This window comes from Nerophis lumbriciformis, linkage group LG19 (genome assembly GCF_033978685.3).
Source record: "Nerophis lumbriciformis linkage group LG19, RoL_Nlum_v2.1, whole genome shotgun sequence".
In the NCBI taxonomy this organism is placed as follows: Eukaryota; Metazoa; Chordata; class Actinopteri; order Syngnathiformes; family Syngnathidae; genus Nerophis; species Nerophis lumbriciformis.
The window spans coordinates 1,358,978-1,503,156 of NC_084566.2; the positions used below are offsets into that span (position 1 = coordinate 1,358,978).

The 144,179-nt window shown below is 40.2% G+C and overlaps 2 protein-coding genes across 3 annotated transcripts in view; one reads left to right on the top strand and one right to left on the bottom strand.

Annotated features, from left to right (window-relative positions):
* The first annotated feature begins 4,278 nt into the window (after positions 1-4,278).
* On the top strand, positions 4,279-119,934 carry LOC133618926 (neurocan core protein-like). 2 transcript variants are annotated; one of them, XM_061979768.2, is made up of 23 exons: positions 4,279-4,442; positions 17,712-17,782; positions 25,289-25,547; positions 55,643-55,727; positions 59,696-59,775; positions 74,077-74,280; positions 77,624-77,806; positions 78,238-78,412; positions 79,902-80,029; positions 80,327-80,611; positions 87,632-87,769; positions 87,853-87,936; positions 88,009-88,157; positions 88,881-89,040; positions 94,963-95,994; positions 107,746-107,856; positions 108,430-108,543; positions 108,814-108,865; positions 113,690-113,796; positions 113,968-114,050; positions 114,186-114,330; positions 116,828-117,010; positions 118,989-119,934. In XM_061979768.2, exons 5-23 carry the CDS (start codon positions 59,703-59,705, stop codon positions 119,102-119,104), a joined length of 3,522 nt encoding a protein of 1,173 aa, XP_061835752.1. In that variant the 5' UTR covers positions 4,279-4,442; positions 17,712-17,782; positions 25,289-25,547; positions 55,643-55,727; positions 59,696-59,702; the 3' UTR covers positions 119,105-119,934. The 2 variants fall into 2 exon arrangements, with proteins under 2 accessions (XP_061835752.1, XP_061835754.1); XM_061979770.2 differs by lacking the exon at positions 25,289-25,547.
* A 16,884-nt stretch (positions 119,935-136,818) lies between these two features.
* The window catches only part of LOC133619057 (transmembrane 6 superfamily member 2-like), a 10,527-nt gene continuing 3,166 nt past the window's right edge, over positions 136,819-144,179 (bottom strand). Inside the window, exons 6-10 of the mRNA XM_061979922.1 lie at positions 140,652-140,776; positions 140,008-140,109; positions 139,708-139,800; positions 137,341-137,460; positions 136,819-137,275 (exon numbers count right to left, since the gene is read on the bottom strand). Of these exons, the coding sequence (XP_061835906.1) occupies positions 137,066-137,275; positions 137,341-137,460; positions 139,708-139,800; positions 140,008-140,109; positions 140,652-140,776 (650 nt within the window). The 3' untranslated portion in view covers positions 136,819-137,065. The remainder of the gene's footprint in view (positions 137,276-137,340; positions 137,461-139,707; positions 139,801-140,007; positions 140,110-140,651; positions 140,777-144,179) is intronic.

Genomic DNA, 144,179 nt, shown 5'->3' on the forward strand with positions numbered 1-144,179 from the left:
ATAGCAACCAATCAGGCGACTTTTCTCTGACATGAAAGTGCATATAGCTCTTCTCAACGAGCAGCAGGTGCTGCTGTACACCCTCCCCCATCTACAAGCACTCCATCTTGTTTGTAACATTAGAAAATGACAAAAAGAAGTGACCAAAGAAAGTTAATTTGTTTTTGTAAACAGATTAGTTTTTCGTTTCATGATTTTCCTCCAGTTTTGTCTCTCCTACAACATTATTCTTCTCTCCTACAGTGTTCATTACAATAACATGCACACACAGTACAGGCCCAAAGTTTGGACACACCGTCTTATTCAAGGTGTTTTCTATATTTTCACTGAAGGCATCAAAACTATGACTGAACACATGTGGAGTTATGCACTTAACACAAAAAGGTGAAAACTGAAAACTTAGACGTATACTTAGACAAACTTTAATGATCCACAAGGGACGTCACGGGTAATACGGGACAGTTGGCAACACTATATATGTATATATATATATATATATATATATATATTAAACAAAAAAATAAAAAATTAAAAAAATAAAATTATATATATATATATATATATATATATATATATATATATATATATAATATATTATATTTTTATATAATATATACTATATATAACAAATCCCAATTACCATGTACAATACTACAGTATATGTAACAGCTGCAGCAAAAACACAAAAACAAAAAAAACAAAAAGCAGCATTAAATAGAGAGTAGATCCAGCAGAAAATATACATTATAAACAAAGAGAAGTAGCTAACATAGAAGCGGTCAGGTAATAGACAGATATCATCTATTGCTGGATGGAGTGTGGAATGAAGGAGTTCTTGAATCGAATTCTTGAATTGAATGAAGGCGTTCTTGAAAACATGTTTTATATTGTAGTTTCTTCAAAATAGCCACCCTTTGCTCTGATTACTGCTTTGCACACTCTTGGCATTCTCTCCATGAGCTTCAAGAAGTAGTCACCTGAAATGGTTTTCACTTCACAGGTGTCCCTTATCAGGGTTGATTAGTGGAATCTCTTGCTTTATCAGTGGGGTTGAGACCATCAGTTGTTTTGTGAATGAGAAGGTGTGTCCAAACTTTTAGCCTATACTGCACACCAAAAGCAAATTAAGCAAATTAGACGACGAGACACCTTCCACCACCACAAATTGACTGCTGTATGCAAGGAAACACTGTTAAACATTAATAACGTAAATGAACACAACATTCGTGCACTCTGTGTTACTTATTTTGGAGCTTTATTAGAGTTTGCAGAAAATATATGTACCATTATCTGTATGTAAGATAATTTAGTCCACTGTCATACTTGATCTCTCTTCTATTTAAAGCAATAGTGCTACAGCATGTGTGGGCAGGAGTACATAGTAGGAGATAGTAAACCATCTGACATTTTAGCGACAATAAAACAGCAAATTTGAGGGCAGCCTGCACTGATTGTTCTCCATTGGATTCTGTGGTGATGCTAATGTGCATAATAAATCTGCCTGTGTGTTAGTGTTCTGGACATGCTTGCAAAGAAAGGCTAATAGACACAGGAGCTTCCTGTTTTCAATTCACTTTGTTTTGTGTGTGTTTGTTTAGCTTAGCATACACACATACTGCATCAAGGAATGACCAAGGAGGCAGAGTTGGACACAGAGCACAGATGCTGCACATGAGCTCATTAGACACACACACGCACGCACGCACACGCACACTGGCTCATCCACACATGACCTGAATGTTAACTGCCAAGGTAAATCAGTATGTAATTGAGCATATAAAATAGTGCGTGTGTAGGTGGCGTTAGCTGTTTTTAAAATGACTCTGACTCGCGGGGCCCCTACTTGACCCATTTTCACCAGGGTGCAATTTTTAGTCGTGGCAGATCTTTGAAAAGTGACAAACCCTCAACAATAAAACATTGCAAAGAGTATTTTCTGGGCACAAATCATAGACAATATATCCTAAAGGAAGTTACAAAAGTTGAGCTAAGGAAAATAAGAACAAAATATATTACATACCCAATTCTTCTCAAAATTAAAGAAATACAATTTAAAAGTACTAATGGAAAATACCCTTCAAAGGATTATTTTTAAATGTAAATGTAACATGGAGGTTGACGGCTGTTATATCTGTGGAGCTGTAGAGGATGTCAGTCATCTGTTTGTGAAATGTGAGAGTGTACATGTGTTTTGGGAGGAGATCAGAGATTGGCTGAGAGACAAGGGTGTGGAGATGTCCCCATTCTCTGTAGAAGAGATCACATTTGGCATATTTATAAATGATTGTAACATGGAAATGTTCGTCAACATTATTATGCTCCAAGCAAAAATGTTTCTACATACATGTCGTTTTATTAAAGTAAAACCTACATTTTGTAATTGGCTTAATAATTTAAAATGATCAATTAAATCTTGTAAAATGATTAAAAATACGAAAGCCCTTAAATTGATTTAGTTATTGCAGAAATTTAAATAGATTTAGATGAGCCTTTTTTTGTCTGTTTGAATTTTGAATCTTATCCTATTTTTGTATTATTATTTATTATTATTATTTTATAGAGATGTCCGATAATATCGGCCTGCCGATATTATCGGACGATAAATGCGTTAAAATGTAATATCGGAAATTATCGGTATCAGTTTTTTTATTATCGGTATTGGTTTTTTTTGTGGTTTTTTTTTACTAAATCAACATAAAAAACACAAGATACACTTACAATTAGTGCACCAACCCAAAAAACCTTCCTCCCCCATTTACACTCATTCACACAAAAGGGTTGTGTCTTCCTGTTACTAATATTCTGGTTCCTACATTATATGTATATATATAACCCAGAGGATGCCTTCACTCACTTGACCATCCCACAAAGTCGCATAGGTGTCTCAAAAATGCATTAGGGGATTGTAACGTCCTACACAACAGATCTGTCAATATATATCAATACAGTCTGCAAGGGCTGGAATCCGTAAGCACACGTGATTGTGTGTGCTGCTGGTCCACTAATAGTACTAACCTATAACAGTTAATTTTACTAATTTTCATTAATTACTAGTTTCAATGTAACTGTTTTTATATTGTTTTACTTTATTTTTTATTCAAGAAAATGTTTTTAATTTATTTATCTTATTTTATTTTATTAAATTTTTTAAAAGTACCTTATCTTCACCATACCTGGTTGTCCAAATTAGGCATAACAATGTGTTAATTCCACGACTGTATATATCGGTTGATATCAGTATCGGTAATTAAAGAGTTGGACAATATCGGAATATCGGCAAAAAGCCATTATCGGACATCCCTATTATTTTATATTCTATTTGTATTTGCTTTAGTTTGCTTTTCTTTACATGTTTTGCGAAAGACAGTTTTGCTCAACCTGATGGATGATTGAAATGGTTGAGATTTGTTGAAAGTGCCTTGGTTTTTAATGTACATTGAGAATATATGTTTGTATGTACATTGTTCATGTACATAGTGTATACCCCCATTTTTGGTATATATTGCTTTTCAAATCACCTGACATGTATACTGTTTTTTACGTAATTTTTTATATACATATATACATATATTTTATTATTGAATGTATCAAATGTGATGAATATTTAATGGACCACGATCGAAACAAGCCTTTTGGCTTTCTGTGCCATCCATTTACTTTTTTAAAGCATTGCATGGATTAAATTCTTTAAGATGTCTATAAACTTCTCAATCAATCAATCAACCAATGTTCAATAAAAGAAAAAGAAAAAATACATAGTGTTTTAGCGACCTGACGTAGTACCCAAACTGATCTGCGGGAGGCAGTAAAGTGCCCACACTGACAGATAATACACAGAATAAGAAGCTAAATCTAGGTGATAGCTTACCTGCTAACTATTTTTCTTGCCAACTCCTCTTCTTTTTTGTTTTTTCTTGAAATTAATTTAATGGTTATTTTCTTATTCTTATACTTCGTTTTTGCATGTTAGCTGTTGGGTTGCCAACCAACCGTCCCTTGAAAAACGGAATCGTCCCGTATTTAGAAATAAAAGTACGTGTTCCGTACTGAGCTGTCAAGGGACTCACTTTGTGTCGTATTTTTATTACCGTGAAAATGAAAAATAGTTAGTAAAATATCAATAGATTATTTCAAACAACAATAGCCTCACAAGCCTTCTACAGGGTACGCCAATGGATGCAAGCGTCACTGATCGCTTACCGATCAAACTCATTGCCGCTCGACTTTTCTGGCATTTGTTAGTTTTGCCTTGGCTGCTGTCACTCCCTTAGCGTGGCGGCAACCTGCTAGCTAGCTTAAATGAGCCGCCTATTCTGGTAATCAGACTTCAAATGTGACTTTTACCACAGTGATAGTTTTTCTCTAAAAAAGATACGATTGGGGAAGTTTGGAGATCGTTTTTTTCCAACGGGGAAGCTACATGTGTCTATCACGTCAATGAGGTACATGCTAACCCAAGTGTCACTCTACAATTCTGCTCTCTAGTTGCTGAACATAAACATATAATGTGTCCAGCTTCATGATAGTGACACTACAATACAGTAAATCATCAAAGTTGCTTTTTAGAGGTGTTCAAGTCTGACATTATGCTTCTGTTTAATGACAAATTAACACAATATAGCATGAAGACAATAACCACACTGTTTGAGTGGAGATCTTATTCATAATTGAAGCACAAATGAAATGTTACTTTTCATATTAGTAAAACGTAAACATCTCACCCTTCTTTTTGTCAAAATAGCTCTCATAGTAAAATTTGGAGACCTGCTCTATCATACAGCTGAACACTGAAAATATGTGGATACCTTCCTGTTTCCTCTGCATTATGTGTATGTCAGGTACCTTAAAAGGTGAGTCATTTACTTTATTTTACCGTATTTTTGGACTATAAGGCGCACTTAAAATCCTTTCATTTTCTCAAAACTCAACAGTGCGCCTTATAGTGCGCCTAATGTACAGAATAATTCTGGTTGTGCTTACTAACCTCGAAGCTATTTTATTTGGTACATGGAGAAATTATAAGTGTGACCAGTAGATGGCAGTCACACATAAGAGATACATGTAGACTGCAATATGACTCAAGTAAACAACACCAACATTGTATATGTTCTATATGTTACATTCCATATAGAACATTACACACAAAGCTCAAAAATCTATCAAAATGTTTAAGTACGACTTTGGTAAGCTATGAAGCTGCACCACTTGATGGATTGTACTGCGCTTCAACATACAAGTATTATTATGGTGTGTGTTTAAGGTAAGACATATTATCTGGTATTTTGTTTTGTAATATTATGCAAAAGCAACTTTTCTTACCTTCTGGTACCTGCTGATCTGTATTTGGGATCTGCATAAGTCCTAAAAATGTGCGCGCGTCTGCCTTTGTAGTCCGTGGCGACTGCGTAGTCGATAAGCTTCTTCTTTTTCTCTATCTTTTTGTTGATGGGACATTCATCCTCCCCTGTTGCCATTTCGAAAATAAGGTAGTGTAAACTTCTTTCTTGTATCTGTCAGTAAACTCGCCATGAAAGCGCTAAAACATGCCGGTGTAGTGAGTTTACATTATTCACCCAAGGAACTTTAGTTATTAGAGAGTTCCGGTCGGACGTTTTTTCACAGGATACATTCCCGTCGTTGGTATTGCACTAGTGAGCCACGGATGAGGAGATGCTGCTCTGTTATTGATTTAAGTAAAGTCTGAATGTCATTAAAACAGTTAGCTCCATCTTTTGACACTTCTTCCAGTCCCGTCCTTGCATGCTACACCGCTACAACAAAGATGACGGGGAGAAGACGCTGTCGAAGGTGAGTCACGTAAATAAGACTGCCCACAAAACAGCGCATCCTGAAGCGACTGTCAGAAAGTTACTTGAAGATGATCTGTAAAACATAATGTATGCAACATTTTGACCAAAGAACCACCATTACATGTTATGTAGACCACAAGGAAGTGTCTCCATTTTGAAAAAAAAAATAATAATATGACCCCTTTAATGCGCTTTATAATCCGGTGCGCCTTTTGTATGAAAATAGACCTGACTAGACACAGTCATCGGCAGTGCGCCTTATAATCCGGTGCGCCCTATGGTGAGGAAAATATGGTACTTGTGGTTCCAATAAGCTCCTACACTGTCTCTTCCACTTCCTCCATTACCGGCCTGCTGTCTCCCAGACGAAAGACATTTGAATGTGGTTTGCTTACCAGCCTGTTTGATCTCATCACATTAACAACATTACCAGTAAAAACGAACTGCGCTGAAGGAGACTTTTTTTTCGGCCAATAACGAGCGAGCGCAGACGCCTGAGAGCTCAAAGATGGAGAATTTATTATGCTACTAAAACATCATTATGCTCTTTGTTCCCCGCTGTGGGCACTGTGTCTCTTTCCTAACACTGCTGTTAGGATGACAGAACAGGTTTTTGTGTCATCATGCTTATCATGCTCCTCTTAAGTCTTCTTAAGCGCTTCACCTCCCGCACCAGCTCAGGCTCCTTCCCCACCAGCGTAGAGACGTTAAACGTCCCAAAAGTCAGCCTCTGCTGCCCCGAATTGGTCCGTCTGGAGCTTCCACTTTCACTGCCATCCACTTGGCAGCGCACCCGACCCCACTGGTTCCGACCGCGGGTGGTGCGGGCTGTGCCTGGCCGGGCGAGGATTAGTGATTTACTGTTAATATCTGCTTATTTTCCGTTTCAACATGTTTTATCTACACTTCTGTTAAAATGGAATAAACACATATTCTTCTGTTGTTTGGATACTTTACATTAGTTTTGGATGATACCACAAATGTAGGTATCGATCCGATACCAAGTCTTTACAGCGTCATACATTGGTCATAATTTAAGTTCTCGTGTGTCCAGGGACGTATTTCCTGAGTTTATGAATATAATATGAATTAAAAAAAGAAAAAAACGATAAAAAATATTGATGTAATCATAGTAGTATCAACTAGATACGCTATAGTACTTGGTATCATTACAGTGGATGTCAGGTGTAAATCCACTCATGGCATTTTTTTTACATTGTGACGCCGATGAGCTATTGTATCCTCCTACGGTGTGTAGTGAAGCATATTTAGCTATTCCTCATCCTGCAGGGATGATACTTGTAAAAACTCATTTTATTTGTTGCCATGGAGGCGAGGATTAGTGATTTAGAAGTAGCTAAAACACTGCCGATTGCGGATGGACATTAGCCGCTAACCAGCCATGTTTTAAAGCACCTCTTCCTGACGGCGTTTCAGTGTTGTACCTTTATCTTTAGTTTTTAAGCCAAAATGCATCCATTCTCCATTTTCTGTCTACACACTGTGTCTGCTTGTAAGTACTCCGTGATTGTGCGCTGCCGAACATGCTCCTCTGGTTGTAAAACCACAATGTCACTACGTGATGACGATGCGCCGTGCCAATATGTGATGTAAAAAAATGTATTCTTCCAAGTTTAAGCCTAAACAGCATCAGATGTTTGTTTATGTTTCCAGCAGGGGTGCCCAAACATTTTGCTTCGAAGTACCAAAGTGAAAATGTGCCCGTGGACCATGGGCTAAACTCAGCGATTTCAGTAGTTTAATCCCACCATTATTTAAGGTAGTGGAAATCATCAGGTTCGATAGATGGCAACTTGTAAGCCTCGCGGACATGCCATCAATGATTGTGGGATCTTAAAAGAGTATAAATATGTATAACATTTTGAGAAGCCACCCTTTGTTGTTTCGTTTGGCCCATGGGCCTCAATTTGGGCACCCCTGGTTTACAGCATTCATTATTGATGCAGTGTTCTTATCAATTAGGGTTGTACGGTTTACTGGTACTAATAAAGTACCGTGGTAATAAAGAATGAAAAACGGTAATTTCCTGCCCCTGAAAAATACCGGTTCCCTTTTTTTTTTTTTTTTTTACGGGCATGACAGCGCGACATTGCTGGTTTTACGAGCAGAGGAGCATGTTCGACAACGCACACACACAGAGTACTTACAAGCAGACATGTTGTGTAGACATAAAAAGGGAGAATGTACACAATTTGGCTTAAAATTAATGATAAAGGTGAAGATATAACACTGAAAGCAAGAGGTGCTTTAAAACATGGCTAGCTAGCGGCTAACGTCCATCCACACTCGGCAGTGTTTTATCTACTTCTAAATTACTAATCCTCGCCTCCATGGCGACAAATAAAGTACGTTTCTTACAAGTATCATCCCTGCAGGACGAGGAATAGCTAAACATGCTTCACTACACACCGTAAGAGGATACAATAGCTCACCGCTGACAACGAGCTGGCGCTCCTCAATGTAAACAAATGCCACCATCCACTGTAATGATACCAAATACAAGAGCGTATCTAGTGGATACTACAATGATTACATCAATATTTTTTTATCATCACAAAATCTTTTTTCCTTTTTTTTATTATGTTGATAAACTCAGGAAATATGTCCCTAGACACATGAGGACTTTAAATATGACCAATGTATGATCCTGTAACTACTTGGTATTGGATCGCCACCCACATTTTTGGTATCATCCAAAACTAATACAAAGCAACCAAACAACAGAAGAATAAGTGTTTATTACATTTGAACAGAAATGTGGACACAACATGTTAAAACAGAAAATAAGTAGATATTAACAGTAAATAAACAAGTAGATTAAAAATCCATTTTCTACCGCTTGTCCCTCATAATTTAAAAAAATAATAAAATGACAAATGACACAATATGTTACTGCATATTTCAGCAACCAAATTAGGAGCCTTTGTTTTGCTTACTTAATACTAAAAGACAAGTTGTCTAGTATGTTCACTATTTTATTTAAGGACAAAATTGTTGTTCGATTGCAATAAGAAACTTATTTTTTGTGGTCCCCTTTATTTAGAAAAGTATCTAAATACATTTTGGTACTGATACCGGTGCCAAAATATTGGTATTGGGACAACCCTACCATCAATTTATTATCAGCTCAGTTGCTGCTGTGCTATCAAAAAAAAAGCCTAATGCAGCTTTTTTATTCGGTTAGAATTTTAAATAGGGTGTTTCAAAAGAGCTAGAATAAAAATTCTTACATGGAACCTCAAAATGTTGTACATCTCAAATCTTCTGTGCAAATGGGCCTCAAAAGTCTGACACAACTTGGATTTCAAAGCATTATTCCGTGTGATGTCACGGAAGCAAATCTCCTTGAGACTTCAGGGACAAACTTCGCAAGTGGGTTTTTTTATTTGGCTTTTTTGTAATGTCACCACAGAAGGGTACTAGTAATGGCAGAGAAGGAACATGTCATGATAATCATACAACTACTGCAACCTAAGCAGTACTATTCATTTCATATAAATGTAATATACTAATAAAGGTTGTCAAAATTAACACATTAACTCATGCAATTAATCACAAAACATTATCACATTAGTCATGTATAATTCATTTTGAGCGCACATGTTCTTTTACCTTTATTGCAGACGGTTACTGGAAAGGCAGAGCAGGTCCATGCATATAAAAAAATCAATGATGTGCATTCAAGAAATGCACTGTAAAAGTGTTTGTGTATGACATTGTGACAATAAAATGGCATTTGTGTCAAACTATTGAGATCTTTTTTAAATCTAATTCAAATTACTCACGCAGGTAATTTACTGCGATCAGTCGTGATTGATCAAAATGCAAAAGTGTAATTAATCTAGTTTAAAAATTAATCATTTGACAACACAAATAGTAATACATTTTAGCAAGAAGATGGTACCGGTAATTGTAACAGTCAGTGTTGACGATCAATTTCTAAAATTATAGTACTATCAGTACCACAGCCTGACGTAGAACTGTTAATTAACTCCAGTAATACCTATAAAATGCCACTAGATGGCAATATCACACTCTAAAAACCAGAGTCGTGTATAAAAAGACTATGGCCAACTAAACAACAGGCGCCATTTTGCTACCAGGGACATGTGCGGCCGTGCCCCAACTCATGCGATTGCAGTTGTTTTGACGTTAAACCACAATAATACGTCTATATATAGGTCTAAACATACCCCATCTCATGAACTTACAATAAAACATGCTTTTATTTTGTCAAAGTATAATTTTGCAGCTGTATTTGTCGCACTCTGCTGCTACATTCCTGCAGTGTTAGCAAGCATATAACACGCTCCCGAAGGCGCAATAAACGTAAACAAAATACATAGAATGACCAAAATAAATAACTTATTACCCCTCATTTTGCTTTGTACATAATTTTAACTGTTTGGAAATGCACTGGATCATTGAATTTCAATAATTTTGATTCAGTAACTAAAGGGTTTGAATGTTCTAAATCAGTGGTTCTTAACCTGGGTTCGAATTAACCTTAGGGGTTCGGTGAGTCAGCCTCAGGGGTTCGGCGTTGCCTCCGCCGCGGAGGTCAAGACACACCCGACTCATCGTGTAAATAAAAACTTCTCCCTATCGGCGTGTTATGGATACGGCAACAGCACTGATTTGCAGATGTGTAATTTGTTGTGAGTTCATGCACTGTGTTGGTTTTGTTCTTTGAACAAGGTGATGTTCATGCACGGTTCATTTTGTGCACCAGTAAAAAACATGTAACTTTGTCTTGAATTTGAAAAAAATAAAACATTTTATTTTTCACTAAGGAAGGGTTCGGTGAATGCGCATATGAAACCGGTGGGGTTCGATACCTCCAACAAGGTTAAGAACCACTGTTCTAGATAGCCAACATGATGTATTATTAGTGAGTCGTAGAGAATATGGAGTGATTTTTGGTGGAGAACATATTTTGCTTTATTCAGTATTGACATATTTCTTGCCATATATACAGGTAAAAGCCAGTAAATTAGAATATTTTGAAAAACTTGATTTATTTCAGTAATTGCATTCAAAAGGTGTAACTTGTACATTATATTTATTCATTGCACACAGACTGATGCATTCAAATGTTTATTTCATTTAATTTTGATGATTTGAAGTGGCAAAGACATGCACCTGGGGATAAGTTGATTGGCAACACTAAATTGGCCTTAGTGTGTGGATGAGAGTGTGAATGTTGTCTGTCTATCTGTGTTGGCCCTGCGATGAGGTGGCAACTTGTCCAGGGTGTACCCCGCCTTCCGCCCGATTGTAGCTGAGATAGGCTCCAGCGCCCCCCGCGACCCCAAAGGGAATAAGCGGTAGAAAATGGATGGGATGGATGGATTTGAAGTGGCAACAAATGAAAATCCAAAATTCCGTGTGTCACAAAATTAGAATATTACTTAAGGCTAATACAAAAAAGGGATTTTTAGAAATGTTGGCCAACTGAAAAGTATGAAAATGAAAAATATGAGCATGTACAATACTCAATACTTGGTTGGAGCTCCTTTTGCCTCAATTACTGCGTTAATGCGGCGTGGCATGGAGTCGATGAGTTTCTGGCACTGCTCAGGTGTTATGAGAGCCCAGGTTGCTCTGATAGTGGCCTTCAACTCTTCTGCGTTTTTGGGTCTGGCATTCTCCTTTTCACAATACCCCACAGATTTTCTATGGGGCTAAGGTCAGGGGAGTTGGCGGGCCAATTTAGAACAGAAATACCATGGTCCGTAAACCAGGCACGGGTAGATTTTGCGCTGTGTGCAGGCGTCAAGTCCTGTTGGAACTTGAAATCTCCATCTCCATAGAGCAGGTCAGCAGCAGGAAGCATGAAGTGCTCTAAAACTTGCTGGTAGACGGCTGCGTTGACCCTGGATCTCAGGAAACAGAGTGGACCGACACCAGCAGATGACATGGCACCCCAAACCATCACCCAACCATGCAAATTTTGCATTTCCTTTGGAAATCGAGGTCCCAGAGTCTGGAGGAAGACAGGAGAGGCACAGGATCCACGTTGCCTGAAGTCTAGTGTAAAGTTTCCACCATCAGTGATGGTTTGGGGTGCCATGTCATCTGCTGGTGTCGGTCCACTCTGTTTCCTGAGATCCAGGGTCAACACAGCCGTCTACCAGCAAGTTTTAGAGCACTTCATGCTTCCTGCTGCTGACCTGCTCTATGGAGATGGAGATTTCAAGTTCCAACAGGACTTGGCGCCTGCACACAGCGCAAAATCTACCCGTGCCTGGTTTACGGACCATGGTATTTCTGTTCTAAATTGGCCCGCCAACTCCCCTGACCTTAGCCCCATAGAAAATCTGTGGGGTATTGTGAAAAGGAAGATGCAGAATGCCAGACCCAAAAACGCAGAAGAGTTGAAGGCCACTATCAGAGCAACCTGGGCTCTCATAACACCTGAGCAGTGCCAGAAACTCATCGACTCCATGCCACGCCGCATTAACGCAGTAATTGAGGCAAAAGGAGCTCCAACCAAGTATTGAGTATTGTACATGCTCATATTTTTCATTTTCATACTTTTCAGTTGGCCAACATTTCTAAAAATCCCTTTTTTGTATTAGCCTTAAGTAATATTCTAATTTTGTGACACACGGAATTTTGGATTTTCATTTGTTGCCACTTCAAATCATCAAAATTAAATGAAATAAACATTTGAATGCATCAGTCTGTGTGCAATGAATAAATATAATGTACAAGTTACACATTTTGAATGCAATTACTGAAATAAATCAAGTTTTTCAAAATATTCTAATTTACTGGCTTTTACCTGTATATGTTGTTGTTTTTAGGAGATTTCCAGTTAATTCTATCATCGATTATTACACCCAAAATTTGGTTTCTTCTACTTTTTTAATGTCCCTCTATTTGTCTTCGTGTTTGACGTTCTCTTCTGCTGTGACCAAATTGAATTATTTTACTTTTAATGAGATTCAAAGATTGTTTATTTTTGTCAAATCATCTCTTTATTTGTTTATTTCTTCTGTTATTATTTGTATAAGCTTTTGTGTGTTTTCTCGTGAGCTAAATGCAAAAGACCTTGTAGTTGGTGGCTCTCCAACCTTCACTTCCCATCCTTCTTTCCGGATTGTGGGGAAAGCGATGTAACAGCTTCCCACAATTCTTGTGGGTAGCGCAGCCCCATGCTGCATAACAAGGCATTTTTACAAGTCGAAAAACTAACGAGGAGGTGCCGCAAACACACGCCATCCGCTTAAAGTTGGTAGCAAACATGGCGACCTGTTGTCATTTGAGAGTCTTTTGACCAATCATTGAGGAGCTCGCCATACTCTCTCTATACACGACTCTGCCAAAAACCTTCCTGTTCTCACTCCATTATTACATCTTAAAATTGTGAGTAATTTGACTTTATTTGGGTTTTATTTAGCCTTATTATTTGGATAAGGTCCAGGAGAAGTGACATCGCCAACTAGTGGTCTGGAATGCATATTACAGATTTTTTCAAACAACCTTTTTTCTCTTTCCACATGATTCCTTATACAGTACGTCTGTGTAATGCAGTGAGAAGAATGTTACTGTTTTTCTCTGGTTACTTCAAAAAGCCTGTTAAAAAAAACTCAAAAAATGTCACCTTAACCCAGAACTGGGCAATTATTTTGACTCGGGGGCCACATTAAGATAAAAAAATGTGTCTGATGGGCCAATGTGTATGTGTGTATAAATGATATATACACATTCATCTGTAAAAATCTGCTGTACAGTATGTGTGTTGGGGTACCTTTTTTCAGGAAAACTAATACAAAAAGTCACAATGTCCGATAGAGTTCTAAAAACATTATGACAGACCATCTCAAAAAAACGGAATGGAATTTTACAGTTTTTTACTGAAGGGGACACCCAAAATGTACATGAAAAGAAAGAAAGTGGGATTTACAATATTAACTATGAACAATAAAACACTGAATATTAACAACATATGAACGTCACTCCTCTTTTACTTCTCAGACCAGCTCCTCCATGGACACATTTTACAATCAAGCAAAACACAACAAAAATGTAAAAAAAACAGCAAAATATGAAAGCAAATTGTAATAAACACCTACAGTATGATATATTATCACTTTTATGCAGAAATTTGTTGTAAAAAATCTGCTTCCACATTTGTTTCTGACACATGCGTTTTTGGCTGGCTGCTCTGAAAACAAACCCTGCCCACTCTGCTTGTTCCTTGTCTGTGCTGCTGTGACGTAGATTACCGTAATAACTCCTATAACACCCAAAAGCGCAGATTTCAACCATGTAAATACTTTCTACAGTTCAAGACTGACTGTCATTTGAAAACAGCACTGCACATCATAATAGCGGCTACAGTTTTGATGTTAAAGGTCTAAAAAAATTCTGTAAAACGTCCGACGGGCCGGATTGAAAATCTGAATGGGCCGCATGTGGCCCTCGGGACGTATTTTGCCCAGGTCTGCCTTAACCACTTTGAAATTGTTGCAAATGATAGTGTTTTTGCTTAAACAAATAACATTTTCAAGGCAATTTATTAATGTTTTCTCAGCCATTGTTGAATATTTTTTGTAGTATTCCTGTAGCATAACAGCTAATTTAAATGATTTTGTACAATTTCCAAATAAATGAAAGCAATAGCGTGTTGTTTTAAGAGCCTCGGAAGACATTTGCAGTAGTGGTTAGAGCTTCAGCGTGTCTTCCCGCACCTCCTGTAGTGTTCAGAGGGAATCGGCGATGCAATAAGACGGGGATGACCCCCTGCTGTTATGTTTGACTGTTTTTCCCGTCAACTCTCACTGCGCTGATTAGGTTTTTTCCGTCAGGAAATTTAACCGAAAATATGTTTGCTTGTAAAATTAACACACGCGTGCATGCAGGGCTGGTTGGTTCTAATTGCTACATGTCTTTTTTTTAATTCAATGTGCAAGTGTGAAATAGCATCTTGTAATTTGCATACATTTGCTCCTTTTAGCCCATAAGGCATGACACTGAACACTTTATGTGAACGGCAGGGCCTTCGCAGTGGGATGTAAACACAACTTTATTTATGGGACGGCGTGGCGAAGTTGGTAGAGTGGCCGTGCCGGCAATCGGAGTGTTGCTGGTTACTGGGGTTCAATCCCCACCTTCTACCATCCTAGTCACGTCCGTTGTGTTCTTGGGCAAGACACTTCACCCCTTGCTCCTGATGTCTGCTTGTTAGCCCCTTGCATGGCAGCTCCCGCCATCAGTGTGTGAATGTGTGTGTGAATGGGTGAATGTGGTAATACTGTCAAAGCGCTTTGAGTACCTTGAAGGTAGAAAAGCCCTATACAAGTATAACCCATTTATTTATTTATGTTTGTACTAAATGGGATAAAGTAGTTGATGCACGTTTACAAGCATTTGGAAACGTCTCTTAAGGAGAAAATTACAGTGAAACTTCAAAGGTCATAGTGTTTTTGCTGGTCAACTGCCTCAATTCTCCTCCAAAATTATAGGAATAATATTTTCCAGAATAGGAAACTCATTAACTATATTGTCCGTTTTAGCACAAAGTAGTATAAAGTGTGAAGTTACCAAATGTCGATAGTAAGACAAGAATGTCCTAATTTCTCATGACAGGTTGGACTTGTGTGTGTTGTTTTCCTGTGTTTTGCTGTTTATTTCCCGTCCAGTGCTCTTATTTTTCATTCCACTTCCTTTCTGCCTTTGTTCTCAACCATTTTATCTCTGGCTTGAGCTCTGATCTGCACATCCGCCCCCTGTTAAGCACCAAGAGACTCACCTGCCGGTAATTGCCAGCGTTGCCTCACAGACGTTTTGTTCATTGTTTATTACTCTGAGTGTTTTGTATTGTCTCGTACTCATTGCTTGTGTTGGGCACTATTTGCTATATTGCTTTGTCTTGTTTCATCCATAGTCTCCTCTTTTGACCACACTGTTGTAACTTGATTTTGGCGTTCTTAATAAAAGGACCTTCTTCCCTGCACTTCATCTATCTGTCTCTGCATCTTGCGGACACGGCATCAGCCAAAATGCAAGCATTTTACACAAAATCAATTTAAAAAACAAAAAAACATTTTATTGATAGTCTTAAATTTAAGTTTACTACACATGCACATCTGAAATCATCTTTTATTTTTATATGTGTCAAAAGAGGTTTACCACTGTCAATGTAAAACGTCAACAAAACATTGTAGCTTAATTTAAAAAAATCTTACTGCTTTCTACCCTTAGCACTCCTTGGCTGCTCCTTTTGGAAGAAGCCACAAAAATCCAAAGAAAAATCACACTGTTTAGAGAATCAATCCTTGGCTACATGTTTACACTGCTGGGTGTGATGCGCAATTCCGATTATGTTTGTCAAATCCGATCTTTTCACACTAAGGCCTTGAACTTATGTGGTGACGTTTCATAGGATGTCAGCATAATGAGAGCTTAAACCTCAACTTTTTTTAGCTTATTTTCTTTGCTTTTATATGTACCGTATTTTCCGGACCATAGGACGCACCGGATTATAAGTCACACTGCCGATGAATGGTTTATTTTCGATCTTTTTTCATATATAAGGCGCACCGGATTATAGGGCGCATTAAAGGAGTCATATTATTATAATTTTTTCTAAATGTAAAACACGTCCTTGTGGTCTACATAACATGTAATGGTGGTTCTTTGGTCAAAATATTGCAAAGATTGTTTTACAGATCATCTTCAAGCCGCTTTCTGAAAGTCGCTTCAGAATGCACCGTTTTGTGGGCGGTCTTATTTATGTGGCTCACCTTCGACAGCGTCTTCTCCCCGTCATCTTTGTTGTAGCGGTGTAGCGTGCAAGGACGGGTGTGGAAGAAGTGTCAAAAGATGGAGCTAACTGTTTTAATGACATTTAGACTTTAATTCAATCAATAACGGAGCAGGATCTCCTCATCCGTGGCTCACTAGTGCAACAACAACAATGCCGGAAATGTGTCCTGTGAAAAACCGGCCGACCAGAACTCTCTAATAACTATAGTTCCGTGGGTGAATAATGCAAACTCACTACAACGGTATGGTTTAGCGCTTTCATGGCGAGTTTACTGACAGATATAAGTAAGAACTTTACAAATGGCAACAGCGGAGGATGAATGTCCCATAACAAGAAGATAGAGAAAAAGAAGAAGCTTATCGACTACGGCGTCACACAAACTACAAATACGCACACATTTTCAGGACTTATGCAGATCCCCAATACAGATCAGCATATACCAGAAGGTAAGAAAAGTTGCTTTTGCATAATATTGCGAAACAAAACTCCAGATAATGTCTTAACTTATACACACCATAATAATACTCGTATGTTGAAGCACAGTACAATCCATCAAGCGGTGCGGCTTCATAGCTCACCAAAGTCGTACTAAAACATTGTGATAGATTTTTGAGCGCTATGTGTAATGTTCTATATTTTCAATGGAACATATAACATATTGGTGTTGTTTACTTGAGTCATATTGCAGTCTACAGGTATATCTTGTGTGTGACTGCCATCAAATTGCAGTCTACATGTATTTCTTATGTGTGACTGCCATCTACTGGTCACACTTATCATTTCACCATGTACCAAATAAAATAGCTTCGAGGTCGGTAAGCAAAACCAGAATTATTTTGTACGTTAGCCGCACCGGATTATAAGGCGCACTGTCGAGTTTTGAGGGAAAAAAATTGATTTTAAGTGCGCCTTATAGTCCGGAAAATACAGTATATATTTTTTTTGGGGGGGGGGGGATACCGACAGTTTTTTGTGTTTAGACCCTTGCTTTTACAATCCAGAAAAGTGACACGAAAACATTTGAGTTCAAACAGCTGTCATTCAAGATATCACTACAAGAACCATCACATGATTAACTTGTGCATTTTTTGCTTTTTATTTAGCTTTTTTTTCCAAGACAAAGAAAGGCTCGTGAGGAGAGAAAAAGGAACATTTACACAGAAAGTAACATGAGGTAAGCCTTAAGTTAAGATTTTGTACTTTTTGCTGTGGTTAATGTCTTTTTACACTATGCATGACGTGCAGTGGGTGTCACATCTTAAGTTTTGGTGCTTATTTTTACATTTGTATGACAATTAGCATGCTAATGTATGGTAAGGTGGTAGTGTGACCCTGGAACTGATTACTTCTTTTTCATAATTTCCTATGGGAACAATTGTTTCAAAATCCCAACAACCTGAACCAACTGAAACGAATTGTGTTGGACAGAAAGTGTGTCCAAAGTGAAGCCCGTGAGCCACTTTGAACCTAAAACTTGTTGTCACTGGGCTTCGTCATTGTTAAGGTTTGGTGAGCGTTGCTTGCAGCGTGACCCCAAGGATGCAGAGATAGCAGGCGGAATGTAAGTTAAACTAATTTATTGGCAACAGAAAGCCGACTAACAATTAGAATGATGCAGCGCGGGAGGAGGACCCCAGGTGGAACTAAATAGAAGTAATTAATGACAATCAGGTGTTCTGGCAGGACATGGAACAGAAAGTAAAAGGTGCTTCAAAACTGGGAAATACTGACAAAGCAAGAGCACCAGGACAGGAAGTAGAAACTAGAAATAAGAGTGCTGGACAGGAATAAAAACACAGGAAAACACAAACATGATCAAATTGTCAGTGGCAAGCCTGACAGTAGCCTCCCTTCCTATAACGGATACCAGACGTTTTAAGTTAAACAGAAAGTCTAAAAACCAAGGGAGGTTGGAGGGATGAATGGCGGAGGGTCGCCAAACTCCGTCCCCACCTCAAAGGGCCGGCCAATAGTCCAGGCCATATGTCCCCACAGCCAGCGGGAAAAGAACCAGATGTCAGCGGCAGGTGGAACATCGCCACAGCTGGCAAAGGGAAAAAGAGAAGCCCTCAATGAACGCCCCAGCAGCAACAGCCGTTGACGCCCAGGTCCCAGGCGCTGTTGCTGTCGGTGCAGAGGATGTCCATGGACTGGCCACCGTTTCGGCCGACATGGAGGAGGAAGATAAACGCCAGGCGGGCACTTCTGCAGCATGCGAGGACGGGCGAGCGCCAGATGGGCGCTTCTGCAGCAGGCGAGGACGGCGAGCGCCAGACGGGCGCTTCTGCTGCAGGCGAGGACGGCGAGCACCACATGGGCGCTTCTGCTGCAAACGAGGACGGCGAGCACCACATGGGCGCTTCTGCTGCAGGCGAGGACGGCGAGCGCCAGACGTGAGAGAGACAGGCAACAACCCCTCCGGGAGAGAGACAGGCGGCATCGCCAGGACAGAACGGAACGGTGTCGGCTTCGTGGACGACTTCACCCATACTTGCCAACCTTGAGACCTCCAATTTCGGGAGGTGGGGGGTGGGGGGTGGGTGCGGGGGGCGTGGTTGGGGGCGTGGTTAAGAGGGGAGGAGTATATTTACAGCTAGAATTCACCAAGTCAAGTATTTCATATATATATATATATATATATATATATATATATATATATATATATATATATATATATATATATATATATATATATATATCCCCGCGACCCCGAAGGGAATAAGTGGTAGAAAATGGATGGATGGATAGCTATATATATATATATATATATATATATATATATATATATATATATATATATATATATATATATATATGTATATATATGTATATATATATATATATATATATATATGTATATATATGTGTATATATATATATATATATGTATATATATATATATATATATGTATATATATATATGTGTGTATATATATATATATATATATATATATATATATATACATATATATATATATGTATGTGTGGGAAAAAATCACAAGACTATTTCATCTCTACAGGCCTGTTTCATGAGGGGGGTACCCTCAATCGTCAGGAGATTGAGGGTACCCCCCTCATGAAACAGGCCTGTAGAGATGAAATAGTCTTGTGATTTTTTCCCACACATACATATATTGCGCTCTACTACGGTATCGAGCACTATTTTTTGGATAACCTTATTAAGACATATATATATATATATATATATATATATATATATATATATATATATATATATATATATATATATATATATATATATATATATATAAAAATAAAAGAAATACTTGAATTTCAGTGTTCATTTATTTACACATATACACACACATAACACTCATCTACTCATTGTTGAATTAAGGGTTGAATTGTCCATCCTTGTTCTATTCTCTGTCACTATCTTTCTAATTTAACTCATCCATTCTTTCATTCTTTCACTCACAAAATAATCTTACTTATCTCAACATATGAAATGTAACTTACTTCACCAATTATTATTTATTTACTTATTTTTATTGTGATTACTTATGGAGTATATTGTGAATAAATTGAGAACAGGAAGTGAACAAAAGTTTTAGCAACTGTTATGTAAAATAAAAGGGGTAGGATTAAATAAGCTCTGCTTCTTCCTACTGCTTTTCGAACATGTTGAAAAGAGAAACTGGAGATTGTGATGTATCATGTTGTATGATTGCATGTTCGAAATAAACTCAAACTCAACTCAACTCAACTCAACCCTCTCTGATTATGCATTGCTGTGTGGCACGCACAAAAGTGCCTTCATCAAATGCACTAGATGGCAGTATTGTCCTGTTTAAGAGTGTCACAACATTGCTGTTTATGGCAGACGGACTGCTTTACTGTAGACGTTCTTTATATTGTGGGAAAGCGGACATGGAGCTGTAGGGGGCGTGGCCTCCAGCTCCGCCTGAATTTCGGGAGATTTTCGGGAGAAAATTTGTCCCGGGAGGTTTTCGGGAGAGGCACTAAATTTCGGGAGTCTCCCGGAAAATCCGGGAGGGTTGGCAAGTATGACTTCACCGCAGCAGGAAAGCTTCCTGGAAATGACATCGCTGATGAGGTCATCCAAGCAGGGAGGCATAGTAGGGATGTCGTGGAAGACCTCACTGGAGCAAGAAGTAGCTGTGCCTCCCCAGCTGCACAGCTACTTATAGGGACGGATCCCAGACGTCCCCAGAGAGATCAACAGACGACAGGGATGGGTGGGAGGGAGCCTGATGAGAGGCTGAAGAACGCTTCAATGTGGCCATCGGTGCCAAAATCTTGTCAAGCCGCTGGGCCATAGAAATCTTTGCAGGGTCACTTACTGGCTGCATCATTTCTGTCAAGGTTTGGTGAGCGTTGCTTCAAAACACAGAGACCAAACAGGAAATACTGACAAAGGACAGGAAGTGATTCAAAAACACAGGAAGTAGAAACTAGAAATAAGAGCACTAGACAGGAATTAAAACGCCAAACACAGGAAAACACAAACATGACCAAAGTGTCAATAGCAAGCCTGACAGTCATATTCTAAAAATAACTAAAGGGACTAGGAGTGTAACGGTTGATTGATATATCGATAGATGGATTTATACTCCTAAATTTCAAGTGTATCGATCTGTGCTCGGCAAAATGGCCTTCCCTAAGATAGGTATCAATCCAACATCGATTTAAAAAGCTATACATCTATTGTTGAGACTAAAAAATAAAAATACATTGGATTTAAGAATGACAATGGCGGATACCTACAGTGGTTGAAAAAGGTAATACCTAGTGTAAACACCACAAGATGATAATATAAATTACAACACTGAACTTTCAGCGAAAGCATGATTGTAAAAGCCACAACAACAAAAAAAAACGTCAAAACACAATGGTATAAAGCCGCAACTTAACTTTAAACCACACAGAACGCCACGGACAAAACGTAAGTGACAGTGGAGAAATTTTGCCGACAGACCAGTTTAAGACAGAAGGTTAAAAACAGTGTAATAAATATAGTATATTATTATAATTGAAAAACTGCCGTTGAGCGGGACTATTCAGGTCTATGTTCATACAAAAAGCGCGCTGGATTATAAGGCGCACTAAAGTTCAAAGTTAAATTAAATGGGTTGTACTTGTATAGCGCTTTTCTACCTTCAAGGTACTCAAAGCGCTTTGACACTACTTCCACATTTACCCATTCACACACACATTCACACACTGATGGAGGGAGCTGCCATGCAAGGCGCTAACCAGCACCCATCAGGAGCAAGGGTGAAGTGTCTTGCTCAGGACACAACGGACATGACGAGGTTGGTACTAGGTGGGGATTGAACCAGGGACCCTCGGGTCGCGCACGGCCATTCTTCCACTGCGTCACGCCGTCCCTTTTTAAATTAAAGTACCAATGATTGTCACACACACACTAGGTGTGGTGAAATTTGTCCTCTGCATTTGACCCATCCTCTTGTTCACCCCCTGGGAGGTGAGGGGAGCAGTGGGCAGCAGCCGCGCCCGGGAATCATTTTTTGGTGATTTAACCCCCAATTCCAACCCTTGATGCTGAGTGCCAAGCAGGGAGGTAATGGGTCCCATTTTTATAGTCTTTGGTATGACCTACCGATCTCAGGGCGTACACTCTAACCACAAGGCCACTGGGTCATATTATGATTTCTATCTAAATTTAAAACACTATCTTGTAGTCTAAATAACATGTAATGGTGGTTCATTGGCTGCGATGAGGTGGCCACTTGTCCAGGGTTTACCCCGCCTTCCGCCCGAATGCAGCTGAGATAGGCTCCAGCGACCACCGCGACACCCAATGGGACAAGTGGTAGAAAATGGATGGATGGATGGATAGATGGATGGATGGATGGTGGTTCATTGGTGAAAATGTTGCATAGATTATAGGGGTGTAACGGTACACAAAAATTTTGGTTCGGTACGTACCTCGGTTTAGTGGTCACGGTTCGGTTCATTTTTGGTACAGTAAGAAAACAACAAAATATAAATTTTTTGGTTATTTATTTACCAAATTTGTAAACAATGGCATAACATACATATACAGTACACACAGGGTCCATTGCCAGGGTTAATGTGGTCAACATATATAAAATAAAAACTAAATCAGATAAGGCTCAGAATGGTTAACAAAACCTTTCTACATATAAAGTGCTTTTTTTGATTGATTGATTGAGACTTTTAGTAGTAGATTGCACAGTACAGTACATATTCCGTACAATTGACCACTAAATGGTAACACCCACCATAGAAGTGGGTCAAAATCTAGTTTTTAATGCAATATGGACTTATATCTGCTGCTATAAAAACATTTGTTATTGCTTTAGCCCTGCCTGACTCGCCGAGGAGAGGCTGCTTGAATGCGGTGGTGATGCTTGAAATGGTTTAGCATGTGTTATGAGAGTAGCGTATGTGTGTGTGTGTGTGGCCCTTTAATATGTGACAGCATGTGAGGTGAGTGTGTGGGTGAGCGAGGTGAGGGAGCGGTAGCGTGAGTGCGGGGAGTGTCTAGTGTTTTGTTGGATTGGCTGTGTGCAAGACCTCAATAAAGCCACGATTTGCAACTAATCGCCGGACTCGCCATTTACCCTGGAGTCCGGAGCTGTGGAGACCCACTGCCGGGTAGAGTGAAGGGTGTTGCCCCCGAGAATACATCGGCCCTGGAGGAGTGTCTCCCCTGCGCCCCTCGACTACAGTCTGGGAGCCGGAAGCAGGAAAGGTGCAACACATGTTTGACGTGTTGTCAGAAGCAGCTGCTGAACAATGTCGGCAAACCTCCGTCCTCCATTGTTGTATCGCGCAGCCAAAGTGTTCCCAAACGGGAAATCTTAACGAGGCAGGAGGGTCTTCCAGCTCTGGCTTTTACATGTTGTCCTAGCCTGGTCGCTGCTAGCATGTGTACTCGTTCAGTACACCTCCGAACTGAACCAAAACCCCCGTACCGAAACGGTTCAATACAAATACACGTACCGTTACACCCCTAATAGATTATGTTTTACGGATATGAGCATCTCTTCAGGATGCGCAGTTTTGTGGGCGGTCTTATTTACGTTGCTCATCTTCGGCAGCGTCTTCTCCCCGTCATCTTTGATGTAGCGTTGTAGCGTGCAAGGACGAGAGTGGAAGAAGTGTCAAAAGATGGAGCTAACTGTTTTAATGACATTCAGACTTTACTTCAATCAATAACGGAGCAGCAGCTCCTCATTCGTGGCTCAATAATGCAACAACAACGCCGGAAATGTGTCCCGTGAAAAACCGTCCAACTTGACCCCTCTGATAACTGAAGTTCTGTGGGTGAATTATGTAAACCCACTACAGTTTTTAGCGCTTTGATAGCTAGTCTACTGACAGATATAAGTAACCACTTTACGCTACTTTATATTAGAAATGGCAACAGCGGAGGATGAATGCCACATAACAAGAAGGTAGAGAAAAAGAAGAAGCTTATCAACTACGGTGTCAGCACTGACTACAATGGCAGAAGGGCGGACATTTTCAGTACTTATGCAGATCCCAAATACAGATCAGCAGGTACCAGAATGTAAGAAAAGTTAATATGTCTGCTAATAGGTGCCATTTTGCAGTCCTTATAAACACACCATAATAATGCTTGTATGTTTAATGCGCCAACAATCCATCAAGTGGTGCGGCTTCATAGTTTACCAAAGTCATACCCTAAAACAATTTGACAGATTTTTGAGCGCCGTGTGTAATGTTCTTTATTTTCAATGGAACATTTAAAGTTTTGGTGTCGTTTACTGGCGTATCTCTTATGTGTCACAACCAGAATTACGCCGTACATTAGGCGCACCGGGTTATAAGGCGCACTGTCGATTTTTGAGAAAATGAAAGGATTTTAAGTGCGCCTTATAGTCTGAAAAATACGCCCCTCTAATTTGCTTTGTCACCTATGACACACAGCAAAGATGCAGACGTTTTGTTCAGGTGTCTTACCATAGTTTGACCTAAACTGGATTGTTTTTAGTATCTTTAATGTACAAAATGTATACTTCAAAAAGTTTGGCCACCTCTGAGAGGATCTGTGACAGCATGTGAGTTCATATCAGAAAAAATTGGTGTGCACTGCATGCGTTTAAATTAGGTTGTACCTATTAGAGCCTCCAAATTAACTTGAAGTGGGGCAATTACCTGCAGCCCTTTTGTCGGAACACACAAAAACCGTGCCTCCAGGACAGTCGTGCAGATGCATTATTCAAAAGCATGCATGTAGAGCGCCTAGCAACAACACTATGACAGATAATCTGCTCACGCTATAGTGCACACTTCTTCCACGTACCGTGTCAGGCATGAACACACTTTTTTACTCAAAGATTTTTACTTGGCACGCTGACATGTTTTCTATACTTAAGCAGAGTCATCTTGTTTTAGGTGTGGAAACTTGTGTGACATGAGAGAACATCAGTTGTGGATGAGATTAAGCTGCTGGTCAGACTGACATTCTAATTTGATTCCCAGACATTGGATGAACCTTTAAAGGTTTATGTGGGATTATGGTCATATAAAGACCCCCCTCCCTCCCCTCCTGTTTTTTTTTTAACCATCCACCCTCCCCCTCCCACCTACACCGCCACCCTCTCTTTGAATGGGGGCGCTTGAGCAGTCTGCCTGCCTGTCAACCGTCTTTGTTCAAACTGATCTGGCTTCTCTCCCTCAGAGCTTGTGGAGCACCTTAAGGTGGCCGGCGCGCACCCATCACGCACGGAGCTGAAGGATGAAGCGCCTGTCGGCCGCTAACTAAAGTCGGGCTGCAGTAAAGAGCGATAAAAAGGGGTGGAGGGGGAGGTCCTACTCCTGCAAAGTGCTGTTTCACGGCCGCTCTACCGTGCTTGTGCCGCACCTGCACTCCGGTGCTAAAGCTTTTTTTCCCCTCCGTGCACATTCCAGTGGATTGCATCTGTGCTTTGTCGCTTGAGGTGAGTGGGAAAGAAGCTGTGTGTGTGTGTGTGTGTGTGTGTGTGTGTGTGTGTGTGTGTGTGTGTGGTGCAGCCCCCGGTCATTGGGAAGCATTGGGACAAGTGTCATTTGCATGGTGGAAAGGTTAAAATGGGCTGGATTGTACAAATATGCATGCATGCATGTTAGAATACAAAGTGCTGGCTACGCTATGGACCAATCAGTGCTCCTGTTCGTTTTGAATTATTTACAGCTCCAAGCGTTTTATTACTGACTCATATTTACTACTAATGGAGGGACATGCATAAAACATCCAGTCAAGTAAGCGTGTGTGTGAGTCAGATGTCTTCATTTTGAATAACTTTGCATTTTTAGAGCCGAACAGGTGTTGGTGAAATCCATGGTGTTGTGGAGTCACCTGGACATGACATGTAATGATGTGCCTTTAAAACTACTAAATTAACTGTAAATGTGGCATAACAATTCTACATTCAAAGGATTGCATAGTGAGAGCAGTTTGGGTCACCTTGACAAATCAGCAGCATTATGCCACAATATAAGAGCCCCTCTAACCTGGCTTTATTCATCCCTCCTCGCTGGAGGAGTCTTTATTTTCCTTTCTTTCTCAGCCTTGTTAGAGCACACACCACCAGCTAGGTGTCAGTGCCGTGAAGCAGGACGAGGTTAACAAGACGACCAGCATGTACTGGAGCAGCAGCAGGAGGAGAATAGGGAAGACTGGTGCTAAAAGCTGCAAGTTTACAGCATGCATTTTTCATCCTGTGTGTGTGTGTGTGTGTGTGTGTGTGTGTGTGTGTGTGTGTGTGTGTGTGTGTGTGTGTGTGTGTGTGTGTGTGTGTGTGTGTGTGTGTGTGTGTGTGTGTGTGTGTGTGTGTGTGTGCGTGCAGAGTGCACTCACTACAGGGCAGAGTGGTCATAGAGAAGGTAGAAAAGGCTTCTGAAATTGTTTCTTGACTGATGGATGCAAAGCTTTGAGGGAGACATACCACAGCAGTTGGGAGGTTATTAATAGTAGGCAAGTTAACTAGTTTTCAAAGACTTTTCTGTTGTCTTTCATAGTGTTTAAATACAGGAAGGCAGTAGCTTACATGTTCTTATAATCAAGTGCATTTCACGGCGCTTCACTCTTGTTATGTGAAAGCATTATTCCAAAAACGGAATATATAAAATTTTCATTTAAACCTGTACACACAGCACCCCATAATGCAGGCCTGGGCAATTTCTTTTTTATTCGGGGGGCCAAATTTAGAGAAAATAATGGATCTGGGGGCCGGTATATCTATTTTTAGGAACACTAATACAAATCCTCACAATAATGTCTGAATGCTAATCCTTAAAAAAAATGTTTACTGAATGAGACACTCAGAATGTACATGAAAATAAAGAATGTGGGGTTTATAATATTAACAATGAACGATAAAACACTGAATATTGACAGCAAATTAACGTCACACCCCCTCTCGATCGACATATTTTACAATCAAGCTAAACGCAACAAAAATGCAACAAACAGCGAAATATGAACGTGAAGGGTAAAAAACCCCCACCTAAGATCTGATACATCTGATATATCACTAAGCTTTAGAACTATGCTGTAAAAATCTCCTTCCGCGTCTGTCCCTGACACCCGCATTTCAGGCTCGCCGCTCTGGAAACACTCTGTGGAAACCCTCCCCACCCACACTGCTTGGTGCCTCTTCTGAGCTACCATAGAAACAAAGTAGTATATAATGCAAATGTGCAGATTCCAACTATTGAAATACTTTGTATAGTTCAAGACTTACGGTCATTTGAAAACATCACTGCACATCATAATGGCAGTTACAGTTTCCATCTTAAAGATCTAAAAAAATATTTGGGAATGTCCAGCGGGCCAGATTGAAAAGCTTAACGGGCCACTTGCGGCCCCCGGGCCTTAATTTGCCCAGGTCTGCCATCATAAAAACACGTTTTTGTGCACACTCACAGCCTTTGCTCAATACTTTGTTGGTGCACTTTTGGCAGCATGACGACCGTCTCAAGTCTTTTTGAATAGGCTGCGTCTTGGCACAGCTGCAATACAGGCCCATTTTAATGCCACCATCATTACTTTGCAGCCATTAGAATATGATTTAGAGGAGTCAGTGATGACACTGCACACGCTTTGTTGATTTGCATCAGAAGTTAATGCTCTCAGAAGACTGTTTTTGACAGTCTTTAAAACATGTCCGTGTAGTTGGCAGAGAACTGCAAAGGGAAGATGAGTAAGGTCACACCGGGCAGTGCTGTTCTTGCAGTACTGCAGTAGTAGTTGTAGTCTGATGACCAGGGAAGGAAATTTCCTGCATTCAAGCATTGACTGATTGAATGATGCCGAGATGAATGCAAAGCAGCAACTACAGTATATGAAAGTGTATACTGTAGGCAGATACAGTGTAGCAGAATATCTGTGTTAATGTGGAGAGCTCAAGAAACATAGTCCCGTATTTTTCGGACTATTAGGCGCACTTAAAATCCTTTAATTTTCTCAAAACTCTGCAGTGCGCCTTATAACACAGTGCGCCTAATGTACGTAATAATTTTGGTTGTGCTTTCCGACCTTGAAGCCATTTTATTTGGTACATGGTGAAATGATAAGTGTGACCAGTAGATGGCAGTCATACATAAGACATTTTATTTGGTACATGGTGAAATGATAAAGTGTGACCAGTAGATGGCAGTCATAAATAAGACATACGTGTAGACTGCAATATGATGGCAGTCAAAGATAAGAGATACATGTGGACTGCAATATGACTGAAGTAAACAATACCAACATTTTATATTTTCCATTGAAAATATAGAACATTACACACGGCGCTCAAAAATCTATCAAAATGTTTTAGTACGACTTTGGTTAACTATGAAGCCGCACCGCTTGATGGATTGTACTGTGCTTCAACATAGGAGTATTATTATGGTGTGTGTATAAGGTAAGACATATTATCTGGCGTTTTGTTTCGCAATATTATGCAAAAGCAACTTTTCTTACTTTCTGGTACCTGCTGATCTGTATTTGGGATCTGCATAAGTCCTAAAACTTTGCACACGTCCGCCTTTGTAGTCCGTGCCAACCCCGTAGTCGATAAGCTTCTTCTTTGTCTCTCTTCTTATTATGGGACATTCATCCTCCGCTGTTGCCATTTATACTATAAAGTAGTGTAAAGTTCTTACTTATATCTGTCAGTAAACTTGCCATGAAAGCACTAAAACATACCGGTGTAGTGAATTTACATTATTCACCCAAGGAACTTTAGTTATTAGAGAGTTCCAGTCGGACGGTTTTTCATGGGTGAATGAGGAAATGCTGCTCCGTTATTGAGTATCCTTAAAACAGTTAGCTCTATCTTTTGAAGCTTCTTCCAGTCCCGTCCTTGTACGCTACACCGCTACAACAAAGATGACGGGGAGAAGACGCTGTCGAAAGTGAGCCACGTAAATAAGACCGCCCACAAAACGGCGCATCCTGAAGCGACTGTCAGAAAGTGACTTGAAGATGATCTGTAAAACATAATCTATGCAACATTTTGACCAAAGAACCACCATTACATGTTATGTAAACCACAAGGAAGTGTTTTCAATTTAGAAAAAATAAAAATAAAATGACACCTTTAATGCGCCCTATAATCCGGTGCGCCTTTTGTATGAAAAAAAACCTGAATAGACCCACTCATCGGCAGTGCGCCTTATAATCCGGTGCGCCAAATGGTCCGGAAAACACCGTATTACAATGGCAATGTTCTTTCAGCAACAGTGTGAGGCATAATTGAAAGAAAAATAGTTCAGTTCCAAGAAAAAAAGCAGAAAAGGAAAAAGTTGTAAAGGTATGAGAATTAACTGTATGTTTTGGGGGGAGGGGGGGAAGGACTCTCAGTGATACAAAATGTCCTGGTTTTATTACGAGAATACAGTCATAATATTAGGGAAATACATTTTTTTAAAGGGAATAATCAGGAAAAAGTTAGTTATGAGAAGCTTACATTTTTTGGGGGGGGGATTTTAGAAATTTAGACAATAAAAACAAAATTAAGTCATGGGGCTGGATATTTCTGTGTAACAGAGGAGTAGGCTGACTGATGATTGTGTGACATTAATCACTGTTCTTATTCTTTTACTTCTGATTTTTAACATGGCACTGTGAGTTTGTCTGTCTAATGTTTTTGACACAATATTTTAGCTGTAAAAAGTGTCATACATTCTGCTGTATGTGTGTAGCTTGTTCAGCATTAGTGAAAGAAATTCCTAAAATGCCATAGAAAAGGGTAAAAGCTAAGCACACAACACAAACACAATATGACAGACAGAATGCTAAAAATATAAACAGACCACCTCAAAAACTGAATGGAATTTTACAGCCTTTTTGCTGAATCAAAGAATGCACATTAAAATAAATAATGTGGGATTTGTAATATTAACTATGAACGATAAAACACAGAATTTTAAGAACATATGAACGGTAGAGTGGCCGTGCCAGCAATCGGAGGGTTGCTGGTTACTGGGGTTCAATCCCCACCTTCTACCATCCTAGTCACGTCCGTTGTGTCCTTGGGCAAGACACTTCACCCCTTGCTCCTGATGGCTGCTGGTTAGCGCCTTGCATGACAGCTCCCGCCATCAGTGTGTGAATGTGTGTGTGAATGGGTGAATGTGGTAATACTGTCAAAGCGCTTTGAGTACCTTGAAGGTAGAAAAGCGCTATACAAGTATAACCCATTTATCATTTATTTATTTATTTACTTCCCAGACAATCGTCTCAAGATCGATCCTTAACAATAAAGCAAAATACAAAAAATATGTAACAAACACGGCGAAATTTGAACGCAAAGGACAACAAACACCCACAGAGCTATATAATAATAATCTATATAATTTTTCTGCAGCACAGAACTTTGTTGTAGAACACTGTAACTGTAAACAAACTCCGCTCATTCTGCTTCTTGCCTGGTCTGCTTGAAGCTGCTGTGACTTAGCTTACCGTAATAACCCGTATCTCACTTAAAAGCGCATTCTCCAACCATTGGAATAATCTCTATAGTTCAAGACTTACGGTAATATGAAAAACGCACTGCACATCATATGGGTGGCTCCAGTTTTGATGGTAAAGGTTTGAAAAAATAATTTGGAGACGTCCGGTCGGCCGGGTTGAAAAGCTTTACGGCTCCCGGACTAATTTGCCCATGCCTGCTCTAGCAGCTATAAAACGATAAAATGAATAGACGATATGTTTAATATTTTTTATTTCTGACTGTTCAAAATGTTGATACACACGTATGATGGAGGATTCTCATCTGTCCATCGTCTGTCTGCGCAGCGCGAGCACTGATCCTGCAGCCAGTCAGTTTGCACATCTTTCTGACACGTGCTGAAAACACGCTAAATAGTGCTCGCTCGGGTTGTCCCGATACCAATATTTTGGTACTGGTACCAAAATGTATTTAGATACTTTTTGATACTTTTCAATACTTTTCTAATAAAGGGGACCACAAAAAATGGCATTACTGTCTTTATTTTAACAAAAAAATCTTACGGTACATTAAACATATGTTTCTTATTGCAATTTTGTCCTTACATAAAATAGTGAACATACTAGACAACTTGTCTTTTAGTAGTAAGTAAGCAAACAAAGGCTCCTAATTAGTCTGCTGACGAATGCAATAACATATTGTGTAATTTTCCATTCTATTATTTTGTCAACATTATGAGGGACAAGTGGTAGAAAATGAATTATTAATCTACTTGTTCATTTACTGTTAATATCTGCTTACTTTCTCTTTTAACATGTTCTATCAACACTTCTGTTAAAATGTAATAATCACTTATTCTCCACTGTTTGGATGCTTTTACTTTTGGATGCGGTACTTTTTAGAGGCGGTATAGTACCGAATATGATTAATTAGTATCGCAGTACTATACTAGTACCGGTATACCGTACAACCCTAGTGCTCGCAAAACGGTGATGAGTCTTGATAAATCACATTACTGTGCTAAATAAATATTTGTATCTTCTCCTTCCAGTATTGTCGGCATTTTGACGATCAGCATATATTTTGCATATTAATGAAGACAGGGACACCTTATTCTGCTCACTTGACAAATGCAATCCACTTTGCACATGTGTAGTAGATCAGCTTTGTGTTCAATGGAAAAGTTGTAAGAATACATTTTATTTTTGACAAAAGGGTATTTCTAAAAACAAAAGTCAATGTTACTAAAATACATTTGTACTGTTTCAAAATGTTACATGATGGCGTTAAAATTACATTGCAATATTTTTTAGTTAAGGTTTTTTTTTCTTTGTGTATCAATAGTATACTAATATAACCTTTTTACTTTGTGGTCAGTCTTAGGTGAATTTTGTCCCAGTATTTCAGTACTGGACAGCTCCAATCCCTTAGAGCCACTGACTAAAAGGGATGGCAATTTAGCCACAATATCAAGCTCTTTCTTATATACTAGTTGTAGTCGCCCCCCATGTGAGCAAGCGTCAAGCCGCAAAGGGACCCAAAAGGGGATTGGACCAGCCCTGCCATCAATCACCATTACTGTGTAGCCAGGGAGGGCCTCAAGCTGTTGGCCAGGCCAATGGTAACATGGGTGAAAGCACAAGCTGAGCAGCTCGTCCACACAAAGAGAACCATTCCTCTCTTTGTCTTTGCCCCGAGGCTTGCCTTCAAGGTGACAAAACAGTGAAAGAAACCGATTTTGGTTTTTTTTCTTATAAAACGTAACCTTTTTTTAAACTGCAAAGTTGTATCCGCACTTTGCAAAGAGACCTTTTGTGTTCGCGCGGCATAACACTGTATGAAACATCTCCCCTCAGCACTTTGTGTTCTTGTCAGTGCTGAACGTTAGAATGCGAAAACGCACCTGAAGGACGCCGCTTTGTTTACCCGCGCTGTCAATATTCCACCAACACAGCACATCATTAATACCAAAGAGGAGACATCAGCATGTTGCCGTCTTTTTCGCTCTCTGTGCTTCCCTGAGGATGGAAACACAACAAAAATGTGTTCTGTTTGCATTCCATCTAGAATATGTGTGCAACCACACGTTTAACAAACCTGATTCACACACCTCATCTATTAATTGGCTTTGTCACCAAGAGCTATCTAACCTTTGAACTTTCACCTTTTGATCTTTGGGTCCAGCTGGTGCAATGGCCACTTGGACGACATCCTAATATCTCAATTGAGATGGATTCGGCCTTTGACCCTGTCACTCCAAAATATTGCGCTTGCCATAGAATAAACCTGAAACACACGTCTTTGTTATAGCAAAGTGTTGTTTTTTCAACAAAAAGCACATATCTCCAATTATTGTGAGTTTTGGATTTTGAGAACGAAAAACAAAACAAAATTAGGGCTTTTAAACAATATATTTTTTTAAACTCCGATTCATCACACTTAGGGTTGTACGGTATACCGGTACTAGTATAGTATCGCGGTACTAATGAATCAAAAACGGGATTATACTCTGTTTGAAAAGTACCGGTTCTGTCTATCTGTGTTGACCCTGCGATGAGTTGGCGACTTGTCCAGGGTGTACCCCGCATACCGCCCGAACGCAGCTGAGATAGGCTCCAACACCCCCCGCGACCCAGAAAGGGACAAGCAGTAGAAAATGGATGGGTTCCCAATTTTTTTTTTTTTTTTTTTTTTTTTTTTTTTTTTTTAACAAGCATGACGGCGCGTCGTCACATCATGACATTGCTGGGTTTACAAGCAGAGGAGCATGTTCGGCAGCGCACAGTCACTGAGTACTTACAAGCAGACAGTGTGTAGACAGAAAAGGGATAATGGACGCATTTTGGCTAAAAAACTGATTATAAAGGCGAAGCTATAACACTGAAACGCCCTCAGGAAGAGGTGCTTTAAGACATGGCTAGCGAGCTAGCAGTGGACATTCATCCACATTCGGCTGTGTTTTAGCTACTTCTAAATCACTAATCCTCGCCTCCATGGTGACAAATAAAGTACGTTTCTTACAAGTATCATCCCTGCAGGACAAGGAATAGCTAAACATGCTTCACTACACACCGTAGGAGGATACAATAGCTCACCGGCACCACAATGTAAACAAACACCATGAGTGGATCTAAACTGGACATCCACTGTAATGATACCAAGTACAATAGCGTATCTAGTCGATACTACTATGATTACATCAATATTTTTTATCGTCACAAAATCTTTTTTCTTTTTTTAAATATCATATTATGTTTATAAACTCAGGAAATGCGTTCCTGGACACATGAGGACTTTGAATATGACTAATGTGTGATCATGTGACGACTTGGTATCTGATCGAAACCCAAATATGTGGTATCATCCAAAACTAATGTAAAGTATCAAACAACAGAAGAATAAGTGATTATTACATTTTAACAGAAGTGTAGATTAGGGATGTCCCGATCCAGGTTTTTGCACTTCCGATCCGATACCGATATTGTTTTTGCACTTCCGATCCGATACCGATACTGACCGATACCGATACTGGCCTATCCGAGCATGTATTAAAGTTAAAAGTTATTTAGCCTACTTAGTTGTCAGAATCATGTTGAAATGGGTTTTAGTACTCTTGATAACAACTAGCCAGCTAAATTAGGGGAGTTTGAATAATACACAATGGTTGGTAACAAGAAACTGACCTGTTTATTCAAGGATAAACACAAAATAGACAAAATTATACATGACAAACAGAAATGGCATCATTGAACTAGGGCTGGGCGATATGGCCTTTTTTTAATATTGCGATATTTTAAGGCCATATTGCGATACACGATATATATCTCAATATTTTGCCTTAGCCTTGAATGAACACTTGATGCATATAATCACAGCAGTATGATGATTCTATGTGTCTACATTAAAACATTCTTCTTCATACTGCATTAATTATCACTACATATTCTCTACTGCTCGCTAGTGTTACCATATCTGAGTTATTGTGCAGAAATATGGGGAAATAACTACAAATGTGCGCTACATTCGCTAACCGTGTTACAAAAAAGATCAGTTAGAATAATACATAATGTTGGATATAGAGAACACACAAACCCTTTATTTATTAAGTCAGAAATATTAAAGTTTGGTGATTTGGTAAAATTGCAAACAGCTAAAATGATGTACAAAGCAAACTATAACCTGCTACCAAAGAATGTACAACAATTCTTCTCAACTAAAGAGGAGAAATATAACCTTAGAGGAAAAAATAATTTAAAACATTTATATGCACGTACAACACTTAGAACTTTTAGCATATCAGTATGTGGAATTAAATTATGGAATGGATTAAGTAAAGAAGTAAAAAATTGTACTGATATGATCCAGTTTAAGAGGTTGTTCAAAATAATAGTGCTTACAGAGTACAAAAAAGAAGAATTATGAGAAATACTTTCAACCTTATTGAAAATAAGATATTCTTCATCTCAGTATGTTAATAATGACTGAATTAATTAATTAATTACATATTACAAAACTGTTGTATACTAATTCATAGATGTTATTTTATTATATAAAAAGGTCAGTAAATGATTCTATATATTTGTAAACGCTTGAAGTGGGAAAGGGGTAGGATTAAATAAGCTTTGCTTCTTCCTACTCCTTTTCGGGCATGATGTAAAATGAAATGATATGAAATTGTGTGATGTATTATGATGTAAGTGTGTTCATGTTCGAAATAAACTAAAGAAAGAAAGAAAGAATATATGCTACTTTTAAACTTTCATGCAGAGAGGGAAATCACAACAAAAAAAAATCACTATTTTTTTCATACGGTGTTGATGTGGAAATGTTTGCCTCGGCATTTTGATGGTGTGGGCGTGTGGCACCGAATGGAGATAAGCGTCTCGACAGACGTTATAATATTTGAACAATGATGACGAAAACTGTTTTCTCTGTCGTGTCCGTGTGTCGAAAATTGTTATGCGCTTATTTTTTTATTTGATTTTGTGCGTGGTAGTGATGGGTTGATGAGGCGTCATGAAGCGTTTCGACACATTGCAAAACTGTATTGATACTGTGTCACTAAATATTGACATCTGCTGGACATTAAAAATCCCTACAGGCAACCTATGGACTGACTCAACTGACACTGATTTTATGCCCTAGTACAGGGGTCACCAACCTTTTTGAAACCAAAAACTACTTCTTGGGTACTGATTAATGCGAAGGGCTACCAGTTTGATACACACTTAAATAAATAAATATATTGTCATTTGTAAGTTACACATAAGTGTGATTTAAACAAGAATAGCTAAATAAATACATTTATATATATAAAAAAATGGGTATTTCTGTCTGTCATTCCGTCGTACATTTCTTTTTCCTTTTACGGAAGGTTTTTTGTAGAGAATAAATGATGAAAAAAACACTTAATTGAACGGTTTAAAAGAGGAGAAAACACGAAAAAAATAAAAATAAAATTTTTAAACATAGTTTATCTTCAATTTCGACTCTTTAAAATTCAAAATTCAACCGACAAAAAGAAGAGAAAAACTAGCTAATTTGAATCTTTTTGAAAAAATAAAAAAAAGAATTTATGGAACATCATTAGTAATTTTTCCTGATTAAGATAAATTTTAGAATTTTGATGACATGTTTTAAATTGGTTAAAATCCAATCTGCACTTTGTTAGAATATTTATCAAATTGGACCAAGCTATATTTCTAACAAAGACAAATCAGTATTTCTTCTAGATTTTCCAGAACAAAAATTTTAAAAGAAATTCAAAATACTTTGAAATAAGATTTAAATTTGATTCTACAGATTTTCTAGATTTGCCAGAATAATTTTTTTGAATTTTAATCATAATAAGTTTCACAAATATTCTTCGTCGAAAAAACAGAAGCTAAAATATTTATTATTCTTTACAATAAAAAAATAAAAACATTTACTTGAACATTGATTTAAATTGTCAGGAAAGAAGAGGAATATATTTAAAAGGTAAAAAGGTATATTTGTTTAAAAATCCTAAAATCATTTTTAAGGTTGTATTTTTTCTCTAAAATTGTATTTCTAAAAGTAATAAGAAGCAAAGTAAAAAAATAAATGAATTTATTTAAACAAGTGAAGACCCATCCATCCATTTTCTACCGCTTATGCTTTGAGTACCTTGAAGGTAGAAAAGCGCTATACAAGTACAACACATTTATCATTTATTCCAAGTGAAGACCAAGTCTTTAAAATATTTTCTTGGATTTTCAAATTCTATTTGAGTTTTGTCTTTTTTAGAATTAAAAATGTCGAGCAAAGCGAGACCAGCTTGCTAGTAAATAAATACAATTTAAAAAATAGAGGCAGCTCACTGGTAAGTGCTGCTCTTTGAGCTATTTTTAGAACAGGCCAGCGGGCGACTGATCTGGTCCTTATGGGCTACCTGGTGACTGCGGGCACCGCGTTGGTGACCCCTGCCCTAGTATATACAATAATATAAACCAAGTCATTGTATTTCATTTAGGATTATTTCATATCTTCATTTAAATAAAAATATATTTTTATCTTTTTTAGATACAGTCAATAAATAATGTGAACATGTATCATAACATGGAAATCTAAGAGAACGTGTTGTGGATGATTGTGGACTGGGAATTTTTTTAATTAAATTTTTTTACACATTTTTATAAAAAAAAAAAAAAAAAAAGTTTTTCCGACGTATTAATTTTAGACGATTTCTCTTCTTAGTTATTATTTAGTTATTATTTCTCCGGCTGTAGAAAAGACCCGCTCACAGGGCACAGAGGAGGCGTCAGTGCGACACAGTTCGCGTATCGGTCACGTGACCAAAACAGCTCATGATCGGTCACGTGACTTTCTAAACGCGGTACGCGCACCGACATAGGGTTTTGCTGTATGAGCTCAACGCATGCGCTGATGCATCGGTGTTGCCGGACCTATCACTAGTGCGTGGCATAGATTTGCCGTGCGCAGAGGACGCTTGAGCAGGCGCGCACCTTAGCGGCTGCGCTAGCATCACAGCTAACGTTAGCCATGCTGCTACCTCGCTCTCTGCTGGGAGAGGGCGTATACGTATGTGACGTATGACGTGACAGTGTGTGACGTGTGTAAGAAGGTGCGCTCGCTGTCTGTAAGAGGGAGACACAGGAAAGAGTGAGAAGAGCCTGTCATGTAATGCCAGCAGCTAAAAGCAACTGCGTGAGAATTGTGGATGTGTTGAAGGTGTGCTGGAAAATGCGGAACGGAAATTAGGGAGCAGCAGAAAAGTGGAATGTATTATTTAAATCGGTGCGTTGGAAAACACGGACCGGAGGTTTTTTTAAACTGGATCTGGATCGGCATTTTCCCATGCCTTGCCGATACGCATTTTTTTGCAAATATTGGCGGCCGATCCGATCTAAATATCGGATCGGGACATCCCTAGTGTAGATAGAACATGTTAAAACAGAAAATAAGCAGATATTAACAGAAAATGAACAAGTGGATTAGTAATACATTTTTACAGCTTGTCCCTCATAATGTTGACAAAATAATAGAATGATCAATGACACAATATGTTACTGCATATGTCAGCAGACTAATTAGGAGCCTTTGTTTGTTTACTTACTACTAAAAGACAAGTTGTCTAGTATGTTCACTATTTTATTTAAGGACAAAATTGTTCTTCGATTGCAATAATAAACGTATGTTTAATGTACCCTAATATTATTTGTTAAAATAAAGCAATTTTTTTGTGGTCCCCTTTATTTAGAAAAGTATCGAAATACATTACGGTACCAAAATATTGGTATCGGGACAACCCTAATCACACTTTTGAATTTCAATAATCATGATTAATCACAGGTTATTACGCACTGCCATAATTTACTTTTAATCAGCTTAAAACATAACAGTATTTAAACACTAATGCAATTTCATTGTGAGAATGTCCACAGGAACATTTTTAAATGTTTTATTTGAATGTACGTAATTTTGTGAAATTAGAGTGACATTTTCCATAGCATACCCCAGTCGGAGTCTCCTCACTCAACTTTGCACAGACATATGCATTGATCTGATTACTGACTATACAACACGCTTTCAGCTAAAAGAGCATGTGCGCTCAAAGTACATGATTAATGTGATAATTGTTTTGTGATTAATCACATTAGTTAATTTGCTTTTTTTGACAGCACTAAACAAAATGTTTAAAAGATTGTAAAAGAAAATTGGGGAAGGATTGCTGATGAAAATTCTTAATTTTCGCTTACTTTGCAGAATTTTTTTTTAATATGCAAATGTTGACAGGTACAGCGTATGGTGAATGTCAAGTCTCTCATTGACGCTCTTTTGTCGCTCAAAAATCCGAAGAAAAAGCAAACTGTACAAGTTGATCCTACTGATGTTTACTGAACTGAGGTTATGTAATTTAGAGGATTGTTCCATTTGAGAGGCATTCTGTATTTCCCATAGAATTTAGTTTTGAGTTGTACGGTATTATATTGATTTGGTGGTTTTACTGTGTCCTTGCTAGCTTCCTAGGTTAGGCAGCTTACCATTTTTGCTGGATGGAGCTATAACTTTTATTTTTATTTTACTGGCGTGTAAAAAAAAGTTTTACAAAGTGCTTCAAGGCAGAACATAACAAATCAATTGCTGTGATTCCATAAAACAAGGTTCAATGATCTTATGTGCTGTGCTATGAGGTGTACATCTGCTGCACTGCCCTTTTCTTTCACGTATTGTGTATGTGCTTATGCAAAACAAATACATTCAAAGTGGTTATTCTCCCACCAGGATGACTAACTTATCTTGCATTCTGTTGAACAGAGAATTTTTTAGTAAAGTGACATGTGTTGGACCTCATTGTCATTGCATAACACAAAGATTAGGATTAGGATCATCTGGATTTTCTTCACATAGCCAAATCTTAGCATGGCCTCTCTCAAGTGACTTATAATGCCTATCCCTTTGCCCACAGTGTGACATATACTGTAGCTGCAGTGTTGGGGACCGCAGCCTTTCCAGAAGCTTCTCTGTGTCCGAGGACCAGAGCAGAACAAAGTACAACATGAGTCATTAGTTGTTTAGCAGCATGATCATTAGTCACCATTGCAGGCACAATAAACACCGTACGTGTATTTGTTATCATGCGTACACTGGGCAAATAATACAAAACTTTTCTCCCTTTTCCTTTTAAGATGAATAATACTGTTCCGAGGGCCAAAAAGTAGCAAGGCAGACTTGCAGTTTTTCGATGCTTGGCTTGTTTATCGCCAAAGCATGCTTTCAACACGTTGCAAACAGAGCAAACTCAAAGTAACAAATTTAAACTAACAAAATATACAAATCAAAGAATTTACTCACATAAAGGGGGTATATTATGATTTTGTTTTCTACGTTTAAAGCACTTCCTTGTGATCTAAATAACATGTAATGGTGGTTCTTTGGTCAAACTCTTGCATAGATTATGTTTTAGAGACCATCTTCAAGCCGCTTTCTTGCTGTCCCTCCAGGATGCGCCGTTTTTGTGGGTGGTCTTATTTACGTGCCTCCACTTCGATTGCATTTTTTCCAAGCCCACTTTTTATGTAGTTTTTAGCGCTTCCATATGGTGTCTACCATACATTTGAAATATACGTTACTTTGTGTTAGAAAGAGCAACAGCAGAAGAAGCATGTACCCTATTTTTCGGACTATATGGCGCACTCAAAATCCTTTAATTTTCTCAAAAATCAACAGCGCGCCTTATAACCCGGTGCGTCGAATGTACCGAATAATTCTGGTTTTGCTTACCGACCTCGAAGCAATTTTATTTGGTACATGGTGTAATGATAAGTGTGACCTGGTAGATGGCAGTCACACATAATAGATACGTGTAGACTGCAATATGATGCCAGTAAACAACACCACAACTTTATATGTTCCATTGAGAATATAGAACATTACACACAGTGCTCAAAAATCTGTCAAAATGATTTATTACAACTTTGGTAAGCTTTGAAGTCTCACGGCTGGATGGATTGTTGGCGCATTACGGCTACTGTAGTCAGACGTACTGTAATTATAAAGGCGTGTGTATAAGGACCGCAAAAAGGCACCTATTAGCTGACATATAATCTTGTTTTGCAATATTATGCAAAACCAACAGTTTTTACCTTCTGGTACCTGCTGACGTGTATTTGGGATCTGCATAAGTCCTTAAAATTTGTGCGCATCCGCCATTGTAGTCCGTGCCGACACCGTAGTCGATAAGCTTCTTCTTTTTCTCTATCTTCTTGTTATGGGACTTTCATTTCTGCTGTTGCCAATTCTAATATAAAATAGTGTAAAGTTCTTACTTATTTGTCAGTATACTCACTATGGAAGTGCTAAAAACTAACTTATATCTCGCTATGGAAGCGCTAAAAACTACCGGTGTAGTGGGTTTACATAATTCATCCAAGGAACTTCAGTTATTAGAGAGTCGGACGGTTTTTCACGGGATACATTTCCGGCGTTGTTGTTGCACCAGTGAGCCACGGATGAGAAGATGCTGTGCCGTTATTGATTGAAGTAAAGTTAGCTCCATCTTTTGACACTTCTTCCACTCCCGTCCTTGCACGCTACACCGCTACAACAAAGATGACAGGGAGAAGACGCTGTCGAAGATGAGCCACGTAAATAAGACCGCCCACTAAACGGTCTTGACCGTCAGAAAGCGACTTGAAGATGGTTTGTAAAACATAATTTTTGCAACATTTTCATCATAATATGAACCCTTTAATGTGCCTTTTGTATGAAAATAGACTTGTATAGACTCGCTCATCGGCAGTGCGCCTTATAACCCGGTTTGGCCTATGGTCTGGAAAATACGGTATATGTACAACCCAATGTGCCCCACAACAAGAGGATAGCTTATTGACTAAAGAGCATACTACAATGGCAGACGCGTGCAAGGCACTCTGGGTACATTTATTCCCTATATAAATAATCCGCGGATGTCACACATGGCAATAACGTAACAAAAGAAACAAATTCTCGTTTAGCAGAAGTAAAGGAGAAAAGGCAAAATTATTTTGTAAATATCGCCTCAGTTTGTTTTGAAATTTTCAGGATTTATGCATATTCCAAATACACAACAGCAGGTACCAATTGGTAAGAAAAAATGGTTTTAGGCTGAAGCACTTTTTTGGCAACACATCTTCAAGATTCAAGATTCAAGATGCTTTATTGTTGTCCATTCTTTAACATGTACAAGACACATAAGAACTGAAATTTCATTTTCGGCACAGTCCCACTAAGAGCAGACATACGTTACAAGGGGACAAGACGGGACCACCAACGGATCAACCACTTACGGCGCTCCTTAAAAAAGGTGGGAAAAAGGTGACATTGGGAAAGGGGGAAGAGTAAAAAAAATATCAGTCTAAGGCTGGACCCTCAGGAGGGTCCTCAACAAATTGGCCCCCACATCAAAACCCCTTTGCTCTTTTATAGGGCTTCCAGTACAACCCGGAAGGCTCCGCAGTCACACGTAGGTTGGCTTACAAACCAAACCTAACATTTTTAAACCTCAAAACAGTTGGCCCGTAATAGTGTGTCTTTATAGTGTTCAAAAAAAGGATCCCAGATATATCGAAGCTATCGGTACACATATTTTGCCTACCTAATATAAGATTAACTAAGTAGGAAACAAACTAAACCCCGGTTAGTTGGTATGGTCTGAAGTTGTCAGTGATGACCAGTGTTGGGTTAGTTACTGAAAAGCAGTAACTAGTTACAGTTACTAGTTACTTCATTTCAAAAGTAACTCAGTTACTAACTCAGTTACTTACACCAAAAAGTAATGCGTTACTGTGAAAAGTAACTATTTAGTTACTTCTTTTTTCTTTCTTTTTTAAAGCTCCAATTAATGCCCTTTTAGCCTTCATTTCAGTACTGTTATTGCACTGGAGAATAATACAATCTGTTGATCAACTTGACATACATTTGCATCACTCAACTCTGCTAAGCCATGTGGTCGACATACAACACACAAAGACAAAGATATGTTACAAAGGCCAATTTGTTTCTGGCCAGAACAAATTGACAAAACTATTTTAAATAGCTGCAACATAACATACATAAGTAACAAACAGCATAATAACAGCATAGATGTAAACCAAGAAAGGCACACACTACATACACAAAGTCTAACCAGGCATTTTCTTCCTCAAGTAATTCTTATACAAAATCATGTCTGAAACCCAGAACACTACACATTTCCCCAGTTTTAGTTTAGAGATAAGGAAAGATTGGCCTGGCCCACTAGGATCCCTCTTTATGTTTGTGAACTTTATAGTCTATACATTTAGAGTGATGTGATAATCAAACACTCTAGAAGTCTAGAATGAAAGAGTATATAAGAGAATTGACAGCAACGTTCCCTCTCAGGAGCGCGCATGTGCAATTGCGCACTGCTCAAGCGTCCTCTGCGCACGGCAAATCTATGCCATGCACAAAATCAAATAAAAAAATAAGCGCATAACAATTTTCGACACGACACGGACACGACAGAGAAAACCGTTTTCGTCATCATTGTTCAAATATTGTAGCGTCTGTCGAGATGCTTTGAGGACATGAATTCCATCCATCACTTTACTGAGCAAAACTCTTTACTGTCGGCCATAAACACATCACCAAAACATTAGTAAAAAAAAATGATATCTAGCAAAACTGGTCATTTTCTGCAGTACAAACCAGACCAAAAGCAACTTTGTTATATCAACAGCAGCCGCTCGCTCTCTCACGTGCGCCAACACTTGCACATATGGCACTTAGCCAGTGATGCGTTTACAGCCACACAAAAAGTCGGACAACTCCAACACCACACATAAAGTGTCATTCCAGGTCGTTACACTATGATTTACCAATCAAATGTGTGCTTATTCTAGTGTGATTTATTAGGAATCTTAATTTATAAATATTAATCATTAAATGCTGTTAGTATATTAAATAAATACTAATAAAAATATATTTTTTACAAACAGGAAGTTGCAGGAATGTACACATGATCCCCCGCTTACATCTCATTGTGCAACATGTGAATGTTTTAATGGGAACTAAATGCAATGTCTGAAAGGGGTACAAATTATTTCCAAAGCAGGACCTCCACCCAGACAAACAATACAAGTACACAGTTCATGAAAAACAATATTTTTTGTTATTGTCATTATAAGTGGGCCTAAACACTTATATTAGAAATGGAAATGACTGCTGTCATTTGATTCTAATAATAAGAGAATGTTGTCTGTCTATCTGTGTTGGCCCTGTGATGAGGTGGGGACTTGTCCAGGGTGTACTCTGCCTTCCGCCCGAATGCAGCTGAGATAGGCTCCAGCGACCCCGAAAGGGACAAGCGGTAGAAAATGGATGGATGGATGGAGATGTAAGTTGTTATTTAGTGAGGTTTGGGACAGGTGTGCTGCTGGTGTAGCCACAGTGTGCACGTCTAAAGTTGCTCACATGGACTCCACTCAATGCTCAGGGACTTTTTGCATTTGCTCACACATGAACAATTAGAGGGAACATTGATTGACAGAGTGTGTACCTTCAGCGGTGAATGGTGGTGGTGGTGGAGGTGAAGTGGCATCAGAGTCTCTGTCTCTCTTTACTAGCTTCGTCGAAGCATGTTGCTATGTAGCTTGTTTCAGCAGATTTGAATTGCTGTTTTGGGCAGTAGATGGCATCTTTGATCCAAAGCACAATTTACATTTAACTAAAATGTTATTTTCTTTGTGCTCGACAAAAGAAAAGTAGTGAAAATATCTCCATGTTAGCAAACTCGACTTCTGGCTTCGCCATGATCAGACACGCCCCCCCCCCCCCCCCCCCCCCCCCTCGCTCCTCACACTCAGACACACCCACACAAAGCACATGTCTCTCTCTCTTCTCCGGCTTGTGACACAAGAAGAATCAGAACGACACAGCAGCCCTCCGATAAAACACACTTTATACTACATAAAAAGTAACGTAAAATAACGCAGTAATGCATCATGTAGTAACGGTAACGGAGTTACTGAATATAAAAAAATAACGCGTTAGATTACTAGTTACCGCCGAAACTAACGGCGTTACAGTAACGCGTTACTTTGTAACGCGTTAGTCCCAACACTGGTGATGACATTGTCAACCTCACAAAGCCAGGAAAGACCTGGCGCCTCTGCCCCAAACATTTCTGAAGATGTGAAAAAAATGTTAGTCTCTTACAACAGATAACTAAATAACTCCAACTGTAATCAAACTACTGTTGTGTCTTACTTGAAATGAAACCTATAACATCCATCCATCCATCCATTTTCTACCACTTATTCCCTTTTGGGGTCGCGGGGGGCGCTGGAGCCTATCTCAGCTACAATCGGGCGGAAGGCGGAGTACACCCTGGACAAGTCGCCACCTCATCGCAGGGCCAACACAGATAGACAGACAACATTCACACTCACATCCACACATTAGGGCCAATTTAGTGTTGCCAATCAACCTATCCCCAGGTGCATGTCTTTGGAGGTGGGAGGAAGCCGGAGTACCCGGAGGGAACCCACGCAGTCACGGGGAGAACATGCAAACTCCACACAGAAAGATCCCGAGCCCGGGATTGAACCCAAGACTACTCAGGACCTTCGTATTGTGAGGCAGATGCACTAACCCCTCTGCCACCGTGAAGCCCAACCTATAACATAATTATGTGAATTACCGTATTTTACGGACCATAGGGCGCACCGGATTATAAGGCGCAATGCCGATGAGCGGGTCTAGTCGGTCTATTTTCATACAAAAGGCGAATTATAGGGCGCATTAAAAGGGTCATATTATGATTTTTTTTTTCTAAATGTAAAACACTTCCTTGTGGTCTACATAACATGTAATGGTGGTTCTTTGGTCAAAATGTTGCATTAGATTATGTTTTACAGATCATCTTCAGTCGCTTAAGGATGTGCCGTTTTGTGGGCGGTCTTATTTACGTGGCTCACCTTCGACAGCGCCTTCTCCCCGTCATCTTTGTTGTAGCGGTGTAGCGTGCAAGGACGGGAGTGGAAGAAGTGTCAAAAGATGGAGCTAGCTGTTTTAATTACATTCAGACTTTACTTCAATCAATAACGGAGCAGCTTCTCCTCATCCGTGGCTCACTAGTGCAACAACAACGCCGGAAATGCGTCTCGTGAAAAACCGTCCGACCGAAGTTCTTTGAGTGAATTACGTAAACTCACTACACTGGTAGTTTTTACCGTTTCCATAGCGAGATATAAGTTAGAAAATTAGCACTACTTTATGTTATAAATGGCCACAGCAGAGGGTGAATGTCCCATAACAAGAAGATAGTGAAAAAGAAGAAGCTTATCGACTACGGTATCGGCACGGACTACAGTGACGGATGTGCGCAAATTTTCAGGATTTATGCAGATCTCAAATACACATCGGCAGGTACCAGAAGGTAAGAAAAGTTGGTTTTGTATAATATTGCGAAACAAAATGCCAGATAATGTCTGCTAATGGGTGCCATTTTGCGGTCCTTATACACATACCATAGTAATACTTGTATCTCTGACTACGGTAGCTGTAATGGGCCGACAATCCATCAAGCGGTGCGGCTTCAAAGTCATACTAAAACATTTTGACAGATTTTTGAGTGCCATGTGTAGTGTTCTTTATTTTCAATGGAACATTTAAAGTTTTGGTGTTGTTTACTGCCGTCATATTGCAGTCTACACGTATCCCTTATGTGTGACTACCAACTACTGGCCACACTTATCATTACACCATGTACCAAATAAAATTGCTTCGAGGTCGGTAAGCATAACCAGAATTATTCCGTACATTAGGCGCACCGGGTTATAAGGCACACTGTCGATTTTTGAGAAAATTAAAGGATTTTAAGTGCGCCTTATAGTCCGGAAAATACGGTATATATTATCTATTTTGGATATGTCGATGCTTTTCACTTCATAGGAACAGTTTGCAGAAGGTCATTTCTGTTCACCAGTGCATAAAGCAACGTCCATAAAAGCATGTTTGATGTGGAAGAACTTGACCTCAACCTTATCAAACACCCCTGGGATGAACTTAGTGACTTCTAACCTCTTTCTTCTCAATAAATGGCCGCTCTATTAGCCAGGTGTCCCAACACTTTCGTTATGTCGTATATTTTCAAATAAAGTTTGCAGATGTACTTCTGATGCTGTCCTTGGCTGCTGCACACATATATATATATATATATATATATATATATATATATATATATATATATATATACACACACATATACTGTAAGAGCTTTCCAGTCCTGCTTTAAGGAATATTGCCGTGATGTGACAAGGGCAATAAAATAATCTTCCTTTCATTCGTCTTTCCTTCATCTCCCTTTCGCTCTTATCCTGCTCGCCACTTTGTCTGTCACTCATTGGGAGCGGTCGGCCTTGGTGAAGAGTTTGGCGAAACATCATTAGAGGAAAAAGGGGGAAGTGAACATGTCAAGTGGCTGACAGTTGGACTCTTTTCTCTCTTAAGAAGGAAATACATTAAAATGTGCAAATAATATATTCCTAAGAATATGTGCACACTTTTATTTCTTTTGATGGTCATTAGGTGAGCACGGCATGGAGTACTTTGCAATGTTGAAATTATTTCTGGGTTGATGGAGTGAAATTTAACAGAGACACCAGCTGCCAAAGTGTGTGTTTGCGTGTGTGGCCATGTGCACACAAATACAGAATTCAATGACCTATCATCCGTGTTATGTACAGTCTGATGTGATGCTTTATGCAGTGTTAGCAGCAAAATACAAAGCTGCGTCTAAACCTCTGACTAAAAAAAAACAAAAAACACTGAAACGCTGCTTGAAGTCCCTACATGTAAACTATCTTGCCCATCAATATATGAAACGTCATTTTAACACAATATAAAGCATATACCAGTTGTACGCACTATCGCCATTCATGTATCTTCTCAAGGGACAATGCTATTTATAGAAATGAAACTAGAACGCCTTATTTGAAAATATGTTGTGAGTGACATGACAATACTGTAGTTATCACAGCTAGGCAATAACTATGCTATTAATACACATTTTTCAAAAAACATGACACTAATATGTTGATGATGAAGCAACTGACTTCATAAATCTGACACTAATATGAAATTGAACATTTATTCGAACGCGGAAGACACTTCTTGTTGGTTGGGAGATTTACTGTTGGATGGAAAGACTGATTGTCATTTACTAAGTGTTGAACTTCCCTAACCTGACAAGCTCTTGTAAAATGTTGAGGTGCAAAATAAATCTGATTGATAAAATGTCCTCTGTGATTGTGACGACCGGGGCGCATGGTGATGCGGGGTTCGTTCTCTCAGGAATGCAGACGGGCGTCAGACACAGCGTGCAGGTAAGAAAGTATTTATTTAATAAATAAATTATACTGGAACAAAGAAAAGGGTGCTCATAGCACATAAGGTAAAAACTAAGTAAGACTAGCGTGGAAGCTAACAGGTACAGAGCAAGAACCAAAAGTCGTCTACTGTTGCAAAAAGCAAACTATGAAGCAAGAACGAATGACAGGGAGGGCAGGCTTAAATAATAATGTCAGTGATGACAAACGCGGCAGGTGAAAATAATAAGCAGCCATGGCAACAAACTCAGGTGTACAAAACAGGCACTCAAGGAGTCCAAAACTAACCAAAAACACAAGTATCTTGAAAACGTAAACAAAAAAATATGATCCGGGCAGCGGATCATAACAGTGATCGCCTTCTCAATTTCAGGCAGGCTAAAATTAGACTTAGACTTATACTTAGACAAACTTTATTGATCCACAAGGGAAATTGTTCCACACAGTAGCTCAGTTACAAAGGATGGGAAGTATAATGCAGGTATAAAGTAGACAAAACATGTACCATAGTAGCAATATAAAATATAACATGCAAAACCCAAAACCAGTGAAGTTGGCACGCTGTGCAAATCGCAAACAAAAACAGAATACAATGATTTGCAAATCCTTTTCAACCTATATTCAATTGAACAGACTCCAAAGTCAAGATACTCAACGCTCGAACTGGAAAACCTTGTTATTATTGCAAATATTAGCTCATTTTGAATTTGATGCCCGCAACATGTTTCTAAAAAGCTGGGACAGGTGGCAAAAAAGACTGAGAAAGTTGAGGAATGCTCATCAAACGCTTTTTGGAACATCCCACAGGTGAACAGGCTAATTGGGAACAGGTGGGTGCCATGATTGGGTATAAAAGCAGCTTCCATGAAATGCTCAGTCATTCACAAACAAGGATGGGGCGAGGGTCACCACTGTGTGAACAAATGCGTGAGCAAATTGCCCAACAGTTTAAGAACAACATTTCTCAGAGAGCTATTGCAAAGAATTTAGGGATTTCTCCAGCTACGGTCTGTAATATCATCAAAAGATTCAGAGAATCCGGAGATATCATTGCACGTAAGCGATGATATTACGGACCTTCGATTCCTCAGACGGTACTGCATCAAAAAGCAACATCAGAGTGTAAAGGATATCACCAAATGGGCTCAGGAACACTCAGAAAACCACTGTCAGTAACTACAGTTTGTCACTACATCTGTAAGTGCAAGTTAAAACTCTACTATGCAAAATGAAAGACATTTATCAAGAATCCAATCTAATCCAATCCCCTTTATTTGTATAGCACAGGGGTCACCAACCTTTTTGAAACCAAGAGCTACTTCTTGGGTACTGATTAATGCGAAGGGCTACCAGTTTGATACACACTTAAATAAATTGCCAGAAATAGCCAATTTGCTCAATTTACCTTTAACTGTATGTTATTATTAATAATTAATGATATTTATCTTTGTGGAAACACTGATCATCTTAATGATTTCTCACAATAAATATATATAGAAACAGATAAATATTAATATGCAACACTTTATTTTTATATTTTCTCTAAGTGCACATTTTTCAAATGGAACATTTTCAAATGATCACTTCTAAGACAGTCTTGTGAAATCACAATATCCCATTTTAACTAGCTAGCCACTAACATTTTTTTAACAAATCATGAATTACTTTGCACCGTGTTTGTACAAATAATAACTCATGTAAAATACAAAAGTCAACTCTCAAATTTTTAAATAAATCATGTCACACTTTGAACTGGATACCAAATCTGTTATCTGTTTCTTTGTCAGTTAGTGAAGACCAAGTCTTTAAAATACTTTCTTGGGTTTTCAAATTCTATTTGAGTTTTGTCTCTCTTAGAATTAAAAATGTCGAGTAAAGTGAGACCAGCTTGCTAGTAAATAAATACAATTTTAAAAATAGAGGCAGCTCACTGGTAAGTGCTGCTATTTAAGCTATTTTTAGAACAGGCCAGCGGGCTACTCATCTGGTCCTTACGGGCTACCTGGTGCCCGCGGGCACCGCGTTGGTGACCCCTGGTATAGCACATTTAAACAACAGAAATGTGTCCAAAGTGCTGCACAACAATATTAAAACCAATATTCAAATATTATCCTTAGCTCCACCAATGACTGTATAAAAACAAAAAATAAATAAATATAAAACCAATATAAAAATAAATATGATTCAAAACAATTTTAAAGGGTAAAACCAATTAAAACAATAAATAGAAATCAAAATTTAAAAAACACAGAGGACCACACAACAGTGTTAAAAGCCATAGAGTAAAAGTGGGTGATGATGAGACTTAAAACACTGCACTGTTGGAGCAGTTCGAACATGGAGGGGCAGAGCGTTCCAGAGCTTAGGGCCGACCACAGAGAAGGCCCTGTCTCCCCTGGTTTTAAGTCTCGTCTTGGGCACCACGAGCTGGAGCTGGCTCTCGGACATCAGAGCGCGCGCAGGAGTGTAATTTGGATGAGGTCAGAGATATAATGAGTTGCCAGTCCATGCAAAGCTTTAAAAGCAAACAGCAAGGTTTTAAAATCAATCCTAAAATGAACAGGGAGCCAGTGCAAAGTCTCAAGAATTGTGGTTATATGCTCGCGTTTCCTGGCCCCTGTTAAAAGTCGTGCTGCCGCGTTCTGGACTAAGTGCAACCGGGAGAGAGCTTTTTGGCTAACGCCAGCATAAAGTGCATTGCAGTAGTCCAGGCGACTTGAAATAAAAGCATGCACGACTTGTTCAAAAAGGTTAAAAGATAAAAACGGTTTTACCTTTGCTAAAAGACGAAGATGATAAAAACACGATTTTAAAACGCCATTGACTTGTTTGTCAAGTTTAAAATGGCTGTCTATAGTGACGCCAAGGCTGGTGACTTTGGGACGCACATAATTTTGCAATGGTCCCAAGTCAGTGAGGGCTGGACCAAAAACAAAAATTTCAGTTTTTCCCTCATTCAACACCCAGAAACGCCGCCGGCTTCGCTTGGCTCGAGCTCATCTAAGATGGACTGATGCACAACATACACATTAACTTGACCGTATACTGCTTGTATAGCATTATAGATGAATTACTTATTGTCTAAATATCTGAAATCCATGAGCGATGCAATAATATTGTTATGTTATGGCAGGCCTGGCCAACCCGCGACTCGCGAGCCTCATGCAGCTCTTTGGCTGGTTTCATGCGGCTCTTAACTCTATTACTGTCCACAAGATGTAGACGCGACAAACTCTTTGATGTTGGAGGCCCACTTTGCCTGTACTGTACTGTAGTATAACTACTGTGCCTGGCGTTCGCTGGGACAAAAAACACTACATTTCCCAAAATGCAGCGCAACCGAGACACACGGCCGCTTCATTGACTCCCGCTCAGCACAAAGAGGGCGTTTTCTCAAAATCTAGCTTGTAAAACACCGTTGCGTTCAACACGCGACATCTTTTATCGGCCGTGACACTAACGATGCAGCGCAGAATTGTTAAAAAGCCGTCCTGAGTGAAAGAAAAGATCATCACGAGAAAAAAAAGGAAATACTTGGATTACAATACTCGGATTACTTTTTTCGCCTGGCTTAAGCCGGTTTGAGTTGCACATAAGAAGAAGAAGCCGAAGCCGGTTTGAGTGACGTCAAACGTGCATGTGCGTGAGATCACAGTAGTAAACAATTTGTGACAAGTTCACTCTCAAAATGGCAGGGGAAAAAAGCACAGCAAAATGAAAATATGAAGAAGAACACAGGACATTACTAACAGAGTGGGAGAGTTTATATCTTTTTGTTGAACGTAATGGCAAGCCATTCTGCCTTATATGTCAGTCGTCATTAGCGCATTTCAAAGCTTCAAATCTTCAGCGTCACTTCAGCTCACTCCATGCTAACATCGACCAGGAAATTCCAAACGGGACAGAACTCCGCAAGCACAAGTTGGTCACTTTGAAAAGTCAGGCAGAAAAGCAGAAACTGTTTTTCCCCATACAGAAACTAACTGCAATAGCCACGGATGGAGCACCAGCCATGATCGGATCTGCGAATGGGCTTGTGGGGCTGTGCAAAAGCTGACGAAACATTTCCCGAGTTTTGGAATTTTCACTGCATTATCCACAGGAAGCAACTCGGGTCTAAATCATTGAATTTAGACAAAATCATGAAGCCTGTGATGGAAATCGTCAACTACATCCGCACACATGCACTTAACCACAGGCAATTCAGGAATCTTATTGCTGAGCTGGACCAAGGGCTTCCAGGTGACCTGCCGCCGCACTGCACTGAGGTGGCTGTCAAAAGGCAAGGTACTCTCTCGCTTTTTTGAGCTTTTGGATGCTGTGGAACTGTTCATGGAAGAGAAGGACAAGGACTATCCCGAGCTCTCGGACCTCGAGTGGATTATGGATCTGGCCTTTTTGGTCGACATGCTGTGTCACTTGGACAGACTGAACCTGACCCTGCAGGGTAAGTTAAGAATGCTGCCTGACCTGGTGCAAAGTGTGTTTGCGTTCGTCAACAAACTGAAGCTGTTCAAGGCTCATATTCAAAAGGGAGATTTAACGCATTTTCCCACTCTGCTAAAAGCCAGCGGGCAAGTCGCCAGCGCCAGAGACAGATATGCGACACTAGTTGAAAACCTGCACAAAAGCTTTGTGACCCGGTTCCGTGATCTACATCTGAAAAGTCCACAGATTACATTCCTCGTCGACCCATTTAATGCGGATACGAATTGTTTGAAAGCCCCGCTCGTCACAGATGAGGCCGCGGCTGAGTTGGAGATGATCGATCTTTGTGAGGAGGACCAACTGAAAGCTGCTTGAAGGGAAGGGACCATTGAGTTCTGGAAAAGTGTGCCAATGGAAAAATACCCCAATGTCAAACGCTTAAGATACTGTCAATGTTTGGGTCAACATACGTCTGCGAGTCTGTGTTTTCTACCCTGAAACATGTGAAATCAAAGCATCGATCTGTTCTGACTGACACCCATGTGAAAGAATTGCTTCGAGTGGCAACAACAGAATACAAGCCAGATTTGATGAGGATTGTCCACGACAAGGAATGCCAGAAGTCCCACTAAGCAACATGCAGAGGTGTGTGTGTGTGTGTGTGTGTGTGTGTGTGTGTGTGTGTGTGTGTGTGTGTGTGTGTGTGTGTGTGTGTGTGTGTGTGTGTGTGTGTGTGTGTGTGTGTGTGTGTGTGTGTGTGTGAGGAAGGGATGGGGTGATGCTCATGTGTGCCCACGTGTAGGATGTGGCTCTTTCCAGTAACACAGTAAAAAAAAAGTGTCTCTTAGTCTCTGACTGGTTGGCCACCCCTGTGTTATGGTGTCAGTGTATTTTGAAAATGCATGCGGTTACAGTATGGTACATCACACTTTTACAGTTTCAAATTTCAACATGTTCGAAAAGGAGAGGGAAGAAGCAGAGCTTGCTCAATCCTACCCACTTTCCATTTCTTAGCCATTGCTAGCACATTTATTCACTTCATGTACTCAATCTGTTTGACAAACAAAAAAGTAGCAGATAAATAATCAATAAAGTTTACATGAATAAACAGCTTTTAATAAATTGTGATTCATGTAATTTGCTAAATATGTGATGTATGTTAGATTATGACAAATGTTTCAATAAGGTCCAAAAGGGAATAAGCGATAGAAAATGGATGGATGGATGGATCTTTATCAGGGTTCTTCTTCCTTGTACTTAATAAACACTTGGAAAAGTTTTTAAGTGTTGTACATGCATACAAATGTTTAAAGTTGAAATTTTCTCCAAGGTAATATTTCTCCTCTTTTGATGAGAATAATTGTTTTACATTCTTGGGGAGCAGGTTGTAGTTTGCTTTGTGCATAAATCAATATTTTAATGTTTTATCCTAGCTGACTTCTTTTTTAACACAGTTAGTGAATTGAGCATTAATTTGTAGTTATTTCTCCATATTTCTACACAATAACTAAAACATGGTAACACTAGCAAGCAGTAGAGAATATGGAGTGATTTCTAGTCCAGAGCATGTTTTACTTGGTTTATTATTGAAATATTTCCTGCTATTTTATGTTATATATTGTTTATAGGCATTTTCCAGGTTATTTTATCGTCTATTATTACACCCAGAAATGTGATTTATCTTACTCTTTCAATGTCTACTCTGTTTATTTGTATTTGTATTTGACTTTCTCTCCTGCTGTTACTGACTAGCCTTATTTAAATGTTACCGAGAACAGATGAAATTAACAAGTTAAAAAGATGGTTTGACAAAAACAGACTATCTTTTTAACTTGTTAATTTCATCTGTTCTCATTTTTATTAGCTTCTGTGCTTCTACGCCGGAAATTATTTTAAAAGATTCTGACGTGTGAATGCCCAGCTTCACATATTGCTTCCTGTTGGTTAAGTAACTTGTAACTCAGTTCATGCCCAAACCCTCTGATGCCAAAGCGTTGTATTTGTTAATCAAGATATTATGGTTAATTTTGTCAAATATTTTGGTAGTACCGTAAACACTGCGGCTGCACACTGTTTACCAGTCATGACCCGGTGTGGACCACTCCTCTCTGACATGTTTGAAGACCTCCTACGACCCTCTGCTTGCCCCCAATTGACTGGACTCTCACATTATCATGAATAATGCAATAACTGTACCCACTTGACATCCATTGCAGCCGTTCACCCAAGAGGGGGGTCCCCACATCTGCTGTACCTTTCCAAGGTTTCGGAATTTTCCTATTTTGGGTTTAGAGTTTTTCTTTGCCCGGATATGGGTTTCAGATCAGAGGATGTCACTGTAGTTTGTGCAGCCTTTTCAAAGTTTTTGAAAACTTCCGACGCACTTGTGATTAAGGTTTATATAAGTAAACTTTGATTGATTGATTGATTGATTGATTGATTGATTGATTGATTGATTGATTAATTGATTGACCATCAATTGCATTACTAATTTCCTTCATTATTTTGATTAGAGACATCGATGTTGAAATGTATCCGTTTGCCCGCAAGCATCCCACTCATGAATTTGTCCAATCTGTTGAATAATTTTTTTTAATTATTTTTGAAAATTCTGGATTTAAGGAAAGGTCTATAGTTTCTAAATTGGTGTTAGGTTTTATATATTGGTACAACTTTTTATATATTTTTAATCTTGTTCGGGAATTAGTTGCTGACGTTCTTTTGTCATGATCCGTTACCCGGATCATGTTTGGTTTAGTTAAAGACTCCCTCAGTTCTGTTTCAGCACCCCTGGGTTTCTGTTTTCTTTGATGCCATGAGTGCTGATTATTTTCACCTGCCTCTGATTAGTTTCCGGGATGTTCACCTGCTCCCGGGCACTGATCAAAGAGCTATTTATTCCTGCTTTTCGCCACACTCGGTCTGGCTGTCTTGTTTGCTTCACACAACAGTTACGTTGAATACCTTTTTGATTCCTGAGCGAAGCTTCGCCATTTGTTTGTCTGTTTCTATGCTAAGCTTTCGCGCCAGCTTTTTCCTTAGCTTTCTGTGCTATCAGCACGCTTTCCTGTACTTTTGTATTTTGAACGATTTATGGAGAATAAATCATTATCCTACCTGTTCGCTGCCTCCGGAGTTCCGTCTGCATCCTGGGAAAACGATTCGTGCATTAACATGCGACCTCGCCGTAACATCTTACATTTTTATTTTCAATAACTTTTTTAATCCTTTTCTTATTAATTCCGTTACAATCAATTAAGGTCTTGAGTTTGCATTTATTTACAATTTTATTTTTTTCCTCTGTGATGTCAGTGAAGAACATCGAGCTGGGATTTCTGTCTGGTATAAGTCAAGTCCTCAGTTGACAAAGGATCTGGGCTCTTTTCTTCCAGACTTGGTAAGTTATTGAAGCTTTCAAGTACTTTGTTCATATCATCCTTTTTTATGTCTTTTCTGACTTCACAGCAGTCTGGAAAAGCACAAATTAAAGGAGATTTGGGTCATCTCGTCTCCTTCAGCGGACATTTGACTGCTAATCCGTGAACTCTATGAGGATCTCTGTCACTGTGCTCACTGGCTTCTTAAAGTAGAGTACCATCTATTCAGACAACGTGGTCGACAGAATGTGTCGGATGGACGTTTGCATTGAAGTCCACTGAAGCATTTTAGAGACTTCTGGCTCGTTTCGCCTGAAGACACAATGCGTATGAAAGTAAAGAGGCGTGACTTTGAAAGGGGCGTTCACAACATCTCATGTCTTGTCCACAACAAAAAGGTAGTGCTAGTTAGTATGCAGCCGGTGTTATTGGGTGGTAACTGCACCGTATGTTGTAAATCCCCACTGGTAAACTTCTGAATGGCTGCTGTCTTTGGGCACAGAATGTTGGGTATTGTGTTGCGTCCATTCACATGTCCACGGGCTAAACTGTGAATTCAGTTGGTGTGGATCGGGGTTGCTGGGACCCTGCCAGGGCGAGCCTCTGTGATACAACACTTTTCATGCTTCCCGATGCTGCATGGGGCAAATGGAGTTCTGTGACCCTGTCTAAAGCTTCACAAAGCACCACCCGGGGTCGCCAACATGCAGAGTCCAGAAGCCCGACCCCAATCTGTCAGAGCCCATCACAAGGTCCAAACCCTCCGTTCAGACTCAGGACATTTGAAGTGTGTTCCTCAGTGGGGTGCCACTCGCACCAGAACCCCCAATTTTCCATCCAACTTGGTTTCTATCAAAAACCACTCAGTGACTTGTTTTGTGACATATGATCTCAGTGGAATGTGTGTTTTTTATTTCACCTCATACACTTTTACTTAACCTTTAACAAGCCAGAAAGAAAGACTATTCTGTTTAGACACAAAACTGTTGCGTAACCGTCATTCAGAGCGTCAGGGCTGCTGTTGGACCGAGTTGCAGTTACCTTGGTGAAAATTAAGTGGCCGGATTTTGCTTTATGTATCGTATTTTCCGGACTATAAGGCACACTTAAAATTATTTTTTTTCCTCAAAACTCGACAGTGCGCCTTATAACCCGTTGCGCCTAATGTACAGAATAATTCTGTTTTTTCTTACCGACCTCAAAGCTATTTTATTTGGTACATGGTGAAATTATAAGTGTGACCAGTAGATGGCAGTCAAACATAAGAGATACATGTAGACTGCAATATGATGGCAGTCACACATAAGAGATGTGTTTTAGACTGCAATATAACTCAAGTAAACAACACCAACATTTTATAAGTTCTGTTGAAAATATAGAACATTACACACAGCGCTCAAAAATCTATCAAAATATTTTAGTACGACTTTGGTAAGCTATGAAGCCGCACTGCTTGATGGATTGTACTGTGCTTCAACATACGAGTATTATTATGGTGTGTGTATAAGATTAGACATATTATCTGGCGTTTTGTTTCGCAACATTATGCAAAAGCAACTTTTCTTACCTTCTGGTACCTGCTGATCTGTATTTGGGATCTGCTTAAGTCATGAAAATTTGCACGCGCCCGCTTTTGTAGTCTGTGCCGACACCGTAGTCGATAAGCTTCTTCTTTTTCTCTATCTTCTTGTTATGGACCATTCATCCTCCGCCGTTGCCATTTATACTATAAAGTAGTGTAAAGTTCTTACTTATATCTGTCAGTAAACTCACCATGAAAGCGCTAAAACATACCGGTGTAGTGAGTTTACATTATTCACCCAAGGAACCTTAGTTATTAGAGAGTTCCAGCCGGACGTTTTTTTACGGGACACATTTCCGGCGTTTTTGTTGCACTAGTGAGCCACGGAGGAGAAGATGCTGCTCCGTTATTGATTTAAGTAAAGTCTGAATGTCATTAAAACAGTTAGCTCCATATTTTGACACTTCTTCCACTCCCGTCCTTGCATGCTACACCGCTACAACAAAGATGACAGAGAGTCACCTAAATAAGACCGCCCACAAAACGGCGCATCCTGAAGTGACTGTCAGAAAGCGACTTGAAGATGATCTGTAAAACATAATCTATGCAACATTTTGACCAAAGAACCACCATTACATGTTATGTAGACCACAAAGAAGTGTTTTCCATTTAGAAAAAAAAAAAGACCCCTTTAATGCGCCCTATAATCCAATGCGCCTTATATATGAAAAAGATCGAAAATAAACTATTCATCGGCAGTGCGCCTTATAATCCAGTGCGCCCTATGGTCCGGAAAATACGGTAACTAAAATGGACGCACCAAACGTGTCCAGCTCATTTGTGCTTAATCCAATCTTCCAGTAAACTGCTGTTGGGAAAACAATGCTGATTTTTAAGCGTGGTCGTGTTTTCTTTCAACAAACTCCTCGTCATCTCCATCTCATAGCAGCGCGGGACAATCTGCCTCCCCATAGAGCTTCGGAGCTCCGGGCCGTCATCCAAATCCTGCGGCAAAGTCACTGGCTTAGTGAGAATGTGAGATTGGATTTCCAGTATAAGTGCACTCAAATCATTTCATAGTTGAGGAAGGCCCCTGGGATAAAGTCAGATGGCCTTGTTCCTCCTTGGTAAAAGAATGACCTAAATCACAGGTGTCAAACTCAAGGCCCGGGGGCCAGATGTGGCCTGCAACTTCATTTTATTTGGCCCTCGAAAGCCTGGAAATAATATGTATCAATAAAGTACTGTAACTTTTCTTACTAAATTTATTATTTCTTTCTATTTTGGGAGACAAAAAATATATGTACTCCATGTAATCGCAAATTATGTTAACTTAAATATTGTCTAATTATGCAAAAATACACGATCAAACATTCAAACCATTTTTTAAATAGAAATACATACTAATAATAATGATTTCAAAGAAAGTTATCCATAAAATTGTGCAATGTAAAAGATTCCTTGGTAAAATTGTAAAATTTACTGTGGGTTTTACAGCATTTTTCTCTAAATGAAAAAAAAACAGTATTTTTTTACTGTAATAAACGGTGGTGCCGTTTTGGCAATACACTGAAAATATTACAGTTGTTGATTTCCAGTAAAAAAAACAACCAAAAAAAACCTGTCAGCTCAGGTGCCAAGATTTTCTTGTAAAATTGCAGTTTTGTTTTTTCACAGTAAAAAAACTAATGTAAATTTTACAGTAAAATTCTGGCAACTGAGCTGCCTTTTTTTTTTTTACCATAAAAACAGCAGTACTGTTTTTACATTTACAGTAATATACACTACATTTTGAGGTGAAATTATTGCAACTTACCATATTTTTTTACATTTCAGTTTTTATCAAATCTACTAATAAAATGCTTTAAAATATTGTGTAATAATACTGTTACACTGTTAGAAGCGGCCCTCTGGGGCCAAACTTAACTGCGATATGGTCCTCAGTGAAAACGACTTTGACAACTGTGACCTAAATGAATGTCGATGAACAAGTCGGCCATTATTCATTAGGTTGAGGTCTCATGTACTTTAAATGTTCCTAAGGGAAATTCAATGGGCAAAATAATCTACTGATTGAATCCAACATCTTCACCGGTGTGTTCCCTCATCTCTGGGTTCAAAGGTCACACTGTCTCCAAATTAAACTACTCCCATGCACACACAAGTCAAACACTGGTAATTGCTCAGGAAGTGAACTGTGGCTGCTTCAAAGGGTGTAATTTATTTTCTTTTTTTGTTCTTATGACATTATCACACATTATCCCTCTGATTAGACAAACATCGTAGTGAACTGTCTCCAGGAACATTATGAGTAAAGTAGTATATTAGTAATCATAATGGGTCCCGTTAACATTCAAACTGAATGGAATTTATTTTGTATATGCTCGTGATGTATCGTCATTAACAATCATTAACATTATTGGTAATTAAGAACACAATAACTCATTCTTGTCTCTTCCGTTGCAGGTCCAAGATGGTGCGTCCTCTGTGTCTGGCCGGGCGACACATCTTCTTGACTCTCGTGTTGCTGCACTGTTTTGGCTTAGGTGAGTTTTCCTTTCCTTTTTTTGTGTGTCCGGACACAAATTCTGATCTCTTGCCAACCACCAATAAGTGGAATTTTTCAGTAATTGTGGTTATAGTGCACAGTGACTGTATATAACAGACAGTATGTAAGTACAGCACGCCAGTGGTGTGCTGTCAGGGCCAGCAAGACCTTCTCTGCTGGCCTAACATACCTAGAAATCATGATCATAATTAAAGATAAAAGTAATTTTTAATCTACTTTCCCTAAATATCTAAAAGTATTCATATTATCTTCATGTAATGTTATGCTATTTCCAGTGCAGTTGTTTTTAGGTTAGAGTTTTTATCCAATCAGAATTCAGCTAACTTATGTGGTCATGCTGTACGAAATGTGCCCGGGGCCTTCAGAATCAACAATGCATGCGTCTGTGCACTGTAAGTGAACGGGCACATACAGTTGATAGATAATTGCCATAGCCAATCAGATCACAAGTTGTTGTCAGTAAGGCCTTCTCGCCAAGTAAGTATCCAATCACAAGTTGTGAAAACAGGAAGTGGCACCGGAGCCATACGAGCCATAGAAAGCCACAGAAAACTCACCAGTACTCACAAAGAAGGAGAGCAACATGTTGATTAGGTGGCAGATATATATTTGCAAGGCCATTTTCAAGAAGGATACTGAAGCCTTAAAGGGGCCAAGCACAACTCCTGAAAAACAACCCCACACCATAATTCCTCCTCCACCAAATGTCACACACGGCACAATGCACTCCGAAATGTACCGTTCTCCTGGCAACCTCCAAACCCAGACTGGTCCATCAGATTGCCAGATGGAAAAGCGTGATTCATCACTCCAGAGAAGGCGTCTCCACTGCTCTAGAGTGCAGTGGCGACGTGCTTTACACCACTGCATCCGACGCTTTGCATTGGACTTGGTGATGTATGCCATTGAAACCCATTCCATGAAGCTCTCTAATTGGAAGGTCACATGAAGTTTGGAGCTCTGTAGCAACTGACTGTACAGAAAGTCTTTGCACTATGCGCTTCAGCATCCGCTGACCCCTCTCTGTCCATTTACGTGGCCTACCACTTGGTGGCTGAGTTGCTGTTGTTCCCAAACTCTTCCATTTTCTTATAATAAAGCCTACAGTTGACTTTGGAATATTAAGGAGCGAGGAAATTTCACAACTGGATTTGTTGCACAGGTGGCATCCTATGACAGTTCCACGCTGGAAATCACTGAGCTCCTGAGAGCGGCCCATTCTTTCACAAATGTTTGTAGAAACAGTCTCCATGCCTAAGTGCTTGATTTTATACACCTGTGGCCGGACTAAGTGATTAGGACACCTGATTCTGATCATTTGGATGGGTGGCCAAATACTTGTGGCAATATAGTGCATGTTTCAATTGCTGATGCGGGTTTATTGATTTTTAAATGCGCCAGAAAATAACCCGTTTTGTACAATGTTGAGGTGTAAATGTGTTTCTGTATAATATTTCTTCAGCGTAGTCATGTGGTGACATAAATGATGTTATTTTGAGAGGTAATCATTGAAGTCGGACATCACTGAAGACCTAGGTGGGAAACGCACTGCCCGCCACTGCAGCACACACTTTTATAGGTGACTTTTAACTAAATGCTGTGTTGACGCAAATATAAGACAGCCCTCTTTTTCAAGACCGGATTTTCAGCATCATAACTCCAGCTTTTTTTGCTAACTTGTTAACAACCTTTAAGACATCTTTTTTTTTTTTTTAGATCTGACTCACTTGGGGAGAAATTGTTGTCCACATGCTGGTTTGCATGTACAGTGGAACCTTGATCTATGAACTAATTGGTTCTAAACAGGGTTTGTAAATAGAAAACTTTGTATATTAAAAGCAATTTTCTCCGTAAGAAACAATGCTAACATAAATAATGGGTTCCAGCCTTGCCAAAGTCCATATTTTAGTAAATGTTTGTATACTTTAAAGCAGGCGAGCTACTTTTCAATTGACCAAGTCGAAGGGATCTACCTCATTCAGATATATAATTTATATTTATTTATTTATGAAAGAGTGATTTTTGTTAACAAGTTAAAGGTGTTCGATGATAATACAAGCATGTTTAGGAAATATAAATTCCTTTCTTTCATGAAGACAAGAATATAAGTTGGTGTATTACCTGATTCTGATGACTTGCATTGATTGGAATCAGACAGTAATGATGATAACGTCCACATTTTCAAATAGAGGAGAAAATAAGTCCTCCTTAGGTTACATACAGACAAGTTTTGTACAACAAAGCATATTTTTATTTGGCCTCTGGTTCGTAAACGAAATGTTCTTGTAGGTGAGGGTTTTGTAAATTGACATCCTTAGACGACTAATATGAGATAACCATTCATTTTCCAGAGGAAAAAAAATATTGTGTTTGAGGAGTAGTGTATGATTATACAGTACAGGCCAAAAGTTTGGACACACCTTCTCATTCAATGCGTTTTCTTTATTTTCATGACTATTTACATTGTAGATTGTCACTGAAGGCATCAAACCTATGAACTATCAAGCACATCTGTGAAGTGAAAACCATTTTAGGTGACTACCTCTTGCAACTCATCGAGAGAATACCAAGAGTGTGCAAAGCAGTAATCAGAGCAAAGAGTGGCTATTTTGAAGAAACTCGAATATAAAATAAGTGTTCAGTTATTTCACCTTTTTTTGTTAAGTACATAACTCCACATGTGTTCATTCATAGTTTTGATGCCTTCAGTGACAATCTACAGTGTAAATAGTCATGAAAATGGTGTGTCAAAACTTTTGGCCTGTACTGTATATACTGTAGAGTAGAACGTCGAAAGTGAAAAGCATCGGCAGTTATGACCCACAACTTTGAAAAAATATGCCTCACAAGTCACACCAAATTTCTATTATTTTTAATTGCAAATGTTGACAGGATGGGGAATCGATACACACTTCCTCGCTGCTAACTGCAATTTTAGAATGCATCGCCAACACTAATGAAAATTCTCGTTCAGTTATGTGAGACTCTCCTCCCGAGCAAATGCCCAATTCTGCCACTTGTCTGGCTCTTGCCTTCAAAGTTAAAAGCATGTTTTTAAACTTGAATGTAAAACGAATGCAACCCAAAACATTTTGAACAGATGGACTCCAGAACAAATTACCGTATTTTTCGGACTGTAAAGGGGCACTTAAAATAATTTCATTTTCTCAAAAATCGACAGTGCACCTTATAACTCGGTACGCCTAATGTACAACATTATTCTGGTTGTGCTTACTGACCTCAAAGCAAATTTATTGGGTACATGGTGTAATGATAAGTGTGACCAGTAGATGGCAGTCATACATAACAGATACGTGTAGACTGCAATATGATGGCAGTAAACAACACCACAACTTTAAATGTTCCATTGAGAATATAGAACATTTCACACGGCGCTCAAAAATCTGTCAAAATGTTTTTAGTACGACTTCGGTAAGCTATAAAGCCGCACCGCTTGATGGATTGTCGGCGCATTAAACATACGAGTATTATTATGGTGTGTGTATAAGGATCGCAAAATGGCACCTACTAGCAGACATATTACCTGGTGTTTTGTTTTGCAATATTATGCAAAACCAACTTTTCTTACCTTCTGGTACCTGCTGATCTGTATTTGGGATCTGCTTAAGTCCTGAAAATGTGCGCGCATCCGCCTTTGTAGTCCGGACCGACCCCGTAGTCATAAGCTTCTTCTTTTTCTCTACCTTCTTATGTGGCATTCATCTTCCACTGTTGCCATTTCTAATATAAAGTAGCATAAAGTTCTTACTTATATCTGTCAGTAGACTCGCTATGGAAGCGCTAAAAACTGTAGTGGGTTTACATAATTCACCCATGAAACTTTAGTTATTAAAGCGTTCCGGTCCGACGGTTTTTCATGGGACACGTTTCCGGTGTTGATGTAGCACTAGTGAGCCACGGATGAGAAGATGCTGCTCCGTTATTGATTGAAGTAAAGTCTGAATGTCATTAGAACAGTTAGCTCCATCTTTTGACACTTCTTCCACTCCCGTCCTTGCACGCTACACCGCTACAACAAAGATGACGGGGAGAAGACGCTGTGGAAGGTGAGCCACGTAAATAAGACCGCCCACAAAACGGCGCATCCTGAAGAGACGCTCAGAAAGCTACTTGAAGATGATCTGTAAAACATAATCTATGCAACATTTCGACTAAAGAACCACCATCACATGTTATGTAGACCACAAGGAAGTGTTATACATTTAGAAAAAAATCATAATATGACCCCTTTAATGCGCCTTATAATCGCGCGCCTTTTGTATGAAAATAGACCTGCTCATCGGCCGTGCGCCTTTTAATCCGGTGCGCCCTATGGTCTGGAAAATACGGTATTCACATTTCTGTTATTTCCTATTGGACAAATTGAACAAAGGATTTGGTTTGTCCGGAGAGTCTCCACTGTACTTGAAAATTACCCCATCTTTGTTCTTCGCAGTGAGCGAGAAAGCTATCCAACAGATGATTGGTTGAAGGTTATATTGAGGACACAGTGATGTGAGCTATAAACCCAACCGTTATGAAGGCGATGTGAAGCCATCTAAGTCGACAGGAAATGGGATTTCCATCCATTGCAATCTTTCTCTCTCTCCACTGAAATAGAACTTTAATGGGAGCCACCTTCATGGGAAAATTAACAACTTAATGGGACATTAATGGAATGAGGCCATTGTTTTTTGTCTCTTTCTTACCTACAACTATGGTGATGGACATTTCCATCTCGTATGATGGATAACGCATTCCAGGGAACAAGGAAAGAGGAGAGAGGAAGTGTATCTAGATTAGGATGCGCACAAAGCTGACATTCCGTCAAAACACATCTGTTCCTTCATTATTTTTTATCTCCCATGCAGGCAGACAGGTGTGCGCTAATTTCAGTGTTGTAAGTGAGCACTGACACACGGGGAATATTTGCAGACATACTCAGCGGGATTGAGCTGGAACATTTCCAGAGCCATTTATGCAATTTAACTCCACCATCTGTTCCATTTACAACTGTGCATAACATTCACAATTATTGAACAACAAAAAACAGTCTCTAGTGAATTAGTATGACAAGTTTGATATGGAGAAAGTTTGAAGTCAACTCTGGGAAATGTAAGCATTTGTTGGAACTAAAAAAACAGTTAAAATAATCTGTTCTCAAGACTGAATTAGAGTTTGCACAGCTCCATCAAGACTCAGTGTAAGTTTTACCGTAAATGCTCCAATGAAAGTCTCCCTTCAACTATCCACCGTGTCTCCTATAGCCGCAGACACAGTTTGTGGGCAACCTTCTGATATAGTTTTTTTTAAGCTACATTTAAAGTATTAGTGGTCAGAGTCCAACAGCTTGATCTACTTCTGCTAGCGCTTGAAAAAAATAAACATATGTGTATATATGTATGTGTATATATATATATATATATATATATATATATATATATATATATATATATATATATATATATATATATATATATATACATACATACATATATATATATGTTTGTATGTGTATGTATATATGTGTATGTACTAAGGGTGTAACGGTACGTTCCTCGGTTTAGAGGTCACGGTTCGGTTCATTTTCGGTTTTCGGTACAGTAAGAAAACAACAAAATATACATTTTCTGGTTATTTATTTACCAAAATGTGTCTGGCAAGGCACACCTGTGAAGTGAAAACCATTTCAGGTGACTACCTCTTGAAGCTCATGGAGAGAATGCCAAGAGTGTGCAAAGCAGTAATCAGAGTAAAGGGTGGCTATTTTGAAGAAACTAGAATATAAAACATGTTTTCAGTTATTTCACCTTCTTTTGTTAAGTACATAACTCCACATGTGTTCATTCATAGTTTTGATGCCTTCAGTGACAATCTACAATGTAAATAGTCATGAAAATAAAGAAAACGCATTGAATGAGAAGGTGTGTCCAAACTTTTGGCCTGTACTGTATGTATATATATATATATATATATATATATATATATATATATATATATATATATATATATATATATATATATATATATGTATGTATGTATATATATATATATATATATATATATATATATATATATATATATATATATATATATATATATATACATATATATATATATATATATATATATATATACATATATATATACATACAGTACAGGCCAAAAGTTTGGACACACCTTCTCATTCAATGCGTTTTGTTTATTTATATATATATATATATATATATATATATATATATATATATATATATATATATATATATATATATATATATATATATATACATATATATATACATACAGTACAGGCCAAAAGTTTGGACACACCTTCTCATTCAATGCGTTTTCTTTATTTATATATATATATATATATATATATATATATATATATATATATATATGGCAGCACGGTGGAAGTGTTAGGATTTGATCACGGTGATCCCAGGATGCAGAGACGAGAGGCAATGTTGAATAATAAAAGGGGAATATTTAATAAGTCCAACAATTACAACAAAAGGCGATGGGGCAAAAAAGCACACCATGAATAATCAACAAAAACAGGTTCCACAGTGGTCGGCAGGGAGGTAGGCCAGGGCGCACTGAACACAGCAATAAGTCCAACACAAAAATCCTCTTTACCTCAGGGGTGGCTAGGAAGCAAGCACAAAGAGGTGAGGGATTACAGGAATAAGGAGTGGCAACATACCGGGACTGATGAAACGAAGCAGGCACATGCACGTGGGAGGTGCAGGAGACAATAACCGGCGAGGCCAAGCTGACTGTGACGTGCCTATATACCGGAGTGCTAATTGTGAGCAGGTGTGCATCAAGGTCCGCCACTCGCCGAGGACAAATCACTAGAAGCACAGGTGTAGACAAGAGGAGAAAGCAGGAAAAACACTAAAAACACAACAGTACCCCCCCCTTAATGGACGCCACCTGGCGGCTTACCTGGTTTCTCCGGAAAGTGATCATAAAAGGTAGTTAACAGTGAGGGGTCTAGAATAAGTGAACGTGGGACCCATGAGCGGTCCTCGGGGCCGTAGCCCTCCCAGTCGACCAGATACTGGAAACCCCTGCCCCTTCTCCTCACATCGAGAATAGCCTTGACTGAGAACGCGGGATGGCCATCAATAAGTCTGGGAGGTGGAGGAGGCACCTCTGGAGGACTCAAGGGACTGGTGGAAACGGGCTTGATTAGAGAGACATGGAATGAGGGATGTATCCTCAAGGATTCGGGAAGGCGTAGATGCACGGCGGAGGGATTAATGATTCGCTCAATGGGATAGGGTCCAATAAATCGTGGCTGGAGTTTCTTGGAGTCCACTTGGAGAGGTAGATCACGGGATGACAACCACACCATCTGACCGGGCCTGTAGTCTGGTGCTGTGCTGCGGTGGCGGTTAGCGAGGCGCTGGTTGCGTTCTGAGGTGCGTAGTAGTGCAGACCGGGTATTGCGCCAGGCTTGATGTGCACGGTGCAGGTGGGCAGCCACAGAAGGGACAGTGACCTCGGATTCCAGAGAAGGGAAAATGGGAGGTTGGTAACCGTAGGCAGAGTGAAAGGGTGACATGCCTGTAGCAGAGCTGATGAGTGTATTATGGGCATACTCGATCCACGGTAGATTGAACGCCCAGGAGGCTGGTTGCTTGTGACAGACGCAGCGGATGGCGGCCTCCAGATCTTGATTGGTGCGCTCAGTCTGACCGTTTGTCTGCGGGTGGTATCCTGAAGAGAGGCTTGGCGATGCTCCTAATGATTTGCAGAATGCCCTCCAAACTGCAGACGAGAATTGTGGCCCTCTATCCGACACCACATCCACCGGGATACCATGCAGCCGGAAAACATGGTGTACGATCAGTTCTGCCGTTTCAAGTGCAGAGGGCAATTTGGCAAGGGCTACAAAATGGGCCATCTTGGAGAAGCGGTCCACCAAAGTCAATATCACAGTGTTGCCCTTGGATGGTGGAAGTCCTGTGATGAAGTCCAACGCCACATGTGACCACGGGCGGGAGGGGATGGGGAGTGGGCGCAGAAGACCAGCTGGTGCCCGGTGTGAGGCCTTATTACGGGCACAAGTGGCACAGGCGGATACGAATTCCCTGGTGTCGGCCCTGAAGGTTGGCCACCAAAAGCGCTGGGACAGGAGGAAAATGGTACGGGTAATGCCTGGGTGGCAGGCGACCTTGGAACTGTGGGACCAGTTCAGCACTTCTGGACGGAGCTCTGGGATCACAAACAAAAGTCCCTGAGGGCAGTTCTTAGGAGAGGGGACGTTCTTGAGTCCCTCCTTAACACGGCCTTCAATGTCCCACTGCAACGCTCCCAGCACTTGTGATGGCGGAATGATCATCTCGGTCTTGACCTCTTCCTCGGGGCAGGAGTGCATCCTCGACAGGGCGTCTGGCTTACCATTCTGGGAGCCGGGGCGGAAGGTCATGGTAAAATTGAATCTGGCTAGGAATAATGCCCACCTTGCTTGTCTGGGATTGAGCCGTCGAGCAGTTCGAATGTAGGCCAGATTCTTATGGTCTGTGAATACCACAAAAGGGGTCTCCGAGCCCTCCAGCCAGTGCCTCCATTCTTGCAGCGCCAACACCACGGCAAGTAGCTCTCTATTGCCGATATCATAATTGCGTTCTGCTGGTGTCAGGCGGCGTGAGAAGAAGGCACAGGGGTGCAGCCTCTGGTCGGAGGTGGAGCGCTGGGAGAGAACAGCCCCCACGCCGGAGTCAGATGCGTCAACCTCGACAAAAAATTGAGAGGAAATGTTAGGGTGGACAAGAACCGGTGCAGAGGTGAACGAAGACTTGAGTTTATCAAAAGCAGACTGAGTCTCTGAGGTCCATAAAAAGGGGAGCTTAGTGGAAGTCAGTCTCGTTAATGGTTCAGCTACTCTACTAAAATTACGGATAAAACGACGATAAAAATTTGAGAAACCTAAAAACCTTTGGAGGTGCTTTCTAGACGTGGGTGTGGGCCAATCAACCACCGCCTGGATCTTCGCTGGATCTGCTCGGAGTTGACCCCTCTCAACAATAAAACCCAAAAAAGGAACAGACTTGGAATGAAAAACACATTTCTCAGCCTTGACATACAGACGATTCTCGAGAAGGCGTTGGAGAACTAAGCGGACGTGCTGAATGTGAAGTTCAGGGGTCGGCGAGAAAACGAGGATATCATCCAAGTAAACTACCACGAAGCGGTCGAGCATGTCACGCAGGACATCATTGATGAGGGCCTGAAAAACGGCAGGAGCATTGGTGAGGCCGAAAGGCATGACCAGGTATTCAAAGTGTCCTAGTGGTGTGTTAAATGCAGTTTTCCATTCATCCCCTTGCTTAATTCTGACTAAGTGGTAAGCATTGCGGAGGTCCAACTTGGTGAAATGTCTAGCAGCGTGTAGTGGGTTGAAAGCTGAGTCGAGAAGCGGAAGAGGATACTTATTTTTAACAGTAATATTATTTAGGGCTCGGTAATCGATGCAGGGACGGAGTGTCTTATCTTTCTTTTCCACAAAGAAAAAACCGGCGGCTAGAGGAGAGTTGGAGGGACGGATGAGACCAGAAGCGAGCGAAGTGGTGATATATTCCTCTAGTGCATCTCTTTCATGTTTTGAAATGTTATAAAGACGGGATGAAGGGAGTGTGGCACCAGGGAGGAGATTAATGCAACAATCATAGGGACGGTGTGGAGGTAGCGACAACGCGCGGTCCTTGCTAAAGACTTCTTTAAGGTTGTGGTAAGCAGTTGGCACAACCGATAAATCAATGACCTCCTGGGTTACGACACGTGTGGGAACAGTGCGAGGGCATGCGGACCGCAGACAGTGCGTATGACAAAAAAGACCCCAGTTAATGATAGTGGTCTTGACCCAGTCAATATGGGGATTATGTTTTGCTAGCCAGGTAAGCCCGAGCACAACAGGAGCCGAACGAGAGGGAATGATAAGAAAATTGATTGACTCAAAATGGTTACCAGATAATTTGAGAAATAACGGCTGAGTTTGATGGGTGACGCTCGCCAGGTGGCCTCCGTCGAGGGATCGGACCACTCTAGGTCTGGGTAATTTAGCAACGGGTATAGAAAAATGTTTAACAACAGACTCATCAATAAAATTGTCATCAGAACCTGAGTCAATGAGCGCCCTAATGTCCAATCTCTGGTCCTTATCCCAGGTAAGTATGCCCGTGAGTTGAAGCCTAGATAATGTCTGACCTGTAGATGGCAGTAGAGGAGCAGGGTCGGTCGCTGGAGGAGGTGACGCTTGGATGCGGCGAGGAGGTGACGCTTGGATGCGGCGAGGAGGTGACGCTTGGATGCGGCGAGGAGGTGACGCTTGGATGCGGCGAGGAGGTGACGCTTGGATGCGGCGAGGAGGTGGCGCTTGGAGACGGTGAGGAGGTGACGCTTGGATGCAGCGAGGAGGTGACGCTTGGATGCAGCGAGGAGGTGACGCTTGGATGCGGCGGCGGGCAGGACGAAGAGGACAGTGGGTGATGCGATGCTCAGCCTTGCCGCAATATAAACACAGCTGGAGACGAAGGCGACGATCTCTCTCAGCTGGAGCAAGACGATTTCCTCCGAGCTGCATTGTCTTCTCTTTGTATGATATCGGCGGGGTATCGACACTGGGTATCGGCGCGAATGCAGTTTGACGCGCTCCATGGCCACTCCCATTATATGTTGAAGTGCGGAGTCTCTCCTTTTCCCAGTCAACAAGGCGATTTTCAATCTCCACCGCCAGAGCGACGAGCTCATCAAGGTTGTCGGGAGTTTTAAGCGGGATCATCTGCTTCCGGACTTAGTCAGCCAGACCGAGGGAAAAGACGTCCACCAATGCGGAAGTGGGCCATCCACTATCAGCCGCAAGCCTTCGGAATTCGATGGCGAAGTCCGTGACGCTCCGCTGTCCTTGCTGCAGACGAAGTAATGACCGAGCTGCCTCACGTCCTGGCCTTTCGCGCTGGAAAATGTTCTTCATGGTTTTGGCGAACGCGGCGTATGAAGCACACACGGGAGATTGACGCCCCCATTCCGCGGTGGCCCAGGAGGAAGCCCTGCCACTCATATGGGACATGACAAAAGCCACACGAGCTCTTTCGGAGTAAAAAGATGTTGGTAGCAGTTAAAAAAAAATCTCACACTGGGTGAGGAAGGATCGCACGTCACCTGATTCGCCGGAGAATCGCTCGGGCTTGGAGAGTGGAGGACAAGCAGCAGGAGGGATGTCGTTAGGCAGCGGATTATCTGCGGGACGAAGATGGCGCAGTTGGACTGCTGGGTCGGCCGAGGGAGAAGTCATTGCCTGCAGCGCGGTGAGTACATTTCCCAGTTGTGTCTCCAGGGCATTTAGGCGAGAGTCTTGGCGTTCCCCAAGCAGGCTAAACTGTTCTTCCTGTTGGCGTAGAGTTCTTCTGACCGGTTCGGTCTCTGCGGGATTCATGATGTGGCCGGTTATTATGTTAGGATTTGATCACGGTTATCCCAGGATGCAGAGACGAGAGGCAATGTTGAATAATAAAAGGGGAATATTTAATAAGTCCAACAATTACAACAAAAGGCGATGGGGCAAAAAAGCACACCATGAATAATCAACAAAAACAGGTTCCACAGTGGTCGGCAGGGAGGTAGGCCAGGGCGCACTGAACACAGCAATAAGTCCAACACAAAAATCATCTTTACCTCAGGGGTGGCTAGGAAGCAAGCACAAAGAGGTGAGGGATTACAGGAATAAGGAGTGGCAACATACCGGGACTGATGAAACGAAGCAGGCACATGCACGTGGGAGGTGCAGGAGACAATAACCGGCGAGGCCAAGCTGACTGTGACGTGCCTATATACCGGAGTGCTAATTGTGAGCAGGTGTGCATCAAGGTCCGCCACTCGCCGAGGACAAATCACTAGAAGCACAGGTGTAGACAAGAGGAGAAAGCAGGAAAAACACTAAAAACACAACAGGAAGAGGGGTTAGTGCATCTGCTTCACAATACGAAGGTCCTGAGTAGTCTTGGGTTCAATCCTGGGCTCGGGATCTTTCTGTGTGGAGTTTGCATGTTCTCCCCGTGACTGCGTGGGTTCCCTCCGGGTACTCCGGCTTCCTCCCACCTCCGAAGACATGCACCTGGGGATAGGTTGATTGGCAACACTAAATGGTCCCTAGTGTGTGAATGTGAGTGTGAATGTTGTCTGTCTATCTGTGTTGGCCCTGCGATGAGGTGGCGACTTGTCCAGGGTGTACACCGCCTTCCGCCTGATTGTAGCTGAGATAGGCTCCAGCGCCGCCTGCGACCCCAAAGGGAATAAGCGGTAGAAGATGGATGGATATATATATATATATATATATATATATATATATATATATATATATATATATATATATATATATATATATATATACACACATATATATATATATATATATATATATATACACATATACATATATATGTATATATATACATACATACATATATATATGTATATATATATATACTATATACACACATATATGTATGTATGTTTGTATATATATATATACATACATACATACATACATATATTTACACACATATGTATATGTGTATGTATTTGTGTGCGTATATATATATATATACACACACACACATATATATATATTACCGGTATATATATTCACACATATATACATATTTATACATGTATACACATATATGTGTGTATGTATGTGTATGTACTGTATGTGTGTATATTTGTATATATTTTATTTTATAAACAAATATATACATTTTATTTATTTATTTTTTAATGTGTGTTACACTTGCCAAACTGTTGTTTACATAGAACTCATCAGTGGTAATAATGCTGACTGTGCAGTTTCTTTCTTACCGATATTACAACATTGGTTCTGTTGCTGCTGTGTTGTTCAAATATTGTTATGTTTTGACTCCGAATCATTGTTTAGGTTAAGACATCAATTTATTATCAGTTGTTACTATAAATGCCTGCTAATCAAACGACTGACTATAATTGCAGCGTTTACGGCTTTTAAAGGACTAATAAAAATCATTATCTCTTGTGATTGAAGATCCAGGGCGTGTGTTGATTTTGGTGAGACTGGCTTAGGGCCAATCTCCCAACAAATCACAGAAGCGGCTACATTACTGCCGTCCACTATAGCAGCTTGGCTAAAATTCGTCCTCTCACAAACTTTTCAGTAGCTGTCAAGAAGGAGAGATGTCTGCTAATGACAGCAAGTGCCCTCAAAAGTCACTTCCAGTGCTCTTAGCCTTATTTTAACAATCCCATCTGCCAGTTCCATGCCTGTGAGTACACTTGTCATCCAAAGACACTCCCCCCCCACCATGACCACCCCCATTTCTATCATTCAATTTACACCGACTCTTTGTCTGGCTTTCCAGCCCCAGCTTTGTCCGCCAGGCTCCTGATCTCATTTCAGCTCACGCTCACGGGTTCTGCCTAGTTTTTGTGTGATTACATCTGATTTGAGGGGGCATACTTCGGGGGTGGGGGGCTCTCTCCTGAGCTCACACAGATAATCTCACGGGGGCTCAGTGTGTGAAAGATGTCCAATCTAAATGCAGATGGAAATATCCTCCAGGTATCCAATCCCACTATTTGTATTGTTCTAAAAAATACCCTTTGTTTATTTGTGTATTTATTTTCAGATTTTTTTGCATACTCAAATGTTTGTTCCTTTTTTTTGCTGTTATCTTTCAGCATATACATGTTCCTGATATATGACACAAACAAATGTTCCAGCCTTCTGCACAGACATTGTTTAGTCAGAGCGTTACAGGTGATCCTGTTGTCATGGTGACATGTGCAATGACTATGCTTGGTGCCATACAGTGATCTTTAGAAAGGATCCTAATTTGGTGTGAACTTTATTCTCATTAATCATTTTGACATTTATGGGAATATAATGTAGAAAAGAGATACATAAAAAGAGGATGGTAACTTCTCTTGTGTAGAATCATTCCTTTGCTGGAATTAAAGCAGAACATGAGTGGAGGCTGCTAATGAATCCCTGATGTCAAATTTGCAGACAAATTGGTGTGAAGCTGGAGCTGACCCTCGTGTACATTTTTCTTTTCCTACTTAGTGCAGAAAGCTCGAATCGATGAGACGACTGATTAATGCTTTAATCAAAAAGTATTGATCTGCTAAGCCGCAAATAGATATAGATCCTCATTTTTTCTGCCCCCTTTATTGTAAGCACACTTCCTCACCGTATTATTTTAAAACATTGCGCTCGCTCTTGTCCTCTCTGCAGGTGCATCTTCCACTATAGTTAACATGCGTAGGATGACCCATCCTACTGTACAGCAGCCACTGGCAGGTGAAGCCGTCCTCCCCTGTGTCTTCACCCTGCGGGCCAACTCATCCAGTCAGCCTGTCCGCCTTCTGTGGACTCTCGTCAGGCTTCCAGCGGGCGGACAGAGCGCCCCTTTGGAGCACATTGTGCTGACTGCCGAAGGTAATACTGAGACAGACAAGTATTGGGACTTTGAAAAATGGTCTGTACTGTACTGTGTATCCTCCACAGGACCAGCATCCTTTGTAGTGGATTTGTTTTTGGTTTATTTGGTCAGAATTATACAAACCCCAAAACCAGTGAAGTTGACACATTGTGTAAATCATAAATAAAAACAGAATACAATGATTTGCAAATCCTTTTCAACCTATATTCAATTGCAAAGACAAGATACGTAATGTTCGAACTGGAAAATGTTGTTATTTTTTGCAAATATTAGCTCATTTGGAATTTGATGCCTGCAACATGTTTCAAAAAAACTGGCACAAGTGGCAAAAAAGACTGAGAAAGTTGAGGAATGCTCATCAAACACTTATTTGGAACATCCCACAGGTGAACGGGCTAATTGGGAACAGGTGGGTGCCATGATTGGGTATAAAAGCAACATCCATGAAATGCTCAGTCATTCACAAACAAGGATGGAGCGAGGGTCACCACTTTGTGAACAAATGCGTGAGCAAATTGTTGAACAGTTTAAGAAAAACATTTCTCATCAAGCTATTGCAAGGAATTTAGGGATTTCCACATTTAAGGTCTGTAATATCATCAAAAGGTTCAGGAAAAACTGGACAAATCACTGCACGTAAGCGATTGTATTACGGACCTTCGATCCCTCAGGCGGTACTGTATCAAAAGTGTGTAAAGGATATCACCACACGGGGTCAGGAACACTTCAGAAAACCACTGTCATTAACTAGAGTTGGTCACTACATCTGTAAGTGCAAGTTAAAACTCTACTATGCAAAGTCAAAGCCATTTATCAACAACACCCAGAAACGCCGCCGGCTTCGCTGGGCCCGAGCTCATCTAAGATGGACTGATGCAAAGTGGAAAAGTGTTCTGTGGTCTGATGAGTCCACATTTCAAACTGTGGACTTCGTGTCCTCCGGAACAAAGAGGAAAAGAACCATCCGGATTGTTCTAGGCGCAAAGTTCAAAAGCCAGCATCTTTGATGGTATGGGGGTGTATTAGTGCCCAAGGCATGGGTAACTTACACATCTGTGAAGGCACCATTAATGCTGAAAGATACATACAGGTTTTGGAGCAACATATGTTGCCATCCAAGCAACGTTAAACCCCTGTTTTTTTCAGCAAGACAATGCCAAGCCACATTCTGCACGTGTTACAACAGCCTGTAGTCCAGACCTGTGGCGCATTATGAAGCGTAAAATATGACAACAGAGACCGCGGACTGTTGAACAACTTAAGCTGTACATCAAACAAGAATGGGAAATAATTTCACCTTAAAAGCTTCAAAAATTGGTCTCCTCAGTTGCCAAACGTTTACTGAGTGTTGTTAAAAGGAAAGGCCATGTAACACAGTGGTAAAAATGCCCCTGTGACAACTTTTTTGCAATGTGTTGCTGCCATTAAATTCTAAGTTAATGATTATTTGCAAAAAAAAAATTTAGTTTCTCAGTTCGAGCATTAAATATATTGTTTGTGCAGTCTATTCAATTGAATATAGGTTGAAAAGGATTTGCAAATCATTGTATTCTGTTTTTATTTACAAAGTACACAACGTGCCAACTTCACTGGTTTTGGGTTTTGTACATTTTGGAAAAAATAGCCATGTTTTTCCTAAACAGTTATGTGCTGGTTGAGGATGTGGTAGCTTGGAGCTTGTTTGTGGGAATGTTTGACCATGAATCGACAAAAACATATTTAAGCCCAAAATTATTTATATTCCTAGGTCTTTTCTGTCTATTGGATGGGTATCTTCTGAATGGAAATCACACAAGAGAGTGTCCAAGAACTGCAATAAACTGCAATTAATTATTAACCTTTAATAATTGTCACCCTGGGGAAGAGCTTATCGATTAATTGCCATTTGCTACTTTAAACAAAAAGTGCCATATCCCTTGTCAATACATGTACAGTATATACTAGGGTTGTACGGTATACCGGTACTAGCATAGTACCACGATACTGATGAAGCATATTCGGTACTATACCACCTCTAAAAAGTACCGGTTCGCCACACCCCTCCCTTTTTTTTTTAATGGGAATGACCGCGCGTCGTCGTCACGTCGTGACATTGCTGGTTTGACGAGCAGAGGAACATGTTCGGCAACGCACAATCACAGAGTACTTACAAGCAGACAAGGTGTGTAGACAGAAAAGGGATAATGGACGCATTTTGGCTTAAAAACTAATGATAAAGGTGAAGCTATAACACTGAAACCCTCAGGAAGAGGTGCTTTAAGACATGGCTAGTGGCTAACGTCCAGCCGCAGTCTGCAGTGTTTTAGCTACTTCTAAATCACTAATCCTCGCCTCCATGGCGACAAATAAAGTACGTTTCTTACAAGTATCCTCCCTGCAGGACGAGGAATAGCTAAACATGCTTCACTACACACCGTAGGAGGATACAACAGCTCACCGGCGTCACAATGTAAACAAACGCCATGGGTGAATCTACACCTGACATCCACTGTAATGATACCAAATTCAGGAGCATATTTAGTCGATACTACTATGATTACATCAATATTTTTTTCGTTTTTTTTATTTTTATTTTATGTTTATGCACTCAGGAAATACGTCACTGGACACATGAGGACTTAAATTATGACCTTTGTATGATCCTGTAACTATTACTACAAATTTGTGGTATCCAAAACTAATGTAAAGCATCCAAACAACAGAAGAATAAGTGATTATTACATTTTAACAGAAGTGTAGATAGAACATGTTGAAACAGAAAATAAGAAGATATTAACAGGAAGAGGTAGTCACCTAAATGATTTTCACTTCACAGGTGTGCTTGAAGCTCATCGAGAGAATGCCAAGAGTGTGCAAAGCAGTAATCAGAGCAAAGGGTGACTAATTTGAAGAGAATACAAGAATATAAAACATGTTCTGTTATTTCACCTTATTTTGTTAAGTACATAACTCCACGTGTTCATTCATACTTTTGATGCCTTCAGTGACAATCTACAATGTAAATAGTCATGAAAATAAAGAAAACGCATTGAATGACAAGGTGTGTCCAAACTTTTGGCCTGTACTGTACATGTATATTCACTGTTACAAGTGGCCCTCTAAGGGCAGCCATATTTGGCCCCTTAATAAAAAACGAGTTTGACACCCTTGGCCATCTCCAAATTGCTCTCACGATGAATCTTCCAAAAATCAATAAAAAGATGGGTCTCAATATTTTTGTGTATATTGCGCTCAGTCCTCTGCCATATGCTATTAATGTGAAAGAAAATAAGCAAGAAAATAAGACTTTTTTTTTCCAAAAATATTCCCAAAACCTTCCTCTCTCTCTTTATTCCAAAGGTGATGTAATCAAGGTGAATAAGGCTTTCAGTGGCCGGGTCAGACTGCCAGTATACGCTGCCAATCCTCTCAACGCTACCATGGAGATTTCTAGTCTCCGTACCAACGACTCAGGCACTTACCACTGTCAGGTTGTCATGGGCGACGACTACGAGCAACATGCCGTGCCCCTGACGGTCTATGGTAAGCGCAGCCGCAACCAACAACACCGTAAAACAAGCCGGGTTTAACCCAAAAGTAAAATACCACTTATTCTATTTTCTTTCTTATTGATGACTTTTATTGACCCATTGTGCGAGTGTTTGCTCTCCTGTGTTTAAAAAAACAAACTATAATTCATTAATAGGATTAAATGAGCAAATCAGTCACATTACAGTGACTGACTTGATTAATCGACTACGAGGCTTCCTGTGTTGCCTTTTTCTGATCTCATTTTCCACCTGAGTAATTGTGTAATTCCCTCTTAATGAAGGGCATTTATGCTGAATACCAATTATATTGTTTCTGTTTGTTCAGCTATGAAATTCCAGCACTACCCCCAATGTAATGATAGACAATAACATATTTTCTGTGGAACAATGACATAAAAAATGATGCATTTGTATCTTTTGTAGGTGTGGTGTTTCACTACCAGGCACAGAGCGCCCGTTATGCCCTCTCCTTTGCAGATGCCCAGCGAGTCTGCCAGGAGAACTCTGCTCAGGTGGCCACATCAGCCCAGATGTGGGCTGCATTCTACGACGGCTTTGCCAGCTGTGCGGCCGGCTGGTTGGACGATCAGACTGTCCGGTGAGGAAAGAAATGATGGCTTCGCTGTTTGCCACTTAGCTAATGTGCTCATTAGTGGGACAGACACTCTTTTTACCCGACTGAAAAGATAGTTTGAATTATTTGTGTCGGTTCTATTGTTACTGAAGGTTTGGGAAAACTGAATGCCATAATCTCTCAAATAGTGATCTCCACCTTAATTACCGGATGCGTACACCTATAAAATACGCACCTCCTACTATTATACAAAACCCAAAACCAGTGAAGTTGGCACGTTGTGTAAATCGTAAATAAAAACAGAATACACTGATTTGCAAATCCTTTTCAACTTATGTTCGATTGACTACACTGCAAAGACAAGATATTTAATTTTCGCACTGAGAGAGTTTTTTTTTTTGGGCAAATAATCATTAACTTAAAATTTAGTGGGAGCAACACATTGCAAGAACGTTGGCACTGGGGCATTTTACCGTTTCTGGGTGTTGTTGATAAATGGCTTTCGCTTTGCATAGTAGTTTTAACTTGCACTTACAGATGTAGCGACAAACTGTAGTTACTGACAGTGGTTTTCTCAAGTGTTCCTGAGCCCATGTGGTGATATCCTTTACACACTGATGACGGTTTTTGATACAGTGCTGCCTGAGGGATCGAAGGTCACGGGCATTGCCGCTTACGTGCAATGATTTCTCCAGATTCTCCGAAACTTTTGAGGACATTACGAACGGTAGATGGTGAAATCCCTAAATTCCTTGCAATTGCTCGTTGAGAAATGTTGTTCTTAAACTGTTCAACAATTTGCTCACACATTTGTTCACAAAGTGGTGACCCTCGCCTCATCCTTGTTTGTGAATGACTGAGCATTTCATGGAAGCTGATTTTATACCCAGTCATTATTGTATTATTTTTTACATTATTGTAATGATTATATTAGTGCATCGTCTGGGTCTTAAGCCTTCCTTGTCTTCAAGAACTAGTAGTTTGTCTTACGCATTCCAAATTTGATTCAAACAACCTTATCAATCAATCAATCAATCAAAGTTTATTTTTTATAGCCCTAAATAACAAGTGTCTCAAAGGGCTGCACAAGCCACAACGACATCCTCGGATGCCACATCAGGGCAAGAAAAAACTCAAGCCAATGGGATACAATGATAAACCTTGGAGGGTACTACAGATGAGGGGACCCCACATTTAAAGATTTTTTTTAAAGTAACGTATGAATTACTTTCCCTCGTAATTAATTACATTTATTTAGTAATTCTGTTAGTAACTCAATTACTTTTTTGGTAAAGGAACAAATAATTACAATTAATTACTTTGTAAAAGTAATTATCCGAACAATGGTAAGTATACGTATGGACTTCTTTGAAATAAATTAAAGTGAGGAGTAATGCCTGTTGTAATAAAGATGAGCTGATGTTTTGTGAAATGTTTTGTTTGTTCGTGTACAAATGCTACTGAACTATGCTATATTCTAATTTGCCTTCATATTGTTGTATTGTCTTTGCAGCTATTCTGTCCAGTCTGCTGAGCTTGACTGTTCTGGACATAAGGAATACTTTGCTGGAGTGAGGAACTATGGGAAAAGGGACCCAAAAGAGTTGTTTGATGTGTACTGTTTTGCAAAAGAACTGGATGGTAAATAAACTACACACTCATTAGAATTAGACGGTGTTACCCTTGATCCACAACAATACATTTATGCATGCACGGCAGTGAATATTTACTTTTAGTTGGTAGACACATTCCTGCTACAGCGATGCTTGCTGCTGAACTACATCTTAAAATAGTCTATTTATGCCTCATGAGTGACAATTCTAAAAAAAAATAGAAGAACATTGTCTCCTCCCTCCCTATGTCAAGATGCAGGTTTTAAACTAACTCCTACCTCCTGACTGTCTATTTGACAACTCAATTTTCACCTCTCGCCTCCAGGTGAGGTATTTCACGCCTCGGTCCCTGGCAGGTTGTCGCTGTCTTCTGCCTCAGATCGTTGTGTGTCCCTGGGTGGTCAGCTGGCAACAGTGGGGCAGCTTTATCTGGCCTGGAGGGCTGGCCTGGATAGCTGTGCCCCAGGTTGGCTCTCTGACGGCAGTGTACGTTACCCGGTCAGCCGGTCTCGGCAGGACTGTGGAGGGAGCAAAGCTGGGGTCCGCAGCGTGACGCCCAACGTCACCAGTGACAACGCCACGGCCCTGTATGATGCATACTGCTACAGAGGTAATGGGAATTAAGCACTGCTCACTCATCGCATGATGCTGCTTTTTGCCTGAACTAGGTCTGCTTTTTACACAATAGTTGTGCAAGAAAGGCATTTTGTCATCTGCTTGTCAACACTGGCAGTAAATGGATTAATACTGATTCTTTTATTGCATGCATTTATGTGTACCGTATATTCCGGGCCATAGGGCGCACCGGATTATAAGGCGCACTGCTGATGAGCGGGTCTTGTCAGGTCTAGTTTCATACAAAAAGCGCACCGGATTATAGGGCGTATTAAAAGGTTCATATTATTAATTTTTTTTCTAAATGGAAAACACTTCCTTGTGGTTTACATAACATGTAATGGTGGTTCTTTGGTCAAAATGTTGCATAGATTATGTTTTACAGATCATCTTCAAGTCGCTTTCTGACAGTCGCTTCAGGATGCGCCGTTTTATGGGTGGTCTTATTTACGTAGCTCACTTTCGGCAGCGTCTTCTCCCCGTCATCTTTGTTGTAGCGGTGTAGCGTGCAAGAACAGGAGTGGAAGAAGTGTCAAAAGATGGTCCTAACTGTTTTAATGACATTCAGACTTTACTTCAATCAATAACGGAGCAACATCTCCTCATCCGTGGCTCACTAGTGCAACAACAACACCGGAAATGTGTCCCGTGAAAAAACGTCCGACCGGAACTCTCTAATAACTAAAGTTCCTTGGGTGAATAATGTAAGCTCACTACACCGGTATGTTTTAGCGCTTTCATGGCGAATTTACTGACAGATATAAGTAAGAACTTTACACTACTTTATATTACAAATAGCAACAGCGGAGGATAAATGTCCCATAACAAGAAGATAGACAAAAAGACGAAGCTTATCGACTACGGCGGACTACAAAGGCGGACGCGCACAAATGTTCAGGATTTATGCAGATCCCAAATACAGATCAGCAGGTACCAGAAGGTAAGAAAAGTTGCCTTTGCATAATATTGCGAAACAAAACGCCAGATAATATGTCTAACCTTGTACACACACCATAATAATACTCGTATGTTGAAGCACAGTACAATCAATCAAGCGGTGCGGCTTCATAGCTTACCAAAGTCATTTTGGTGTTGTTTACTTGAGTCATATTGCAGTCTACACGTATCTTTTATGTTTGACTTCACCATGTACCAAATAAAATAGCTTTGCGGTCGGTAAGCACAACCAAAATTATTCCGTGCATTAGGCGCACCGGGTTGTAAGTCTTCACGTATCTCTTATGTTTGACTGCCATCATATTGCAGTCTACACGTATCTCTTGTGTGTGACTGCCATCATACTGCAGTCTACACGTATCTCTTATGTGACTGCCATCATATTGCAGTCTACACGTATCTCTTATGTGATAGCTTTGAGGTCAGTTAGCACAACCAAATGTATTCTGTACATTAGGCGCACCGAAAGACATGCACCTGGGGATAGGTTGATTGGCAACACTAAATTGGCCCTAGTGTGTGGATGTGAGTGTGAATGTTGTCTGTCTATCTGTGTTGGCCTTGCGATGAGGTGGCGACTTGTCCAGGGTGTACCCCGCCTTCCGCCCGATTGTAGCTGAGATAGGCTCCAGCGCCCCCCGCGACCCCAAAAGGGAATAAGCGGTAGAAAATGGATGGATGGATGGAGGGTTATAAGGTGCGCTGTCGAGTTTTGAGAAAACGAAAGGATTTTAATTGCGCCTTATATTCCGAAAAATACGGTAATCATTGAGGCAACTGATATAAAGTACTCTGAAATGAAATTGGCAAACACTGTAGTATTGACACCAAAAGATGAAGTGCTGAGACTTCACCGTGTGCTCCATTTGAATCCATATGTCTTTACCACTTTTTGTAACGTCTTATGTAACGGATGGCAGCTAGTGTCGCTGAGTGGTAGTTCATTGTTTAAAGCTCACTCACCGACACCTTATCAGCTCCAGTGGACAGTGGGTTGATAGCCCAGGCTTTTAGTCTACCGGCTAGCAAGCGCTTAACCCTCAATCGGAGGAAATGCGGAATGCAGGGATAGACCATGCATTCCTGTATATATACAGTGGAAAAAAAGGGCCCAAATATATGTAAAATGTTATACATTTATCTACTACTTAATTACAGTGAAACCATGATTTAGAACAGGGGTCCCCAAACTACGGCCCGCGGCCCGGATTCGGCCCGCCAGTATCCAAAATCCGGCCCGCGGAAAGTCCCAAGTTTAAAAAAATAAAAAAATAAAAATCTTTAATCTGTCCTTTCTAATCCATTTTCTACCGTTTGCTACTCTTGGTGTCTCTTAGCCGCTCAGGCAAATCCTATGGTCTAAAAATGCATTTTTCCATCGATAACGTGACATCAAGTGCGCACTCTTTCAGTCAATTAGTGCACGAGGAATATATATATCCATCCATCCATGTTCTACCGCTTGTCCCTTTTTGGTGTCGCGGGGGGTGCTGTAGCCTATCTCAGCTGCATTCGGGCGAAAGGCGGAGTACACCCTGGACAAGTCGCTACTTCATCACAGGGCCAACACTGATAGACAGACAACATTCACACTCACATTCACACACTAGGGCCAATTTAGTGTTGCCAATCAACCTATCCCCAGGTGCATGTTTTTGGCGGTGGGAGGAAGCCGGAGTATCCGGAGGGAACCCACGCAGTCACGGGGAGAACATGCAAACTCCACACAGAAAGATCCCGAGCCCTGGATTGAACCCAGGACTACTCAGGACCTTCGTATATATATATATATATATATATATATATATACACACACACACACATAGAACGGCCAAATTGTTTTAACCCAATGCGGCCCCTGAGTCAAAAGGTTTGGAGACCCCTGATTTAGAAACTTACCGTATTTTTCGGACTGTAAGGCACCCTACTGGCCTAGTGGTTAGAGTGTCCGCCCTGAGATCGGTAGGTCGTGAGCTCAAACCCCGGCCGAGTCATACCAAAGACTATAAAAATGGGACCCATTACCTCCCTGCTCGGCACTAAGCATCAAGGGTTGGAATTGGGGGTTAAATCACCAAAAATGATTCCCGGGCGCGACATTGCTGCTGCCCACTGCTCCCCTCACCTTCCAGGGGGTGAACAAGGGGATTGGTCAAATTTCACCACACCTAGTGTGTGTGTGACAATCATTGGTACTTTAACTTAACTTAACTTAAAATCTTTTCATTTTCTCAAAACTCGACAGTCCGCCTTATAACCTGGTGCGCCTAATGTACGGAATAATTCTGGTTGTGCTTACTGACCTCAAAGCTATTTTATTTAGTACATTGTGCAGTCAAACATAAGAGATACGTGTAGACTGCAATATGACTCAAGTAAACAACACCAAAACTTTAAATGTTCCATTGAAAATATAGAACATTACACACGGCGCTCACACGTGCCGACGCCGTAGTCAATAAGCTTCTTCTTTTTCCTCTATCTTCTTGTTATGGGACATTCATCTTCCGCTATTGCCATTTCTAATACAAAGTAGTGTAAAGTTCTTACTATATCTGTCAGTAAACTCGCCATGAAAGCACTAAAACATACTGGTGTAGTGAGATAAATTATTTACCCAAGGAACATCAGTTATTAGAGAATGTTCCGGTCAGACGGTTTTTCACGGGACACATTTCCGGCGTTGTTGTTGCATTAGTGAGCCACGGATGAGGAGATAGGGATGATGTTCGTTAAAACAATTATCGAGTTCGAGCCCATTATCGAATCCTCTTATCGAACCAATTCCTTATCGAATCTCTTATCGTATCCAGATAGGTTGTTGTGTGTGCACTGAGTTCCAAAAGCCATAGATGTTAAATGACTGGGCCGGCACGCTGTTTATATGGAGGAAAAGCGGACGTGACTGAGGACAGCATGCGGCCGTTATAGGGTGAAAGTTTCAGGTGAGAGAGGACGCTAAAGGCACGCCCCCAGTGAGCATATAGTGCTGCTATGTGCGTTGTAAATAAAAAAAAATTGCCGACAAACACATCCCCAACATGGACGAGGTGCCGCTCACTTTCGACATCCCAGTGAAGCACACTGGAGAAGAAGGGGACCAGCACGGTAGCGAATCGATATGCACAACGGTGCGAGAGAAGTCGGCTTTTACTGTTGTGCTAGCTTGCTATGCTAATGGACAACGAGGCTGACTTTGAAAATGACGAGAGGGAATCTGTCGTGTTTGATGGAGAACTTGCCCAGCTGTTCATTTCGGACACAGAAGATGAGGACTTTGATGGATTTGTGGATGAGGATCAGTGTTGGGACTAACGCGTTACTTAGTAACGCCGTTAGTTTCGGCGGTAACTGGTAATCTAACGCGTTATTTTTTATATTCAGTAACTCAGTTACCGTTACTACATGATGCGTTACTGCGTTATTATATGTTATTTTTTTATGTAGTATCGGCTAGAAACAGAAGATCTGAGTGTGTTTTATTGGAGCGCTGCGGTGTCATCCTTCTGAATCTCTCGTGTCACAAGCCGGAGAAGAGAGACGTCTGGGTGTGGCGTAGCTGCAGTTTAGTTTTTTAACATGGAGATATTATCACTACTGTAACCGAGGGTTTATATATGTCGCCTATACTGTATAAAACTACAAAATAACAAACACGGAGGCTCCAGTTTTACACAAGGACCACTTTATTTCCTTTCTTTTCAAAACCTCCGCTCCACCACAACGTGTCACCACTTTCGCTCTTAGCGCCTTCAAAATAAGAGCTCAAGGCATATACTGTATAACAGCTTATATGGAATTTAACATCACAAAGAGGCAAGCCCATAAAAATAGGTTACACTACTTTTCTTTTGTTGAGCACAAAGAAAATAACATTTTAGTTAAATGTAAGTTGTGTCTTGGATCAAAGATCCCATCTACTGCCCAAAACAGCAATTCAAATCTGCTGAAACAGCTACAAAAGCAACATGCTTTGACGAAGCTCGTAAAGAGACACACTTCACCTCCGAAGCAACAGCGGCTGGATTTTAACGAGGCACTGCTAGCCAAGACAACATTGATAGAGCCATTGCAGTGTATGTGCTGGAAGACATGCAGGCTATTTCTACAGTGGAGTCACCCGCTTTCAGGCAGCTAATTAGCATGATATCGGCGTTCAAACAGCAAATGGCACGAAAACATTTTCCAAGCTCCTGGACACAGTGGACAGTGAGCACATAAACATGAAAAGCGAGCTCAAGAAGACACTCCAAACTCTGCCTCTGCTCATCATTCAGCACTGAAGGTACACACACTCTTGTCAATTCTTTTTTATACTCTTTTATTCTAGACTTCTAGAGTATTTGATTATCACATCACTCTAAATGTATAGACTATAAAGTTCACAAATATAAAGAGGGATCCTAGTGGGCCAGGCCAATCTTTCCTTTTCTCTAAACTAAAACTGGGGAAATACGTAGTGTTCTGGACTTCAGACATGATTTTATTTCAGAATTCCTTGAGAGAGAAAAACGCCTGGTTAGGCTTTGTGTATGTAAAGTTAAAGTTAAAGTACTTCCTTGGTTTCCAGCCATGTTGTTATTATGCTGTTTGTTACTTATGTATGTTATGTTGCAGCTATTTAAAATAGTTTTGTCAATTTGTTCTGGCCTGAAATAAGTTGGCTCTTTGAAACATATCTTTGTCTTTGTGTGTTGTATGTAGACCACATTGCTTAGCAGAGTTCAGTGATGCAAATGCATGTCAAGTTAATCAACAGATTGTATTATTCTCCAGTGCAATAAATACTGAAATGAAGGCTAAAAGGCCATTAATGGGAGCTTTAAGAAAAAAAGAAGTAACTAAATAGTTACTTTTCACAGTAACGCATTACTTTTTGGTGTAACTGAGTTAGTAACTGAGTTACTTTTTAAATAAAGTAACTGTAATTAGTTACTAGTTTTCAGTAACTAACCCAACACTGATGAGGATGGATCAAAAAATAATGTGAGTACATTGATAAATACTTCAATAAAGTACAACCGAACTCAGCTTTGCTCCTGCTGCCTTTTTAAAACAGCGTCCATGCATGCTAGCGTATGTTTAACCATGCCTGCGCCCAAAAATACACTGCGCCTTATTTATGCGTTAAATACAGAAATAGCACCCGTAACTGACACGGCGCCTTTTAATACGGTGCGCCCTATGGTCGCGAACATACGGTAAAGTGGCTTCGATAACGGGGACCGGTTCTCAAAAAGGGATTTGATTCCATGGAATCGGTTCTTTTCTTATCGAACAATCGGGAGAACCGGTTTCGAACATCATCCCTATAAAGAGATGCTGCTCTGTTATTGATTGAATTAAAGTCTGAATGTCATTAAAACAGTTAGATCCATCTTTTGACACTTCTTCCACTCCCGTCCTTGCATGCCACACCGTTACAACAAAGATGACGGGGAGAAGACGCTGTCGAAGGTGAGCCACGTAAATAAGACCGCCCACAAAACGGCGCATCCTGAAGCGACTGTTAGAAAGCGGCTTGAAGATGATCTGTAAAACATAATCTATGCAACATTTTGACCAAAGAACCACCATTACATGTTATGTAGACCACAAGGAAGTGTTTTACATTTAGAAAAAAAAAATATATATATATATGACCCCTTTAATGCGCCTTATAATTCTTTTGTATGAAAATAGACAGTGTGCCTTATAATTCGATGCGCCCTATGGTCCGGAAAATACGGTAATAAAATACTTTTTTACAGTATAAAAATACACTAGCTGCTACAGTACTACTTTTTTGTTGCGGTAAGCCAAGGTCCAAGAAGCTCTCCCTCCCTCCAAGTAGATGTTGTAGAAGCCGTGCATTCTGTCTGTAATAACAATGATGGCACATGCCAAGGCCGCTCTTGTAACTATGGCAACAGTGAATCCGGAGCTCCATCTTTAACACGGTCATGTAGCTGTAAAAATGCTGGATTGACACAAGCGGTGGAAATAGGAGGGGGAGGATTTTCTTTAGTATCTTTAAAACTACTTTATCTGTATCTATTGCCAATGTCTATTTTTGTAGGTAAAGTGAAGAGCACCGACACCATCTCACAGATCTACAGTTCCCTGTGGAAGCCATGGAGCTACCTCACGCGCCCAAGTACTGAATCCACAAGGTCACAGAGTCCAGAGCTGTCAAGTCCGCCACCAACTCCCAAAGGTTTTACATGCAATGTCTTATACCACATATGATTCATCTGTTAATCAAGCAATGTTATAGATGGATTTTGTCAATAAATGTAGGATCCACAAACAAGCACTCTTCATCTAACTGGACTGGACTAGTGGACCTTGATGAGGAGGATTCCCTTCACGGTGTCAACGCTTGTAAGGAGGAGTTCATGATGCTTGCGTTGATGTCCAGACAAATAGGATAAATAACTACTAAGTTCCCTGCAGCGTCAGACCCATGGTCCTCAGACGCATCGGATTCTTACGTGACTCTTCAAGTGGTCCTGGGTCAAAGCGTCGACTGGGGGGAACCATTTGAGCCCGACTCTCCTGAGTTCCTCCGACCCCCTGTGGCCCCAACGCCTGCTGAGAAGAAGGTCAGACATTTTTCTAAACAGTATACTTGACTATCATGGCACCTTTGAGGTTTGAGGTTTTTGATTCCCGATATATGGATCAGTTTGAACTATTAAAAAACAAGGCAATTAATGCAGTTTACATAAAATACATAAAAAACACAAAAACTTGATATCTACAAGTCTGAAGTCGGTGAAAGTGATTTTTTTTATCTTACATTTTTATTGTAATTTATAAAAAGGACCATTTTGGGACCTAAGTGTAAAAATTACCAGTGTTTTTGAAAACAATTTAAAATGGTCGGTTCAGTTATTGACCAAGACTGCAATTACTGTATCCCAAATATTTCCCATTTCACTGGAATTTTGGCAAAACATTGCATATTTTGTGTTTTACCTATTGAAAAAAAAATCAGGGGTTCTTATGACATAAAAGGCATAATAATAATATGTAAATGATTTTAAAAAAAACTTCTCTGGTTAGGTTTAAAATTGCTGAAAGTTTTGATGCGGTGAAAGTCGACACCATTTTTTCTTACTGTGTATACAACTTTATTATTACACTTTTATGAGGCAGACTTGTTTAGTGTGTAACTTCGTTTTAAAGGGGTCACAAGGATAGGTCATTGTGATGAGATACTCTATTTGTGAATGTTCTGAACTCCTGTTTCCTTGCAAGTGTTCGTATTGAGCAGATGTGGAAAGACACAGTTCATTAATTGCGCCCATCCCTAATAATGCAAGGTGATCTCTGGGATTGTCAAATCCTTCTGGAAGCCTTGGAACTACATGTTGGGAACTGGTGACGATGAGGAGACCGAAACAGGAACCCAAAAAGGGCCCACGAGCGAAAAAGCGACAAAAAAAAAGGATGAAGGGAATTTGTCCAGTACAACATCACCAGGTAAGTACAGTAGTTTAATACTTTGTTTACTCTTCTCTAATCCTTACAGCACATTAACTAGAATTATAATTATTCAAAAGAAAAACAGTCATCTAACTGTGCATTAGCATGTCAGAAAAGATGGGGTGTTTGTACAAATGTGCCTTCAATTATGCAAATAACATGCAGCCATAATTATTATTATCAATCATCTGAGGTTTGCTGCTTTAAAACCTCAGAATAGCTGCAAGTGTTGCTGTGTTTTCTAACATTATTACTTTAGGATCTTGTTGCAGTGCAAAAGACCAAAACACACAATTGCATTGAGATTTGCTTATAATAATTGCTTTTGTACCAGCAAAACCTCACTTGAAAGGGTGGGTGATACTGCTATTTATACAAAGTATTTACCTAGTTTTTACCTTCTTTATAATTTCTTACGTCACCGTATGTTAAAGGCATTCATTGCCGAACAGCAATGAAAAGATACATTTAATTGCAGGGGAATTTTTTTCCCTACAATGCATATGCTATAAATGTAATACAATATTGTATATTTACTTTTCATTGAGATTGTAGGCAAAAAAAAAGATCAATAAATGTGTTTATGAACAATTAAACAAAATACACAATATACAATATAAACAAAATAGTAAAATAATTTGCTTTTATTACATAGAATTGTTTGAGAAAAATAAAGTGCAGAAATAACTAATCAAAAACAAAAAGTACTATTGGCTCTCATTAAAAAAAAACGCTGATATGTGTGAAAATAAACATTAAAGAAACAGACTTGTCAATGGATTGATCTCATCACGCAAATATGGAGTCATTCACTCTCTGTTCCTGTCATTTCACAGCATTAATGTCTCTCTGGTTCTGGCTAATAGGGAGAGCTAATATTAGCACAGCATCATGTACTGCATATTAGAGAACATCTCGACTCCCCATTAATGCAGTCAAATGATGGGGGGCAAAAAAAAACTTTTAACTTCCTTTTGATGTTACAACGATTTGGGAGGTTTTAAACATACTGAGACTTGGTTCAAGTCAGGGGAAAGTAGTTACCCCGTAAGTGGTTTGTATGTAAATATTTAACATGTAATTATTGCGTTTCAAAGTCAAACTGCCTCAATCACAACCATGCTATATTAACGATATACATTTATGTATACATGCATCCATGTATACATTTCATATAAGAACAAAAACAATTCAACACTTTCTTAAAATTGATGCTAAATGAGGTGGGTGTAACAAAAGTCTTCCATGGCAGGCCAGTTAAAGTCTATAAGCAAGCAGCTAGCCTTCAACATTAGCGGCTAACATAGGGGGTTTTTTTGGTTTGTTTCCCTGGCATGAAGCGACGGTACACTTTACACCAGGGGTCTTTAACGTTTTCCAGGCCAAGAAACCCCAAATTGATAGAGAAATGGAGCGAGGAACCCCGACTAATATATCTTGTAAATAAATTGTGTTTTAGATTAAACTGGTCCTTAAAGGTACCTTGTTATTGTGCAATACTTAAAATACTCAAATACTACAGTATAGCGCTGCTAATCACCAGTTGGCAACTACTACATGCTAATCGCTAGCAGGCAACTAGGACCGCTAATCGCTAGCTTGCAACTCGTTCAACTAATTTTGAGGTGGCCACTAGTGCGCTAATCGCTATCTATCTTAAATGCCAAGATAAATATTATAATATAATTATTCATGTTTTTATTTCAAACCTGCAAGGTATAGTGAGTAAGGTGGCCATTTGTAAACTACACTACAATGTGTTGAATCAATGTTAATCTGGTGTACTTCATGACATTAAAATGTTTAGAACAATTCTGGTTAAAAGATATAACAACATATGAAAAAAAGTCTAATCAACCAAAAATTTCACGACCCCCCTGCAGTACATCTGCGGACCCCCGGTTGAAGACCTTCGCTCTACACCATGAATGTGTGTGTGTGTGTGTGTTCACTTTATCAAACAGTATAGTTTTAATGTTGTATAATACAAAACCCAAAACCAGTGAAGTTGGCACGTTGTGTAAATCGTGAATGAAAAACAGAATACAATGATTTGCAAATTCTTTTCAACTTATATTCAATTGAATAGACTGCAAAGACAAGATATTTAATGTTCCAACTGGAAAACGTATTTTTTTGCTAATATTAGCTCATTTGTAATTTGATGCCTGCAACATGTTTCAAAAAAGCTAGCACAAGTGGCAAAATAGACTGAGAAAGTTGAGGAATGCTCATCAAACACTTATTTCGAACATCCCACAGGTGAACAGGCTAATTGGGAACAGGTGGGTGCCATGATTGGGTATAAAATCAGCTTCCATGAAATGCCCAGTCATTCACAAACAAGGATGGGGTGATGGTCACTACTTTGTCAAAAAATGCCTCAGTAAATTGTTTAAGAACATTTCTCAACCAGCTATTGCAAGGAATTTAGGGATTTCACCATCTACGGTCCGTCATATCATCAAAATGTTCAGAGAATCTGGAGAAATCACTGCACGTAAGCAGCAAGGCTGAAAACCAACATTGAATGCCCGTGACCTTCGATCCCTCAGGCGGTACTGCATCAAAAAGCAACATAAGTGTTAGGAACTCGCATGGCTGCAGTTCTTTGTGACCCCAAGATGCAAGAACCAGGAGGCCGATGAACAGGTAAGATGATTTTAATGTCATCAACAGAGAAAATTAAGCAGTCTTGCAAGTAAACGTTCCAAACATAAAGCGATCTTCGAGCACTGAGGAGTGCTCGAGACAGCATAAATAGAACAAATACTGATTGGCGGCAGGTGTGGACCAGCTGCCAATCAACAGCAGGTGAGTGAACAAACACAGTGCTCAGCGGGACAAGCAGGAAGTGGAAACCAAAATAAGAGGACTTTTGGGAAGTAAATACAAAACAAGGAAACAAACAGAAATTAAGTGACAGATCGTCACAGGATCCGCCGTCCCCCTTAAGGAACAGATTCTAGATGTTCCCAGGAAGAAGAAAAAAACGGAAAGAGTTCAAAAGTCAAGGGAGGGCAGAGGGAGAACTTTGCGGAGGGTCGCCAGGCCAAATGTCCCCGCAGCCAGCGAGGAAGAGTTAGGTGACGGTGATGCGTTGAGCACCGCTGCATTTGGCGAGGCGGGCAACCACGGAACGGCCACATCAGTGGCCGATGAGGAGGCGGAAGTGAGTGGTACCGGCGCACCAGCAGCCGTAAAGGTCTATGGCCGGGTCCTGCGCATTGCTCTTGAAAGCGCGGAGGGAGTCCATATTACGGCCGCGTCTCTGGCCGACGAGGAGGAGGTCGCTGAGCCGGCTGCAACGGTGTTGATGTCAGCGTCATGGGCGGAGTCATCGACAATGCTGACGGCGTCATTGGAGGAGTTGTCGATGCTGCTGACAGCGTCATGGGTGGATCCGCTGCCGACGATGAAGATGGTGATGAGGAAGATGGCGGCGCCGTGTGAAAACCCGCCAATGAAGATGATGTCGTGAGAGGAGGCGGCGACAACGGGGATGACAGCGGCGTGTGCTTCACCACACCGCTGCCGGTAGTAGCCCCCCCTCACTAGGCGGCTGGGATAAGGAGTTCCCGGTTGTCGGTGTCCCCCGGTGCGAAAACCAGGTACTGGCGGAAGGGGCCAGGAGAAGGGACAACGACACGTCCTTCGCCGACATACTTGCCAACCCTCCCGGATTTTCCGGGAGATTCCCGAAATTCAGCGCCTCTCCCGAAAACCTCCCGAGACAAATTTTCTCCCTGAAGCAGTGGATCTGTTGGTCTGAAATCCATACTGGCTCTCACTCAACAGCATGTTCTTTTCAATAAAACTGTCTAATTTTTCTACAAATATTTTTTCAATTATTTTAGAAAATTGTGACAGCAGTGACACTGGTCTGTAATTAGTAAATCTATGTTTATCTCCCGTTTTAAAGAGTGGAATTACCTTTGCTACCTTCATTCTATTTGGAAAGGTCCCTGTTTGAAAATAAATATTAAAAACATAACAAAGAGGTTTGATGGTACAGTCAGTCTTTTTCACAAGTATCATGTCTATACCATCACTGTCTGTTGATGTCTTATTTTTCAGTTTTGTTACCACCGATACAATTTAATTTTCACTAACGACCTCGGATAAGCGTAAGAACATGGATGGATGGATCTCCTAGAAGCATGGACTGTAGCACTTTGCTTCCCCCTCTCCATCCACTGTGTATATCTTTATGTTCTCCAATACTCTCTGCCAATTTGGGTTCAACATTCACAAAAAATAATTGAATCCATTCGCCACTTCATTCATGTTTTTTATCATCTTATTTTGGCTTGGTGGGTTTGTAATAATAATAATAATAATAACTGGGATTTATATAGCGCTTTTCTAAGTACCCAAAGTCGCTTTACATGTAGAACCCATCATTCATTCACACCTGGTGGTAAGCTACTTTCATAGCCACAGCTGCCCTGGGGTAGACTGACGGAAGCGTGGCTGCAATTTGCGCCAACGGCCCCTCCGACCACCACCTATCATTCATCATTCAATTCACCGGTGTGAGTGGCACCGGAGGCAAAGGGTGAAGTGTCCCGCCCAAGGACACAACGGCAGCGATTTTTTTGGATGGTAAGAGGCGGGGAGCGAACCTGCAACCCTCAGGTTTCTGGCACGGTTGCTCTACCCACTACGCCATGTGGGTAGAGCATGTTTTTCCTATTACCTTGTTCAGAATATTCCAAGTTCCTTTGATATTGTTTTTATTTTTTTCTAGTAAATTATTATAATATTCTTTTTTAGCTTGTCTCATAATTGTTATCAATTTGTTTTTGTAAACCTTATATTTTGTTTCAGCATCCTTTGTTCTTACTTTTACCAAGTCTCTATAAAATTTGTTTTTCTTTTTACAAGCATTCTGTAGTCCCTTTATAATCCAAAGCTTTTTATTGTAGCTGTCTCTTTGTTTCCACACATTCAAACAATGCTTTTCATACAATAATAAATATATATTAAGAAAAGCCTTATATGCAGCATTTGCCTCTCCCACATACACCTCATTCCAGTCTGCTTCAAATAAGTCCTTCCTAAACTTATTTATTGCCTCTTCAGTCCTTTTCCTTACATACCTATGGGTTTTCTCCTCCCTCTTTCTATACATTTGACAGTCATAAGTAAGAAACACGGGTAAGTGGTCACTTATATCATTAATTACTAGTCCACTTTTTATATTATGTTCTATGACATTTATGAAGATGTGATCAATTAACGTTGCACAATTTGTCGTTTTTCTACTGGGTTTGGTGATCAATGGATAAAGCCCTCTACTATATACCACATCCAAGAAGTCTCTTGTTGATTTATTTCTGGGTGAGCTTAGCAGGTCTATGTTATAGTCGCCACACATGACGAATGTTTTCTTTTCCTTTACCTTACACAATAATTATTCCAAACTATCAATAAATGCTTCTACCTTAGACCCAGGTGTTCTATATAAACACGTAACAATAACATTTCTCTTCTTTTCTATGTCTACCTCCACAGTTACACATTCAAATAAATCATCAATTACCACTGTCATATATTCCACAGGTTTGCATTCAACAGTCAACAAAATATTAAGTTAACAAAGCATTAGGTATCTTGTATTTGCAGTTTATTCAATTGAATATAAGTTGAAAAGGATTTGCAAATCATTGTATTCTGTTTTATTTACCATTTACACAACGTGCCAACTTCACTGGTTTTGGGGTTTGTATATGAATTGCGCAGGTAGCAGTTTAAATGTTTATTCTCAATGTTAAATCAATGTATTTTGATGTAATTTGTCATTTGAAGGGTGCACCCCAGAAAGACTAGCGACCGCTCTAGCAGACGCTAATTGGGATCCAAATAAATCAGCCAGAAAAGTGACTTTCCTTGTTCTTGTTTTGGTTTCCTCCACAGGTTTCTTCTCGATGGGAAGTTCAGCATCCACTGATCCCTTAAGGAAGAACACAACCCTATCAAATGAAGAACCAGCAACCCATTTGGTGTCTTCTCCTGCTTCTAATAATTCTGTGACAACAGCAGGAACCACCATTGTGGGGACACCAGACCCACATCCCTCCACCACTTCCAACCCAGCCCCTGAAACAACATCATCTGGCATGGAAACCGTGTGGGTCCGTGTGAACGCTAAGACCACCACCCAGTCCAGTGAGAAGAAGGAGACCACGGCGAGCTCTCAATCCACTTCTAGAGGAGGCCGAGGCCGAGGCCGAGGGAAGAAGAACAAAGGGGAGGAGAGAAGCAGAGAAGAAAAGAGCAAAGGGGAAGATGAAGGAAGCGGTGAGATTACTGCTGCAGAGGCCAAAGGGGAGATACAAGTTTCCCGACGGCCAGTTGGAACCAGTAGACCAAGGGAAAGATCCAGGTCAAGAGAAAGGGGTCACAGGAAAGGACATACCACCACCACAATCATCAGCACCACCACGATGGCTGCCAGCACTTCTGAGCCCACAGTGATGTCCACAACTAGGGAGGAGAATGTTGCTTTTACCAATACATCCTCCACCATCGTGCCCACTGAGACCCAACCCCTGTCTGACCAACCAGACTTGAATGCCTCATCTTCATCATCCTCACCATCACCACTTGTCACATCATCCACCTCTCCTTCCTTACCTCCATCCCCATCCCTGTCGGATACATCTCTTTCCCCTTCAGCACCATCCTCTTCCCTGCCTCCATCCCCTTCTCCAACAACTCCTTCTCCATCTCCTCCCTCCTCGGACAACAGCAACAACACTTCCCAAACATCGCTGGAATGGGTTCCAGTCCAGAGAGTGACGGTCCTGAACGTCTCTCTGGAATCTCCTCCCGTAGAGGAGGAACCCGCCTGGTCTCAAACGGTGGGCTCGGGGTCCCTGTTACCCGGCAACATGGAGGAGGAGAGCAACAGATTTAACGTCAGCAATGTCACTCCGGTTCCAGCTGGTGAGCATTGCAGTTCTGCTTTATTTGAACACTGTTCTTTATAATTATATCAGTTGTAGTATATTTGAGCAGTGACACATTTGTTATATGCTGTTGTGTTTTGCCGTACAATACCACCCACCCGTTGGTCAGCTGTTGTAAGTGGGGGAAAAACTCCGCAAAAACAAGATGGCTGACGGACGTGCGGCTCTGCATAGCAGGGTGGAAATATCTGTCCATTCCTTCTGTTATAAGAGACTCTTGCAGGTATACACATTTGGGGCAACTAAAAAGTAATATAATTGTTAGAATCCCTAATTGTTGATTTGAGAAAATCAAGATTTCTACCGCTTTTCCCCTCCCGGTGGCTGGAGTCCACTATATTGGACATCAGGCATCACTGGCTATACTGTATTAAGTATTGCTGTAATTTTGTCGTATTCAAAAATACTTTATCTGCAGTAACTTTTTGACCGCAAATAAATTACCGTATTTTTCAGACTATAAGGCGCACTTAAAATCCTTTAATTTTCTCAAAACTCGACAGTGCGCCTTATAACTCGGTGCGCTTTATGTACGGAATAGTTCTGTTTTTGCTTACCGACCTTGAAGCTATTTTATTTGGTACATGATGAAATGATAAGTGTGACCAGTAGATGGCAGTTACACATAAGAGATACGTGGAGACTGCAATATGATGGCAGTCACACATAAGAGATACGTGGAGACTGCGAAATGACTCAAGTAAACAACACCAACATTTTATATGTTCCATTGAAAATATAGAACATTACACACGGCGCTCAAAAATCTATCAAAATGTTTAAGTACGACTTTGGTAATCTATGAAGCCGCACCGCTTGATGGATTGTACTGTGCTTCAACATACAAGTATTATTATGGTGTGTGAATAAGGTAAAACATATTATCTGGTGTTTTGTTTCGCAATATTATGCAAAAGCAACGTTTCTTACCTTCTGGTACATGCTGATCTGTATTTGGGATCTGCATAAGTTCTGAAAAATTGCGCGAGTCCACCTTTGTAGTCTGTGCCAACACCGTAGTCGATAAGCTTCTTCTTTTTTTCTATGTTCTTTTTATGGGACATTCATCCTCCGCTGTTGCCATTTCTGGCGTTGTTGTTGCACTAGTGAGCCACGGATGAGGAGATGATGCTCCCTTATTGATTTAAGTAAAGTCTTAATGTCATTAAAACAGTTAGCGCCATCTTTTGACACTTCTTCCACCCTTGCACGCTACACCGCTACAACAAAGATGACTGCGAGAAGACGCTGTCGAAGGTGAGCCACGTAAATAAGACGGCCCACAAAACGGCGACGGTCAGAAAGCGGCTTGAAGATGATCTGTAAAACATAATCTATGCAACATTTTGACCAAAGAACCACCATTACACGTTATGTAGACCACAAGGAAGAGTTTTCCATTTAGAAAAAAAAAGAAGAAAAAAAGACTCCTTTAATGCGCCCTATAATCCGGTACACTTTATATATAAAAAAAGATCGAAAATAGACCATTCATCAGCAGCTCGCCCGCTCTACGGTCCGGAAAATACGATGATTGTTAGAAACCCTGATTGTTGATTTTGTTATTTGAGAAAATTAACAATTCTACCGTTTGTCCCTCCCGGGTGGCTGGAGTCCACTATTTTGGACATCAGGCATCACTGGCTATACTGTATTTAGTATTGCTGTAATGTTGTCGTATTCGAAAATACTTTATCTGCAGTAACTTTTAGGTCGCAAATCAATTGGTGTATATGGGAATATTTTTATTAGAATCCAGTAATATTTCATGGATGTTAGTGCTATAGTGTTTCTAAAAAAGTTATTGTTGAAGTCCAGAGGCTCAATGATTTGCACTACATTTAAGAGCATTACAATATGTTGCAATTTTACAACGCATTGTTAAAGATCATTAGAAACGTTTTTTGTTGTGTCCACAAAATTTTATTTGATTAAATAGTCATTTAGCAAAATCAATTAAAAAATGCGTAAAGGGCGGATTTTAATGAAACTTTCAAGAAATTTTGTGGGTGATCCGGATCACCGTCTGGATTCAGGACTTTTTTTTTTACTAATAGGAGGTAGGGCTTTTGTAGAGTCTATACCAGAGCTGGGCAAATATTTTGACTCGGGGGCCACATTGGGAGAAAAAAATATGTCTCGGGGGGCCAATGTGTATGACTGTATAAATGATATATCAATCAATCAATCAATCAATCAATTAATTGTCACACACACTAGGTGTGGTGAAATTTGTCCTCTGCATATACACATTTAGCTGTAAAAATCTGCTGTGTGTTTGGGTCCCTTTTTTCAGGAACACTAATACCAAAAGTCACAATGTCTGGTAGAATTCTAAAAACGTTATGACAGACCACCTCAAAAAAACAGAAAGGAATTTTACAGTTTTTTACTGAAAGGGACACCCACAATGTACATGAAAATAAAGAAAGTGGGATTTACAATATTAACTATGAACAATAAAACACTGAATATTAACAACATATGAACGTCGCTCCTCTTTTACTTCTCAGACCAGCTCCTCGATCGTTGTGTATCTTTTACAATAAAGCAAAACACAACAAAAATTAAAAAAAACAGCAAAATATGAATGCAAAGTGTAATAAACACCTACAATATGATATATTATCACTTTTATGCAGAAATTTGTTGTAAAAATCTGCTTCCGCATCTGTTTGTGACACACGAGTTTTGGGCTGGCTGCTCTGAAAACAAATCCCGCCCACTCTGCTTTTCCTGGTCTGAGCTGCTGTGACGTAGATTACCGTAATAACTCCTATAACACTCAAAAGCGCAGATTTCGACCATTGAAATACTTTAAATAGTTCAAGACTTACGGTCATTTAAAATCAGCACTGCACATCATAATGGCGGCTACAGTTTTGATGTTAAAGGTCTAAAAAAATTCTGTAGAATGTCTGGCGGCCCGGATTGAAAATCTTAACAGACAGCATGTGGCCCACGGGCTGTATTTTGCCCAGGTCTGGTCTATACAATATACCGGTATTTCAATAAATTAACCCATAACACATGTCACCAACTGCTTGAGATATTTTTTTTGATTAAATAAAAATTCATTTTTTTTAATGGCTATAAATAAATCTAACCACCATAAGTAGTTTTGGAGTTTAAAATAATTAGTTGAAGTGTTATAGAGCTACAAAGAGCGATTCAACTTCATATTTTCAGTATTTTGGTCCATGTGTGGGTTGTCTTCGGGTACTCCGGCTTCCTCCCACCTCCACAGACGTGCACCTGGTGGTTGGCTGATGGGCAACACTAAATTGGCCCTCGTGTGTGAACGTGAGTGTGATTACTATCTATCTGTGTTGGCCCTGTGATGAGATGGCGACTTGTCCAGGGTGTACCCTGCCTGACCCTGAAATGGACAAGCGGTAAAAAATGGATGGATGGCTCGATAGTTTAAGCTGATTTAATACAAAACATAACAGCCTCATTGTAATTCAGCGGTTTTATTCTGATGGTGTGTTAATTGACACCGTTAGGTCTGTAAATACCAGCTGCTGCTGGCTGGCAGCTTTGGTTTTTACAGCAGTTCAGTTATGATGATGTCTGCCTATGTGAAGGCTCTTCAAGGACTGTACATTTGTTGAGTAATATAGCAAACAATGTTGCAGCTTGCTTGTTGAATAATCACATGCAGATCATCAATATTATGTGTAGTTATAAAAAGGATTGAGGCCGCAATGTATGAATAGCATTGTATGCTAATTAAACCACCAAAAAAAGTTTCATAGTAGGGTTGTACCGATACCAATATTTTGGTATCTGTACCGGTACCAAAATGTATTTCGGTACTTTTCTAAAAAACAAAGAAAAAGGGGGGGACCACAAAAAAATGACATTATTGGCTTTATTTTAACAAAAAATCTTACGATACATTAAACATATGTTTATTATTGCAATCGAAGAACAATTTTGTCCTTCAATAAAATAGTGAACATACTAGACAACTTGTCTTTTAGTAGTAAGTAAACAAACGGCTCCTAATTAGTCTGCTGACTTATGCAGTAACATATTGTGTCATTTATCATTCTATTATTTTGTCAAAATTATAAAGGACAAGCTGTAAAAATGTAATGTATTAATCCACTTGTTCATTTACTGTTAATATTTGCTTATTTTCCGTTTCAACATGTTCTATCTACACTTCTGTTAAAATGTAATAATCACTTATTCTTCTGTTGTTTGGATACTTTACATTAGTTTTGGATGATACCACAAATTTAGGTATCGATCCGATACCAAATAGTTACAGGATCATACATTGGTCATATTCAAAGTCCTCATGTGTCCAGGGATGTATTTACTGAGTTTATAAACATAATGTGAATTTTTAAAAAAGGAAAAAAGATTTTGTGACGATAAGAAATATCAATGTAATCATAGTAGTATCGACTAGATACACTCCTGTACTTGGTATCATTACAGTGGATGTCAGGTGTAGATCCACCCATGGCATTTGTTTACATTCAGGCGTGCTAGCTTTTGTTAGCGGGGAGCTATTGTATCCTCCTACAGTGTGTAGTGAAGCATGTTTAACTATTCCTCGTCCTGTAGGGATGATACTTGTAAGAAACTCACTTTTTTCGTCGCCATGGAAGGAAGGATTAGTGATTTAGAAGTAAATTAAACACTGCCAACTGCGGATGGGTGTTCGCTGCTAGCTAGCTAGCCATGTCTTAAAACACCTCTTCCTCAGGGTGTTTCAGTGTTATAGCTTTACCTTAATCGTCAGTTTTTAGGCCAAAATGCTTCTGTGCTCCCTTCTGTCTACACACTGTGTCTGCTGGTAAGTACTCCGTGATTGTGCGCTGCCGAACACGCTCCTCTGCCCGTAAACCCATTATGACGTGACAGCGTGCCGTCATGCCCGTTACAAAGAGAAATAAATTGGAAACCGGTACTTTTCAAACAGATTATAGTACCGTTTTTGATTTATTAGTACCGTGATACTATACTAGTACTGGTATACCGTACAACCCCAGTGCAGGGATTATCTCTAAAGTATTTTTATTTCCTCCCCTGACTTTGTCCCTGCCTTATGTAGTCAAAATAATACAGTGTTCACCCCTCTCATCAAAAAGAAGAGACCCCCTTTCCGTCAGCGTAGACAATCTGCTGATTAAGTCGGCAGCACGGTGCTCCCACCTGGCTTTTTTTCCCTCACTTATTTTTTTAGCTTGATAATGAACACACTTACAGGAAACATCCACCAGTTGAAAGCCTTGTGGGCATGGGGTTAGCCCACATTTCTGTGGTGATTACTTTGCGCCTCTGCAAAGCTGCAAGTCGGCGATGCCAACTGGCTCCAGGAGGAGAGAACAGCTGTAAATTGTATTGACGAGCGAGCCGGTGGGGGGCTTGCCTCTCCTCTGTTCGGTATGAAGGTTGATTGATTGAGCGAGAACCCTCGGAGGCATGCAGGCGGAGGGCCATAAACACACACACTGATTTCTTAACCACACAAATATAAGACGTGGATGGATGGGCTTTGCTAAGGACCGGAGTGATATGGCTTGTGTGTGGTTTGTGGTGCAGGTATCGTGTTCGCTGTTCATCAGTGTGTTGATGATGACAGGCAAAGCATTTACAAGCGAATGCTGTTGTTTGATCAACCTCATTAAATCATGGCTTGCACACGTATAGAAAATCCACATGTCACTCATATGTGTTAGATTTTCTTTGTGTCTGTGTGTGAGGGCAGTTCACTATGTCAGCTCCTTCTACACACACAAACTATTGATTTTTTTTCTGCACCACTCACTTTAATGAACAGCCAATAGCGCAAGGTTTATCTTTTTAGCGCGCAGGCTCGTAGCTCAGCTTGCCGTATCGCTTGGTATTTGTCAAGGCGTGCCAAGACTTTGACTGATGCAAACGGGTATTCCTGCAGGGCCCTGGATTGCTGTGATTTAAAATGAATGGTTGGATATTTTGCCCCACAGAGTTATAGTAGTGACCTTCTGGTAAAATAATCTGCAGGGGTATAGCAGTACGCCATAATCGCAGTTCAATACACAACTGGAATTTTAGTGTCACAACTCAGTACAGTAGGGAAACAAAATGCAAAACATTTAACTTCTTAGCTTGTGTGTAAACAGTAGGGCAGGGCTATTCAACTACATAATGAAAAGGGCCGCAGTTTGAAGAGCCCAAGGGCTCAGGGGCCAGACATCGAAATGTGGATGTTTCGTCAGAAAGTGTCTCAGCATGTTTTATTTCTTTGAGATTGCGTTTACTTAATTGCAAAGTAAACACATCTGCGTTCACACTGCCCTGTCAATACATTCATTATTCTACTTGTTTCCAGCGTGTGCAGCTAGTTTACAGTATGACAAAAAATAAGTCCTAGTTTTTGTTGAGGGTCAATGTTCCTTTCTTAAATGATTTTCCTTCATTTAGCTTTGTAAGACTGAAAATATCAACATAAAATAAACATAAAAGTATAAAGTGCATTGTGTATTTTACATAAATAATTAGAGATGTCTAATAATGGCTTTTTTGCCGATATCCGATATTCCGATATTGTCCAACTCTTAATTACCGATTCTGATATCAACCGATACCGATATATACAGTCGTGGAATTAACACATTATTATGCCTAATTTTGTTGTGATGCCCCGCTGGATGCATTAAACAATGTAACAAGGTTTTCCAAAATAAATCAACTCAAGTTATGGAAAAAAATGACAACATGGCACTGCCATATTTATTATTGAAGTCACAAAGTGCATTATTTTTTTCAACATGCCTCAAAACAGCAGCTTGGAATTTGGGACATGCTCTCCCTGAGAGAGCATGAGGAGGTTGAGGGGGGCGGGGTTCCGGGGGTAGCGGGGGGTGTATATTGTAGCGTCCCGGAAGAGTTAGTACTGCAAGGGGTTTTGGGTATTTGTTCTGTTGTGTTTATGTTGTGTTACGGTGCGGATGTTCTCCCGAAATGTGTTTGTCATTCTTGTTTGGTATGGGTTCACAGTGTGGCGCATATTTGTAACAGTGTTAAAGTTGTTTATACGGCCACCCTCAGTGTGACCTGTATGGCTGTTGACCAAGCATGCGTTGCATTCGCTTGTGTGTGTGAAAAGCCGTAGATATTATGTGACTGGGCCGTCATGCAAAAGCAGTGCCTTTAAGGTTTATTGGCGCTCTGTATTTCTCCCTACGTCTGTGTACACAGTGGCGTTTTAAAAAGTCATTATTTTTACTTTATGAAACCGATACCGATAACTTTGAAACCGATACTGATAATTTCCGATATTACATTTTAAAGCATTTATCGGCCGATAATATCGGCAGCCTGATATTATCGGACATCTCTATAAATAATGTCCATTGTGTATTTTACATAAATAATGTCCATTGTGTATTTTACATAAATAACGTCCATTGTGTATTGCACATAAATAATGTCCGTTGTGTATTTTACATGAATAAAATAGAAGGTTTAGTGTTAATATATTCACACAATAAACCACAAATGTTTACACACATTGAAATTACACAACATTCACATACCAAACATTGCATGCGACTTATCACTATTAGCATTGTCGCCCTTTACTGGTCAAATTTAGCACTACAATACTTTCAAACAAGATAACAACACGACCACGAATACAAAAGACATCACAAAGTCAGCAATTTCAATACAAAACAAATATATTAATGCAAAAATGATATCTACTTACAAATATTTGACCAGGTTTTGCGGGGAAGCTTTCACGCTGGGATTTCCACCATTGTTGCTGCTTGTCTGTCAGTGTGTCCGTCGCTTAAAACGTCCGCCAGGAAACAATAACTCCAGCACTTGCTCGGGGTAGAACATTTGTTGTTATTGTTAAAAGTCAGATTTTTGCAATTTATTTGGATGTTTTTTTCCAGGTTGCTGCTTCACTGTGTCCCAGTGAAGCAGTAATTCACAGTAATATGCTGTAAAGAACACCGTAACATTTATTGTAATTTTTATTAATTTCAAGGGTAGTTTGCTGTGAAATCATAAGTCAAGCAGATATTTAAGCATTTATTTTTATTTAGACAAAAACATTTTGGAAAGTATGATAATATACTGTAATATTTGTTGCAATAATGGATACTATTAAAGTTTAAAAGGCATGCAATTTCAAGCAGTACATATATTTTTTTCTGTCAAAATGAAAAAAATTAATTACATTTAGTGAGAAAATATTAAGTACTTTATTGACACCTATGATTTCCAGGTGTTTACGGGCCAGATAAAATGATGGGGCCTTGAGTTTGACACCTGTGGCCTAAGCGTTTGCATAAGAGAATGATGGGCTCATAGCTTTTGTTTGAGACACCCATACGTGATTTTGAAGCAGCCTTCAAGCGCTCTGTGGACAAAAATGTTGTCACCACCATGAATTATGACATTTTAACTGCCTGTTACGTTAATGTCTCTGCTCTGTTTCACCTGGACTCTTGACTTTCCTCCTCGCGAGATCGCTTTTTAAAGTAGTGGCTGATTTTGCCCGTCATATCTGCAACTCTAAAAACATAAACGTTACTATCACACGGGGGAAACTTTAAAAGAAAAAATAAACACGACATTCTTCTAATGCTTTCTTGGGGTAACTCCTTTTAGTTGACCTTGTACCAGTCAATCTGTACCGTCATGAAACCCTACCTGATCCTATGCAAACTTCTAATAAATTCTTCAATCAATCGATCTGTTATAATTAGTCAGAAATGGTTGGAAACGAAGCTCACACTACTAGCTGTGTTCACTTACCAGAGACAAAATGTTCACAGCACAGTCTGGAGTGTTCTGTAGGAGTCCAGTGATCCCTGTGTATCATGCTCCGTATGGAAGAAATCCACTTGTTACGGCGGTCAACGTTATGCACCAAGAAGCGGGAAAAAACACGATTTGATCTGTTTCTTCTTCGGTAGTTGCTTCAGGTCTTTCTGGTGCACTGCAGTTTATATAGCACCTCTATAGTGGCACAACGCTGCAACTGCAGTTAAAATACGTAGCTGCCGCAGAGGGACATCAATCGCTCAGTCAACACAGCCTGTAGCTTTACGCTGTGTTGAGCGATATCAATCGCTCTGGTTGGGGGCGGCACAAAATTAGATGGAGGCACCGCCACACAATTTTGAACGCAGGAAAAACCCTACACTCAGATTGATATATGACACACAAAGTAGTACACGCACACAGATTGCGATACACCTTTGCAAATCATTTTGCTACAATAACAGAAAACTGAGGTACCACTGTACTGTCACACCCCTATTCACTAAGGATCAAGTGTGTGGTCATTTAAAGGTACAGGATCAGCCTTCACAATCATTGCTTAGGTATTGATTTTCACTCATTTCACAACACACACACACACACACACACAGACACACACATGCTGTCACAGGAACAGAACAAAGACTCCCACAGCCGCGCTTGGCGACCAGAACGGAACGGGTGGTGCATGTCTTTCAAAGACCTTAAGTCGCTATAATGAGCGGTTGAGGAGAGAAACACGTGGTGGCGCCTCGATTGATATGGAAATGTCTAATTGTGGAAGCGGACCACACACACACACACACACACACACACACACACACACATTTAGAGGGTGAATGGTCGGACCGAGGCGCTCGGCGGGGGGTCGGCTCATTTCTGCCGAGGATGCCTAATGTCTGAAGTTCTCACGCTGCCCACTACGCTTGGTGGAGTGAGCCGGAGCTTGCTTTCCATATGGTAACCATGGTGACTGCAACTGTGAGTGGATGGCGAGGTCGAGGCTCTGTGGCTTGTGATCCCTGTGAAAAGAGGCATAGAGTGAAATAGGTTTGTTTGTGTGTGTGTGTGTGTGTGTGTGTGTGTGTGTGTGTGTGTGTGTGTGTGCGTGTGTGCGTGCGTGCGTGCATGCGTTTGTGTGTGTGTGTGTGTGTGTGTGTGTGTGTGTGTGTTGGAGCTCTTGGTTTTGGCTGAACCACAATAATGATCATTTGGGTGTGATTTCAGACAGATTTATTTCAAATATAGGCTTGAGTTGCCCAACAGTGAACTACAAAATATAATCTCACTGAATTGTATTTATTTATTTATTTTTTTGGAAATACATGCTTTTTATAAGTAGCGACAAGAAACACGTACATATAAACAGTAACTCACAGGTGTCCAAAGTGCTCCCTGGGGGCTGCGGGCCATTTGCGGCCCGCAGCTCGAGTTTTGTTGGCCCCCTGCATAGAAAATCAACAACATCAGTTAAAAATGAAAAAGAAATATGCAAAAAGTTCTAATGTAATGAGACAAACTTGAATTTTTTTTTTAAAGGAACAATCATGTTTAGTCAGCTATAATACAAAGCTGACAAAGTTTTGTCGTAAAAATATGTATAGCGTCTGTTTTTAGCTTCTTCTTTTTTTCAGTAAAAAAAAAAAATATACATATACATTTGCCTGCTCATGTTTTGACTTGGTGGAATAAGTACGGACACCCCAGCAGTAACTGATAAAATACAAATAACAAGCAAAAAAATACAAAAGAAAGTAAGTATTCATATTATATAACAGCTATCCATCCATCCATCCATCCATTTTCTTCCGCTTATCCGAGGTTGGGTCGCGGGGGCAGCAGCCTAAGCAGAGAAGCCCAGACTTCCCTCTCCCCAGCCACTTCGTCCAGCTCCTTTAACAGCTAAGGGTACTCAAAAAAATTGATTCACATCCGAACTTTGATTCTTATTTTCATTCCGAGATTCATCATTTTCAAAAATATATATATATTTTTAATTTGATTGTATTTTTTTAAAGTATACATTTTTTAATAGGATGTTTTCAAACCATCTACATACATACTTACTCGCTGTGACTATATGTCATACGCCTGCAACCAAAAGGTGGTTGTGAAACCTGTAACCTGTTTTGAAAAGGTTTTATTTTAGTTACTATACCAAATAATACATTGTGAGAATCGATTCTGAATCGCATTTTCACCCCTAAGAATCGGAATTGGATCGAATCATGAGGTGGGCAAAGATTCCCACCTGCAATAATAGCACAGCCATACTACTTATAATGTGGAATTATACATCATATTATATTGCATCATTTTTAATTTGTTTAATATCAGAATATTTTATCTAATTTTTTAATATTTGTATAATATTCAATGTTCATAAAAAGATAATAAAAACAAAATATTTGATAGGAGAGGATTGACCAAAAAAAATATTATTACTATTATTGTTATTTATTTATTTAATAATAGGCATATTGACATACAGTACAGGCCAAAAGTTTGGACAAACCTTCTCATTCAATGTGTTTTCTTTATTTTCATGACTATTTACATTGTAGATTGTCACATCAAAACTATGAATGAACACATGTGGAGTTATGTACTAGGTGAAATAACTGAAAACATGTTTTAGATTCTAGTTTCTTCAAAATAGCCACCCTTTGCTCTGATTACTGCCTTGGACACTCTTGGCATTCTCTCGATGAGCTTCAAGTGGTAGTCACCTGAAATGGTTTTCACTTCACAGGTGTGCCTTATCAGGGTTGATTAATGTCTTGCTTTATCAATGGGGTTGGGACCATCTGTTGTGTTGTGAATGAAAAGGTGTGTCCGAACGTTTGGCCTGTACTGTATATACTTGTAATGGGAATAATTCAGCACTTTCATTTAAGTAGCTACAACGTAACTATCCGTAACCATCTGGAATTGTCTCTTCCAGTGGATTCCTGCGTGACAAACCCGTGTCTGCATGGAGGAAAGTGCCTTCCTCAGGGAACAGGCTACAGCTGCTACTGCCCACAAGGGTATGCGGGGGAGAACTGTGAGATTGGTGAGTGACGCTGCCTTGCGCACACACACACACACACACACACACACACACACTTTCTGCATGCTGGCGTAATAAAGTCCACACTGCGTCAGGATGTACGCACTGACAGAAGGTGTTCTGGCAGAGCTTTAAAGACTGAGCTGTCCATCTTAGTGATAGAAGGGAGGTCAAAGGTTAGGCTGACAGACTGACAAACTAGGATGATGGTATCGATCCTCAAAGGTCAGATCTCACAAAGATTCTCGTCAACAAGCAAACATTTGTGCTGGACGAGTTTGTGGATCAACTACAGCAACGCAAACAACCTCAATGATAAACAGGAAACATCCACTTTAGTGAAGGTAAAAGCATTTTGCATTGGATTTAATGAAGTTGCGGGGTTGTTTGTGAGTCCCACATTAGACACCTGCAAGGGACGTGTGACACAGCAGGATGTAAATCTGCCTTCTGCGCCGTCACGGAACAAGTGTTTTATTTTGTTCATTTAAAGGCGCACTTTAACAGTTGGTCCTTGAGGAAGTAAAGAAAAGCAAATAAATTTAGGAAATGAGATTTCTCTCTTCTTTTTTGCAGACGTTGACGACTGCCAGTCAGAACCATGTGAAAATGGAGGCACCTGCATCGACAAGATTGACTCCTTCCTCTGCCTGTGCCTGCCCAGCTATGGAGGAGACGCATGCGAGAAAGGTGAGAGGAACGAGGAACTAAGTATAGTCTTTTATTTCTGTTCCGGTGAGGCAATCTATGATTAAAAACAACGAGCGATTGAGTGTGTGGTCTTGTTATGAGGATGGATTAATTATCTAACCTTGGCGGTAATCAGTGGTTCCTTTGTGCGATGAAAGACGCAGAGAGAGTAGCTTATAAAGTGTCTTTTATGTAGTACCTAAAATTGCTCTTTCAATTACGGTATAAGGAAAGCTTGACTAACTCCCCCTCGTCGTAATATTCTTGCAGACATAGAGGGTTGTGATCATGGCTGGAGGAAGTTCCATGGCCATTGCTACAGGTAGGACCTTTCTATTACACTTCTCGCTTGTTTTCATGCACCAATGGAAGACATTTTGGAGTCAATCCCCCTCTAAATACAGTTTTCACATGACAGTCAAATACATACAGTATTTTCTGAACCATCCTTTTTCATATATAAGGCGCACCGGATTATAGGAGTCATCTTATTATTATTTTTTTCTAAATGTAAAACACTTCCTTGTGGTCTACATAACATGTAATGTGGTTCTTTGGTCGAAATGTTGCATAGATTATGTTTTACGGATCATCTTCAAGCCGCTTTCTGACAGTCGCTTCAGGATGCGCCGTTTTGTGGGCGGTCTTAGTTACGTGGCTCACCTTCGACAGCGTCTTCTCCCCGTCATCTTTGTTGTAGCGGTGTAGCGTGCAAGGACTGGCGTGGAAGAAGTTTTAAAAGATAGAGCTAACTGTTTTAATGACATTCAGACTTTACTTCAATCAATAACGGAGCAGCATCTCCTCATTCGCCCATGAAAAACCGTCCGACCGGAACTCTCTAATAACTAAAGTTCCTTAGGTGAATAATGTAAACTCACTATGGTATGTTTTAGCACTTTCATGGCGAGTTTACTGACAGATAGAAGTAAGAACTTTACACTACTTTATATTAGATATGGCAACAGCGGAGGATGAATGTCTCATAACAAGAAGATAGAGAAAAAGAAGAAGCTTATCGACTACGGAGTCGGCACGGACTACAAAGGCGGACACGCGCATTTTTTCAGGACTTATGATCCCAAATATAGAGCAGCAGGTACCAGAAGGTAAGAAAAGTTGCTTTTGCATAATATTGCGAAACAAAACGCCAGATAATATGTCTTATCTTATACACACACCATAATAATACTCGTATGTTGAAGCACAGTACAATCCATCAAGCTGTACGGCTTCATAGCTTACCAAAGTCGTACTAAAACATTTTGATATATTTTCAATAGAACATATAAAATGTTGGTGTTGTTTACTTGAGTCATATTGCAGTCTACACGTATCTCTTATGTGTGACTGCCATCATATTGCAGTCAACAAGTATCTCTTATTTTTGACTGCTATCTACTGGTCACACTTATCATTACACCATGTACCAAAAAAAATAGCTTTGAGGGCCATAAGCAAAACCAGAATAATTTCTTACGTTAGGCGCACCAGATTATAAGGCGCACTGTCGAGTTTTGAGGGAAAAAAAGGATTTTAAATGCACCTTATAGTCTGGAAAATACGGTATGTGGCGCACCCACATGGTCTGTGCTTAAAATTCTCAAAGTTTCATAACCATTAAAGGCAAATTGCACTTTTTGGGGGAATTTTGCCTATAATTCACAATCTTTATGAGAGACAAGAACACATTTTTTATGCATTCTAACTCGTAAATAAACAGAAATAAAAGTCTGCTTACAACAAAGTCAATAGGAGGTCCTCTATCGCCCTTATAAATATCATTCCATCCATCTTCTTCCGCTTATCCGAGGTCAGGTCGCAGGGTCAGCAGCCTAAGCAAAGCCATTAAAAAAACGCCAAGAGTACTCTATTTACATTTCATGACCTGGATTTTAACCAAGTGATATTACTATTATAAGCGCTAACGTTAAAGACCTATTGTTAGTGGCATTGTCACAGAAGTAACCTCGTTATGCTGCTGTATTGACGTCATCTGCTGGTGTGCTGCTTTCTTGCCTCGTAGCTTGTGAACGTTTATTCTAAATTATAAATCATACCTGTCACCTAAAAAGACATAATCCAAGAAGTTGGTCAACTTTAACAGCCAATTTAGACCCGGGAATGTTGGAAAAAAAAACCGAAAAGATGCTTCGTCCCACCCCTTTTTTTCGATGAGTCATTGTTCATCTGAACGAGAATATATCAACAGTCGGCATCCCAGTGAGAGCAGATATTGTACAGTAAGTGATGTTTTATTATGTTTGTTGGCTCTTGTTTCGTCTGCAGTTAGTAGTAATTAGTGATGTTGTCGAAAGGAAAAAGCGAACGTTGTGATGCGTTTTTAAATTAATGCACCGCCGTATGCTTAAAGTTACCAAAATACGTAAATATACATTTTTAATTGTGAATGCGCCTGTTGCTACATTACTTATCATCATGTATATGAAACGTTGATGGTAGTGTTTGAATGTTTTTAAGAGCTTTATAGTCAGAATAGAGCGACTCTTATAGGCTCCATTGTAAACAGACTTTTACTTGCATTTATTTGCTATTTAGAATGCATAATAAAAGAAAAACATGTATTTTTGTCTTACAATGATTGGCAGAAAAAAGAGCAGTAACCCTTTAAGACAAATGGTCAATGACTTATGGACAAATAAGAAAGTTTGCTTTATGACGGCCATGTTTTTCTACCTGTGTCGCTCAAATTTGACTCACAGGTGCTGTTTGGGTGTTTACCAAATTTGGTGCTGGTTCGGCAAAAAAAAAAGTGCAGTGCAGTGGTTTGTTTTGCAAAACGCATTGATTGACCTGTGTGAGAAATGTCATTTATTGCATTCTTTTATAGGCTCAGCCTTTGGGGTTTCATGACAGCGCCACCATTTTTTTGGGTCAGAAAACTAATAGCACAGGCACGGTGCTTCTTTTGACACATGTACACTCTTTTCAGTGTTCAGTGGTTCAAGAGGAGAATAATTAGCTTATACAAGCATGGCCCATATAAAAAATATATTACTAAATACAGTAATACTTCAACTTCCAAGCTTAACTGGTTTTGTGACAGAGCTCTTAACTCAAAACATTTCTAAGTACATAACTCCACATGTGATCATTCATAGTTTTGACCTTCAGTGACAATCTACAATGTAAATAAAGAAAACGCATCGAATGAGAAAGTGTGTCCAAACTTTTGGCATATATATATATATATATATATATATATATATATATATATATATATATATATATATATATATATACACACACTATATATATATATATATATATATATATATATATATATTAGGGATGTCCCGATCCAGGTTTTTGCACTTTCGATCCGATACCGATATTGTTTTTGCATTTCCGATCCGATACCGATACTGACCGATACCGATACTGACCGATACTGGCCTATCCGAGCATGTATTAAAGTTTAAAGTTATTTAGCCTACTTAGTTGTCAGAATCATGTTGAAAAGGGTTTTAGTACTCTTGATAACAACTAGCCAGCTGAATTAGGGGAGTTTGAATAATACACAATGGTTGGTAACAAGAAACTGACCTGTTTATTCAAGGATAAACACAAAATAGACAAAATTATACAGGACAAACAGAAATGGCATCATTGAACTAGGGCTGGGCGATATGGCCTTTTTTTAATATTGCGATATTTTAAGGCCATATTGCGATACACAATATATATCTCGATATTTTGCCTTAGCCTTGAATGAACACTTGATGCATATAATCACAGCAGTATGATGATTCTATGTGTTTTGATTGATTGATGGAGACTTTTGTTAGTAGGTTGCACAGTGAAGTACATATTCCGTACAATTGACCACTAAATGGTAACACCCGAATAAGTTTTTCAACTTGTTTAAGTCGGGGTCCACTTAAATTGATTCATGATACAGATTTATACTATCAGATATATACTATCATCATAATTCAGTCATCACACAAGATAATCACATTGAATTATTTACATTATTTATAATCCAGGGTGTGGAGGGGGGCGTCGGATGTAAGTGTCAAAAAGACAGTCAAAAGAGTTTGATATGAGAATAAATCTAAAGTTAAAATATAGGGTAGAAATGCACCCATTTGCAGGAAATGTAGTCTTGATTTTCAAAATTTTCTTTCAAGGCTTGCATGTCTACATTAAAACATTCTTCTTCATACTGCATTAATATATGCTACTTTTAAACTTTCATGCAGAGAAGGAAATCACAACTAAAAAAATCACTAATTTTTTCATACGGTGTTGATGTGGAAATTTTTGCCTCGGCATTTTGATGGTGTGGGCGTGTGGCACCGAATGGAGATAAGCGTCTCGACAGACGTCAAAATATTTGAACAATGATGACGAAAACTGTTTTCTCTGTCGTGTCCGTGTGTCGAAAATTGTTATGCGCTTATTTTTTTATTTGATTTTGTGCGTGGCATAGATTTGCTATGCGCAGAGGACGCTTAAACAGTGCGCAATTGCACAGGCGAGCACCTTAGAGGGAGCGTTGCTCGCACGGCTGCGCTAGCATCACAGCTAACGTTAGCCATGCTGCTACCTCTCTGCTCGGGGAGGACGTATACGTATGTGACGTATGAAGTGACAGTATGTGACGTATGACGTGACAGTATGTGACGTGTGTAAGAAGGTGGACTTGCTGTCTGTGAGAGGGAGACACAGGAAAGAGTGAGAAGAGCCTGTCGTGTAATGCCAGCAGCTAAAAGCAACTGCGTGAGAATTCACAGACCTGTGGATGTGTTGAAGGTGTGCTGGAAAATGCGGAACGGAAATTACGGAGCAGCAGAAAAGTGGAATGTATTATTTAAATCGGTGCGTTGGAAAACACGGCCCAGAGTTTTTTTTAAACTGGATCTGGATCGGCATTTTCCCATGCTTTGCCGATACGCAATTTTTGGCAAATATCGGCAGCCGATCCGATCCAAATATCGGGACATCCCTAATATATATATATATATATATATATATATATATATATATATATACATATATATATATACATATATATATACTTTGTATGCAGTAGGCTTTCAGCCCCCGGCCAATGCGGTCCCCCAGTTTGGACACCCCTGCTCTATGACTACTCAAGGTGTGTGTGCGTGTTGTCCTGCAGGTACTTCACCCACAGACACACATGGGAGGATGCAGAGAAAGACTGCAGAGAGCACAGCGCCCACCTGAGCAGCATCACCACTGCCAATGAACAGGAGTTTATTAACGGTACGAGTGCACTAAACACTTGTTTTGGTTAATTGCTTCAGTGTGGTGTATGTCATAAACAAGCGTGAAACAAAACAGACACAAGTGAGTGAGTGTGCAATGTGTTGACTTTAAACAAGTGTGTGTGTGTACCCGCAATAATAGCAACATGTTCTGTGGGATTTTCATAAGGTCTGGATCATGACAACGCCTGGGTAGGTCTGAATGACCGCACTGTAGAAGACGACTTTCAATGGACAGATGGCAGCGAACTGGTTAGTCACTATTGTTTTTTTAAAGTTTGAGTAGTTCCACGTTTGTGCTAAACGTGTCCTGGCACAAATACTAGCCCTCACATAAAATGGTGTGGCTGATCATAAATACAATTGCCATCATTTCCTCTCCTGGAGGTATATGAGAACTGGCGGGAGAGCCAGCCAGATAACTTCTTTGCGGGAGGTGAGGACTGTGTGGTGACCATAGCTCATGAGGATGGCAAATGGAACGACGTGCCCTGCAACTACAATCTGCCCTACATCTGCAAGAAGGGAACAGGTACTGTTTACTGGCACAGGAAAGAAGTAATCATACCTTGGCCAAATTATAACATCAAACCCCCTGTGTGTACCAAAAGTCACACACATTAGAAAATCTACCATCTCCTTTGCTTAATTGCTCCATTTTTAGAGAGACACACTCAAATGGTCGTGTTTTGAAGCTCAGAGTTTTTAACACCCGCCCCTAGCTTAATGTGCTGTTTTAAAAGAAAAATGTTTCTTAATCTTGAATTAAAAGCTGAGGCGCTACATACATATGAGCAAACCAAAACATCTTAGGGTAAATTAAACATATGTTTATTATTGCAATCCAAGAACAATTTTGTCCTTAAATAAAATAGTGAACATAATAGACAACTTGTATTTTAGTAGAAAGTAAACAAACAAAGACTCCTAATTAGTCTGCTGACGTATGCAGTAACATATTGTGTCATTTATCATTCTATTATTTTGTCAACATTATAAAAGACAAGCTGTAAAAATTGATTATTAATCCACTTGTTCATTTACTGTTAATATCTGCTTATTTTCTGTTTTATCATGTTCTATCTACACTTTTGTTAAAATGTAATAATCACTTATTCTTCTGTTGTTTGATACTTTACATTAGTTTTGGATGATACCACAAATTTAGGTATCGATCCGATACCAAGTAGTTACTCAGTGGCCTAGTGCAGTGTTTTTCAACCTTTTTTGAGCCAAGGCACATTTTTTGTGTTGAAAAAATCCGGAGGCACACCACCAGCAGAAATCATTAAAAAACTAAACTCAGTTGACAGTAAAAAGTCGTTATCGCAATTGTTGGATATGACTTTAAACCATAACCAAACATGCATCACAATAGCTCTTGTCTCAAAGTAGGTGTACTGTCACGACCTGTCACATCACGCCGTGACTTATTTTGAGTTTGTGTGTAGTGTTTTAGTTCTTGTCTTGCGCTCCTATTTTGGTGGCTTTTTCTCTTTTTTCGGTATTTTCCTGTAGCAGTTTCATGTCTTCCTTTGAGCGATATTTCCCGCATCTACTTTGTATTAGCAATCAAGAATATTTTAGTTGTCTTTACCCTTCTTTGTGTGGACATTGTTGATTGTCATGTCATGTTCGGATGTACTTTGTGGACGCCGTCTTTGCTCCACAGTAAGTCTTTGGTGTCGTCCAGCATTCTGTTTTTTGTTTACTTTGTAGCCAGTTCAGTTTTAGTTTCGTTCTGCATAGCCATCCCTAAGCTTGAATGTTTTTTCTTAGGGGGCAGTCACCTTTTGTTTATTTTTGGTTTAAACATTAGATACCTTTTTACCTGTAAGCTGCCTCCCGCTGTTTCCGACATCTACAAAGCAATTAGCTACCTGCTGCCACCTACTGATATGGAAGAGTATTACACGGTTACTCTGCCGAGCTCGAGACAGCATCAACACTCAACAACAACACACAATTTGCAGACTATAATTACTGGTTTGCAAAAAATATTTTTACCCCAAATAGGTGAAATTAGATAATCTCCCACGGCACACCAGACTATCTCACGGCACACTAGTGTGCCGCGGCACAGTGGTTGAAAAACACTGGCCTAGTGGTTAGAGTGTCTACCCTGAGATCGGTAGGTTGTGAGTTCAAACCCCGGCCGAGTCATACCAGAGACTATAAAAATGGGAGCCATTACCTCCCTGCTTGACACTCAGCATCCAGGGTTGGAATTGGGGGTTAAATCACCAAAATGATTCCCGGGCGCGGCCACCTCTGCTGCCCACTGCTCCCCTCACCTCCCAGGTTGTGATCAAGGGTGATGGGTCAAATGGAGAGAATAATTTCGCCACACCTAGTGTGTGTGTGACAATCATTGGCACTTTAACTTTACAGGATCATACATTGGTCATATTCAAAGTCCTCATGTGTCCGGGGACGTATTTCCTGAGTTTGTAAACATAATATACAGTTTTTTAAAAAGGAAAAAAGATTTTGTGACAATAAAAAATAATAATTGGTTACTTTTTCAAATAAATTAGATCTTGACTAATTGTCAGGTGGTGACAGGTGTGGATCATTTGGGAAGATATAGGGAAAAACTAAAAAAGAAACCTTAAAGGAAAACTGTACATGTAGCATTAACTTTAATGTTGTGATCAAATAGGTTTTGTGTCTCCAAGTGGGTTTTGATCTGATTGAAACGGGCCCAAATGGCTCTTTTGATGCCAAAGGTTGCCGACCTCTGTACTACACCTATCAAATATCAAAATTGAGCTTTAAATTGAGCTTTTGTTTATTCAATTGTGGCACAATATGTCCCAAAATATTACAGTTGACATATCATACATTTATTTGCCTTATTTTTGTATCAAGCATTTATTTGATAAAACTAAAAGTAATAAAGGATGCAGTCTTGTCTTCAAAAGAAATACTAATGGACATATGCTGCCCTCTACTGGTTTGGCTTGTGAATTACCTTTTAGGAAGGCACATTATTGAGACTTATGTGGTGTATATTTTGACGCTTCCAGTGCTGTGTGGGACGCCACCTGCTGTGGAAAACGCCCATTTGGTAGGTCGTCGGCGGTCACACTATGACATCCATGCCGTGGTCCGTTACCAGTGCTCGGAGGGCTTCTACCAACGCCACATTCCCACTGCACGCTGCAGGGCGGATGGAAGCTGGGAGCGACCCAGGATCATCTGCACAAAATGTAAGTTGTTCATCCTTTTCATTCCCTTTTTGCAGTAGGTCCTTAAAAAAAAGCAGTGATCACCTGTCCAATAGAGCAGGGGCCCACTAAATATTAACATTTAATTAGTAATGTTACTCTTGATGTCCAATATTAATGTCTATGTTGACAGGATGTACCTTTTCAAATGATACGAAAGCATGTAAAGATTATTATCAAGGCTTAGGTCAGGCTGATTACAAAAATAAATACAAATCAAATATAATGCAAAAGAAGGGACTCATGAATACGGATTCAAAATAAATGTACATAAAATTGCGTATTGCTAAAATTTGAATACTACTTTTTTTTTAATAAACTGTCAATACAATTAAAGTGCAAATGAAAATACAGCTTCACTACTTTAGTCATAATTGTAGGAACCAAAATAAGAGCGCTGACAGGAAATAAAACAAACAGAGAGAAAAAAACAAAACATAACCAAACTGTCAGTGGGAATCCTGACAGATTGTGAACGATGGGCAAAATTCCCCCCAAAGAACTGCAGTTGCCCTTTAAGAAATTTCTCTATGACTTTAAAGGCCTACTGAAATGCGATGTTCCTATTTAAACGGGGATAGCAGGTCCATTCTATGTGTCATACTTGATCATTTCGCGATATTGCCATATTTTTGCTGAAAGTATTTAGTAGAGAACATCGACGATAAAGTTCGCAACTTTTGGTCGCTGATAAAAAAGCCTTGCCTGTACCGGAAGTAGCAGACGAGTAGCGCGTGATGTCACAGGTTGTGGAGCTCCTCACATCTGCACATTGTTTACAATCATGGCCATCAGCAGCGAGAGCGATTCGGACCGAGAAAGCGACGATTTCCCCATTAATTTGAGCGAGATGAAAGATTTGTGGATGTATATATATAAATAAACACAAGACATATATATACTCTATTAGCCACAACACAACCAGGCTTATATTTAATATGCCACAAATGAATCCCGCACAACAAATACCTTCCCCCTCCCATCCATATAACACGCCAATACAACTCAAACACCTGCACAACACAGCCCAAAGTACCGTTCACCTCCCCAAAGTTCATACAGCACATATATTTCCCCAAAGTCCCCAAAGTTACGTATGTGACATGCACATAGCGGCAGGCACGTACGGGCAAGCGATCAAATGTTTGGAAGCCGCAGCTGCATGCGTACTCACGGTACCGCGTCTGCGTATCCAACTCAAAATCCTCCTGGTAAGAGTCTCTGTTGTCCCAGTTCTCCACAGGCCAATGGTAAAGCTTGACTGTCATCTTCCGGGAATGTAAACAATGAAACACCGGCTGTGTTATCCAGCACAACAGTCAGGGGGTGCATTCTACGGCGGGGGTGCGTTATCCGGCACAACACCTGCCGCAATACACCGCTTCCCACCTACAGCTTTCTTCTTTGCTGTCTCCATTGTTCATTGAACAAATTGCAAAAGATTCACCAACACAGATGTCCAGAATACTGTGGAATTTTGCGATGAAAACAGACGACTTAATAGCTGGCCACCATGCTGTCCCAAAATGTCCTCTACAATCCGTGACGTCACGCGCAGGCGTCATCATACCGAGACGTTTTCAGCAGGATATTTCTCGCAAAATTTAAAATTGCACTTTAGTAAACTAACCCGGCCGTATTGGCATGTGTTGCAATGTTAAGATTTCATCATTGATATATAAACTATCAGACTGCGTGGTCGGTAGTAGTGGGTTTCAGTAGGCCTTTAAGCTCCAGACTTTTTCTGTTTGTTTGATATTGTCGTTGCTGCCACAAGTGGTGGAAAAGTGTACTACATCTGAGTACTGCTGCGGCCCATACGCACCACAGCTGAGAAACAGATAATATTTGGCGGCCCTCTAGGGGGCGCTCATGGTCCTATGATTAAAAAACACTGAACTCCAGGATCTGTGGCTAGTTTTACACGACTAAAGAGATTTGTTCTTCCTTGTTCTTTCAGCCCGCCGCTCGCACCGATACCGGCGCCATCATCACAACCAGCGGCGCGACCGTCGAGGCCACAGGAGACACGGCGAGGGCCACAGGGGTCGCGAGGACACACGCAGCTACAACTGAACCAAATAACACCACGCCTGTAAAAGCCAAGGCGCTACCGAGGCGCTCGTTCTGCAAAACAACACAACACGTCTCCTTTTTACGCTTCTAACTGACACATAGTTGATCTCGTTATTAACCGCTCCAACTTTGGCTGTTTTGATGCTTCATTTTCACCTTTTTCTTTAGCAACGCCAACACTAACTGCTACACTAGAGCTCACGCTCCCTGACCTTTCTGTACAGTAACCCCCCGCACCCCTAGTTATTACCTTGAGTGGCGACATTGTGCGCATATAAGAGAGAACCCTTTTTGTTGTTGTTTGTGTGATATGACAAAGACTCATTAGTATTCTGTTTACAAAACACGCACACCGTCCTCGCAAGCTCGCCTTCAGTTTCCTTCTTTGTACATACCGGTACGCTGCAGCATAACTGATACATTTCATCTAACTGACCTGCTTTTTCTAATATTTGCTCGCTTTTGTGTCATGTTCTATTTATTACTAGCAATGTTTTTTGTTTTTTTTACTTATTTGGCGTAACACCATTTTTCTAACACAATCAGCCAGTAATCGTTTCTAATCGGAGTATTATTGTGGTGTTTACTGGCTGATGTGGAATCAATAAATAGCTGGACCTTGTCCAATCGAATAAAGCGCTCTCAAAGTGCCATTGACCACTCGACTGATTGATCATACTCCCTTCAGTCATTGCATGGGCAGATTTACTAGAATGTGCCGATTTTTTTGTCTTTGATATTTGAAGTCATCCACCTTTGTTGGTGTTTTTATGACTTTTTTGTCCTGCTGTTGTGTTTCATTCTTATTAAAGATAGAAAATTGTACAGCATTTATGATCGTTGGGTTTTTATTGTGGTTGCAACTTAATTAAAGTTGCTTTTTTCAAACCATAAAATATAATGAGGTGTATTTCTGGTCTTGTCATCCTCTCCCGGGAAGAAGAGCGACACGGCAGTGCGGCTGGATTAAAAGAGACGTCGGAGACGCTTTACTGAACTAAAAGCTGCTTTATTACAAACGAGCGTCATTATACAGGACTGCAGTTCCTGGAGGAGGTCAGGTCAGGAAAATGTGTCTCTCCTAACTTGGAGAAGCCAAACAATCAGTTTTATATTCATCCTTCCTGTCTGGATGTGTGCTAAGTCAGGAGAGCACACCCTGGCCATAAAGGGAATGTTTGTGTGTAAGTGACTGAAAAGAAACCAGATGCAGGTCGTATCTTAGATGCTGGCATTAAGCTAAACATGTAGTCTCTTCTCACGAATAAGGCCATCACCTTTGCATAACCACGTCCAATTGTATTGCCTTTTCTTCCGCAAGAACTAATCCAATCCACACACAAATGTCAGAACTAAAGGGCCCTATGTTATTATGTGCCCAAACTGAAATACCTACTATTTAAACTGGGGGTTTGCTTTCTCCCAGATGAATATAAACATTCACCATATGCAAAACATAATTATTAGTTAATTAATTCACTTCAATGACAAGAACACCACCGGCATTAGTGGTTTAACAGAAGTCTATTTTTCACAATTACTAATTATATTAAATAAAAATTGCTTGTCAACCCTGAGGAAATAGTCTGGCGTTCAGGCTGTCACTCACCGCTATCTCGTACACACCTGCCTGCAGTGTGCGTACACACACAGAAGAAATCCAAAAAAGCAATTAACTACTTGCAGTCATGATGTTGTTAAAATATACATTTAAAGATATGATTTCACGATGTCACGATCGCGTCAATTCACACAAATTCTATATACTGTATTTTCCAGAACATAGGGCGTACTGCCGATGAGCGGGTCTATTCAGGTCTATTTTCATACAAAAGGCGCACCGGATTATAGGGCGCATTAAAGGGGTCTTTTTTTCTCTCTCTCTCTCTAAATGTATATCATATTGCAGTCTACACTATCTCTTATGTGTGACTGACACCTACTGGTCACACTTATCATTACACCATGTACCAAATAACATAGCTTCAAGGTCGGTAAGCACAACCAAAATTATTCTGTAAATTAGGCGCACCGGGTTATAAGGCGCACTGTCAATTGTTGAGAAAATTAAAGGATTTTAAGTGCGCCTTATAGTCAGAAAAATACGGTATTATGCGTGGCCTCGCAATTTTGTCCAAAGCCAGCAACTTCCCTGCACATTTTCGCCGGTCAAATTTATCTCTGAGCGGCACTCAAACGCACATGTTTCTAATCAAAACTGATGTTTGTTGCTTGTGTAGACAAAGCAGGGACAACAAAGTGTGAACATATATAAACTCGTTAATGCTCAAACGGCACTATAAAGGGGTTTCGATTTATCCCGGAAGTGCATCGCGGAAGCCATTTGGAAGGTCGAGCGTCATCGTTCATGATGGATGTAGCTGTTGGTTGATTGATTGATTGAAACTGTTATTAGTAGATTGCACAGTACAGTACATATTCCGTACATTTGACCACTAAATGGTAACACCCGAATAAGTTTTTCAACTTGTTTAAGTCGGGGTCCACGTTAATCAGTTCATGGTAGTTGTTGCTGAGAGTGTCATAAATAAATACATATTAATAAATAAGTTCATGATGCAGAGTTATAAAGTATTACAAAGTGTGTGATTGTAAAATCTCCTGGGGAGAATGTATAAGTATGGTGTTGATTGTTTTTGCCAAGCGGAAAGAGTGTTGTGATGTTGCTCCCCCACGGACTGTAAACAAGGAAGAACATGCAAAAAGGGAAGGGGCATGAGCACGTGATCTTCAGCTCCTCGAAATATTTAAAGTATTATGAAGTATTATTGTATGTATATAAATAATACACTGGGTAGTTATGACTGGAACATGTTTTATTTCAACCCGGTTGTTTACATGGCCGGCATGCTAGAAGTGGTGTTACATCATAAAGGGTCCGTCGTGCATCCGCCGCGTCATATCCGTTCTCAGCACATATCACTACATCCCCCCTGTTTAGTTCTAACACCTCCCCTGTAAATTTAGTTATAATAAATTCTCTGCAAGAAACACAAAAACATAACATTCCTCAGGTAACCAACATGAGCGATATTACTTTCAAACATTAGTGCAAACATCAGTAAGTAGTGTAATGTCCATCAATTCCCTTGTTCCTGTTTTTTTTTTTTTTGTAAACACCTAGTCTGCAAAAACAATAACGTCAATGATTCAATAAGAACCAACGTAACATGGACTACACATAGTCCTTGTAGTGAGAGGGCCTGTGTATAGCCCTACCACCTCTTGTGTGCCTCTGTCCTGGGCTATTGGGTGCCTGTGATCTGGTGTGTTTAGGATCTGGGCTATTGGGAGACTGTGTGTCACATGGTGGCGTTGTGGCCGTGTCCGGTGGCCCATGGTGACCCTGGTGAGTGTCCTCCTCTTGGTGCTGTGGCTCAGCAATCTGGGCCTGGTTTACGCTTCTCTGCATTTGTGGGTTATATAGCTCACGCAGGTGGCTCCTGCACCGTCTGATCCGGTTGCCATTTGGTGTTTGTACAACATAGCTTCTTGGCTCATTGCACTTTTGTACAACAATAGCTGGATGCCATGTTCCTCTGTCCTTGTTCACCACCGTCACATGCTGTCCGGGACAGAGTGGGGGCAGTTCTCTGCGGCATCCACGGTCGTGGTGCTCCTTCATGTCCTCTGTTCTTTGTTCCAGGTGTAGCCTGTGTTCCTCCTTCCCTGGATCTGCTCTGCTTGGTAGCAGGGTAGCAATAGGTCTTCCAAACATCAGCTCTGCAGGTGATGGTAGTTTGCTATCGATGGGTGTTGCTCTGACTTGCAGTAATGCCATCTGAAGGTCGCCTCCATGTACCAGGGTTTTTGTTACAATTGATTTGATGTGTCTCACATGCCTTTCAATGAACCCGTTGCTCTTTGGGTAGTGGGGCGAGCTTGTAATGTGCTTGATCCCCCAGTCTGTTAAACATATCTTGAAGGCCTGCCCTGTGTACTGAGGCCCGTTGTCTGTTAGGATTTCGTCCACCCGTCCGAATAGCGACATGTATAATCGCAGCTTTTGTGCGACCGCATGGCTAGACGCCGGCACGGGCATCTCATCGACTAATGGGTATTTGGAGTACCTGTCTACAGTTAGAAGGAACAGGCGACCTTTGACCTCGAATAGGTCAGAGGCCACAGACTGCCATGGTTTTGACGGTAAGTGGTGTGGGTGAAGGGGTTGTTTTGGGTTTGCATCCTGATGTTCCACACACACCCTGCATGACCTGCACACACTCTCAATGTCATCATTCATTTTAATCCAGTATACACTCTCTCTTGCAAGGCCACGTGTTTTCTCGATGCCTTGGTGGCCAACATGTAGCTGTGTCAGTATGTCATCAGTCATAGATTCTGGAATGAGTATCTGTCTGCCTTTGAATATGACTCCTGATTCCATTGCAAGCTCATCTCTGAAGGACCAGTAGGCACGCAGATCTTTCGGCATGTCCTTGATGTTCTCTGGCCAGCCTTGTTGGATTACATCTTTGAGTGCGTTGAGTCTGTGATCCTTGGCAGTCTCAGTGCGGAGAGCATCCTGCTTCTCAGGGGAAAAGTTTATTATTGCGACAGTGTGTTGCTGTGGGTCTTCGATCTCTGCATCAACACCATCAATGCGTTCATCCAGCTCTATGTCACCGTGGTTTTCAGGGTTTGGCAGCCGGCTCAGGGTGTCCGCCAGAATCATTTGGGGTCCTGGTCGGTATATGACATCATAGTTGTATCCCTGTGTCTTTATCAGCATGCGCTGGAGTCGTGGTGGTGCAGCATGCAATGGCTTCGCACATATGGTGACTAGTGGTTTGTGGTCCGTTACCACGATAAACGATTTCCCATAAAGGTATGTGTGGTATCGCTGCATCCCATACACTATGGCTAGCATCTCTCGCTCTATGTTGCTGTACCTCGACTGGCAGTCAGTCAGTGTCTTGGAGCCAAAAGCGATGGGTCTGTCGTTCTGTACAAGGGCCATGCCCAATCCTTTCTGTGACGCGTCAACCTCGAGGGTTAAAGGAGTGTTTGGGTCATAGTATTTCAGGCAGGCATGCTCGGTGACTGTTGACTTCAGATCTTCGAAGCACTCCTGGTGGTCAGTGTCCCATATCCATGGTGCTTCGTTTTTTAGCAGCCCCCTCAGGGTGTGAGCTTTATCCGCAAACTTTGGTATATATGGGGACAGGTAAGTCAGCATCCCTATGAACCTGTGCAGATCCTCTTTGCTTTGGGGTGTTGGCATTTTCTGTATGTCCTTAATCTTGGCTGGGTCTGGCCTGATGCCTTTTGCTGTGTACATGTTGCCAAAGAATGTAATGTTGTCTTGTTTTATTGTGCATTTTTCACTGTTGAACACAACAGCTGCCTCAACGGCTCGTTCCATCAGGTTGATTAGGTTCCTGTCATGCTCTTCCTCAGTTTCACCACACACCGCTATGTCGTCGGCTATGCTGACCACACCCCGGAGCCCCTCCAGGATCTGGTCCATCTTGGCCTGGAAGAGGTCCTGAGAGACACTCAGACCGAATGGCGAGCGCTTCCAGCAGTACCTGCCGAATGGAGTTCGGAATGTTGTCAGGGGTTGTGATTCTTCATCAAGGCGAATAGACCAATACCCTGCTTTTGCGTCAAGTTTGCTGAATATTTTTGCCCTTGCAAACTCTGGTTTAAGTTCCTCCACAGTTGGGATTTTGTGTGGGCACCGCCGAAGGCCGGCATTCAGCTTTTTAGGGTCCAAGCATATCCTAAGTGACCCGTCTTTTTTGGTGCTGTATGTCAGGCTGGAGCACCAGTCTGTATGTTCTTCCACCTTCCGTATCACATCTTGCTCTACCATTTTATTCAGCTCTGCTTGCAACTTGTCCTTTATGTGGATACTGCATTTCCGTGGGGGGTCGATGAATGGTTCAGCATCCTTTTTTAAATAGAGTCTGGCGGTTCCACTGAAGTTGCCTATCTTGTCAAACTGGTCTGGATAAGCTGACTTAAGTTTTGCGATGGTTGTTATCCTCTTCAGTGGCCCTGTCCCTCTGTCTCTGGCACTGTCCCTCTCCTTCACTGTGTCAACATTGACAGTTACCAGGTTCAACATTTCGCTTGTCGGCAGTCCAACTACAGCCGGGCCTGGTACATCCACTACGTAGAACTTGGTGTTGACCCATTTGGACTCTTTGTATTGACACGGAATGTCAATGGTACCCAGGCAGGGGATCTGATGACCACTGTATGCTGATAGCCTCCTGTAGTTTTTCTTCAGCTTTTTCTGTGCACACGCATCCTTGCCATACATCTGCTTGAAGGTGCGTAGTGGGAGTGTGTTGCCAGATGCTCCTGTGTCTATTTTTAGGCGGAGTGTGTATCCGTAACCCCGTAAGTCAGGCGGCCTCACCTTCAATGTTGTGTATGCCTCTTCTCTGGGTGCTTTGCCCTCTATGCTGTACATACATTTTTCGCTGATGGTGATTGAATGAAATTGTGATTGGTACTCACATTCCTCATCGGCCTCCGAGCCATCTATGGTGTTGATATGAGACTCACCACGTTGCCTGTTGTGGCCCCTGGAGGCTTGTTGTCTGTCACGTCTCTGTTGTGGTGGGGGGGACTTACTCCTTTGGCCCCCACCCCGCCCGGAGCGTTGCTGTCTCAGCTGCTTGCTTTTCCTACAGCACTTCGCCCAATGGCCTCTTGCACCACAGGCAGAGCATTCGTCATTATATGCGGGACATTGACGGGGTTTATGGCTCCTACCACAATTTGGGCACGTCCACCCTCTGTCCACAGCGTGGATTTTCTCACTGTGTGACATGCCAAGTTGCTGTAACTGTTCATTACCTGCTGATAGGGCTTCGTATTTCCGCCCTTCTGTTAGTACATCCGCCAGAGGGTGGCCTTTGGGTTTGCTATATAGGTCATTTCTCAGAGCATCATGAGGTGTACTAGCAATGATGAGTTCAATTAGACGTTCGTTGAGCTCTTCATCAGTAAACTGGCCTTTTTGAGCTAACGTTCTGGCTCTGGTAACAAAGTCGTCAATGCTCTCATTTGGCTTTTGCCTGTACTGCATTAGGTGGAGTCTATGGATCCTAAAATTCACATTCAGTTTCAACTGACCTTCATAGAATTCCCATAGTTTAGCAGGCTTCTTCTTGTCATCCTCACTGAGACCACTTGCATTCAGCCGTTTCAGTCCTTCATCTCCAATGCCACGGCATATTTTCCTCGCTTGCTTAGCAGCATCTGTTATTTCTTCATCCTCTAGGTAAAGAATAATTTTCTGTTTAAACAGTGATATGGCCTCACTCAGGTCCGGGTCGGTCCAGTTCATGGTCGGTAGGTGTGTAGCCATGGCGCGCTCTCGTTTGGGTTGCTCCCGACGTGCAGACCGCTGCTATCAGTTAGCTCGGCTCCTCACGTGTGGTGCGGGCGACGACAGAATTACCCTCGGACAACTCCCCCTCTCGTTCTGCTCCGTGGGTGATCACTTTAGTCACCGCTGCCACCATGAAGTATTATTGTATGTACCGTATTTTCCGCATCATAAGGCGCCCTGGGTTAAAAGCCGCGCCTTCAATGAACGGCATATTTCAAAACTTTGTCCACCTATAAGCCGCCCCGTGTTGTAAGCCGCATCTAACTGCGCTAAAGGAATGTCAAAAAAACAGTCAGATAGGTCAGTCAAACTTTAATAATATATTAAAAACCAGCGTTCTAACAACTCTGTTCACTCCCAAAATGTACGCAAATGTGCAATCACAAACATACGTATATCAACATGGACAGAGCTGCGTGAAAAAAGCCACCCGGCCTCTTCGCGTAAACTTAAACTTACCTTAACCACTCGCTCATCTTTTCTTCATCCATCCCTTCGAGTTAGCTTTTATGATGACGCCGGCTGGAAAGGTCTCTTTTGGCAAGGTCTTCCTTTTGAATATCACCATGGGTGGAAGTTAGCATGGCAAGCTAGAACCACAGTGAAGGATGACTTCTCATTCCCTGTGGTGTGAATATTCACCGTACGTGCTCCCGTTCCACAGTGCGGTTCACAGGAATATCAGTTGCTGTGAAATACGGTAGTAATCCGTGTGCGGATGGAGAGATTGCGTCTTTTCATGAACCGGATCCTTGTCGCTTAGTAGGAGCCATTTTGTGGTCTTTACAGATGTAAACAGGAAATGAAACGTACGGTGATATCCGCGCGTTTTTTCTTCTTCTTCCGGGGGCGGGTGGTTGCTTACAGTAGAAGAAGAAGCGCTTCCTGTTCTATGGGGGCGGGTGCTTACCTTGGCGGTTGCTTGCGTAGAAGAAGAAGCGCTTCCTGTTCTACCGGGAAAAAAGATGGCGGCTGTTTACCTAAGTTGCGAGATCGAAACTTTATGAAAATGAATCTTAATATTTATCCATATATAAAGCGCACCGGGTTAAAAGCCGCACTGTCAGCTTTTGAGTAAATTTGTGGTTTTTAGGTGCGGCTAATGGTGCGGAAAATACGGTATATAAATAATACACTGGGTAGTTATGACTGGAACATGTTTTATTTCAACCCGGTTGTTTACATGGCCGGCATGCTAGAAGTGGTGTTACATCATAAAGGGTCCGTCGTGCATCCGCCGCGTCATATCCGTTCTCAGCACATATCACTACAATTAATGTGTGCAAAATTTCAAGCAACTCTTTTTTAGAACCTTTTTTCGTTACGAGGTATTGTATTTTTTGTCATTTAATTTATTTCCGAGTGTTTATCGATGCCAACACTTAATTGTTCAACCCAGCCCATTTTACACTTTGAAAGACTTTACAGGAATCAAGATAGTTATGGCGGCTTTGTTTGTGGATGGGTTCGTGACGTATATGTGTATCTGTATAAGTCCAGTGGGCAGCGTGTCATCAAGCCGGTCATAATGGACTCAGAAATGATCCGACCCAAGTTCGACACGCTGGATAATAATGATCTCAGCACATTGTGCCTGTAAGGCAAGATTGAGAGAATGTTGTTCTCATGGTGCTTCACTTTTATGTGGAGGCTACAGTCCGGATGAGAGAAGTGAGTACTATTTTTATTTTCAGCCGCTTCCGTTTGTCCCGAAATACGCTTAGGAGCACGATACAAGCTAGTTTTATTCGTTCCACTTCGATTGTGGCAGTTGACAATGGCACACTTCGTCGGCATTGTGAATATTATTGGATAAATTATCGGAGACAATTAGCGTTTCATTAACTCCCGCCCTTCAATATGGATATCGGCAATGCATTGTGGGAAGTGTATAAAAAAATCGAAACTCCTCTATTGTTGACACCATACACATCTTATAAGTAGACGCAGCATGGAGCGCTACTGCCTACTGGCGCTGTCGAGACGCGGGGTCGCCATCTTGGAGTGGTGATCCGCTCCACTCAGTGCAATTCATTTGGCAGGAGCAATGAACTGTCAGCGCATTTAATTCATTTTACCTCACTGAATAACACTGATTTTCACGCGGTTTTTTGTCATACGCGTAGCTATGATAAAAGACACATGTTTTGGCGTGTTTTATTATTCATAGTTTGCTTAACAGTATTAGAATATTCGTATATGCTATAAGTGACCAGACGTCCGAGATCAAAACTGGGAATATAATCCCAGAGAAGGGGAAAAAAACGGTCTGCAATTTTTAAATTCAAGAATCAATATGATTAGGTTATAAATACATGCGTATGGCCGCGGGGAAGACCCAGGACACGTTGGGAAGACTATGTCTCCCGGCTGGCCTGGGAACGCCTCGGGGTCCCACAGGAAGAGCTGGACGAAGTGGCTGGGGAGAGGGAAGTCTGGGCTTCCCTGCTTAAGCTGCTGCCCCCGCGACCCGACCTCGGATAAGCGGAAGAAGATGGATGGATGGATGGATACATGCGTATATCATACATAAACAAAGTATGAATACATTAGATATCTATATATCTTATTTCTTAGAGACCTATAGACTGTATCTCTGTTGCTGCAACAGCAGAGTTTATTCTGTTTTGACACTTTGTATTGATATTTTGTATTACATTCTTCCCTTAAATGGTAATGTTTACAGTGATTGTTTTATATGTATTTTTTTATGTATGTCGCTTTGGATAAAAGCGTCTGCCAAATACTTAAACATATATAAACATCTGGAAGTCTTTATATCAGCTAAAAACACCAATCTGTTTCACTGGATTCAGAATAAAACCAAATTCTGTTTGATCCAACAATGTTAGTACGTATTTGAATATTGTTACTTGAAGACTTATTCCTGGTTACAATTATGCTGTTAAGAAAGTATTGTCTTATACTTTGCCTAAAATGAGAATGCATCATAATCAGTGGCGGCTGGTGAATTTTGTTTTAGGTGGGACTGAAAGTTTGTAAACCAAACCCCGATATATATTAACCCACACCCCCCTATACAATCTGGACTGTGGTCCTAACTTTTACCCCTGTTGGCTTTTACAATATTTATCTTCATCATTTATTTCAACATTATGTTATTCAAGTATGACATTTTTAAATGTAATTAATTTCATTGACAAACAATTCTATTATGGTCATACTCTTGTTTGCTAGCGACTACGATTTCAGTACTATTGAAGATCTTTGCTCCTTCTCAACTGTGTGGTAATATTCTTTTCACAAAATACAACCAATAGTACGTTAATGTTAAATCTTACTTGTGAAAAGTAATCCCCCGATTCCTATTTTCAGCAGTCCGCTCATTTGAGCATCTTTGTTTTCTACCTGTCAACTGTCAGTTTAGGCTGCTCGCCGGCTCCTCATCACCACTTCAAGATGGCGGCCGAATTTCTCGCGTCACAGCAGCCAATGCTGCGTCTACTTATAAGATGTCGATGATTAGCGTTTCATTAACATCCGCCCTTCAATATGGCTATCGGCAATGCATTGTGGGAAGTGTCTAAAAATCGAAACCCCTCTATTGTTGTCCTCTTGCGTGGCGCGGACCTATTTCCGGTTCCGGTCTACGACGCTAAGCCTTCTGGGTAATGTATTATATCAACATTTCACTTCCTAGTTTACACGTATTTATATAGTCATTTAACGTTTGTTTATCCAAGGTAAGGCAATTAAGAACATATTTCCTTTTGCCATGCTGACCTTGCAAAGAGGCAGGGGAAGTGCAAAAGACTTTAACATTTCATGAAACAAATTACAATGACAGAAAACACATAAACAAAAGCCAAAATAGTCCGTGTACCTCCCGTTCATTCGGTTTCAAATTCTCTAATGCAAATCAAAAAACACATTTTTAGGCCATTTTTTCTATTTTTATTTCTGAAGTTGGACAACTATTTAATGACAAGGTGTTAGCGTTATGCTAAAACATGCTAAACGTGAAGGAAAAGCTCAAATTCTACCCCCGGTTCAATTTGTCATCACACAGATAACCGCGCATTTTTGCATTTTGGATAAACATGAATTGGATTTTTGTGTTTGTCTGGAAAAATAAAAGGAAGACAGCACAAAATCAAATGTTATGGCAATATTTTAATGAAATTTAGTTTGTTTTCAAATCTGCCGTGTACAGTAAAAATCACAAAACGGCCCTAACTTTGTTTTTTGATTTGCGTTTCAGATTTGGAAATAGAATGAATAGAAGATTCACAGACCCGAAACAACCGACAATTAACAAAGCACAAAACGTTTTACAATTTCCAAAAAGATAAAACAATTTTCACTTTAAAAAAAAAACAATTTCAAAAAACGCAAAAACAAAATATGAAACACTTTCCAAATTCAGAAAACTCATCAAAAAAAAGGCGAAACAGTTTACAATTTCATAAATCGGGAAAAATAATGTTCCAAAATCACAGAGATGTTGAGGTGTGATGATAATCTCTCATCGTCTCTCATTTATCAACAGAAACTAGTGCTAACTCTCAACAGTTCACAAACTAGTGCTCACTCTCAACAGTTCACAAACTAGTGCTCACTCTCAACAGTTCACAAATGCTTTCACCGTGCACAGTAAATGTGTTGGAACATAAATGAATGTTTAGGACGAACAAACACTTTTCAATGAAATGTGTAAAACATACAATGTCTGCAACTTGGGGAAGACAAATAAGGAAGCCTTCAATGGTTTTTCTTTATTGATTATTGATATTAGTTATACCTAATTAAAATAGTACAGTCATTTGACAATGAGCTCTGAGTATGTGCTTTTTCTGCCAACTAGTGTCCTATAAGTCGTGTGGCATCAGTACGGTATTCGTACTCAAAATGTTGCAATCCTGAACACTGTTAACATATTCATCAAATTACAAGTTGATTAAATGTTCTGAAATAAAAATATGCCTCAAAACATCACAACTTTTGCAACGGTTTTCAGAAAAAGCTGCCGCAAATGAAGACATTTTAGGCTGCAACAATCACAAAAACAATCCTGGAGGGACTGATTAGTAGCTAAACTTTGCCAAATAGCTATTATTAATGTATGTGTGGAACAAATTGTTGATGGTATCAAAAACTTCAAAATTATCTGTCAACGGTACACCTGTTATAAGATTAAAATTAAAATGATATCTGTGATCTAGGGCTGGGCGATATATCGAATATACTCGATATATCGCGGGTTTGTCTCTGTGCGATATAGAAAATGACTATATCGTGATGTTCGAGTATACGTTCTCACGCAGTTGCTTTTAGCTGCTGGCATTACACTACATGCGTTCTTTACTCTTTCTTGTCTCTCCTTCCCACAGAGACATAAAACAAGCGCACCTTCTTACATACGTCACATACTGTCGCGCGTGCAACGTCATACGCCCTCGCGGAGCAGAGAGGTAGCGGCATGGGTAAGGTTAGCTGTAGTGCAGGCGGAGCGGTGCGAGTGGTAATACGAGAGAAAGAAGGTGCAAATCTGGTAACAGATTGAGGAATAATTAATTCCCAAGAAAAACAGCACGGGGTCCATCGTCTGGCGGTGGTTTGGCTTCAAGTGGGAATATGTTGAACAGACAACCGTAATATGTCAAGTATGCGGCAAAAGCGTTGCTACAAAAAGTAGCATTACTGCTAATTTGTAGCATCATCTGAAAAGTCATACGCTAGAGAATGAAGAGTGCTTGAAACTCCGCATGTCAACATCTCCGGTCAGTGCCACACCCACAAAATGCCAAAGCAACCATTTCCAGATCAACACCGTATGAAAAAAATAGTCAACCACAGAAGGAGATAACGTCCGCAGGAACCTACCACATAGCGAAGGACATACACTATTTGATGTCCTATTATGCAGCTCATTTTTATTTGAAAGTTCTTGAAATATCTTGTGTGACATCATGCACAAAAGTGCACTTTATTTGTTTTAAACTATTGTAGTGGCGTTCTGTACAAAAAGTGCACTTTAATTTAGTGTTGTTTTGATAAGTCATCTTAGTGACATCATGCACAAAAGTGCACTAATAGCTTGTTTTAAAATGTCTCTGACAATCTTGCACTTTCTGTTTTGAAATGACATGAATGTTTGTGCCACTGCTTAATAACTGTTTAATAAATACAGTTTTGCTAAATTGACTTAGTTGTTATTTCCCTCTCTGCATGAAACTTTAAAATGAGCATATATTAATGCAGTATGAAGAAGAATGTTTTAATGTAGACACATAGAATCATCATACTGCTGTGATTATATGCATCAAGTGTTCATTCAAGGCTAAGGCAACATATCGAGATATATATCGTGTATCGTGACATGGCTTAAAAATATCCAGGTATTAATAAAAGGCCATTTCGCCCAGCCCTACTGTGATCTTTGCTATTAATTATGTGTTAACTACAACATACATGCGATTAATCACCATTAAATATTTTAATCATTTGACTGCCCCAATATATATTTATATAAAGTCATCTTGTCTAAAAAAAAACAACTACTATTCCATCAAAAATATCAAACTTTTCTCAAAAATATGCAGATTTATTTTAGAGTATACTGCTTTTGCTTAGAAAATATGCAACATTTAAAAATATATATATTTTGAAATCCTTTTTTTTTTTCAGAAAACATACAACTTTTGAAAAATTAAAGTATTTATTGAAAACAATTTAAATAATATAACTTTTTGATAGTATGAAAATGATCTGTCTAAGGTACACTTTAAAGATAAAAAAACTTCTATCTGTGATTAATCGTGATTATTTACAAGTTAACGACAAACAAAATGTCATTATCGCGATTAATTATTTCTATTGTTTGACAGAACCTATATTTATATTTACCCATCTTGTCAAAGAAAACTTGACTTTTTCTTAAAGAATATGCACATTTTCTCATAAATGTGCAGATTTTTTTTTAGCATAACACATTTGCTTTGAAAACATGCAACATTTAAAAGTATATATATTTACAAAAGGTATAAAGTATTTTCTAAAAATATGCAACTTTTTGAATTTATATGTATATTTGTAAAGATGATCGTAATAAAAACTTGAAAATTATCTGTCTATGGTACACTCTTGAAAGATAAAACTGCAATTTATCGCGAATAATAACATTAATTACAAGTTAACCACAAACAAAATGTGATGAATTGCCACTAAATATTTTAATCGTCCTGATACATATGTATTCATATTAATCTTATCCACAAAAAAAAAAATGTTTTCTTTAAAATTATGCTATTTTTCTTAAATACAAATTTGTTTAAAGCATACTACTTTTACTGTGAAAGTATGCAACATTTTAATGTATTCAGATTTATATATATATATATATATATATTTTTTTTTTTTTTTTTTTTTTTTTTTTTTGGATGTACAACTTTTTACTAGTATATACAGGTAAAAGCCTGTAAATTAGAATATTTTGAAAAACTTGATTTATTTCAGTAATTGCATTCAAAAGGTGTAACTTGTACATTATATTTATTCATTGCACACAGACTGATGCATTCAAATGTTTATTTCATTTAATTTTGATGATTTGAAGTGGCAACAAATGAAAATCCAAAATTCCGTGTGTCACAAAATTAGAATATTACTTAAGGCTAATACAAAAAAGGGATTTTTAGAAATGTTGGCCAACTGAAAAGTATGAAAATGAAAAATATGAGCATGTACAATACTCAATACTTGGTTGGAGCTCCTTTTGCCTCAATTACTGCGTTAATGCGGCGTGGCATGGAGTCGATGAGTTTCTGGCACTGCTCAGGTGTTATGAGAGCCCAGGTTGCTCTGATAGTGGCCTTCAACTCTTCTGTGTTTTTGGGTCTGGCATTCTGCATCTTCCTTTTCACAATACCCCACAGATTTTCTATGGGGCTAAGGTCAGGGCAGTTGGCGGGCCAATTTAGAACAGAAATACCATGGTCCGTAAACCAGGCACGGGTAGATTTTGCGCTGTGTGCAGGCGCCAAGTCCTGTTGGAACTTGAAATCTCCATCTCCATAGAGCAGGTCAGCAGCAGGAAGCATGAAGTGCTCTAAAACTTGCTGGTAGACGGCTGCGTTGACCCTGGATCTCAGGAAACAGAGTGGACCGACACCAGCAGATGACATGGCACCCCAAACCATCACCCAACCATGCAAATTTTGCATTTCCTTTGGAAATCGAGGTCCCAGAGTCTGGAGGAAGACAGGAGAGGCACAGGATCCACGATGCCTGAAGTCTAGTGTAAAGTTTCCACCATCAGTGATGGTTTGGGGTGCCATGTCATCTGCTGGTGTCGGTCCACTCTGTTTCCTGAGATCCAGGGTCAACGCAGCCGTCTACCAGCAAGTTTTAGAGCACTTCATGCTTCCTGCTGCTGACCTGCTCTATGGAGATGGAGATTTCAAGTTCCAACAGGACTTAGCGCCTGCACACAGCGCAAAATCTACCCGTGCCTGGTTTACGGACCATGGTATTTCTGTTCTAAATTGGCCCGCCAACTCCCCTGACCTTAGCCCCATAGAAAATCTGTGGGGTATTGTGAAAAGGAAGATGCAGAATGCCAGACCCAAAAACACAGAAGAGTTGAAGGCCACTATCAGAGCAACCTGGGCTCTCATAACACCTGAGCAGTGCCAGAAACTCATCGACTCCATGCCACGCCGCATTAACGCAGTAATTGAGGCAAAAGGAGCTCCAACCAAGTATTGAGTATTGTACATGCTCATATTTTTCATTTTCATACTTTTCAGTTGGCCAACATTTCTAAAAATCCCTTTTTTGTATTAGCCTTAAGTAATATTCTAATTTTGTGACACACGGAATTTTGGATTTTCATTTGTTGCCACTTCAAATCATCAAAATTAAATGAAATAAACATTTGAATGCATCAGTCTGTGTGCAATGAATAAATATAATGTACAAGTTACACCTTTTGAATGCAATTACTGAAATAAATCAAGTTTTTCAAAGTATTCTAATTTACTGGCTTTTACCTGTATATATTTGTAAAAATTCTCAAAAATATACAACTTGTTTATTTTTTTCAAACATTTGGAAATTATCTGTCTATGGTACACGTTTTAAAGATAAAAACTGTGATTTATCGTGATTAATGAATAATGTCAAGTTAACAACAAACAAAATGTGATGAATTGCCATATAATATTTTAATCGTTTGACAGCTCTGATATTTACAATATGTACTGGATATATGCTAATCTTGTCCAAAAAAAATTATATTTAAAAAAAATAAAATTATGCAATTTTTCTTATAAATGTAAAAAAAATTTAAGTATACCAATTTGTTTTCAAAATATACAACATTTAAAGATATTTAGATTTAGATAATTTTTTTCCAAAAAATATAAAACTTTTTACAAGTATAAACATTTGTAAAAATTCTCAAAAATAAACAACTTGTTGATTTTATTAAACACTTGAAAATGATCTGTCTATGGTACACTTTTTAAAGATAAAAACTGTGATATATCGTGATTAATGACATTAATTGCAAGTTAACAACAAACAAAATGTAATGAATTGCCATTTAATATTTTAATCGTTTGACAACTCTGATATTTACTCTATGTACTGCATACATACATGCTCATCTTGTCCAAAAAAATATTTTTTGAATCAAAATGATACATTTCTTCTTATAAACATACCGATTTTTAATTATACTAATTTGTTTAGAAAATATACAACATTTAAATATATTTAGATTTAGATTTTTTCCAGAAAAAACACCTTTTTAAAATATATATATCTGTAAAAAATCTCTAAATTACACTACTTCTAAAAAATACTTTATACTACTCAACTTTTTTGCTATATAAAAATAGTAATACAAGTAAGTAGATTTATTTTACAATTATTATAGTTTCATGTTGTCTCCATATGTGTAAGAAATGTATTAAAAAGCTTAGAAATTCAAAATTTCAACCACATCAAATAAATATTAATAACTTTTTTTTATCATGTCAGTCAAATATAATGTTTTAAAGTATTGTTGTCTGATTAACTGGGAAAATATAGTTCTTTACAGTAAATATTACATCAGCCAGAAACGTGCCACTTGTCCGTAAAGTGAAGCTCGAACATGGAATATAAAAAACTATGTCACCTGACTGATTGTTGAGTGTGACAGTGCACGTCTATCCAGGGTTCACCTCTTATCAGTAATATGGGACATCATCAGGAGGTCAAAGTTCAAGCCCGGGCAAACCAGTGTTGAAAGAATGATAATGTTGACCCAGTGAGAACCAACCAAGTACATCTTAGTAATAATGTTCACTTTTTATTATTCAGTATAAAGAGCAGAACAGTTGGAATAATGAGTCATTTCGATGCACTGGATGGTGATGATGCAATCAACTAAAAGTGGAATTTTGCATGGGTGTCCTTGAGGCAGATAGCAGATTCGCAGTCCTCACCCCCAGGAAGGGACTTCTTATCAGGGTCCAGCAGTCCATGCAGGGAGTGCTTGCTGCACAAGGTGACTCACTCACTCACAAAAAAAAAAGCAGCCGTCCTTCAGGTTTCCCTGAGACTTTAGTCTTGACAACCCTTTAGTTGTCCTTCTTAGTGTCACTGCTGTGTCCTGTGGGCACGGCCTTCATGAAGTAAGCAGGGTTGGTGTGGCAGCGCAAAGCCAGCAGAGCCGGAATGGCGGCCAGCAGCACATTGAGGATGATAACAGGCCACAATTTGTCTGCCGGGACTCGGTACGTGAAGGGAGTGCGGGAGTGCACGGACGCTCCGGTGTGGCACCACTGGGCCTGCCGGAGACCAGAGAGTAGCCGTGGAGTGCTAGAAATACACCATAAATTGTTCAAAACCTTACCTGGCATGTGGCTCCAGCCAAGAAGAGAGACCAGTCCAGCATCCAGCTGCAGCCTGGTGTTGTTAGGCCGTAGGCGAGAACCGCCAGCAGGGGCACGGCATAGAACAAATAGACCAGCATCTGCAGCGGGAAAAAACAAACAAATTAAATAAAGATAAAAAGTGTTGCACATTATAGGCTCGATATTGTGTAGTGTGGGTGGCAGATTAATATTGAACAATAAACTTGCAATATTATGAGCACAGTGTTGCATACGCCTGACTGAAAGTAGCTATTTTATTTATTTATGTATTTATTTATTTTTTACAGGACTTATTTTTTTATTTTATAAAAAATTTTATATACACCTATATTTATAAAGTTCAACATTTACTAAAAAAAACCTATGATCAAGGGCAATTAAAACAAGTACAAAAACAGTACAATACAGTGCCAGGGGGTTATTAATTCAATAAAGTAATTATAGTAGAATGTAATATATATATATATATATATATATATATATATATATATACAGTATATACACAATACAGGCCAAAAGTTTGGACACACCTTCTCATTCAATGTGTTTTCTTTCTTTTCATGACTATTTACATTGTAGATTGTCACGGAAGACATCAAAACTGAATGAACACATGTGGAGTTATGTACTTAAAAAAAAAAGGTGAAATAACTGAAAACAAGTTTTATATTCTAGTTTCTTCAAAATAGCCACCCTTTGCTCTGGTTACTGATTTGCACACTCTTGGCATTCTCTCCATGAGCTTCAAGAGGTAGTCACCTGAAAGGGTTTTCACTTCACAGGTGTGCTTGAAGCTCATGGTGAGAATGCCAAGAGTGTGCAAAGCAGTAATCAGAGCAAAGGGTGGCTATTTTGAAGAAACCGGAATATAAAACATGTTTTCAGTTATTTTACCTTTTTTTGTTAAGTACATAACTCCACATGTGTTCATTCATAATTTTGAAGCCTTCAATGACAATCTACAATGTAAATAGTAATGAAAATAAAGAAAATGCATTGAATGAGAAGGTGTGTCTAAACTTTTGGCCTGTACTGTATATGTATAATACATATATATATATATTATATACACTTTTGTAGATATGTGTATATGAATATATATATTTGTATATATGTGTGTATGAATATATACATACGTACAGTATATATAATATACGTATTACCTTGATTTATTTTATTATTATTTATTTAATCTGTTTTAGTCATAATTAAATTTTAAACACATTTTTAAAAAATACAAATAATTATTTTAGTTTTTTCATTGTTGTAAATATAAATAATATATGAACTAATTTACTTACAATTTTTTTCCATACAAATTCTCCACTTTTCAGTAAATTACTGCATCCATGCATTGTAGTCCAATAGTATTTTACTGTATTACTTTTACTTCTATATAAAAGAAAAAGTGTTCATATTCACCATAAACATGCATTAACACTTTGTGTTCCAGCTGTGTAAAGAATTGTGAAGTGAAGTGAATTATATTTATATAGCGCTTTTCTCTAGTGACTCAACGCGCTTTACATCGTGAAACCCAATATCTAAGTTACATTTAAACCAGTGTGGGTGGCACTGGGAGCAGGTGGGTAAAGTGTCTTGCCCAAGGACACAACGGCAGTGACTAGGAAGGCGGAAGCGTGAATCGAACCTGCAACCCTCAAGTTGCTGGCACGGCCGTTCTACCAACAGAGCTATGCCGCCCCAAGATGACCTTTTCTGTCCATAGTTGCTCTGGTGAATCAACGCTCTATTGATCATGACTTTTTATTATTATTACTATTATTGATGTTATCATTATTATTATTATTGTTATTGATACTGTTGTTTGTTGCTATTAAGTTTTATTTTTTATTTTTTAGTATTGAATTGTTATATCTCCTCAACTGCTTTGTAAATTGATAAATTAATTAATTTATTTTCTTCATTAGATTAACATCCTGTGGGATTTTTTTGTAAATAAAATAAATGGGAAAAAACAAGTCAAAAGTAGAAAATGGTGTGTCCATTTAATTCATCATATTTATTTGTGCATTGTTTCCTGCATACAAAAATATAATTATCCTTGATAAAAATGGGTCTATATAAAGGGTGTTTGGATCAGACTAATTTGATTTGCATTATTTCTAATGGGAAAATTGCTTCAGTTTTTGTATTATTATTATTTTGTTGGACCCTGTCAAGCTCATCTAGGACAGTTAATTTAAACTTGACAGCTGCTTGGTGAGTTTGTATTCGACATAAAGACTCAAATATGTGCAAACAAGCAATTAAAAAGTTCTGCCGCCAGAAACGTTGTAGACAAAAAGCCAAAGAAAAAGTGGAACGTGTCTATTCTTGCTCACCGTGACCTTGGGGAAGGCGACCGGGTCTTTGAGGTAAGGTTCATACTGATAAATGTAGGTGAAGCAGGAGTCCAGAGGACAGTCCAGCACTACCTGAAGGACGACAACCGTCGATATTTTCCATGGAAGTATAAAAATAAGGTTGATATACACATGATATACCATGAAATGATTACGTGGACCCCGACTTAAACAAGTTGAAAAACTTATTCGGGTGTTACCATTTAGTGGTCAATTGTACGGAATATATACTGAACTGTGCAATCTACTAATAAAAGTTTCAATCAAAAAAAAACTCACAAAGCCTCGAAATAGAGAGAAGGCAGCGACTCCGAGTAGCAACACCAACAGCTGCAGGTCAATAGGTCGAGACAGCAGACTTTTCCTTTGCTCTGCTGCAATCTAGTCAAGAAGATTTGAAAATATCATCAACATCATCCTCAACCAGGAATCGTCGAACAAAAAAGCTTTATTTGTTTCAGCGAGCCTCAGACTGCAGCTTCCAGGAGGAAGCGTGTGGGCCTGATTACTCTCCTGCTGTCTTCTCGGACCACTGTCCCTAAATACCCCTTACACGAAGACCCCCACTCTTCGTAGTCCAGTTTGTTGTTTGGCCAGTCAATCTATTTCCTGACCTTATTCCTCTGCTCAGTTTGAGACAGGTGTCCTCTGACCCCTGACCTCTACTCCTACCTGTGGGGGCTTCTACCAGATGTCGCTAATGTGTTTATAACCACTCCTAAAATCCAAGCCTGCATTCTTTTTACGATTCCATTTGTCCTGGGGGCAATAGCCACCACTCTCTGGATGAGCTGTGATGGTAATCTGCACCCGAAGCTATCTAAGGGCATATTTCCTTCATAGAATAATCCCCTAACAGATTCTGTGACCAAATATAAAAACATGCTAGTTCACAATCATATAAGAACATATTACCACATTACCTTATCTGCTGGGATGATGGGCGTGTCTCTCGATCTGCCAAAAAGGACGGAAGCTGCCCAGAACGGTGCAACGAAGAACGGTGCATTTCGCCAAAATGCCGGACGAATATTGGATCCATATTTACCTTAAAAAAGTATCAGAATGTGTTATAAATATGCACTTATGATAGGACAATTTTGTGTGGAACACATCTGGAAGACAAGACATGTTGGACAAAAAGGACTGACTGCATTTGAATGAGCCAAGAAACATCTGATGATCAGAATCAGAATCAGAATCAGAATCAGAATCAGCTTTATTGTCATTACGCAAGGTAACGAGATTGAGGCCATTCCATACAGTGCGATGTGTGCATGCTAGAAAAACAATGTGCAAATATATATAAATTTAAAAAATGTAGAAGTGCAATGAATATGGTGTGAAATGAATATATACATGAAAAAACAAAACAAAAACAGGGTGGTTGGTGGAATGGGTTATTGCACCGAAGAGAAGGCAGTTATGAGGGACAATGGGGCAGTCCGTTCAGGATGGTTATGGCCCTGGGGAAGAAGCTGTTCTTTAGCCTGTTTGTTTTGGTTTTAATGCACCTGTAGCGCTTCCCAGAGGGCAGCAGGTGGAACAGGTCAGAGCCAGGGTGGGTGCTGTCTTTGATGATGGCACTGGCTCTGTTGAGGCAGCGGGAGGTGTAGATGTCCGTCAGAGAGGGGAGAGGGCGGCCGATGATCTTCTGAGCCGTCTTGACCACTCTTTGCAGCCTCTCCCTGTCTGCTGCAGTGCAGCTGCCGTACCATACCGTAATACAGTAGGTCAGCAGGCTCTCGATGGACGAGCGGTAGAAGGTCAGCAGCAGGTCAGGCTTCAGGTTGTACTTCCCGAGGACTCTAAGGAAGTGTAGCCGCTGCTGAGCCTTCTTGATGATTGATGTGGTGTTGACTGTCCAGGAGAAGTCATTAGAGATGTGGACTCCAAGGTACCTGAAGGTGTGGACCCTCTCTACACGCTCGCCGTTGATGTAGAGGGGGGCAGGGTCGGTGCTGCTCCTCCTGAAGTCGACGATGATCTCTCTGGTCTTGCTGGTGTTGAGAGCGAGGTTGTTCTCCGAAGACCAGGCCGTCAGCTTCAGGACCTCCTCTCTGTAGGCAGCCTCGTCACCCCTGGAGATGAGCCCGACCACTGTGGTATCGTCGGCAAACTTGACGGTAAGGTTGTCACTGTGGGCCGGACTGCAGTCATGGGTGTAAAGGCAGTAGAGGAGGGGGCTCAGCACACAGCCCTGTGGGGAGCCGATGCTCAGCGTGCGGGAGGATGAGAGGTGCGGGCCAAGTCTCACATTCTGGGGTCGGTCCGTTAGGAAGTCCCTTATCCAGGCGTTTGTGAGAGGGGGGAGGCCAAGAGTGTCCAGTTTATTGCAGAGTGTGTCCGGGATTATTGTATTGAAGGCAGAGCTATAGTCCACAGAGAGCATCCGGACGTAGCTCTGCTGCTGCTCCAGGTGGTTCAGAGCAGAGTGGAGAGCAACAGCGATGGCGTCCTCTGTGGACCTGTTCGCCCGGTATGCGAACTGGTGGGGGTCGAAGTCTGGAGGGATATGGTCCTTGATGTGCTGGAGAGCAAGTCGCTCGAAGCACTTCATGATTACCGGAGTGAGGGCCACTGGTCGGTAATCATTCAGGCTGGTGATGGGAGACTTTTTCGGCACCGGGATTATTGTAGATGACTTCAGGCAGGATGGGATGACTGCCTGAGCCAGGGAGAGGTTGAAGATCCTGGTGAGGGGGGGAGCGAGCTGGTGGGCGCACGTCCTGAGCACCTTTCCAGGTACTCCGTCTGGTCCGGTAGCCTTCCTGGGGTTCACAGCCAGGAGCACTCGTCTGACACTGTGCTCCTGTACAGTGAGTGGAGTGGCGCCGGAGCCCGGTGGGGGCGGGGGCAGGGCTGGAGCAGATGAGTGTCGCTGGGGGGTTTCGAAACGGGCAAAGAAACAGTTAAGCTCCTCTGCCAGTGTCGCACTCTGATCCGCAGTTGTCATATTGCAGCCTCTGAAGTTCGTGATGTCATGAATGAATGATCAGTTCTCCTTCCTCTTCCTGCCCCAGCAAACTAACGATTCCCTTGCTCAGACTGCAAGTTTTAATCACTCAATCAGGGCTTTTTGTTCAAGGAGGAAGACCCAACTTTAAACGACTCACGGATGCTACAGCAGATAAAGACTCAAGTTTCTGCGAGTCACAGGTTGACAATGTTTTTGAGTTTCATCCACTCACGGGTTTTGACAAAGACGCGGGTTTCGGTGACTTGCAGATGTTACATGAAGACTCAAGTTTCACTGACTCACAGGTTTGAAGAAGACTCGCAGGCGCGAGATGATGACTTGAGTTTTACTGAGTCACAGGTTGACAAACACTCGAGTTTCCGTGACTCACGAGTGCTTGATGAAGACTCAAGTTTCACTGACCCCCAGGGTTGACGAGGACCTGAGTTTCACTGACTCACTACCGATGTTAGATAAAGACTCATGTTACACTGAGTCACGTGTGCTCTATGAAGACTTGAGTTTCACTGACTCACGGGTTTGACGAAGACTCGAGTTTCGGTGACTGACAGGTGTTGGATGAAGACCCAAGTTTTACTGGGTCACAGGTGTTCTATAAAGACTAAAATTTCACTGACTCACAAGTTTGACAAAGACTAGGGATTCGCTGACTCACCTGTGCTAGATAAAGATTTGAGTTTCACTGAATCACGGGTTGAAAAACACTCGAGTTTCCGTGACTCACGAGTGCTTGATGGAGACTCAAATTTCACTGACGCCGGGGTGACCAAGACTCAAGTTACGATGAGTCGAATGTGCTCGATGAAGACTCACGTTTCACTGACTCACGGGTTTGACAAAGACTCGAGTTTCGGGGACTCACAGGTGTTGGATGAAGACCCAAGTTTTACTGGGTCACAGGTGTTCTATAAAGACTAAAATTTCACTGACTCACAAGTTTGACAAAGACTCGGTATTCGCTGACTCACCTGTGCTAGATAAAGATTTGAGTTTCACTGAATCACGGGTTGAAAAACACTCGAGTTTCCGTGACTCACGAGTGCTTGATGGAGACTCAAATTTCACTGACGCCAGGGTTGACCAAGACTCAAGTTACGATGAGTCGAATGTGCTCGATGAAGACTCACGTTTCACTGACTCAAGTTGTTTGACAAAGACTCGGGTTTCGCTGACTCACTTGTGCTAGATGAAGATTTGAGTTTCACTGAGTCACGGGTTGAAAAACACTCACGTTTCCAAGACTCACGAGTGCTTGATGGAGACTCAAGTTAAAATGAGTCACATGTGCTCGATGAAGACTCACGTTTCACTGACTCAAGGGGTTTGACGAAGACTCAAGTTTCAGTGACTCACATGTGTTAGATGAAGACTCAAGTTTCACTTAGTCACAGGTGCTGGAAAAAGACACCAGTTTCACTGACTGACAGGTTTGAACAAGACTCGACTTTTAAGTTCTGGGTACTCCACGAAG

What these genes read in the sequence shown, in the direction of transcription:
- LOC133618926 (XM_061979768.2), top strand. Translation starts at nt 59,703, where the DNA reads ATGGTGCGTCCTCTGTGTCTGGCCGGGCGACACATCTTCTTGACTCTC. An exon ending in CAACGCCTGCTGAGAAGAAG is followed by an intron (nt 88,158 to 88,880) that starts GTCAGACATTTT and finishes TAATAATGCAAG; the next exon opens with GTGATCTCTGGGATTGTCAA. An exon ending in TGTCACTCCGGTTCCAGCTG is followed by an intron (nt 95,995 to 107,745) that starts GTGAGCATTGCA and finishes TGTCTCTTCCAG; the next exon opens with TGGATTCCTGCGTGACAAAC.